The sequence below is a fragment of the Myotis nattereri genome (genome assembly GCF_964212035.1).
Source record: "Myotis nattereri genome assembly, chromosome: 5".
Classification (NCBI taxonomy): domain Eukaryota; kingdom Metazoa; phylum Chordata; class Mammalia; order Chiroptera; family Vespertilionidae; genus Myotis; species Myotis nattereri.
This window is the reverse complement of record NC_138080.1, coordinates 107586685-107728258: the sequence shown is the minus strand read 5'-3', so window position 1 is coordinate 107728258 and position 141574 is coordinate 107586685. Positions and strand designations below refer to the sequence as shown.

Sequence of the window (141574 nt, the reverse complement as noted above, 5' to 3'; positions counted from 1 at the left end):
GACGCCCATTGACCTTGATCTGTTGAAACAACGCGCCAGGTGCCTGGAAAGAGCCCTTGGGTGGGAGACGGGAAACTTGCGTTTTCTCAAAATGGAAACTGAGCTCGCCTGTTTAGATCCACGCCACCCTTCCAAGCCTCCGCGGGAATGAGCGAAGGCGTATAAATAACTTCTGACCACATTCTGGATCACCGTGTCCATCCTCTCTTCCAGCAGCATAATCAAGTCGCCTCATTCTTTGGGCTGCTTGTGGTCCACAGTGAAAGATTATTAATTATAACGATGATGAATGGTTCCATGAAACGTGCATTCGAAGGGCTCGAGGGCTCCTCTTGGGAGAATAGCGACCACTTCCTGGGCACCCTCTCTCCACCTAGGACTGTGCGGGATGCTGTGCAGACCAGCTCTCCTTTATTTCTCACAAAAACTCTGGAGGAGCGGGTCCCGGTCCTCATTTTACAGACCCAGCTGAGAAGTTGACGAACTGGAACCTGGCTTCCCTGTGCTTTTCTTGCTGGCTTAACCTGAAAGGAAAAAGGCTTTTCATTCATTCATTCATTCATTCATTCATTCATTCATTCATTCATGGCTCGGATCACAGGAGAGATGATGGTAGGCAAATCCCCTGGATCCTGTTGGTCAAAGGTGAATAAATTTCCCTATTTGCCTCAACCTCTTTTCTCCTCCCTGTAGGGACATACTTTTCACACTGACTTATAATTAGTTCTGCCCGTTAGTTTTTCAAATTATAATTAGCAGAAGGTCTTCCCAGAGAGGCCAGAAAGTTGAGGGGCTGAGTTAAATGTTACATGAAGCAGATAGGGTTTGTTAGACCGATACGCCAGCTTACTCGATAGCTTGGAACTAGTTAACCTTGACTGTATATTAAACCGGAAATCTTGTTCGCTTTCCTTTCTGTTCTCTTTGATCTCTCATTATGTCTAATTACAACAGGCTTCTCACCTTGCTCAGTTTAGTTTTGTGGAATTTTGTCATTGTTTATGGCACTTAAACGGCTTGTTAAAAATGCCTCATGGCCTCAATGGCATTTAGAGACAAAGGAATGAGTAGCCAGGGAACACACACACACACACACACACACACACACACACCTCACATTGCCACAGCCCATCTGGTCTTTCAGCATAATTCTAATAAATAGGACAGCCAGTCCTCCACTGTGAAAAGCTTTACAGGCTTCAGAATAAATTTAGCTGATCTCCAAACATGTTTATTCATTGTTAGATTGATTGGGGCAATTTTTCTGTGAAGACTCTAGGCATTAAAATGTTTCAATCATTTTCCTAAAAACTGTATAAAGGCCCGGCTGGTGTGGCTTAGTGGTTGAGCATCGACCTATGAACCATGAGGCACGTGCCTGGGTTGCAGGCTCGGTCCCTAGTGTGAGGAGTGCAGGAAGCAGCTGATCAGTGATTCTTTCTCATCGTTGATGTTTCTGTCTCTCTCCCTCTCCCTTCCTCTCTGAAATCAATACAAATATATTTTTTAAAAAACTGTATAAAGAAGTTTTCATTTTGCTTTTTTGGAAGGGTAGCTTGAAAAAATAATAAATAGTTCAGCAGCATGTGCTCTGCAGTCCTCAAAGACAGGATCCACTGTGCACTGAAAGGCAAAAATAGCTCACAAGAAAGGGGAAGTGAGCTTTTCAATGTCAACAACACATGTGGGAAAATATAAGGCTAAAAAATAAGGGAAACTAAAAGTTTGTGCAAATCCTTTGAAAAATATTTCTTTAATAATAAAACTAATCCAAGGCTAAAAACTCTAAAATATTTATTTAAGATGGTCTTGCCGAAACCGGTTTGGCTCAGTGGATAGAGCATCGGCCTGCAGACTGAAAGGTTCCAGGTTCGATTCCGGTCAAGGGCATGTACCAGGGTTGCGGGCATATCCCCAGTAGGAGATGTGCAGGAGGCAGCTGATCTATGTTTCTCTCTCATCGATGTTTCTAACTCTCTCTCTCCCTTCCTCTCTGTAAAAAATCAATAAAATATATATATAAAAAAAAAAAAAAAAAAAAAAAAGATGGTCTTGACCTGAAATACAATGGATAGGAAATATAGGATGGCTGAGCATTAAAGAGGACAATTCTTTTATACATTAGACATCTAAAGAAAAACAATAGCCCTAGCCGATGTAGCCCAATGAATAGAGCGTAGGCCTGAGGACTGAAGGGTCCCTGGTTCGAGTCCAGTCAGGGGCACATGCCCGGGTTGCAGGCTCCATCCCCGGTAGGGGGTGTGCAGAAGGCAGCTGATCCATGACTTTCTCTCATCATTGATGTTTCTATATCTCTCTCCCACTCCCTTCCTCTCTGAAATCAATAAAAATATACATAAAAAAGAAAAAAGAGCCCTGGCTGTTTTGGCTCAGTGGATAGAGCGTTGGCCTGAGGACTGAAGGGTCCCGGGTTCGGTTCCGGTCATGGGCACATGCCCAGGTTGTGGGTTTGGTCCCCAGTGGGGGACATGCAGAAGGTGGCTGATTGGTGTTTCTCATTATTGATGTCTCTATCTCTCTCCCTCTTCCTTCCTCTCTGAAATCAATAAAAATACATTTAAGAAAAGAAAAAGAAAAGAAAAAAGAGAAACAATAATGCTAAATAGATTATAGAAGAATAAAATGAAGACTTTAAGAAAATGATTTTGAATGTGAATTCATTTCAGGGTAGAGAATTTCAAAATGACTTTTAAAAATTATTGCAAACTTATTTTGGGGCAAAGGATTTTTACATTTAAATCCATTTTCACACTTGCTTTCTGTTCTTGCCACCTTAACGGACTTAAGACTTGCATTTCATTATCAGTGAAACTCGTTTGTCCCTCCTGTACCAAATTCCCAGACTTCCTCGTGGGTAGGCAGAAGTAATGACATAAAATACTTGGTCTGAAACTAGAAGGAAGGTATCTACCCTCGCACCACACAAACCTTTGCAAGGAACCTATGTGCTTAAGTTGGAATGTAAAAACTCACTGTCAACCCCCTCCCCAAAGACCCAGAACAGCAGACGTTTTGGAAGTTTCAATATTTTTACTTTTCACATCAGGGGCTTTAACTAATATCAAAATGATGAAAAATCAAACTTTATATAAGTGGACACTGAACAGGAATGGCTGGGACCACAAGCGATCTACGGGGGGCGAATGTTCTGTCCGTTGGCCCCAAGAAGCTTCGCTCAGTTTGCTTTTTATAGTTGTGTGAAGACGTACCTAACACAAAACTTACCCTTCTAGTGCTTTTTTAAGCGTACAGGGCATTAAGTGCGTTCAGGTTCCAGTTCACGCGTCCCCGCCTCCCTGTTTTTATTCTCTGGCTCACCAGTAGGGGGCGGCCGCAGCCAGCGCACCAGCCGCCCTCCCGGAGACACCGCCCGCGCATGCGCGTCTCACCTGCGGGAAGGTGACCGGGGGCGGGGCCGGGGGCGGGGCCGTGGCGCGCAGGCGCGGCAGGGCATTGTGACGTCAGGCGGGGCGGCCGGGCCCGGAGCGGGCGGCGTCTCCCGGTGGCGCTTCCCACAGGGTGACGCGCGGACTCCCCTCCCCGCGGCCCGCCCGCCGGCCGCCTCGCCGCCGCCTCCCTCGCTCCCTCAGCGCGCCGAGCGCGGGCCAGCGGCCGGGGCGGAGGCCCGGGGGCGACGCGGGGCCTGTTCGAGGGCGGGCGGCGGGCTTCCGAGCGCCAGGCGGCTCGGGTTCGCGGCCGGGCAGTGCGCGGCGGGCCGGCGGCGGGCGCGGGGTCTATATGGCGGCGGCTCTGTCGGGCCTGGCTGTCCGCCTCTCGCGCTCGGCCGCCGCCCGCTCCTATGGGGTCTTCTGCAAGGGGCTGACCCGCACGCTGCTCATCTTCTTCGACCTGGCCTGGCGGCTGCGCATCAACTTCCCCTACCTCTACATCGTGGCTTCCATGATGCTCAACGTCCGCCTGCAGGTGGGTGCGCCGCGCCCGCCGGCCCCTCGCCCCCGACCCTCCCCACGCGCCGGTCCGCCCCCTCGCCCGGGGCGACGGAGATGCCGTCGCGGCTGCGGGTCTGCAGGCGGCGGAGTGCGTGCCTAGCGCCGTGCATTTCTCCTGCCACCCGCGGGAGGAAGCCCCGCTGCGGGCATTGTTGTCCCCGTTCTGCAAACGGGCGGGGGGCGGGTGCGGGCGGGCGGGGGCGGGGGCTGGAGCGCTGGCCTCGGCTAAGGGCCTGCTGCCGCGGCGCGGGCCCGCGGAGAGGTGGGGGGGCGGGGGAAGAGGCCCAGAAATCAGGATTTTAAAAACGATTCCCAGGTGATTCTAATGTGCAGCCAAGGTTGGGAACCACAGTTCTAGTGGGAGGAGAAGTCGTCAGATGGAGAATTACTCCTTTCTAAGTGTGTTGTCATACGTGACTGTAAAAGAAAATCGGTACATGATGTTGAGAATCAGTTTTGTACCATTAAAAAAGTCACCTTTCTCTCCTGTGCCCGTATGTTTATGACCACCTGCCTAGTCCGGGCCGCCGTGGCCACTCACCTGGACGATCACTCCGCCTCCCATCTGTGTTCCTCCAGGTGGAAGGTCATGTCATTCTTCACAGAAAAAAACAAAAACAACCCACACAGAACTTTGCATTGCACACAGAATGCAGGTCTGACTTAGCTTCCTCTTTCTAGAGGATCACCTAGCTTGTTTCTTGCTTACTGTTCTTTTTCACACTTTCCCATCTACCGTCTACCATCTGGCTGCACCAAGCCCGCACCGGCCCCAGGACATTGGCAGTTTTTCGCCACCTCGAGTGCTCTTTCCCGGCTTTTTGAGTGCTGGTACCTTTTCCCTCTTCAGTTCTCGTCTCAGAGAGGACCTTTGTGATCACCAACCCTGTTGATGGGATCTTGCACCTGCGCTCTTCATTGCAAGAGCGCTGCAGGCTTGTTTGTTTCAGATGCAATAAGGAATCCAAATCTCTCATTGTTTGTAGGGCAGGGAAATAATCAGCAAAGGTTATTCCAGTACACATTTCATAACTAGGAACCGACAGGCTAATGATTGAGGGTAAGTGCATTTCGAAGGAGGGAGATTGGCTCGGTTCCAGGGGTGTGGGCAGTCAGGAGAGCTCGGTGCACCAGCCCCCAAAGCCCATCGGAGGTCACTCAGGTAATAGTCCAGGTGCCGCACAGCTTTAGTGAATCGTGGGAGCTGAACGCTCTCCGAGTCCACCGTGGGCCTTTGTCGTCGGGTCAGGGGTGAGTGGGGGTGGGGGTGCACACGAGGTGGTGGCCAGGGACCTCGGGGAAGGGCTAAGAACAGCGTGGGGATTTTAGGGGTGATCTCGGCTTGATCAAGTGCAGCAGCAGCCATGTCACATACCGAGGGGGACGGTGGGAGTGGGGTGTCTCTTTTTGACTGTAATAGCTACATCTGCTACTTTAAATTCCCCTGCAGGTTCAGGGTTTCTGTTCATTTGCGGAAAATCACTAACGTACCTGAGGGTACTTGAGGGTTTAATTGTTCTGGCCTCTGCTAAAGGGAAGTGCAACAGGAAATAGAACCTGAGGAAAGGGGACAGCCCTGGCTCACCGCTTTCCTTTCACTCAGAACACAGCACCCGTCCTCCGTTCCCCGGGCGCTGGGATCTGTTTTGCAAGCAACAAGGAACAAAGGACTCCATTCCCCCATGTTCACGTAGAACCCCCAACTCATTTGGAGGGCAGCGGCACATTTTAAGGAGGTTGACATCTCTTTACTGTGAAAGATGATTAAACGAGAAAACAGTTGCAAAAGGTCTTATAAACCGGGAAGGGTGAAGATCTTGCAATACGGTGTGTAAGCAGCCTTAGTCTAGAGACATTAGCATCCTGCTTACTTGTACAGAATCTGAAATACATGGCAGTAAAAAAACTGAGAACTCATACGAACTACCAAGTGTAGTAAAGGCAAGGTAGGAAACTGTACTGAGAGCCTATGGTAATTGATCAGCCCTGCCAACACCTCAGGTATGTGGCCTGCAGGAAGAATCAAGTGTCTTAGCCTCAGCTCACCCAGATTCTTAAAACTACTACAAGAGAGGGAATAAAGAGGAACAGCTGGAGAGCAGAAGGCACGTGGAGGTTGATGATAGCTGTCAAACTGCATTGTCAAGTGTCCTTGTGCTCCGACGATGCCACCGTCAGCCGCCCTGCCCTGTGCTCACCAGGCCTGCGCCCCTTCCTTCGGCCCCTCCCTCTTCTCATTCTGTTTCTAACTGCTCCTCACTCATATCTTCTTTTTCTGAATGATTGTCTAAGTCCATAGCTCATGTGTTTCAGTGCTCACCTATCACTTGAAAACCACATTCATTCATTCCAGTCAGGAAAATAGTCCAGGAAGGCAGGTGAGGATGGGGAAGCAGTCAGAGGGAGCCTCTTTGATAAGATGGCATTTGAGCAAAACTTTGAAGGAGGTGAGGCTCTTAGCCTCAGAAATGTCAGGGTTAGAAGAGTACTGCGCTTTCACAGAGAAGGCCCTCTAGCTGGCGCAAGCCTCCTGTGTTCCGGAACAGTAGGCAGCTGGTCATTGAGGAAGAAGGTGGCAGGAACCCGCATCATGTTGCTCAGTGGTTTAGTGTCGACATATGAACGAGGAGGTCATAGTTCGAATCCCGGTCAGGGCACATGCCTGGGTTTCAGGTTCAATCCCCCGTAGGGGGGTGTGCAGGAGGCAGCTGATCAATGATGTCTCTAGCTCTCTCTTCCTCTCCCTTTCTCTCTGAAACCAATACAGATATGTTTTTTAAAAAAGTGGCAGGAGATTCAGACGGAAGTTTAGGGGAAGCTCACGTGGTGTCTTATAGGCATTGAAGGACTTTGGCTTCCACTCTGATGAAATGACCTGAGGACTGAACAACTTCAAAAATCAGTAAAGATCCCAAACCCTCGTCCCAGGGTCAGTTGCAGTCTGACATGAATTTTATTCTGTTGCTCGATTTCCATCAGGTTTCTAGAAGAGAACTGGGGGAAATTATAGACGATTAAGAAAACATTATAAAAGCTTAAAAGCTTTACAGAAGCTTAATCGACCAAGTCAAAAGCAGGAGCTCCGTTAAACATAGTTTGTCCTGGCTTTTGAGATAGTGAACAATTATATACTTTGGGATGATAAATACCAAACGTATAGGAAGCATAGAAATACTATGGAATCTTTTCTGTCAACTGAATGCTTTAAGCACAGTTCATAAACTGAAACACTTCCAACCTAGTAACATTTGAAAGAGGGCTACAGTGAACACCTGTATCCTTGACTCAAGCTTATTTATTTTTAAAAAATATTTTTATTGATTTCAGAGGAAGGAAGTGGGAGAGAGGGATAGAAACATCAATGATGAGAGAGAATCATTGATCGGCTGCCTCCTGCATGCCCCACACTGGGGATTGAGCCTGCAACCAGGCATGTGCCCTGACTGGGAATTGAACCCTGACCTCCTGGTTCATAGTAGACACTCAACCACTGAGCCACACCAGCTGCACGAGTTTGGGGTTTTTTAATTGATTTTAGAGAGAGAGAGAGAAACATGGATTTGTTGTTCCACTTATTTATGTATTCATTGGTCGATTATTGACCGGGGATCGAACCTACAACTTTGGTGTGCCGGGACAACACTAACCAACTGAGCTACCCGGTCAGGGCAGGTTTTGAAGTCTTACAAGCGCAGACAGATATTAGAGTGTATGAGTTAGATCAATATGTGCTTATGTTAAAACATCCACCATATGTAAAGAAAAGCACGTTTAGCACAGCCAGCGTGGTTCAGTGGTTGAGCGTCTACTTATGAACCAGGAGGTCACGGTTCAATTCCTGGTCAGGGCACATGCCTGGGTTGGGGGCTCAGTCCCTAGTGTGAGCCGTGCAGGCGGCAGCTGGTCAATGATTTTCTCTCATTATTGATGTTTCTATCTCTCTCCCTCTTCCTTCCTTTGTTAAATCAATAAAAAATATATACATACTTTTTAAAAAGCAAAACAAGTTTAAAGTGGGCCCTAACCTTATACCTTATATAAAAATTTACTCAAAATGCATTAAAGACCTAACGGTAAGAACCAAAACTGTAAAACTCTTCTGGAAGAAAACATAGGGGGAAAGCATGATACTGAATTTGGCAGTGATTTCTTGCCAAAAGCAGAGGCAACAACAAAAAAATTAGACTTCATCAAAATTAAAAATGTTTGTGCATCGAAGGACACTATCAAGAGAGTGAAAAAGACAACTCACAGATGGGAAAAAGTATTTGCAAACAATATATCTGATAAGAATTAACATCCAGGATATAGAAAGAACTCAGCTCAACAACAATGAAAACAATCCAATTCAAACACCGGCAAAGGATTTGAAAAGACAGTTGTCACTTTCCCTTCCCTAACCTGAGCTATTAATGGCTACAGATGGCCAGTTACCCACGAAAAGGCGGACACGTCCATGTCCTCATCCAGTGGTCACCTCTCTGTCCTCTGCCTTACAGATCCCCTCAGCAGCATCTGTCACTCCTCCCTAGCACTCGGGGTGGCCACAATCACTGCTGTTTATTGGATGCTCTGGGGTGCCGGTCAGAAAAGATGCGGGTGCTCTTTCACACACTGAGTCCTCCACGTTTGGAGGTAAGGGCGTGGCCCGGAGTCCCCAGCGGGGAGAGCCGGCCTCGGAGGTGTGAGCCGCGTACCTTTGGCACCAGGTGATAGAATGAGGAACGGGGTGTTGGCTCAGGAGGCTGCACAGCTGGCTCCTCGAGGGCCGGTGTGATGCTGAGTGTCTAGAGCGGCAGGAATCGGTGCTGCGGCGCTTCCTGTGGTCATGATTCAGCTTGCTGCAGACAGGACGGAGTCCTTCCTGCTTTGCCCCGAAGCTGGGAGCAGTTGGAGGAATCCGGTTCAGCCACACCCTGGTCTGATCATTTAGTCATGAGCTCAAGGGTGTTAAGGTGAATGAATGATGGTCACGCCTGAAAGCTGAGGAGGCGGGATGGTCTTGCTGTGTGTTTGCGCACCATCACAGGTGGGACCCTGCTCCGAGCCTGTTGTCACCGACCTGGCTGAGCAGCCCCTGTCGTGTGGCCGTGCCTCCTCCCAGGCCCCTTTGGGAGCAGCCTTGCCGGCTGGATTTCAGAAGTTTCGAGGCCAGGATATTTTTAGTATCCAGACCATCAGGTTCCTGAGGCCATTAATAGCTCAGGTCAGGGAAGGGAAGGTGACGGCAGTCCAAGAGGGCAGCAACTGCCTAAGTGGGTCAGCCTATTGTCACCAGCGGCCACTGCCTCTAGCTGGCAGGGATTTTTGTGGAAGGTGACTTCTCGTGGCTGCACCGAGGATCCAGGACACACCAGACGGTCTTGATTTCTGTGCGCCTCACCCGCTCCAGCTTCTGTGGCTCCATTTTCAACCTTTGCCATATATTTTGGGGGAGGAGGAGGGGGAGAGAACTAGTTCAGGAGTCTCCTCACAGTCCAGCACTTTATTTTCCTGAATCATACTGTCTTGAGCTTTAAAATAGACTCCTCCCTTCATTCTAGTGTCTCAGTTTTGGGGGATAAGTTTGTGTGCCATGATTTATGCTGCTTATGTTACTAGAGGCCTGGTGCACGAATTCGTGCACAGGTGGGGTCTCTAGGTCTGGCTGGCGATCAGGGCTGATCGGGGCTATAGGAGGTTGGCTGTGGGAGCTTACTGACCACCAGGGTGCAGCTCCTGCATTGAGCGTCTGCCTTCTGGTGGTCAGTGCACATCATAGCGACCGGTCGACTGGTCGTTAGGTTGCTTAGGCTTTTATATATATAGATAGGCGTAACACGGGAGTGAGAGATGATGGCATAGCTGGGGCCAAGGAGAGTTCATTACATGATCATGTGTGCTTTATTTGCTACAACATGATGTACCAACATATGTGTAATATAGTGAAATAAACACAAAAAAATGCTTTACAAATGACTTGTCTGGAAATTGTATGAAAGTTATTCGTGTCTCTCAAGATAGAAGTAGTGTGTGTAACAGCCTAATGTCAGAAGAGCTGGCTGGTGGAGGGCTCAAAGCCAAATGTCTTCACTGAGCTGAAGCTTTTGTTAATAGAATTAAGTGCATAGTTTATAACTGAACTTACTGAAGAACTAGAAGATCTAAAGCAAAAAATTTATTCTATCCTTATTAAATACATCATTACTTTATTGATTCAAGGAATGGTGCCTTATGTAAAACATTTTAACACAATTCTGGGAATATTTCATCTTCTGAACAGTACTAAGTCCTTGTACAAGGACATAATAGAAGTGGCTAGAAACTAATTTTCCTGGGAGTTGGCCCATATTAAATGACCTGCTTTTCTTAAGAATTTTTTAAACCTATATTAAAATGTATTAAAGGCATATTAGAGAATACTTCCATTTCAGGAAAACGTTCAGTCTTAGTGTATTTCAAATTAGTAAACTAAATGTAAGATTTGACATAATATACTTTGGAAGTTAATTTGAGAGAGTCTGTCAAGAGAAGTTAATTATATTTGACTTGATAAATTTTGAAAATATTGTTTTGAGTTGTAGACAGAATTCACACTTACAAGAATTGCACCTCCTGCCCTAGCCGGTTTGGCTCAGTGGATAGAGAGTCAGCTTACAAACTGAAGGGGCCCGGGTTTGATTCTGGTCAAGAGCACATGCTTGGGTTGTGGGCTTGATCCCCATAGGGGGCGTGCAGGAGGCAGCCAATCAATGATTCTCTCTCATCATGGATGTTTCTATCTCTGTCTCTCCCTTCCTCTCTGACATCAATAAAAATATATTTAAAACAATAAAAAGAATTGCACCTCTTGCCCTGGCTGGTGTTGCTCAGTGGTTGAGTGTCGTCCCATGCATTAAGAGGTCACCGGTCAGGGCACATGCCCTAATTTTGGGTTCGATCCCCAGTAGGAGGCATGCAGGAGTCAGCTGATCGATGGCGCTCTCTCCTTTTCCCTTCCTCTCTGAAATCAATAAAAATATATTAAAATAAAAAAGAATTGCACTGCCCTGACCGGTTTGGCTCAGTGGATAGAGCGTCGGCCTGCGGACTGAAGGGTCCCGGGTTCGATTCCGGTCAGGGGCATGTACCTGGGATGCGGGCACATTCCCATTGGGAGATGTGCAGGAGGCAGCTGATCGATGTTTCCCTCTCATCAATGTTTCTGGCTCTCTGTCCCTCTCCCTTCCTCTCTGTGAATAATCAATAAAATATTTAAAAAAAAAAAAAAAAAGAATTGCACTTCTTAAAAGTTCTCATCACAAGAACAAAAAAACCACACCTATAACTACAGTGATGTATGTTGATTATGGTGATCATTTTGCAATATATACAGATACAGAATGTTGTACACCTGAAGCTAATGAATGTTATGTCATTTATATCTCAACTTAAAAAAGATTGCACCTTACATTTGTATATTGCTTTATATTTTCCAGTTGTATATAGAGTAATGGTCACACTGCTAGCAGAAAGTTTTGTGCATGCCCCACAGATTTATATAGGGTGTCCCCAAGAAATGTATACACACACTTTGCATAATGTTAAAGGCAGTGCTTGTTAAAATATGTCTCATTTTCAAAATTGAGCTGTCAGCTGTTACAATGTGTTCCAAAAAATGTAAATACACTCTGGCTCCCATTAGTAATTCCAGTGGGTTAAATCTGAAAAGAAACATCAATTTAGGTGTGTATACTTTTTTGGGGAACACCCTATTTACATATACTATTTATAAACTATGTATTTTGCTCTACCAAAATATGGCATGTATTATAAAGCATAGGAAAAGTCGAAAGGGGGTGAGATGGAAATGAACTAGGCAGAGATGTTCTGATATAGTCTCACATGCTCCTTGAGGTGGGGTCACCCCATGACGGCTGGAAGGTTGTGTGTAGTTTTCGAGGTTTACCTGGAGCTCACTAAGCTGTGCAGGGAACACATGTGTGTAAAACCCCTCTTTTCGATCACTCAGTGCAGTTGGCGTCTCCCTCCCTGGTGGCCCTGGTCTGTATGGTCTTTAGGTCTCGGAGATCCTGGCCTTGTGCCCTCAGCATGACCATGTTCTGTCCATGTCCAATACTGCTTCCCAAGGCTGGCCTCAGAGTGCCATCCTCCAGCTCTGACATCTCTGAGATGAGGTCTTTATTTTATTACATATTTATTAGAGGCCTGGTGCACGAGATTTGTGCACTGGGGGGGGGGTTCCCCCCTCAGCCCGGCCTGTGCCCTCTCGCAGTCCAGGAGCCCTAAGGGGTTGTCCACTGATAGCTTAGGCCCGCCAAGGAGTCGGACATTCTTAGCGCTGCTGTGGAGGCACCACCAGCCTTGAGCCGGCTTCTGGCTGGGCAGTGCTCCCCCTGGGGGAGCGCACTAACCACCAGGGGGCAGGTCCTGCATTGAGCGTCTGCCCCCTGGTGGTCAGTGTATGTTATAATGACTGGTCATTCCACCGTTCGGTTGATTTGCATATTAGCCTTTTATTATATAGGATAGGATAGGATGTATGTAGTTATTTATTTATTTTTGTTAATCCTCACCCGAGGATATTTTTCCATTGATTTTTAGGGAGAGTGGAAGAGAGAGGGAAAGACAGAGAGAAACATTGACGTGAGAGAAACTCATTGATTGGTTGTCTCCTGCACGAGCCCTGACCAGGGCCTGTGCCAGGGAGGAGCTTGCAAACAAGTTACGTGCCCTTGACCGGAATCGAACCGGGACCCTTTGGTCCTTAGGCCGACACTCTATCCACTGGGCCACCCTGCTAGGGGAAGATGAGGTCTCTTAATCTAGGAGCTCAGCGAAGCCCCAGTCCAGGTCTCGGTGTGTCCCTATCTGAACGCCTCCCCACTCTCAGTTAATGGCCCCTCGTGACCCAGAATTGAAAGTCAGAAGAAACCTCTGGGTTATCTCATCCTCTTCTACGTCTGGTCAGCCACTACCTTGAAAGAAATGCTTTCTCTCCTCGTTGCTGTCACAGCCCTACGCCGTCGTTTTCCCTGCGCTGTTGGCATAGCCTCCCGATTGGCCTCAGGCGGTTCCTTTCCCGTCTGCCCACCGCGCTTCCGCCAGAGTCATTCATCTTAACCGCAGCCTAGCACGCGGCAGGGACCCTGTGTCTCCCCGCCCCTGCAGAGGCCGTCCAGGCTCCTGGTGCCAGTGGCTGTCCTTCCCGCTTGGCTCCCATCCTTAGCCTGTGCCTTCCGCTCCGGCCTCCACAAGAGGCTGTTTTCTTCTCACTGTGCTCTCCTTCCGTTTCTAAACCATTCGCACACGGAGGCAGCCTCACAGCCCAAAGAGGCTCCTGGTTCCCAGGGTTCGTTAGCTTCCTGCCTCGGTTGCTCCGTGCCCATAGCCGGCCCTTCTCACTGCAGCTGCTTCTCTCGCAGGGACAGCCTTATCTCTGAATTGGGTGCTTGTGGTGTTGCTTCTCGACTGTTCGCTCGTGGGCTTTGTCCGTGTCGCAGCAGTGGGAGGGCTTGGTCAACACCGGACCCAAAAGTAAAGTCACCTCCGCTCCTTGGAGTGGCTCGTCCCAGCGGAGCTCTGAGCGTCATCTCATTGGGGCCCTGCAGGGAAGGCCTTGGCGGCGCCACAGCCTCGTCCAGTTCCATCCTGGTACAGGGAGGGCACTTTATTAAACCAACACACACAACTGCTGCTGTGCAAAAACAAACCCAGGGTTATGTTTAAAGTGCCGTTCGGAAGCTATGTGAATGCAGTGCTGTTCTTCTCGTTGTAATCTTTCATTGGCAGGTTGTCGACCTGTTTTCCATCAAAGGCAGGGCTCCTGTACGAGAGGCCTTCCTGTTTGTTAGGAAATAGCTGTGTGTGACTCTCTGGACTCCTCGTCACTATGACACTTCAATGTGGTTGTCTGTTCCAGGTTCATATCGAGATCCATTGACGACCTTCCACCGACTGGCACAGGTGTGTCCTGGGGCCCCCGCCGCAGAAACGCAGCATGAGGGACGGGACAGGGACTCTGGGCACCTGCCTCGCGAAAGTGCCGCCTGGGGACTCGGCCAAGCGACCGTGTAGCCTTCCAACACAGGAGAGCCCTCGCCCACCAGGCGTCCCTTCCTGGGTGAAGCAGCCTGCGGGTGATGTTCATGGAAATTTACAAAATGAGACATTATCATTGGAAATGAAAAGTGACCTGAGTGAGGCCTGGCTTCACAGTGGCACCAAAGTGCTTGCATATTTGAAAGAATCATTAAGAAGAAATTCGGCTTCCACGGCGGCTCGGGGCCAGACTGTGGATCTGTTCTTTGCTCCTGCGGAGGAGTGTTTTGCTGGGGTGTCCTGTGGTGTCGAGGCGGCCCTGGTCAGGGACTGGCTGGGAGGCGGGCCCAGGGCCACCAACAGCCACAGAGGCCAGTGCCGCAGAGGAGAGCCTGGGGGGGCAGGACTGCCATGCGGCTTGCGGTCAGGAACGGGCATCTCTGCGGGCGCACTGAGGGCTCTTCTGGAGGGGCGAGGCTCTGGCCGGCATTCGGTCCTGTCCACAGTGCGGCACGCGCTGCCCGAAGTACTCCCAGCGATGGCAGCATGTTTCCCGGGCACTCGGAGCCCCCACTGCCCGAGCAGACAGAGCGCACCCCGGACCTCCGCGGACCTGCGGCGGCGCCGGCACCTCAGCTGTGCAGGCTTCTGAAGCAGCAAAGCCATTATGCCGCGGTTAAGGTACAAGCTGCACAATAAAAATAGTGAGATTCCTTTACAAGTTGTCCTAGGATTTCTTTCCAGTCTGCCTGATGCGAACAGTGCAGCCGCGAGGTTCCTGCACTGGTTTCTGTGTCCTGACCAACTTCAGCGAGTGGGACTGAAACTTGTGGAAAGCTGGTGACGTGGAAGGACATTTCTGAGCGTGTTTTAAATTGTGCTTGAAAGCCGTTCAGGATCGGGAGACCGTTTCGGGGAGAACACGATCATTACCTGCATAAATGTCAGATTAGACCGTAAAGATGTAACATAAAGTCCCTTACACACCATCACCCATCCGAAGGGCTCCTGTCCCGGACGCTGTCTCCCGGGCTGGCTGACCATCTCCTGGAAGCGGGTGTTTGTGACGTCGGGCCCTCCACCTGCTCGAGGCCTTGCTGAGTTGATGATGTGCTGTTAGCATTGCTGCATTTTGTAGAATCATTTTGGTCGGGAGAAAAATTTGATTTCTTTTCTCGCCTTCCTTTCCTCCCACTTGACATGAAATTTTAATGGAGGCCCTACAGTGAAAGTTGCAACATCAAGCTCACCTTTAGAATAACCCTTTCTCACACCGGGAACCCTAGCAGCGTCACCTGAGACCAGGCAGAGAGGCACCTCGTGTTTGCCTGCGGCAGGCTTGCAGCTTCTAGGCGTGGAGGCGCCTCTTGGCTAAGGTTTCCCTGAGGTCGCTCCTGTTTTGTGGTGTGCTGATAACTTGGATAAAGGTCACTTGGGAGTGTCCATTTTTAAGGAGCCCCAAAGCCAGACAGTCGTTTCCGGGATGGTGGATGCATATATCAGTCTGTATTGTGTGCTAGATGCCATGCCATGTGCTGTTTTAGTGTTTTGGGAAAATGATAAATAAAATCTGTTCTTTAGCACAATAAGTGTCGTGTTTTATGTGTACAGTCTCGGCTCACCCTGTCTGTTCATTAATGCTGCCTTCCTAGTGCGTCCAAGTCTGTTAGCGCCGGGGCCAGACTGGAGGCCAGAGCAGAGCTCGGATAACCATGTGAAGCTCCTGGGACCTCAGCTCCCGGCCTCCGGGGATGGATGACATCTGCGCTGTGTGATCCTTGGGGTGGTGCTCCGAGTCCCAAAGTGAGAGTCCTCGTGAGGGAACAATCGCCAGCCGGTCCGAAAGAACAGCGTCTTATTGAGCAACTCAAGCCCTGCCCGGCGGACGCTCCGGTGAAATCACTGACGGGTGGGAAATGAGATGAGGACACATTTCAGTGTTTTAAAATGAGAGCTGTTTTGTCAAGCCTTTCTCCCCTCATCCTATTTTATTTTTTTTTAACTAAGTCTGCTCTGTTGGGATAGAACTTCCATGACTCCTTTTACTTCTTTTGGTTTATAAATTGCAAGTATATAACTTTTCAACTAATTGCAAAGAAAAACCAGGGACTTCCCATTTGGCTTCAAATGCTAAATGCATAAATTTGAAATGTTTTTCATGTAGTTATATTAGAATAAGGTGTGCTTTTTTTCTAAAAGCAATTTTGGGGGAAAGGTCACAGTAACTTTTTCTTCACATTAATTTCTTAGTACACGAATACTTTGCTGACATGTTTCCCTTTGGTGCTGTGTTGTGTCCAGTTCCTGCCTAGATGGAATGTTCTGGGTCAGTGAACATTTTTCTTTTTGAGGCAATTAGTACAGAAATAAGATATTTTGATAAATTGTTTCATGGTTGAGTTATAAAAGGAATCACTCATTTGAAATATTTCAGTTGTGTCGTTTTGGCAGTGAAAACCAAGGGAAGCTTGTTTAAGAAGTTCTTAAGTTTATATGCATTTTCTTTTCTGCTCTTAAGGATTAAACAGCACATTCATTTTAAATTTAGAAACAAAATCTTGGACTTAGTTACTTTCATTTGGAAATCATAATTTCTTTTTTAACGTTGGAAGGAGGGCTGACGTCTTGAAGCAATTATGAGGTTGCAGGCCTACAGAGAATAAAAAACTTAGCAACTCTTGCATTTAAATAGATCATTCTTATGACCATTGATTTTATAAATAGGAGCAGGATTCTGCTCCCTGCATCCAGGGGAGTGGCAGGGAGGGCTCATTGTCAAGTTAGCGTTCACATTTCCTGCTCCACTGTGAGATCAAGGTTTGGCAGTACATGGCTTTAAAGACATTTAAACAGCCCTGGCCAATTTGGCTCAGTGGATAGAGCGTCAGCCTTCGGACTGAAGGGCCCCAGATTCGATTCCACTCAAGGGCACATGCCGGGGTTGCAGGCTCAATCCCCAGTCGAAGGTGTGCAGGAGTCAGCCGATCAATGATTCTCTCTCATCATTGATATTTCTATTGCTCTCCCTCTCTCTTCCTCTCTGAAATCAATATGTAAAACGTTTTAACATTTTGAGTTTCTGTTAGAATCTGCATCTCCTTTTCCCCTTTTATTAGGGATTCTCAACAAGAACATCAACCAGACTCCCTTTGGTCCCATGTAAATATTGTGCACAGATGGTCCCTGGCTTAAGTGCTTCACTTACAATCTTTTGATTTTATGGTGTTTCGAAAGTAATAGGTGTTCGAATTTTGCATCTTTCTTTCTCTTTCTTCTTTCTTTCTTTTAACAGTTCTATTATTATTTTTAAGAAAATATCTTTTTATTGGTTTCAGAGAAGAAGGAAGAGGGAGAGAGTGATAGAAACATCGATGAGAGAGAATCATTTATCGGCTGCCTCCTGCATGCCCCCTACTGGGGATTGAGCCTGCAACCCCGGGCTTGTGCCTTGACCCAGAATCGAACCGAACCGAACCGAACCTCCTGATTCATAGGTCAACACTCAACTACTGAGTCACACTGGTCAGGCATATTTTGCATCTTGGATCTTTTCCTGGGTTAACATGCTACCTTACTCGCTCCTAAGGCTGGGCAGTGGCAGCAAGCGCAGCCCAGGGTCAGCCCCATGATCAGGAGTAAACAGCCGACACTCTACGGCGCAGCATTAGATGCATGTTTGACTTAAAATATTTTTAACTTTGGACACGTTTATGGAGGTCACCACATTTTATGTCCAGGAGCATCTGTGTTTGGGTTGAACATACTCTCTCCTTACTCCCTGCATTTGTCACACTGTCTAAACCCAGAAGATCATAATCACCCATTTTGTTTTCTGACATTCGCATCATTTAATATGGTGACTGTTATACCAAAAAGTGACACTGTTTTCCTGTCAGCTTGCTTTAGGGAGCAGTGAGTCTGTCTTTGGACCACAAAACTGGTAAAATACTTGGACTCGGCTTTCAGGCCTGACCTTGATGACGTGTGAGTTTTGCCCTTCGCTCCTCAGATGCTTAACAGATGGTGGCTTTGGGTTTAGAGTGTTGGGAGGAGGAAGGGGGACCGGAGAAGGGCATGAAAACGCCGACTTCAGTGTAGATGAGACTCCTTCAGGCCAAGGGACCCACCTGCCCAGGTGAGTACGAGACGGTAGGGCTCACATCCCATAGAGGCCCCTTCTTTCTCAGTGCAAATAGCGCACCGCCTTCTACACGCTCCCAATACTTGGACTTGGCTATTGGCGTGACCGAAGAAACCTGGTGTTTCTTTTAAAATCAGTTCCTCAGTACAGGCGTCTGTGGAGGTCACACTTGGTTGTGGAGCTATGGGAGATAAGCACCTTGTGTCTTACGTTGGCAGATAAGATGAAACGCATTGTGAGAAGGTGAAGTTCATTCGATGGCCTTTATTAACCTGTGCGAATGTCGGTGGGCCATCCTCGCCTCCCTCTGGAGGTGGGCAGCTGAAGCCAGCCCCCGTGGTTGGGACACTACTGCCTGGATGGTGTGTATTTAGTCACATTAGTAACGCAGGGTAACTTTTTATTTTACTTTATGATTTAAGAATATTTTCATTGATAACTCAATACATTTTTATTGATTTCAGAGAAGAAGGGAGAGGGAGAGAAACATCAATGATGAGAGAGAATCATTGATTGGCTGCCTCCTGCACACCTCTCACTGGGGGTCGAGTCCATAACCTGGGCATATGCCTTGACTGGGTATCGAACTGGTTCATAGGTCAATGCTCAACCACTGAGCCACGCTGGCGGGGCAATTCAGGGTAATTTTAACGTAGCTGCTTAATTTGGGGGAATAGGTGAGGCATGAAGCCAGCCCCATTAGCCTGTGCATGTGAGGTTCGCTTTGACCACAAGAGGGAGCCACGTGTTCACTTAGGGAGTGTCTTGCTTCAGGGAAAGCCTTTATGTTGTCTAGTTATTTATCCAAATAAGCATAAAGATGCGGGGGTTAGTTTAGTTGGTTTGTTAAGCTCAGTGACTGTGATATATCAAATCTTACAAGAGGCTAACTCTAACTCAGTACCCATAGGAGGTGCTTTAAAACAAGATGAATGTGTTAGGAAGCTCACGTGGCGGTTTTGTTTTTTATGTTGGAGAGTGACTTCCAGTCTGAAATCACATTTTCACACTGTCAAGCAGCTGACCCCCAGCGTCCCCTGCGGAAGGGTCTGGTCAGTCCTGACTCCGTTCAGGCCACAGGGACTCGTCCTGAGCCTGCACCCCACGCGTGAGCCCCATGGAGACCCGTGAAGGGAATTCTGCGAACGCGTCTGTGTTTCACTCCAGAAATCACAACCTGAGATTTCTTTGGTGTCCCGTCGTGAAATGTCTTAAAACGTCGGAATCTTAAACTACTGGAAACTGCTGTTGCCTTGCGATGTTAATGAACTACTGCTCTTTCTGGTACATTTTTGCAAAAGATCAGGGAATTAAAAAAAAAAAAAGATAACTTGTGAGAATAGGGTATGTATAAATAGCTCCTTAGCTATTTAATTTCTTGGAAATGTTCTGAGCACCACTTAAGACTTAACAGAAAGCCGGCTGTTAGGATAAGCTGCAGGCTTCCTTTGCTAGATGTTTCCGTTTTAGTCTCCTGGGGACCAACTGCTAGGCTGTCGCTCCGTCTCTCCTGCCTGATGTGGAAAAGCTGCTCAGACCTGGAGAGACGAGGGGCAGCCTCGCAGCTGGTCCCCAGGAGGCGAGCACGGGGTGGCACCGATGAGCTCTGCAAGGCCGGAGGCCTACCTTCCACGCCACACGAGGACGTCACTAGTCTCGGGCTGTGCCAGCCACTCCAGCCTCAGACTTTTCCATCCGTGGTCCAGAACTTAAAAAAAGAGAAGCCCTAGCCCCGTGGTCAGCAAACTGCGACTCGCAAGCCACATGTGGCTCTTTGGCCTCTTGAGTGTGGCTCTTCCTGAGCCTTAGGAGCACCCTAATAAAGTTAATAGCAATGTACCTATATAGTTTAAGTTTAAAAAATTTGGCTCTCAAAAGAAATTTCACTCGTTGTACTGTTGATATTTGGCTCTGTTGACTAATGAGTTTGCCAACCACTGCCCTAGCCGGTTGGCTTAGTGGATAGAGCAGCCGTGGGCAAACTACGGCCCGCGGGCTGGATCCGGCCAGCTTGAAATGAATAAAACAATTGAAAAAAAAGACCGCACCCTTTTATGTAATGATGTTTACTTTGAATTTATATTCGTTCACACAAACACTCCATCCATGCTTTTGTTCCGGCCCTCCGGTCCAGTTTAAGAACCCATTGTGGCACTCCAGTCAAAAAGTTTGCCCACCCCTGGGATAGAGTGTTGGCCTGCAGACTGAAGGGTCCTGAGTTCAATTCCAGTCCAGGACACAGGCCCGGGTTGTGGGCTTGACCCCCAGTAGGGTGTGTGCAGGAGGCAGCCAATCAATGATTCTTTCTCATCATTGATGTTTCTATTTCTCTCCCTCTCCCTTCCTCTCTGAAATCAATACAAATATATTTTAAAAAAAGAAAAGGAAAGAAGATGAGCCCAGCCGGCATGGCCCAGTGTTGAGCGTGGATCTATGAGCCAGGAGGTCACTGTTCAATTCCGGGTCAGGTTACATACCTGGGTTGCGGGCTCGACTCCCAGTGGAGGGCGTGCAGGAGGCAGCTGATCAATGATTATCTCTCATCATTGATGTTTCTATCTCTCCCTCTCCCTTTCTCTCTGAAATCAATAAAAATATATTTTTTTAAAAGAAAAAAGATGAATGGATCTAAAGTTATGAAAATTGTGCCTGAACATTTAGGCTCTAATCTCATGTGACTATTTACATTATTAATTGAAACACAATCAAACCTCGGTTCTCGGACATCTCTCACCTCCAACAGTTTGCTCCTCAACCCGACAACATGTCATGCTGATGCCTGTAAGTCACGCTTCTGTCAGGCGACAAACAAAGGAGAGAATTTTCGAGTAGGAGTCACTTTACCCCGTTAACGTCTCAGGAAATTGTGTTGTGAATATTTTCATGTGTTTTTTTGCTTTTGTTGCTTCTGATTATTATTAAACTTCCATTTTTTTTACTGTACGTTTCATTTCCTTTTTGTTAAATTTTCATTTACAATTTCATGTCCTTGTTTTTAAAATGTTAATTTATAGCTTAAATAGTACATGAGACATGTACTGTATATAAGAAAGGTTAAAACGGAATGATCTGGGGGAGCTGGAACAGATTAATTCAATTTACATGATTTCTAATGGGAAGAAATGATTCAGTTTCCGCACAGCCTTCCAGAACGAATTCAGTCAGAGGACCGAAGTCCCACGGTGAATAAAATGTACAATGTAGTCCCTCACTCACACTAGCCACCCTTCAGTGCTCCGTGACCCTGAGCAGCTGGTGCCGAACTAACTGGACAGGAGGCTGTTCCCATCACCGGGGAAGTGCCACTGGCCAGCCTGTGACGCTGTGACAGGGTCGCCTCCCCGGGACTTGCAGATCTTTATTATATCAAGAGAACGTGATATTTTTGCTTTTAACCCCCCTTTTCACAGAAGACAAAACACCATTCTCTTGAAGTGGGGAAAAAAGATCACGAGTTCCCACATGATTCTCTGGAAGCTTTTGCTGGACAAAAAGGAATTGTCTTAGTCTCGCTTTTTATCTTATTCATGAGCGTATCAGCCAGGGTTCTCCGGAGAACAGGGCCGATAGGACCTGCCGACATAAATGAGGACGTTTACTGTGGAATTGGCTGGTGCTGGGGAGCGGCTGGCATAGGCCGGGATACGCCAGCCGAGAGCGGGCATAGCCCGTGGCCCACCTGTGTGCCCTCAGGCCTCAGTGGGACGGGATGGTGCCCGCCCACTTTGGTTTGGGCAGCTCTTTGGAACGCTCACCTCTCCCATCTCGCCCTCACAGACATACCCAGAAATAGTGTTTTACCAGCTGCCTGGGGGGCCCTTAGCCCAGCCGAGCCGACACAAGATTAACCACGACAGGGAGGCATTCCGTCGTTCTCGGGGCGATGGGAAGGCCTAGCACAGGCCAGGCACACGGGAGGCCTTTCCTGAGAGAGAGGCACCCTCTCACTCTCTTCATTTTATGTGAGTTTGTGTATTTTAAAATATATTTTAATTTTGTCTTTTATTTACTTTCTAAAATTTTTATTTTAAAAATGTTTTTATCGATTTTAGAGAGAGAGGAAGGGAGAGGGAAAGATAGATGGAAGTATTGGTCGGCTGACTTCTGAACGCCCCCCAGGGTCGGAGCCCGCAACCCTGACCACGAATCAAAACGGCTACCTCTCGGTGCACGGTGATGTGCTGTCCAACCGAGCCACACCGGCTGAGCTAGAAAAAATACTTTTAAGTGCAGAGCCCTTGAACTCTCCTTTATTTTTTTTTTAAAAAATAATTTTTATTTCTTGAAGTATTACAAAGAGTATTACATATGTCTCCTTTTCCCCCACTTGACATTCCCCCGGCCCCTATCCCCCAGTGTCTTGTGTCCACCGGTTATTCCTATCTGCATGCATATAAGTCCTTCGGTTGATCTCTTAACCGCCCCCCCAAACCCTCCCCAGGCTTCCCACTGTAGTTTGATAGTCTGTTCAATGCTGCTCTGCCTCTGCATCTACCCCGGTTAATCAGTCTATACTGGTCCCCATTATCTGTCCCAACCTCACTGGAGCCATCCCAACCTCACCGGGGCCGTCTCGACCTCACTGGGGCCATCTCAACCTCCCTAGGGCCATTCCGACTTCACCCGGGGCCGTTTCGGCCTCACCGGGGCCATCCCGACCTCACCGGGGCCATTTCAACCTCACCAGGGTAGTCCCGACCTCACTGGGGCCGTCTCGGCCTCACCGGTGCCGTCCTGACCTCACCGGTGCCGTCCTGACCTCACCGGTGCCGTCCTGACCTCACCGGGGCCGTCCTGACCTCACTGGGGCCGTCCTGACCTCACCGGGGCCGTCCTGACCTCACTGGGGCCGTCCTGACCTCACCGGGGCCGTCCTGACCTCACCAGGGCCATTTGAACCTCACCGGGGCAGTCCCGACCTCACCGGGGCTATCTCGGCTTCACTGGGGCCGTCCTGACCTCACCAGGGCCATTTGAACCTCACCGGGGCAGTCCCGACCTCACCGGGGCCGTTTTGACCTCACCGGTGCAGTCCCGACCTCACTGGGGCCGTTTCAACCTCACCGGGGCGTTCCGACCTCACCGGGCCGTTTTAACCCCTTGAACTCTCTTAAATGCTAAGCATTTCATTGTCCAATAGCAATTGTCTTACAGTCTTTTAATCTTGCACCTTGGAAAACCTTCATCTCCTGTGAGGCTGTCACCCAGGCCCGGGGTTCTAGGATGGGGAGACGCTACCGTCCAGCCCTCTCCGGAGGACATGCACACTCAGCTTTACAGCTTGACCTCGGCTCGTTGGGCTTGAGATGATTCATGAGAACATCCTGTGCTGCCCCCTGTAGAGCCGCTTGGGGATGCGAACCATGAGAGAGGACAGCCCGAGGGAGGGAGGGAAGGAGGCAGGCCTCGGAGGTGGCTGTGCCCCAGGTCTGCGGGCTCACCAGGGAACCCTTAAGGTCCTTCCAGCTGGAGGCTGGACTTGGCCTTCCCCCTCGTCGCCTCCAGAAATAGGATTTGGAACCTGTCCCCATGTGACATCATGCATCCCACAGCCACGGCAGGAAGTGAATGTTTCCTGCCAGCTGCCGCAGGCCGGGTGGAACGGCAGGGGGGGTGGGACGGGAGGGGCGTAGGGGGGCCCGGGGGGACGTGCCTTCTCTGTCCTATTTCACGAGGGAATGTCGGTGCACTGATCGAAGATTGCTGTCTTCGGCCTGAAAACAGCAGCATGCTCTTCCAAACCATGCCGCGGGGAGGTTGGACTGGCTAGGTTTGGGCCATGACAAGGGAAACATCAGCTAACATGAGTGCCGATGCCCTCCCCCTCCCCCTGCCTCCGCCTGGGCTCCCGGGGCCCATAAAAGCGGGGAGGTGAGGTGTTCTCATCAGGGAAACACCCCCGTGTCCTTCCAGTGATCAGGACACACAACAGGATTTGGCTCCGATACCCAACCTGTGATTGCGATCGATCGATTGTGCCGCAGACCGAAGCAGGCAGGCCGTGGCTTGAAGTGCCCCGCAACAGTCACATTGGTTTTCCAGGATCTGCAGTAAGGATCAGATGTCTTGCCCAGTCAGTGTGGCTCAGTGATTGAGCATCGACCTCTGAACCAGGAGGTCATGGTTTGATTCCCGGACAGGGCACATGCCCGAGTTACTGGCTCCATCCCCAGTGTGGGGCGTGTAGGAGATCAATGATTCTCCCTCCTCACTGATGTTTCTATCCCTCTCTTTCCCCGCTTCCTCTCTGAAATCAATAAAAATATATTGGAAAAAAAAAAAGAATCGAGTCTCCATTTCGTGGCCACGGCATGCCTGGCTCTAGGGATAAGCAGGTGAGCCAGACGGGAGTCCATCTTGAGAATCCACAGGTTGGGGAGGAAAGTGACACTCAACCAGCATTAAGGCAAGAGCTGCGCTGTCCTGGGGGCTGGGGAGACAGCCCCAGGGCCTGTGAAGTGGCTCTCAGACACTCGTCCACTGCGCACCCAGCTCCACACACGGAGGCGTCCTCACAGCAAACTGTTTGCTAAGGTTTGCTGAGCACCTGCCGGGGGCCATGGTCGCAAGGTACATATTGGAGATCCAGTAGTTCCCGATTAGATCCAGTTCGAGACCTGAGTGCCCCTTAGCTCCTTCTCTCTCCAACTCATCAGGCCGAAACCCCCAGCCTCAGACGAATTCAGCCACTCAGCCTCTGCCCTAGGAAGCAGACAGACTGATGCCTGGCCCTGTCCAGCTGGCGTGGCTCAGCTGGTTGAGTGTTGTCCCATGTACCAAGAGGTCACTGCTGGTTTGCTTCCTGGTCAGAGCACGTGCCCGGGTTGCAGGCTGGATCCCAAGTTGGGGGTGTGCAGGAGACAGCCGATCAAAGATTCTCTCTCATCGATGTTTCTCTCTCTCAAATCAATACAAACATTAAAAAAAAAAAAAAAAAAAAAAAGGTCTGGCCTTGCTTTGTGCCCTGACTAGTACCCTCACTGCATTGTCTGAACCAAGCCCTCCGCTCTGCGACTCATGGCCAGCTCCTGCCGAGCCCTTAGCACTGGCCGGGGAGGGCGGGGGGGGGGGGGCCTTTCCCTCCTCTTTTCTTTGCTCAAAAAGACCCTTATCACGGGGCCCCAATTGTTTAAAACGAGCAAAATGTGAAAACAAACAGAACAAGAAATTGGAGTCAGAGTGTGCTTTGCTGCTTAAAGTAATTTATTGTAAGTTCTAATGTAAGCAAAACCCCAGTTCCTTGAGGTGACAAATCGGGGGAAACCGCATTGGCCGGGCTTGCTGTTGGGTGGGTGTGTTGCTACCAAACGGGACAGCGTGCGATTCGGATCGCGTGGAGTGGGCACGGACGCGTCCCCGTTGGCCGTCTGCGCGTCTTCGGGAAACTGCTCAGTGCCTCTCCCCACTTTCCAATCAGATGTTTTGTTTGTTGTCTCTTGTTTGAGTTCTGTATGTTTTTGGATATTAAACCCTTATCGAGGTAGATGACTTGCAAGTGGATTCTCCCGTGGGGTCGGTTGCTTTCTCACTTGGTTGGTGGTTTCCTTCGCTGTGCAGAGCCGGTTGGTTTGGTGTGGCCCCACCTGCTGGTTTTAGCTCTTGGTGCCTCTGCTTTGGGTGCCCTGCTTCCGCTTTCCACCCTCGAACTAGAGCTGCCGGAGCTGAGTGCTGGTCTGTCCTTCCGCCCAAAGCCCATCCCTCCTGGAAGCACCGTCATCGTCAGCTCCGGGTTCTGACACGGGGCCTTGCCCAGGTTTTGCTACTTGCGTCGAGGTTCTCTTCCCGCAGCTGGACCAGTTCTGAGGTAAGTCTTTTGGGTTCTTAGGCAGCATTATGTTTTTAAAACGGATCATGACTATTTTCAATGGAAAGTTCCAAGGCAGAAACATTTCCATTTTAAGGCGCTGTTTCTCTGGCAGTTTTAAAGACTAATCCAAAAGATTAGCAAAAATAGCTGCTTGTTAAATAGCTTCAATCTGGACCAGGCAGGCGCTGCGTCTGTTCCGCGAACCTCTCTGGGGTGAGAGGAGGAGAGAGGAATAACTGAGGACTCCTGCGACGTCCTACTGCAACCAGCGCTGCTTTTCCTTTCCCTTCCCTTCCCTTCCCTTCCCTTCCCTTCCCTTCCCTTCCCTTCCCTTCCCCTCCCCTCCCCTCCCCTCCTTTCCCCTCCCCTCCCCTCCTTTCCCCTCCCCTCCCCTTCCCTTCTTCTTTAACCAGAAAGCTTACCTTCCTCAATGATAAACAGCACATGCCTGACCCAAAAATGTATCCCGCCCCCAAAGTTAATGGTAAAGAAATGGTCCGCCGACCTCTTTGGGTCAACCCTGTATCCCTGTTGGTTTAGCTCAGTGGGTTCAATCCGTTTCTATGTTGAAGGTCGTGGGCAGCCCATAAAAGGGCCTGAAGAAGGTCTGTTGTGTACATTTGGACAGTAGCTTCGAGGCCTGCTGGGAGCTGGGAGACCCCAAACTACTGAGAATGGAGCTGGTGCCCTCGGCCAGGTGATCCGTGTTCATGCGTTCTGCGTGCTGGAGTTTAAGTGCCTCTGAGTTTTTGAATTGACAGCTGCCTTGGCGTAAAGAACTCCGCTGTAATCAGTTCTCAGTTTGGTCAGCCTGTCTCTCTATCCATTTGACATTTCAATAAAACTAGACGAAGAGGAGCCTGGCCGGCGTGGCTCAGTGGTTGAGTGTTGACCCATGAACCAGGAGGTTGTGGTTCGATTCCCGGTCAGGGCACAGGCCGGGGTTGCAGGCTCGATCCCCAGTGTGGGGCGTGCAGGAGGCAGCTGATCAATGTTTCTCTCTCATCAATGTTGCTATCTCTCTATTCCTCTCCCCTCCTCTCGACAAGTCAACAAAAACATATTTTAAAAATAACTAGAAGTTGGAAGAAATTACCTAAGCTTTCATGTCTGAGAGAATTATTTAGGGGAGTGGTTGGCAAACTCATTAGTCAACAGAGCCAAATATCAACAATACACGATTGAAATTTCTTTTGAGAGCCAAATTTTTTAAACTTAAACTATATAGGTAGGTACATTCAAACTTTAAATTCAACTTTAAATTTACGGTTTTTGTCTTCCGTTTTTCTTTGCTTCTTCTTTGTACCCATGTCAAACAGGGCACCTAAAAAATGTTTCATTTTATAATAATAAAGCCACCAACGCAAAAGAATTACAATTTTTAAATTGATGACAAAAATACCTGTAGGATTTGCAGCTGGTTGGAAAAATACAGGTAACTTTATGCTTCAAGTGGGTACTTTTGTCACCCGCGCGCGATTTGGGGACGTGACTAGCACTAACCACTGCACAGTGAGACTGCCGACTGGCTGGCTCCCTCAACCCGTGCACGAATCGTGCGCGCCTCCCCCCGTGTTGTGTATCCCACTGCCCGCCCGACCGACCGACACCCCCCACGTCTTCTAACGCCACTTCTTCAAAATAGACTCGCCCAGGCCGAAAACCGACTTCTGTGCATGGGCCACGAAGTTTCAATCGCACTGTTCATGTGTGCCAGCACGTGGTATTTTGTGGAAGAGCCACACTCAAGGGGCCAAAGAGCCGCATGTGGCTCGCAAGCCGTGGTTTGCCGACCACTGATTTAGGGTGAGAGAGGCATGTGTCCATTTCAGTTTGGGAGGAGTGAGGGGCAGGCTAACGCTTTCCTTAAACAGATTCCTTTTGGCCCCCAGAGCATCTTTACCTTACTGTTTAATTTTTTTAAATTGATGTGAAACTTCCATAACATCAATTAACTTTTTATGTTAAATGTTTATTCTTAAACATTAAATGATTGGCTGGCATTGAGAACATGCACAGTGTTGGCCAAACAAGCACCTCTGTCTAGTTCCTAAACATTTCCACCGCCCCCCAAGGAAACTCGCCAGGAAGCAGACGCTGCAGGTCACCTCCCGCTGGCAGCCACCCACCGCCATTATTTTCCGGATTTACTTACTCTGCAGGTTTCCTACAAATGGAATCATATAAGTCGTGAGCTTTTGCGATGGGCTTCTTTCACTTGGCAGTGTTTCCGAGGTGTGTCCACACTCTAGCGTGATTCAAGATGTCAGCCCTGGCCGGTGCGGCTCAGCTGGCTGGGCATCGTCCCGTGCACCCAAAGGTCGCCTGTTTGATTCCTGGTCAGGGCACATGCCCAGGTTTCAGGTTCGGTCCCAGGTCCGGGTGCATGTTGGAGGCAACCAATCGATATTTCTCTCTCACATCGATGTTTCTCTCTCCCTTCTTCTCTCTGTCAATAAAGACATTAAAAAAAAAAAAAAAAGACTTAATTCTTTTTACTTGAGGTAAGACACCAACCTCCTGTGAACATTGTCCCATTGTGAGGGTGTATTGCAATCCCTTCATCCCTCGATGCACATTTGGGGGTTTCCGCCGGCCTGGCTGGCCCTGGGCACCGTGCTGTGACAGCCAGATGCCCCCGCCTGCGCCCGTCTCACTGCCTTTTCTTCTTTATGTGCCAGAACAGTTGTGGAGCGTGAAGTTCAGTGAGAGAACACGCCTTTCCCTGCAGTTCCTAGATCTGGAGTTTGTAAATTATGACTCTTCAGGGACTTCTGTTCGCCTCGGATCCTTTTTTATATTTGACATTTGGAAGACTGCTCTTTTTTAACATCAGAAAGTTACATAAGGTCATTGTCACTTTGGTCGATTCCCTAGTATTTTATTCTCAACCATGCAAACTATTTGTTTTCTTTGGAGCTTTCTCTAACTTCAGTTGCATAAACTGTACCAGAAGCTCTCAAGCTGGTGTGGCCATAAGAACCACTGGAAATGCTTCAAAGAAGGACAGAGGGCCAGGCCCGGTCCCCAGGCCGCCGATCCCGACAGGCTGGGTGGGCCCCAGGAATCTGCATCTATTCGTGCGCCCTGCGTGGCGTGTAGACTGCACTTGGTGAAACGGTGGGCTACACAGAAGTGTGAATTACCCAATAAAAACACATCAGATCGGATGATGGAACTTTTCTAGACAGACTACGTTAAAAGATACGTTTAAAATAATTCATTCAAGTCCCAAAGAATCCATCACCATAAGATAGATGCTAAATGAAAATGGAAGAAAGACTTCAACATTTTTGATGAAAGTGGGCTTTGTTAAACCAGAGGAACTTTCTATCTGCCCCCATATGATTATTTTAGTTAAAAAAAAAAAATTATAGCCCAGCTGGTGTGGCTCAGTGATTGAGCATCGACCTATGAACCAGGAGGTCACAGTTGAATACCCAGTTAGGGCACAGGCCCAGGTTGTGGGCTCCATCCCCAAGATGGGGTGTGCAGGAGGCAGCCGATCAGTGAGTTTTCTCTCATCATTGATGTTTCTATCTCTCTCCTTCTCCTTTCCTCTCTGAAATAAAAAAATAACAAAACATATCTTTAAAAAATAATTATTACTACTATAGGCTTGTCCCGGCCAGGTGGCTCAGTTGGTTGAAGCATTGTCCTGTTTACCAAAACAGTTGGGGGTTCCTGGTCGGGGCACATGCCTAGGTTGTAGGTTCGATCCCCGGTCAGGGTACATACAGGAGGCAACCAATGGATGTTTCTCTCTCACATCGATGTTTCTCTCTCTCCCTTTCCCTTTCTCTAAAAATTAATAAAAACATATCCTCAGGTGAGGATTAAAAATAATAATAATTATAGGTTCATAAGAAGCTACTAAAAATACACAGGGAGGTCCCCTGGACCCTTCACCCAGTTTTTATATAAATCACACGACACAGAGCTGCCATCACCGCCAGGCTCCCTCCCGATACCTCATGATAGCCCTACCCTTCTCCCTGCCCCGGTTCCCAGCCCTGGCAACCCTAGCCCTGAGCTGTTTTCTGTCATCACACAGTATGTCACTTTCTGAGATTGGCTGTTTTTCATTTGGCATAATTCCCTGGCAATTCACCCAAGTTGCTGCAGTGTAGTAAGACTTTATTCCTTTTATTGATGCATAGTGTTCCACGGTATAGATACGCCACAGTTTGTGCAAACATTTCCCAGTATACTTGCTGGGTTACGTGGTAAGTGCATATTAGTTTTGGAAGCAACCACCAGACTATGGCACTGAGGACTGTACCATTGCATATTCCCACCAGCAATGTGTGTGTGATCCATTTCTCCATGTCCGCACCGCGTTTAGTATTGTAGCTTTTTCATCTTAGCCGGTCGGTTAGATGGTATCTCCCTGAGGCCTTCACTTGCATTATTTCCTTGATAACTAATGATGTTAAACATTTTCCCATGTGCTTATTTGCATCTGTCTATCCTTTCTGGTGAAATATATGTACGTTTTTTGCCCATTTTAAAAAATTAGGTTGTTTTACTTATTTATTTATTTATGTAGATTGTTTCTTTACTGTTGAACTTTGAGAGATACTTTGTGTCCTAGATATTCCATTAAAACACCTTCAGTGCCTTTTCTGATTAGAGATAGTACATGCTCATTTTTTAAAATATATTTTTATTGATTTCAGAGAGGAAGGGGGGAGAGAGAGAGAGAGAGAGAGAGAGAGAGAGAGAGAGAAACATCAATGATGAGAGAAATAGAATCCTTGACCCACTGCCTCCTGCATGCCCCCCACTGAGGATCGAACCCACAACCTGGGCATGTGCCCTTGACCAGAATCAAACCCGGGACCCTTCAGTCCAAAGGCTGACGCTCTATCCACTGAGCACACCAGCCACGACCATGCTGGTTCTTCTCAATGCCAGCCCTTCAGTCGTATCTGATACAGAATGGAAAGCCCTCTGCCGTCCCAGCACGGGTCTGACCTTCGTCGCTGGTCACGCCTTCTTGCTGGGCTGTAACCCTCTCCTCCAGCTTTCCTCCCGGAGCCGTGGGTCCTGGTGTGATGTAAGCGTCAGGGAAAAGCAGCTCTGGTGTCAGGCTCCACTCAGCCCTGGGAACGTCGCTTCGGGGCATTTCCTTTGCTGCTCGGTGGAGATTGATCTGATATTTGGCACAAAAGCTCCTGCCTCTCCTTGGGACTCAGATTAAAAGTCAAAGTCTCAACTCTGCTTCCAGGCCTGTGTCCTCTGGTCCCTGTTTCCCTGACCTCCACTCGGCCTCCTGTCTCTGATCCAGCCGCACCTGCCACCTGACCTTCCCCAAGGCCAGGTTCACTGTGGGCTGCAGGCCTGCACTCTGTGCTCCTTGGGGCCACTCTACCTCCTCCTCCCTCCCTCCTCCTCCCTTCCACCCACCCCTTGGCTCACTTCTTCACCCCTTTAAGTCTTTGCTCCTGGCTTCGCTTCTTTTCTCTCCTCCTCCTCCTCCTCCTCCTCCTCTTCCTTCTTTTCTTTCTTCTTTTAATATTTTATCACTTTTTCTTAGTTTCAGGTGTACACCACAGTCATTAGACATTACGTAACTTACTAAGTGATCATCCCGATAAATCTCAAAGCCATCTGACACCATACACAGTTATTAGAATGCTAGAGGCCCAGTGCACGAAATTCATGCACTCAGGGGTGGGGTCCCTCAGCCCGGCCTGTACCCTCTCACAGTCTGGGAGCCCTCGGGGGATGTCTGACTGACGGTTTAGGCCTGCTTCCCACGCTCCCCAGCCATGAGCCTGGCTCAGGGCTTCTGACTGAGCAGTGCTCCCCCTGTGGGAGCACACTGACCACCAGGGGGAAGCTCCTGCATTGAGCGTCTGCCCCTGGTGGTCAGTGCACGTCATAGTGAACGGTCATTCCGACCTTCTGTCAATTTGTATATTAGCCTTTTATTATATAGGACTGTTGGCTATATTCCCTATGCTGTACTTTACATCCCCATGACTATTCTGTAACTACCAATTTTACTTCTTAATCCCTTCACCTTTTTCGCCCACCCCTCACCCCCTCCCATCTGGCAACCATTAGGCCTACCTGGGGCCTGTGGAGGGAACAGGACTCTGTAAGGACAGATGTGTCCGGAAGGCTGCGCTCCAAAGCCATTTGTGCTGCTCTAAGCGGGGTCTCCGGAACCAGAGGGAGCACACAGCTCTTCTTAAAATGGAAGGTGTTTATGCTCAAGATGAAACTGAATTCGATCCGGGCAGGAGCTGTGCTTATGTGTACGAAGCAACAATCATCACAGTGACTCCTGGTGTCAAACCGAACAAAACCAGGTCACCTGGGGAAAGGTGCTCAGGGAAACGGTGGTGGTTTGTGCTAAACTCCACAGCGACCTGCCTGCTCAGGCCATTGGACACAGAGCCCATGGATGCTGCGCCCAAGGATTTGAACTTGATGAAAAGTAAATAAGCAAGATGGATTTGTTCCCTTGTAAAAAACTTACGTAAGCATAGTGTATGTGCTAAGGAGTCCCCACTTACACATATTTCTATAGAAACGTTTGGGGAAAATGTTTCAGCAATAGAAGGCATAGCTCTTGAAAATCTAGACCAATCACCTTGTTTCATTCTGGATAACAGAAGGATAGAAATTAAACGATCTTCTTTGCACAGATGTTTTCCCTTCACCGATAATTTATAACATAATTCCATCTCTGAAGAGCAGCTGCAACTCCTCTTAGCGAGTGAGTATCCATAGAACAGGCCTCTTTAAAGCGGTCATCTCGCTCCCAAGTTCCCTTTCTCCACAGCCTTCTCCTTCTTTTTTAAATTGTGGTAAAATGCACGTAACATAGAGCTTACAATTTCAACCATTGTTACGCGCACCGTTCCCTGGCACTGAGCACGTGCGCACTGTTGTGCTACAATCACCACCATCATCTCCATAGCTTTTCCATCTCCGCCAAGTGGAGACTCTGTCCCCATTAAACACTCACTGCCCACCCCCCCGCCCCTGACACCCCCCTCCTACTTTCTGTCTCTCTGAACCTGACTTCTCTAGGGACCTCGTGTACGGGGACTCTTACCGTGTGTGTCTTTTTGTGACTGGCATGTTGCACTTCATGTACTAACTATCCTCAAGGCCCATGTGCATTGAGGCCTGTGTCATAATGCCCTCCGTTCAGGCTGAAGCCACACTCCGTCCCATGGAGAGACCGATCTCGTTGTCACTCATGCAGGTTGCTCCCACTTTGGGGCTATTGTGGATGATGCCTTTTGGTCTCTTAACATAAAACTGGGTCCCGGGAGGGCAGAGATGGTTGTCTTTGGCCGTTGACCCATGTCATGCACTTAAAGCAGCCTGGTGCATCGTGGGTACTCAACAGCGACTCCCCGCATGAATGAATGTTCTCCTATCGTCTGAGGCAAGGCTCAGTTCCTTCGGTGAATGTTTATTCTGTCCTACTATGTGCCAGGCCCCCGGCCGGGCACGGGACACTTGGTGAACACAGCCGGGCCCTGTCCCTGCTTGTCTGGGCTCTGCTCGGGCGGACACACAGACCCGAGTCAGAGAAGCACATGGGTTCTTGGGGAAGAGCCACCCAAAGGCCGTGCCCCGTCCGCTCCCCACTGTCCCTGTCAAGTTTCGGAAGTTCTTTATATTTTCTAGGTACGAGTCTTCTGTTGGCGATGTGATTTGCAAGCAGTTCCTCCAGTCTGGGGTTTGTCTCATCCTCTTATCAGAGCCTTTCCCAGCGTAAATGATTTTCTAATGAGGTCCAACTTAGGAATTTTTCCTTTTAGATATGGGAGGATAGGGGTTTTTTGTAGTTAAAAAAAAAAATACCATTCGTGGTATTTAGTACGTTCACAGTATTGTGCAACTGCCCCCATGCCTGGTTCCAGAGCATTTCCATCAGCCCCACAGGAGGCCCCCTCCCCTCCCCCTGCCCCTCCCCTCCCCCGGCCTCCCCTCCCCTTCCCCTCCCCCTGCCCCTCCCCTCCCCCTGCCCCTCCCCTCCCCCTCTCTACCCCCTCCCCCTCCTCTCCCCCTCCCCCTCCCCTCCTCCTGCCCCTCCCCTCCCCCTGCCCCTCCCCTCTCCCTGCCCCTTACCTCCCCCTCCCCTTCCCCTGCCCCTCCCCTCCCCCTCCCCTCCCCCTGCCCCTCTCCACCCCCTCCCCCTCCTCTCCCCCTGCCAAACCCCTCCCCCTGCCCCTCCCCTCCCCCTCCCTCTCCCCCTTCCCTCCCCCTGCCCCTCTCCCCCCTCTCCCCCTCCTCTCCCCCTCCCCCCAGCTCCTGCGTTCTCTCGTTGGCTTTGCTGACGCCGGCATTTCCTAGCTAAATGGAACCGTACAGTTCGCCTCAGCCTTTGTGTCTGGCTTCTCTCAGCGTGAAGTTTCAGATGATAGATTTGTCGGTCAGACCCCTGGCCCTGCAGTGACAGTCTGCATTCCTCGGGGTCCTCCAGCACCCCACCTCCCAGCACCTCCTGGCCCTGCCTCTCTTCCTACCCCAGCGGCTCTCCCAGCCCAGGGCCCATGCTCCAGGGCTTAGCTGCTTCCTCTCCCCTCCTCCTCCTCACCCTCTTCGGGGCCTACAGCTCCCACCCCGGCTCTCCGGGCCAGCGTTTGGCTCTGTCCCGGCCTCTGCCTTGGCCTCTGCCCTGGCCTCTGCCCCGGCCTCTGCCCTGGCCTCTGCCCTGGCCTCTGCCCAGGGCTCTGACACCAGCCTCACCTCGCTGCCTCCTGTCCTTGACTTCCTTCCCCTCCCACCCCTCAGCGGCCCCTCATGACCGGAGAATGAAGGAGGGAGTCAGAGTCAGACCATCTGTGTTTGGGACTTTTATTTTTTTATTATTTTTAGAAATGTATTGATTTTAGAGAAGAAGGGAAAGAGAGAGATAGAAACATCAATGATGAGAGAGAATCATTGATCAGCTGCCTCCTGCACAGGGGATCGAGCCCACAACCCGGGCATGTGCCCTGACCGGGAATCAAAGCGCGACCTCCTGGTTCATAGGTCGATGCTCAACCACTGAGCCACTTGGCCAAATCCACTTGCGGGAGCCATATACGTCACAGGTGCTCACGGCTGCCTCCTGGCCACGGTGAGGTGAGGTGGGGGAGGGGCTCAGCCCGGTGACGGTGCAGAGAAATGGTTAGCATCAGGAAGGCCGCGGTAACTAAGATGGCCCCGGCGATGTCCGCTGTCCTCCTGCTCCTTTGGCACCTCGTCGCCCCATCAGGAGATGGCTTGATGGCCCACCTTGAACCTGGGCAGACCTGGGACTCACTGGTAACTGACATCAATGGGGAGAGAGAATCACTGATCGGCTGCCTCCAGCACACCCCACACTGGGGATCGAGCCTGCAACCCGGGCATGTGCCTTGACCAGGAATCGAACCCTGACCTCCCGGTTCACAGGTTGATGCTAAACCACTGAGCCACGCCAGCTGGGCCCCTCTGAGCCTTTGCGTCCTCCCAGCTGCAGCTCGGGCCACCGTGGGGCAGGGACCGGCCCTCCTGGCTGTGCCCAGCGCTGACTCCTCTCCCACAGAACCCGGCAGCAGAGCGCAGTGGTTGTACATGCCTCCAGGTGTGGGACTGGGTGTCCCACAGCAGCAGTGACTAGAACAGTGATAAGGATGCTGACTTGCCAGGGCCATCCCCGGACCTGTCTGTGCCTGATTGGCCCCTTCTCCCCGTCCATTCCCACTTCCACCAGCTCAGCCTGGGCCCTATCTTCCACCTGCATCAGATTCCAGACTTGTTTATCTGCTTCCTGCCTGACCTCCCAACCCTCCCGCCCCGCACTGATCTTTCCAAAACATAAACACGGCCCAGTCACCGTGCCCAGTCCTTAGGCAAGTAATGGCTCTTTGGCACCAAAAGTAAAGTCTGGAGAGATTAGTCACAGCATTCAAAGATTTAGCCCCAGCCAGTTGCTCACTGGCTAGAGCAGGGGTGGGCAAACTTTTTGACTCGAGGGCCACAGTGGGTTCTTAAACTGGACCGGAGGGCCGGGACAAAAGCATGGATGGAGTGTTTGTGTGAACTAATATAAATTCAAAGTAGACATCATTACATAAAAGGGTACGGTCTTTTTTTTTTTTAAGTTTTATTCATTTCAAACGGGCCGGATCCGGCCCGCGGGCCGTAGTTTGCCCACCCCTGGGCTAGAGCGTCGGCCCGCAGACTGAAGGGTGGCGGGTTCGATTCCAATCAAGGGCATGTACCTCAGTTGCAGACTAAATTCCCGGCCCAGTGGTCAGCGGAGTGTGGGAGGCAACCAATCCGATGTGTCTCTCTCACATCGATGTCTCTCTCTCTCTCTCTCTCTCTGTCTCTCCTCCTTCCTTCCACTCTCTTTAAAAAAATCAATGGGAAAAATACCGAGGTGAGGATTAACAAACACAAACAAACAGCACACAGAGAACCAACAGAGACTCAGGATTTAGGGAATGTACCTCACTGCACGGGCACTGTCCCTGGCTGGAGCCCAGCGCTCTCCAGCGCTGCCTGGGAAAAAGAAGATCAAGGATGTGATGCGCTCACTGGAAAGCAGAAAGTAGGTTTTTTTACTTGGGAAACATGTAAATATCCATCTCTGGAAAATTATATGAAAGCCCTGAGAAGTCCAGGTTTATGTACACGCAAAAATGATAAATTGTTGAGCTAGTCATTGAATGGCATATGGAAACATTAAGGCTAATTTAATTCTCCGTCGCACAGCAGCTCTCGGGGTCAACAACCAGGGCCAGGCCTGGGCCGGACGCTGGGCCGCAAAGCCCATGAGCGGGCCCAGGCCTCCCGGTCCTTCCCAACAAACGCCGCCCACGGACTGGCCCCCCAGCCTTTCCCCAAATTCACCGCTGAGCCTCGGCCCACGGCACAGATAACCCTCGGGCCTTGAGGCGGGACACCTGCTTTCTGGCAAATACATGCTCAGGGCTCCTGGTCTTCAGTTTGCTTGACGGACCCTTTGGGCTGGGAGGGTCCGTTCCGTGGCCCATCGAGTGGAGCTGTTTCAGAGCCGAACGCTGCCTGTGGCCGGGACCATCAGGAAAAAATCTCCTAGTAAACCGAGCGAACGGATAGGCCTTCTCCACGTGGGAACAGGGAAACGATCACTTTTGAAAGTGCCTTTGTCCCCTGGCCGGGGGCTTGGCCTGGCCTGCGGCTCCTTGCCACTGTCATTTCTCGGAGCTCCGGGCCGTGCAAAAGCTAGAATTCTTCCGCTGACAGGCACTTCCTCCTGTGATTTTATCCCCTTCCTGGTTTTGTCTAATCTCGCCCAGATTACAGTCGTATTTCTTGGTCCTTTTCATGCGCCTATGAGCGTTTCAGACACAGACCCTTTGTTCTGCCGGCTGGACTTCGCCCGCAGCCCGAGACGAGGCCATCCTGGGGCTCTCACAGGGAGCGGGGTCTCCAGGCCCACTCTGCCAGGTCGGACTTCTACAGCCTTCTTGCGTTCCGATGAGGTCGTCTATGCAGAGAGTATGTTGTTTTAATTAAGCCCATCTTAAGAGACGCGGCTTTTGCCAAGAATGTGCTTTCCCCGGACGGATGGGCGATATTTATAGCGTCATAAACCGAGTTAGGAGCAAGGGCAGCGCGTCAGCTGCGCGGCAGCGCCGGCTTCTGAGTTCACGGGGAGCCGGAGGGAATGAGGGGCTGAACACGAGGGCAAGTGAAGACACCAGGAACGCGTGGGTTTGCTGTCAGGATCTGCGTTTCTGAAACGCTGGGTTGTAGAACTGTTTTCTAGAACAACGGCTCGGCTTGGCAGGAAGGCGGAGGGTGCCCCGCTGTGTTTGCGAGCGTTGGTGTGGTGTGAACGTGGGCCTGCTCTCGCCACGGGGCAGAGCCCATCGGGATGCGTGTGAAAACGAAAGCTTGTACATCCACGCACCAGAATAGATAGAAAATGCAGACAAGTAGAGGCGGGGACTGAAAGTCACCCGTAGATCTCTTCCCGAGAGCAATCCGTTTTACTGTGCTGGTCGGTTGTGTTGGTAATATTTTTATAGGTGACCCTTTTCCTCCCTGGGCGGTTAGGATCTTCTCACAGCTGTAATTTTTTATCCTGTTTATTTTTGGTGGTAAAATCTACATGACATACATTTACCATCCTGACCGTGGGATGTCCCACGTGGGATTTCTCTGCTTTCCAACACGTTTCTGAGCTGCCTGGCCTGCACCTTTGTAGAGACAGAAAGGGATTCGCCGAGGCAGACCGGACGGGGCGCTAAGCTGAGGGTCTGTGGGCAGCTAATCACTTCCCTGTCTCCCCCGCCCCCAGGGCTCACCGAGCCCCCCGCCCTGCCCCCAGGGAGAACTGCACACGTTTAGAGCCTGGAGGGTCCCTGGCGCTCTGGTAGTGAGCGTGAAGCGTCCGGCAGGCACACGGAAAGCGCTGAGCTCCGACCCGCGAGTCCGTCTCTGACAATAGTGTAAGCAGAATGTCATAAGGCGGTAAAGATGGTCCTCTCCCTTATGCACCGATTCGCAGGAGGGAAGCGGTAGATCCTTACAACCGGACCGCCCGTCTCATTGATCCGAGCGTGTCAGCGAGGAGCCTGGCTCTGCCTTCCGGCACTAACATGCTCGTAGCAGGTGTCTCTGAGAAACGTAACACAGACACAGCTCAATTTTTTAAAAAATAATAGTATGTGCCGGGCACATGATGTAATCCAATCCTGAGAGCAACTCTGAAAGGCAGGTGTTCCTGTCTCCCGTGAATCAGCCCAGAAAACAGAAGCTCAGAGAGGTCTGTCGCTTGCTCCCCCAACACACAGCAGGGAAGCTGCAGTGGCCTCTCTTTATTCTGGGCTTCCCCTGGGGGCCACACACATATTTTCAATGGGGGCGAAATTCACGCATGAAATTCATCATGTTCAAGCGACAGTTCAGTGCCATTCGATGTGTCCCACCACTGCTGTCTCGTGCCAGACATTCCCAGCACCCCCACAGGAGACCTGGGCTCCTTAGGCAGTCCCTCCTCATGCCTCCCGTCCTCCCTCCAGCATCGGCAACCCGGGTAGTTCGTATAAATGGACTCGTACGACGTGTGACTTCGTGCCTGCCTTCTTTCACTCGGTTTAATGTTCTCGGGGTCCCACCCCGCAGCACGGTGCAGCACTTCTTTTTACGGCTGAAAAATGCCCACGATAGCAGCCTGACGGGTGTGGCTCAGCAGTTGAGGTCGACCTATGAACCAGGAGGTCACTGTTTGATTCCCAGTCAGGGCACTTGCCCGGGTTGCGGGCTGGATCCCCAGTCGGGAGTGTGCAGGAGGCAGCCGAGCGATGATTCTCTCTCATTACTGATGTTTCTCTCTCTCTCTCTCTTCCTCTCTAAAATCAAGAAAAAAATATTTAAAAAATAGTTCATTATATTTAGGCATATCATTATGTATTCACACATGTAATATATAGTCATATTACATACACAGTGAGGCATATGACATTAACATATGATCTATACACCACATTTATCCATTCATTCATTGATGGCGTGTGGATGGTTTCCATCTTTTTGCTGTTGTGAAGAATGCTGCTACTCGCCTGTGTATACAAATATTTGTTTCAATACCTGCCTTCCGTTCCGTGGGGCCATATACCTGAGAGAGGAACTGTCACACTGTTTCCCACAGCGGCTGCATTCGTCCCCACCAGCAAGGCCAGGTCCCCGCATCCTCACGTGGGGACTGTATCTGGAAGCTGGGGGACCCTCTCACCCTTGGTCACCCGTCATTAGTTCTGATAAGCTTTTTTAAAAATTGATTTCAGAGAAGAAGGGAGAGGGAGAGGGAGATAGAAACTCCGGGGAGCCGGCGCGGCCATGGCACACTCATGCCAGCTCAGCCTGGTTCAGTGACCCTGAGTGGGGGCGGGGAAAGGCTTAGAAAAGACAGACAAGAGAATGAGAGCTGGGTCTCGGTGGGGCGCTGCCCCTCTGATGGACAGCGCCCGCGCCCACAAGCCGTGTCTTTATTTTATAGCAGATGCCACGAGGCAAAGTAAGGGCGTGATCAAGATGTTTACAGCATTCTCGTGGGTTTCAATCCCATCCAACTACATGCACCTGAACTCGATCACTCAGGCACGTGGGCCACGTGTTCGGACTATAAGTTCAAGCTCACAACTATAGCTGTTGGCTATCATTGTGCTGGGAGGGCTCTGCCCTCCAAGCTGGGACTTGCATGTGGCTACGAGAGGACTGTGCCCTCTCACCAGTCCAAGGCTTGAACCTGTCCAAACACGGTAGCCGCGCCCCACAAGAAACATCAGTGATGAGTGAGAATCATGGATCAGCTGCCTCCTGCACGCCCCCCACCAGGGATCGAGCCTGCAACCCCGGCACGTGCCCTGACTGGCAATTGAACCGTGACCTCCTGGTTCATAGGTCGATGCTCAACCACTGAGCCCCGCTGGCCGGCCCGATAACCTTTACTGCTAATTCCCAGGATGGAATGCTGGCGGAGGAGCAGCTATTGTGCTCTGGTAACGACCCTCAGTCCCGTGAACTTGAAAACCCGCACAGTCCTAAGCACTGGCGGGGACCTGGGAGGAAACATTGTTCAGGCAAAACTTCTCCTGTCTCTGCTGGTGCTCCCTGTGCCGGGTGCTCCTGGCCCCTGGGTGGACCTGTCCTAACTTCTGTCTCTGCTGGTGCTCCCTGTGCCGGGTGCTCCTGGCCCCGGGTGGACCTGTCCTAACTTCTGTCTCTGCTGGTGCTCCCTGTGCCGGGTGCTCCTGGCCCCTGGGTGGACAATGCGTCGCTGGACAACTGTCTCTTTTCTCTGGAGCACAGATCCATGTCTTTGCAAATGGAAGTTCACAGGAGGCTCCCTGGAGGCAGCGCCTGAGCAGCGCTTGGGGAGGTCGAGTTGACCAGGGAAAGCACCAGGCAGGTATGCTGCCAGCAGAGGAAAAGTCACAGCCACGTTCCCGACCTGGCCCTGGGCTTGATGGTGCTGGTGCGCAGCGGCCTCGCCGGGGGCCCTGAGGTGGACAGCCTGGAAGATTCCAGCCCCGCACAGCCGCTCCCTGCTCTCTCATCTGTCCATTTCCTCTTGGCTTACGAGTCTGAGCACCTTCTTCACTCCCTGTCTTCGGTTTTCCTTTTTTAAAAAAATACATATTTTTTATTAACTTCAGAGAGGAAGGGAGAGGGAGAGAGAGAGAGAGAAACATCAATGATGGGAGAGAATCATGGATCGGCTGCCTCCTGCACTCCCCACACTGGGGATCGAGCATGAAACCCGGGCCTGTGTCCTGACCAGCAATCGAACGTGACCTCCTGGTTCACAGGTCAGCGCTCAGCCACTGAGCCACGCCGGCCGAACGCTTGGGTTTTCTAGGGACACTTTCAATCCTCCAGGACAGGCAAGTGCAAGGTCTGTAATGAACTGTGTCTGTTATAAAACCCCACACCGTAAGGAATGCTTCTCGCTGAGGCGCCTGGAGTGCAACGCCCAGCAGCAGAATGCGCCTCGGAACCCACGGGCCGCCAGGAGGGAAAGGAAAATGCTCCAGGAACCCAGCGAGCGTCCCACCGGGAGCGTCTCATTGTGTCCTGATCCACTGCTTCCTGCTTCCCAGGAAGAGCGCCTGAGTTTCAGCTGAGACATAAGTCAACTCGGAGTTGCCAGTGTCACCTGGGGACACGGGGGACACGGAGATGAACAGGTGGCACCCAAACCGCCTCTCGGTCAATCTCATTATAGTTTCTCCCTCTATCGGGACATTTCTTTAAACGGCAAAACAGAAGTATTTGGAAGCGGGTTCCTTTTTTCCTATTTATTTTTTCTCTTACCTTGTGAATGGCCCGGTGGCCCACGGGAGAGGCAGCTGTGGGAGCGTGAGAGGCGGGCCTCTGCGAGGAAGTGGCTAGCCCAGTGCGGCAAACTCGTTAGTCAACAGAGCCAAATATCAACAGTGCAACGATTGAAATTTCTTTTGAGAGCCACATTTTTAAAACTTAAACTATATAGGTAGGTACATTGTTATTAACTTAATTAGGGTACTCCTAAGGCTTGGGAAGAGCCACACTCAAGGGGCCAAAGAGCCGCATGTGGCTCGCGAGCCGCAGTTTGCTGACCACGGGTAGACGTTAATAGAATGGGTCACTAGACGTTAATAGAGTGTGTCACACCTGCCGTCTTCGGGAAAGTCAAGTTCACTGGAAGGCAGGCTCCCGCTGAATCACCTTCAGAATTAACCAATCTGCTCCAGGCGGGCGGGCGGGCGGGCTCCACCCCGACCCCAGGGTCAGCTGACCTGGTCCCCTGCTGTGGGGATTCAGGTGCGGGCCAGGCAGCCCAGGGCTTCTGGGAAGCCATCTTTCCTGCCCTCCTCTCTTTCCATCATCTGGTTATGAATAATGGATTTTCCCTTTTAATTGCCCGTCGGCTGGCTGGTTTTTGTGGACACTTTGCTTTTTTATGTTTCCTTTCATTCTAATCACAAACTCCCCGGCTGAGGCTCCTTCTCAGAAACCTGGCAATTAGAAGAGGAAGCCAGCCTCCTGCTAGCACTTCATTTGGAGATTCGTCGTAAATAATTAACCCGACGTTGCGCTCGGAAAACCAATGGACATGGTGCCATGGGTGGTGTTTGGTGGGAGCGTTCTCTCCTGGGTCTTGAGCCCATTCACAAATCCAGGAAGCAATACAGGCCTTTCCATTAGCAGGAATGAGCTGCCCGCTCTCGAACACTTAGAGAGAAAACCACAGCCCAGCCCCCTTCTCATGCACCTTCTCATGCACTTAAACTTGAGGTTTGCTCCTGGAGCTGTTGTCTGAGGCCCAGGAGGGGATTTTCTCCCACCGGCACCTCACAGGCCACCTAAGGCTGCAACCGGCCTCCTGCAGGGGGCAGGGGGATGTATTTTAACCTCCTGCCAATCAAGGGGGAAGGGTGTGTGGGGCTGTGGTCACAACTCAGGCTCAGCTCTTGGCTAAAACCGGCAGGAAGAAGAGGTGCCTGGGTGGTTTCTCTTCCTTTCTCTTTTTTTCTGTCTTCCTCTCTCTCTCTTTCTCTTTCTTTCAACTGGAGTGAAGTTCATCTATATATATAAAAGCCCAGCGACTGGGACGGCAGAATGAACAGAACGACCAGAATGACCGGTGACTATGACACCCACTGAAGCAGCCAACCAGCCTGATCCGGGCCCCAATAGGCCCCCCACCTGATTGGGGGTGGGGCCAGCTGGCCAACCGCTCATAGCCCCTCCCCCCCACTGGCCTGGTCCGATGAGCCCCTGCCAGGGCTGCCAGCTGGACCCCACCTGTGCACAAATTCGTGCACCGGGCCTCTAGTATGACATAAAATGAACCACTTTAGTCTCAGGGCAGATGATTATATGATTCCACTTATAAGAGGTACTTTGAGGGGTCATATCCATAGAGACAGAAAGTAGGAGGGTTGCTGCCAGGGTCAGGGGCCAGGGAGTAGGGGTTAGTGTTTCACAAGGACCGAGTTCCCGGTTGGGAAAACACGGCGTGAGCTGGTAAATTTAAATTTTCATGTAGATTTGACCACAAAAATATTTACGCAACTGAAAAAACTACCATTTGCTAGTGCCTCGTTCATTGGCATTTAGCACCGCCGCCTCAAACTAGTTCCATTTTCGTCACCTCAAAGGGAACTTCATACCCAGTAAACAGCCCCTCCTCATTCCACCACGCCCGCCCCCCGCCCCTGGCCACCACCCGTCTGCCTTCTGTGTCTGTGCGCTTACTGTTCTAGACGCTTCGTGTAAACGAGGCCGGCCACACCGGGGCGTTTGTGTCTGCCTTCTTTCAGGGCGTAACGGCTGGGGGGATTCGGCCACAGCGCAGCACCTGTCAGGGCTTCCTGCCTTTTCATGGCTCAGTAATATTCCGTGGGAGGAACCTGCCAGTCTCTCACCCGCTGACGGCCACTCGGGACGTGCCCACTGCGGCTGCTGGGGATCGTGCTGCGCGGCCGTGTGCGCACAGGGGCCGGCCGGGCCCTCTGCAGGCGCCGTTGGGGGCTTTTGGCTCTGTTTCCTCCTCTCCTTGCCCGGAAGGCTTGAAGCGGCCCTCGTCACCTGTGGCCGGGTTGGTCCTGCTGTGACCTCCCGCAGCTTGTGGGACAAGCAGCACCTCTTGGAGAACCTGCTGGGTGGCACGTCTCAGAGGTCACGGCATGCAGTGGCCACCCCGTAATTAAGGAGCTGCCAGGAATGTGCCAGGGGAGGGTGCCAGGAATGTGGCCAGGCAGTGCCACCCGTCACTGGTTTTCTAGAAGCACCACTGGAGGGAAAATCACAGCCTGGGGGGGCCAGGTGCCCCGAGAGTCCATCTTCCTGAGTCACCTTTTGGGGAGCCGCCCTTCAAGTCGCGCCTCAGCTTTAGTGTGGGCAGGTGTGTAAGGCGTGTAAGGCGTGTAAGGCACGTTAGGCGTGGGCATGCCGGGCAGCCTGCTGGTCCCCTCCCTGCCGCAGGACACTTCACTGTAATAAAGCTGTCCTTTCACTCGGGGGAAAAAAAAAGACATGGGGATGCCAGCATGGGAGGGGAGGGCAGTGCCGCGGAAACCCTGCCCCAGCTCGGCCCCCTGAGGACCCTCCTTAGCATGGGGTCTCGGGCCGCCCGGGCACGTCCGTCCGAGAGCGAGGCTCCAGCAAAGGAACCGGCGCCGGGCTTTCCGCCGGGGCAGGTGCAAATACTCCTCCACGGAGTCCCTTTCCTGTGAGACGCCCAAACCTCTTCCACGCGTGTGGGTGAAACTCACAGCCCGTGAACCGTGTTAACGTGTGCAGCTCGGTGCACTTAGTGCGTTCCCGGGGTTGTGCCACCAGGACCTCTGTCCAGTCCCAAAGCATCTGCGTCACCCCAAGAGGAGACCCCACATCCATGTCACAGCCGCTCCCCAACCCACACCCTTTGACCAGAGTCACTTGAAAGCCCAGCCGTCACTGTGACGCTGGCCCCTGACAGCGCCTAGGCCACCCCGTGGTAGCGGCTCAACAGGACAGCCCGGCCGGCGGGGCTCAGTGGTTGAGGGTCGACCTATGAACCAGGAGGTCATGGTTCCATTCCCGGTCAGGGCACAGGCCTGGGTTGTGGGCTCGATCCCCAGTGTGGGGTGTGCAGGAGGCAGATGGTCAATGATTCTCTCTCATCATTGATGTTTCTATCTCTCCCTCTCCCTTCCTCTCTGAAATCAATAAGAATATATTTAAAACACACACACACACACACACACCAACAACAAAGATGGGGCAGAAGACAGGAAGAGAAGGTGGGTGGACAGGAGAGGACACTCGATGTGTCCAGGCGCAGGCTGGGGGCTCCCAGGGCGTGTGCTGTCCTAGGCGTAACGGGAATGTTTACATGTTGGTATCCGAGGCGGCCTGGTGTTGACAGCACAGAGAGAGGAGGGTGGGGAGGAGGCGGGGACAAGGCAGCTCTGCCACCTCTCCGTGTGTGGTCTCAAGCAAGTTAATGTCTCTCTGAGCCTCAGCCTGCTAGTCTCTCCCGGAGACTGACAATCTCTGCCTGATCAGGTGCTGGGCAGATCTGAGGGCACTGAAGCCGGCACACAGTAGGTGCTTAAAGGTAGTTACTGTAGCCCGGCCGGTGTGGCTCAGTGGTTGAGCGTCGCCGACCTATGAACCAGGAGGTCACGGTTCAATTCCCGGTCAAGGGCACAGGCCCGGGTTGTGAGCTCGATCCCCAGTGTGGGGTGTGCAGGAGGCAGCCGATCAGTGATTCTCTCTCATTATTAATGTTTCTCTCTCTCTCTCCCTCTCCCTTCTTCCCTGAAATCCATAAAAAATACTTTCAAAAAATGTCTGTAAAGGTAGTTACTGTACGTGGTACCTGTTCTGTGATGCAGATGGCGATGGTGGTGAGGATGGTTGGGGTTGTCGATGATGGAGGTGCCCCCGGGGCCTGTCCTTACCCCAAGTCCAGGAGAGGAGAGAGGGAGAGGCGAAGAACGAAGACGCTGGAGGAATCTGCCTCCACACTCAGAGAGGCCTGAGAACTTGCAAGCCTGTCGGCAATGGAGGCTGCCTTCCCCTGACTCCCCCGTCCCGGAGGCTGTCTCCCCAGCAAGGCCCAGGGCGCCTCGTTTCTCCTCTCCTGGGGACTCGGAGGCTGCGGAGGGTGTGGAAGGCCGTGACCGGGGTCCCAGCCAGCAGACCCAGGGCCTCTGCTGAGCCAGCAGGTGCCCGGCGGGAGCCCGTGCCCGCGGCGGCGTCCAGGTGGCCCGGCAGGAATGCGGCCTTGGTTTGCTCGCTCCCGGCGCCGGCACCGGGAGAATGCCCGGCGGTCTCTGTTCCTGTGCGGGAGGCAGTTCCTCAGCAACCAAGCAGCATCTGCAGTGCCTTCTGCTGCGAGGAAGCTGCTGGCTGCCTGGGGAGGGCGGAGACCTCCCTCCCTCCAGCCCCGAGCGAGACTCCGCCGGGAGAAGCAAGACCCACATGTGCCTGTCCTAGAGCTGCAGACACAAATGACCACGAACTGGGTGGCTTCAAAACAGCGGCATTTATTCTCTGGCCGCTCTGGGGTCGCCTGGTGCCTCTCCCCGGCCTCTGGGGCCCCGTGGCCTTGGCTGGCGTGCGTCACTCCAGACCCTGCCTCGGTCTTCCCCTGGCCGCCTCCCTGGGGGTGTCCTCTCCTCATCTCATCAGGACACCAGTCCTTGGATCTGGGCCCACCCTTATCCAGTGTGACCCCCTATCACCTCACTATGCCTGCAAAGACGCCACCTCCAAATGCAGTCGCATCCTGAAGGTCCAGGTGGACTTGAATTTGGGGGCTATTCAACTCAATGCATAAACTAAAACTCCAAATGCCGGCAGGGATCCCCAGATCCTCCATGCACGAACCTGACACCAGAAGCACAAAGCCAGACCACTGTGGTCCCCTCCTCCTTTAAGAGCGACTACGTTTTGTGGGGTCTTTTTCATGAGGTTAAAACTTCTGTAGCTCTCTGTGCCCCTTCACAGGCAGCTCCACCCACTTAGGGTCCTTCGGAGCAGTGGGGGGGGGGGGGCGGGGCGAAGAGGCAGGGACCTTCAGAGACCAGGTCAGCCCCCTGGGAAGGGACAGGAGAGGGCCGCTCCACAGGGAGCCCCAGGGAGGGACTGCCCTCGTCCCAGGTGGGGTGGAAGTCTGGGTTCTCCCCGGGGCCCCTGTGGACATCTGGATTGGGGGAAGGGCCCCTCCGTATTGCTGAAAAGAGAGTGAAGTTCAGGCCCCCCCGCCCCCCCGCCTCTGCTGATCCCCCCGGCTGGGAGGGGCTGGGGGCTTCATTACTGCTCCCCACATGGCCTCCACTGAGACCACAGGGCAGGTGGCCTCGTCTCTGCTCGGGGTCAGAGTCCTCACTGGACCGCCTCCTGCAGCAGCCATCGGGGAGAGGGCCCGTTCCCGCCGGGCCGCCATGCAAGCCCGCCTTCTCCGATGTCTGACAGCTCCGGGGAGCGGGGCACTGGGACGCTGCCGTTCTCCTCGAGGAGCGTGGAGGTCCAGGCGCCCCCTCCCCCTTTTGCTGACACCAGGGCACAGAGAGGTGAGGCCACTTGCCCAGAGTCACACAGTCAGGGCAGGGCAGTGCCTGCGTCATCCAGTTACCAGAGGTGTGCGGGCTGTGATGCGTCAGGGCTGGGGCCTAATGGCCTTACTGGGGGCTACACAGCCTCTTACAAAGGTAACAGCTGACCCCACCGCATGGCTGGCTCTCCCCACCCACGTTTATTGGGCACAGTGGGCCTCTGGGTCACACAGCTCCGTGATGGGTGCGGCGCTGTCACTCGGCCGCTGGCTGGCTGGGAGCACTCTGCTCGGAGGCCGTGATCACAGACAGATGTTCTGTGGCCTCCAGTTGGTCACTTTCACCCTTTTTCTTTTTAATGGTCCATCCAAGAGGGCGCTCTGCCCCCGTGAGGGATTTTCCTGACGACTTTAAGCTGCTCGCTGCAGGTCCAGGCCGGCTTCGGAAGGGGATGTTTCTCAGTGGCACAAAGGGAAAGATGTTTTTGTTTCTAGCAGGCCAGGGACACACTATAAAGGTGAAGAACTAGGGAAAAACAGCCCAGCTTTCGATGACTACAGAAGACGCCTGGTGTGGAGTAACTCTTAAGACGGATGCTGCTTCGAGTGGGAATACTGCTTCCCTTCTGAAGGCAAATCGCTTGACATGGTGGCCAAATCATTTTTTCCAAGTTTACCACTAATGAGGAATTTGACCGCTTTTGTTCTTGCAAAAGCCATCAGAGCTACTAATCAATCTAAAAGGAATGAAGCTGCCCTTGGTGAGGCCAGAGGCCTGATGTCAGTTGTGTGGGTTGCAGGCGGGGGGGGGGGCGGGGGGGGGCATCGAACGACGGGGCAGGGAGACGGGACGCTGGGAAGGACGCCACGTCTGGACTTTTGAAAATTTAATGCGTATGTGACTTGACACTTGGACCCGGCCGAGTGGAGAGGGCTGATCTGCACAAGATCATCCCTATTCCATGAGATGTGTTCTGTCCGAGATGAAATTAGATTTCAGAAAACATTGCTTTCCTTTCATGACCGCAAGCCGGCCATGAGCCGACTGTTGTGTGCGCCTTCCCCGGGGTTGACCAGACCCCCGAGCAGATGTGAGGGATTAGTCAAGGTTCCCATCTGCTAACAGCCACTGCAGTCTGTGCATTTGACCAGCATCCGAGGCGATGGGAGCTGGTCTGTGTAGGGTCTGGAAGCAGCGGGGGCAGCCTCTTCCCAGCCAACCAGGAAGAAACTGACCTCAGCAGGCTGTTTTCTTTTTCTTAAAAAAAAAAAAAAATATATATATATATATATATATATATATATATATATTACATTGATGTCAGAGAGAAAATGAGAGGGAGAGAGAGATAGAAACATCAATGATGGGAGAGAATCATGGATCGGCTGCCTCCTGCGTACCCCACACTGGGGATCAAGCCTGCAACCCAGGCATGTGCCCTGACCAGGAATCGAACTTTGACCTCCTGGCTCATAGGTCCATGATCAACCACTGAGCCACACAGGCCAGGCTGTAACCAGGATTTATTTAACACTTGTTATCTTGGGGTGATGTCTCCTGCATGAGTTGTTTTCCTTAAACATGTACTTATAAAGCTTTCAACATCTGAGTCAACCACCCATTAGCTGGCTATAAAGAGAGTGCCCGTCTTGGTGGATAACTAGGATTCTTGATGTTCCTGTATGTGAGGGCAACCTGTGTGTGAGCCGACTCGGCAACTTTTCCATTAGATATTAACTCATTTGAGTAGTGAAGGCTTTGAAGTCTTCCAGCTTCTCCACTCAAGTGCAGACATGACACTGAAAACCTTATTCTCCCAACATTTTCGCAGGCTTTGTCGAAATGGAAGCTCAGGGTAAGCTGTGGGGATAATATAATATTCTGTCTACACATAACTGGGCTGTGCTTTCTTCTGATGGAAATTAAGCAATTTTCAGATTCAAACTCCGAGACAAGCACCAATGGATCACATCCTAAGAACCCTAAAGAATTAGGAATTGACACTTAAAAGCATTTATAATCCATAGTGTCAAAGCTCCACATATCATATCATCAGGTTCTGCCCTGGCTGGGTAGTTAGTTCAGTTGGTTAGAGCGTTATTTCCAGTGGCCACAAGTTCCATGTATGCTATCGTTTTTCTCAGTAAGTACAGTGTTATCTCCAAGACTACCAATCTGACGGGAATCAGAGCAGGAAGCCAAACCTCAGACCTACATCTCCTGATGCTCAGACCCATTTTCAGTTGCCTGTTTGTCACATAAGCCGCCAGACATTTTATCTGCACGCAGAAGTGTGCGAGGTGGTTTCAGAAGCTGGGTCGTGTAATTCCTGAGATATCAGGAGGCTGAGTTCTTTGGAATCATCCCACAGCCTCCAGCAGAAAGGTGAAAACTGTCCACTTTGATGAATGACAGCAGGATCCTTCCACTCCATGGGCCATTTTGTAAATATGAAACAGTTGCTGGAAAATTATGTTAGAGATGAATTAACTCCCCCATTACGATGTTTTCTTTTCTTTAATGCGATTTAGTTCAAGCAGAAAGAACAAAAAGGCTCGGGAGGGAGGGCGCACTGGCTGCTGCTTCCGAGGGGTTACTGGAGGCGAGCTGGGCAGTGAAAAGGTGATTCACAGAAGACGGGGGGCGGGGGGGGGGGCGGGGGGGGGCGGGGGCGGGGGCCAGCCCAGGCCTTCTGTCCAGGAGGCCTGCGCCAAGGACCCCGGCTGTGCGCACGGGAAGCTGAATTCAGAGCTCCTCTGCACCACAATCCAGGGCAGCTGGCAGCTGCCCAGGGAGCCGGAGGGAAACTGCAAGGGCATCCGAGGCCACACTGGCCAGTGCCTGCGGAGCCGCCCAGGGTGGGCCCAGGGCGCCGGATGGGGACCTCATGATGACGCTCATTCCAGAGCCTCCCCTGGGCCCACTTGAAAGCAAAGGAGCGCCTCCATCACATGCCATAGCCGAAAGGCTGGAATTTCCCTGAAAACGTCTCGGAGTCGCAGGAGGAAGGCCTGACTTTGGAAGACGTGCGCGTCTAGACCTTTTCTCCTGAGCGCACGTGCGAGGAGGAGCCCTCGCCGCGGGTTTTGTAGAGTGAGCGTCCCCGTGTCCGGACCCCACGGCCGCCCCCAGGCTGCGCCCCGGCGGGGGCCGGGCAGGTGTCCCCGCGCGCGCGGCTGGCCTTCAGGGGGCGCGTCCCAGCGTCGCCCGGCCGGCACCCAGAGGGCAGGGCGTGGCCGCGCGGCGCAGGCCCCGCCCACCGCGACCGGGGGCGGGGCCTGCGCGTCACGTGACGGCGGCGCCCAGCGCGAGCGCCCCGCCCGGCGGGAGGAGTCCGGCGGCGACCCGGCCCGCGCGCTGCTGGAGCCGCCCGGCCGCCCGCGCGCTCTGCACCCGCGGCGCCCCCGCCCGCGGCCCCTCGCGCGCCGGCTCCGGGCTCGCCGGCAGCGGGAGCGGCCTCAAGATGGACGAAGGCGGCGGCGGCGGCGGGGAGGGCGGCGGTGAGTGTCGGAGGTGTGGCCGGCCGGGCTGGCGGCCTGGGGTGGGGCTCGCGGACGCGCGGGTCCGAGGTCGGGGGTCGAGGGTCCTGGAGCGCCCGGGGAGACGGGGTCCCGGCAGCGCCGGTGCCGGCTGGCGATCGCCCAGGCCCGCGGCGCGCCGGGCCCGGCGATCGAGTCGAGGGTCCGGGGGCTTCGGGGAGGGACGGGCGGGGTCGCCGCCGAGCCGGTGTGAGCAGCTCGGGGTCTCTGGCCGGGCTCGGGGGTCTCTCTCCGGGGGCCGGGCGCCTTGGGGGCGACCTTCCCCGCCTCTTGTCACCAAGGGCGTCCACGCCCTCCGGAGCCCGGCCGCGGGAGCGCCCTCAACGCCGTTCCCAGCGGTGGGAATGGGGAGCCCCCGGGAGGGTGAGCAGGGGAAAGTTTTGAATTGGGGACCCTCGGGTGCCAGGGGCGCGGGCGCGGGCGCGGGAAGAGGGTGGGGTGTCGGGACGGTTTCCTCGGTGTTGGGTCCGAAGTGGCCGGGGAGGTCGCTCCGGCGAGGAGGGGCCGCGGGAGCGCACGCGTTTTCGGAAACGGGACCCGCGGCCGAGTTCGCGAAACCTCAGGAGCCGCCCGCCGCCCGGTCCCTGCCGCTGCGGGAGCCGCGTCTGTCGGGAATCACTCAGTGGACACAGATGACCGGCGTGTGGGGTTGCGAGTTACGCCTGTAAGAAGGATAGCGCGCCGGGGGGTGGGGGTCCTTGGTTTGGGAAGCACAGGATCCCCCCCACTTCGCCCGCAGTTTCCGGGGGGACCCGGAGTGGAGGATCTCTGTGTTTTGACTCAAGCCCTCCTTTCTGCTGACCGACCGAACCGCCGGAACCCCTTGTCATAGGGAGCGTTTTGAAAAAACAAAACAAAAAAACCTTAATTACAGGCTCCGGCGAGCAGCTGCCGGTGCCAGTCGGCAGCCCGGACGGCTCCGGGCGGAGCGGCCGGTCCAGGTGCTTTCAGAGCCCCCGCGCCGCTCCGGTGGGTCGGCGCCCGGCAGCACGCGGCCCGGCGGGCGGGAGGGGGCTGGCGGCGCGGCCGGAGCCGGGGTAGCGAGTGGCCCCGCGGGGCTGCTGTTCGGGGAAAGAAGGCGCCCCGGGAAGGCGCCCCCTGGCAACCCTCCCGCCAGGCGGCCCGTCTGCAGCCCGAGCCTGGGGCGCTCGGAGTCGGGGTGCAGCACGGCTCCCCGCGGCTGCCCCTGGTGAGAAAATGAAGACCAGCAGCGGGAATAGGGAAGCGATGGGCGTTTGAGGCCAAGTGGCCAGCTGGCTTGGTGACTTTTTGGGGGTGGTGGTGTGTGTTATGGGTGACTTTTACTTCTATTTATATATTTAAGAAAAGTTTTGTGATGTTTGACAAACATCTTTTTTTTTTAATTTATCTTTTTTTAAAAAAAAATTATACAAAGTTTTATTTTTGTTTATGTGCTCAATCTTAGGAACTGTGGACACTCGTCAGTCAGTCTTGGCTTGAAAAAGGCTGAGACGTGTGTGACCCGGGTGGTGAAATATCCTTTGGGGAATCTGGATTTCAAAATAAAAACATTTCACCCATTTCCAAGTTTAAAAACATGATGTACCGCCCTGGCGGGTTGGGCTCAGTGGCTAGAGCTTCAGCCTGTGGACTGAAGGGTCCCAGATTCGATTCCGGTCAAGGGCATGTACCTTGGTTGCGGGCACATCCCCAGTGGGGGGTGTGCAGGAGGCAGCTGGTCGATGTTTCTCTCTCATCGATGTTTCTGACTCTCTATCCCTCTCCCTTCCTCTCTGTAAAAAATCAATAAAATATATTTGAAAAAACAAAACAAAACATGATGTACCTTTCCCCCCCAAATTTTTATTTTTCAATTACAGTTGGCATTCAGTGTTTTGTATTTGTTTCCGGTGTACAGCATAGGGGTTAGGCAGTTATGTAATTTACGAAGTGTGACCCCCTTGGTCATCCTAGTGCCCAGCTGGCACCATCACCATACACAGTTACACGCTATTACCATGTTATACTGGTAGACTCTGTACCCTGTTGGCAGTTTTGTTTGGGAGATGTATGTTTCTGACTCTTCGAGTGAAGGAATGCAGAAGGCTTGAAAGTAAAAGTAGGTGTAAAGATTTAGAAAAGGAAGCCAGTGGGCCCAGCAGTTTACAGGCCTTTAGTACTATAATAAAGGATGGTGTTAAAAGTATCCAAAGTCTTAAGACTTTCTTGGGGCGGTTCCTATCTCTCCTGGGAATACAATCTTGAAATTCAGAAGAAAGACTTCACGTGGGAAGATGTGCATTGCACTCTAATAGTAGAAAATTGGAAGCAGCAGTGCCCAGTAGGAGACGGGTGAGGTAGACTGTGGGAAGTTTATTGGATGAATTGTTTTACAACCATTAAAAAACAAAGCAGTTCTATATATCATGGTCTAAACCAGGGGTGGGCAAACTTTCTGACTCGAGGGCCACAATGGGTTCTTAAACTGGACCGGAGGGCTGGAACAAAAGCATGGATGGAGTGTTTGTGTGAACTAATATAAATTCAAAGTAAACATCATTACATAAAAGGGTACGGTCTTTTTTTTTTTTTTAGTTTTATTCATTTCAAACGGGCCGGATCCGGCCCGCGGGTCGTAGTTTGCCCACGGCTGGTCTAAACAGTGTAAAAATAGTGATACTGTGTTTTATTTACTTAATTTGTGTACTCAGGTTTCTGAATGATGTGTATTACTTTGAAATTTGAACGAAAGAACTTATAAAAAATGTTCCCTGCAGTAGGAAAAGGGTCTGATTATTTAAATGTATGACTTAATCCTGCTCATGGAACAGTCGAGAATGAATGTCTACTAAGATGCCAGGCAGCATGCTAGGGCCTGGAAAACAACATTGAACCTTTACTGATACGGTTTATTAAGATCTTTTTTCCTTGCATTACGGAAGACACTTAAAAATATGTTTGGCAATCGTAGGATAAGTAGGTTTTGAATAAGTGATGATTGTATGCATTAGGTGTGCTCATATATAACTTGATTACTGGAGAGTTTGAAATTAACATCTTTACATTTCTTTAGTTATTACTACTATTTATATTTCCAAAAATAATGCTTTGCTTTAAAATTCATGTTTTAGGGGTTGGGGGTAAGAGATCAACCAAAGGACTTGTATGCATGCATGTAAGCATAACCAATGGACACAAGCCACTGGGGCGTAGGGGAGGTCGGGGGAAGGTCAAGGGGGAAAATAAAAAGGAAACATATGTACTACTCTTTGTAATATTTTAAGCAATAAAACAAAATAAAAAAAATACGTTAAAAACAAAAAATGAAATTCATGTTTTAGAAAATAAAGTATGGCCTTCGGAAAGGCCACAAAGTCATTTGCCGGCAGTTGTAAAACATCACTTTTTTGGGGGGTATATTTCAGAGTAATCGCACAGCCCTGTATACGGGAAGTCAGTCTCGGGTTGTTTACAAGACGGGGTAAATAATCTATTCAAACAGCTACAGCCGGGGCGACAGATAGCTTAAAAGCTCTTTTTGCTAATGTGCTGGTTGTGTTAAAAAGACTTTTTAAAAATGACTCCTACTTGCTGTTTTCATAATTTAAATTTGGTCCAGGGTATTATTATTTGTTCTCTCAGTGTGAGATAAGGAGAGGGGAGGGTGGCATGAATGGTTGGAAGGCAGTGCCAAGGAGGAAGTGGGGGGGATGAGATTACAAGAACACATTGTTGCTTACAGTGCGTGCAGGGTGCAGTTAAGGTATGGCTGGTTCCTTTGGGGCTTGGTTGCCATTCAGTTTTTCTAAAACGGTTCTTGAGATGTGTCTCTACTTGGCAGGTGACTGGCCGGTTCGGCTCGTTGCCAGCATCATGGTGCTCAGTTTGGGAATCTGTCTGATTGATGTTCCTGAATGGACCATCTGTGGCAGAGGAGGTGAAGGACTTTGCTGGCTTTCTCCTCATCCCCGAACCCCCCCCCCCCCCCCCCCCGCCCCGGCCGGTCTGTGTAGATGAGGATTAAGTCTGTGTCTCACGCGAAAAGATGCTCAGCCTCTCTCAATAAAATACATTACCACAAGGTGGGGGTCCCGGGTTTCACCTGTCAGGCAAGCGACAACCCCCACGTCTGAAAGCATCTGTTGGCCATGGGGGTGTAAATTAGTTCCGGCTCTTAAGGAGGCAGCGCCAGCCCGGTCCTGTTGGCTCGGATCCACTGCCTGCCTCCCCCTGGGGAGGGCCTGGCCCCGCAGGCAGCATTTCCCAAACCCGTGGGCCCGCTGGCTTGGGGTGGGCTTGGCCGGTGGGGCCTCGGGTGGGAGGTTGGCAGGAGGAGGGAGAACCCAGGTTCTCGCCTCGGTTCTGCCTCAGTGCCTCTCCTTTGCTCGGTCTCCTTTGGCTCCAGCTCGTGCGGGCCAGTTGACCGAGGCCCTGAGCTTTGAAAATACCTCCTCCCTTTGGCCCTCCAACTTAGCGGTGGTCGCGGCGTCCAGCTCTTGCTCATGTGTGCATTCCTTACCATTTCCGGTTTCACTTCCCAGCTTCCCCGTCATGTGCGCAACCAATTCTTTGTATGACATTCCCTTATTCCAGCTGCTCAGAGGAATTGTGTTTCTGTGGGTGAATCCCATCAATAAAGGGGCATCGGACAGCAGCTTTTAAAGCGACAGACGTATAAATCCTTTGACCCAGCCAAGCCAGGTCTAGGAATTTAACCTGCAGGTGTACGTGTGCATGTGTGAGATACCACAGGTACGAGATGGTTCCCTGCCTTGTTGGTGACAGGAAGCGGTGGGAAGTGACTGGAGGGCCCCTCAGGACACTGGCCGGATAACCCTTCCGCGCACAGGTGGGGAGCGAAGTGGGGAGCTTGTGGAAAGGAGCCAGGGGCTCCGTATGGATTCATTAGAAAGTTACAGAAGCCAAGTGTGGGAAAATGTCCAGTGTGTGCTACCATTTCCGTGTGTGTGTGTGTGTGTGTGTGTGTGTGTGTGTGTGAGAGAGAGAGAGAGAGAGAGAGAGAGAGAGAGAGGGGGGGGGGGAAGTGGATGCAAATTCTCAGGAAGGCTATACAAGGAACTAATAACAGGGTTACTTGCTGGGGAGGGTGATGGGAACTGGGCAGGTGGGAGTGTGGGTGCAGAGGAAACTTCTCGCTCTGTGCTTTAAATTTTTTTGAAATAGAAAGAAGTTGAAGTCTGCCTTTACTTTTCCCCAAGTGGGCAAACCGTTTCACGGAGCAGCAGTAACTGGTAAGAAAACACCCTTTAACATGTGGAAAGTGATAACGACAGGGCTTGTGTTTCCAGACTGTGCACAGGGCATGAATAACCGTCATTCCTTGGAGCGTTCGCGGTGACTGGCAGGCGCCGTGAGAGCGCTGAGCGCGTTCTTTCCTGGAGTGTTTACGTACTCAGCGAGCATTGACAGCACCCCCACCCACGCGGTCCTGTGCTCGGCTGGAGGGGGCATTGTGAACAGGGCGGGTGAATTGCCCCTGTGCATGGAGCTTCTGTTTAGGTGGGAGACAGACAGAAAGGGATATGTAAAACGGATGCAAATTATGCAGAGTGTGTTGAAGGGAATCTGTGAGGGGCTGAGGGGAGAGTGAGGGTGGGTGGGGCATGGGGGGCAGGAGAAGTGTAGGCACAGCCAGGTGGCCAGGGAAGGCCTGGTGGGGGAAGCCTCTCAGATGCAACCTGAAGGGTATAGTGACCGGGCAGAGGGCAGGTACTGGGCTGGAGGGAGCTGAGTGTGCCCAGAGGCTTGGAGCTTTGTGGCCTGAGCAGAGAATGAAGGGGGGGGGGGCGGTGGGGACAGGCCCGGGGCCACCTCAGGTGGCTTCAGTGAGAAGGGAAGGGTCTTCCGCGGGAGATTCAGTGACCGTAGCTAATACTTACATCCTGCTCTGTGCTGGTTTCTGCCCTGTGTGCTTTACAGAGTTAACCTGCTCATTCTTCAAAGCAACCCTCTTAGGTTCTTAATATTTACAGGAAAGAGTGGAGCCCGGAGGCGTGGGGAAGCTGAGTGACTTGCTTCAACTTTCCCAGCCTGCAGGGGTGGAGCTGCGATTCGGACCCAGGCATTTGGGCTTCAGGGGCCGTATTCGTAGCCCCTGTGCACAGAGCCTCAAAGAAGAGCCTTCCTGGCTACGGAGCGGACAGGGGGTTGGAGGAGGGATGAGAGGACGGGGGCACCAGTGAGGAAGCAGGGGCTGGGGTGCAGCTGAGAGTGGTAGCCCCTGTGTCTTCTTTCAACCACTGTGACGTTCTGTTGACCTCGCCCTGGGCTGGCCTTTAGTGTTGATCACGTGCTGTTGTTACAAACCGTAAGGTGGGCCCTCAGCCTCGCTTCCTTTTGCGGAGGCGCGAAAGCTCGTCTCCAGCGTGTCTCTAGCATCGCGGGTGCGGGTTCCAGGTTTGCTCTCGGTTTCCCTAGATACGGACAGATTGCTTCCTCCCTGGGAGCCCTCAGCATGCTAATCGGCTCTTGGCGCTTGCCTGCGCGTGAGAGCCATGTGCCGTTTTAATTTGCATTGCCTTACGAGCCACGAGATGTATTTTTGGAGAATCAAATGGACGCGACAGCTTGGAGGTTGGAGGTGAAGGAACTGTGGGAATCCATGTCTAGGTTTCTGGCTGTGCGTCTGTGTTGGCGGTGCTGCTGCTTAGCGATGGAGAGAACGCCATTCGGAGGGTCCATTTGTGTTTCTTGTCAAGATGTCATTATTTTGCCCGCACTTTAAAGGATATTGTCACTGGGTGTACAGTTGTAGGTGCTCTGACATGTCATTTCTTTGGCTTCTGGCTTCCGTTGTTTCTGTTGAGAAATCAGCTGTATATCTTGTTCTTTTTTTCGTTTTAGAAGCAACTTTTATTTTTTTGGTTAATCCTCACTCGAAGATATTTTTCCATTGATTTTTTAGAGAGAGTGGAAGGGGGAGGGAGAGACAGAGAGAAACATCGATGTGAAAGAGAGACATCGATTGGTTGCCTCTGGCACGTGCCCAGACCAGGGTGGGGGAACCTGCAACCAGGATGCTTGCCCTGAACCGGAATCGAATGCAGGGCCCTTCAGTCCGCGGGCTGGAGCTCTGTCCACTGAGCTAAACCGGCCGGGCTGCCTTGTTCTTTTGAGGGCGTTGTGTCTCTGGCTGCTTTGCCTTTGGTTTTCAGCCGTGTTACTGTGACGCGTCCAGGTGTGGTTTTCTTTGAGTCTGTGCTGCTTGGGGTTGACTGGTGGTGGTTCTTGCTTTGGGCAGCACCATGACAAGACTTGCTCGTACATTAGACTTGGAGTATCCTTGGTCATTATCTCTCCTTTCGCTACTTTCCTTATCTGTTCTCCTTCTTGGACTCTCTCTCATCATGTCCTGTATGTCTCTCAGACTCCTGTCTCCATCTCTCCATTCTCCACTCTGTGTATTTTCTTCTGACCTATATTCCAGTGTATTAATTTTCTCTTTAGCTCTATCTAATCTGCTGTTAAACCTGTCGATTCAGTTCTTAATTTCACTTATTGTCATTTTCAGTTCTCCTAATTCTTTTCTGCTAAAAAATTTCATCTTGACAACTTTAATTACCATTATTGTAAGTCTGTCTGATACATATTCCATTATCTATTTTACCCTTGGTTTTCATTCATATTATCTTGATTTTAGATTCCCTGTTAAGCTTCTTTTTTTTTTTTTTAATGTTTTTAAAATTTATTTTAGGGAGAGAGGAAGGGAGAGGGAAAGAGAGATAAAAACAGCGATGAGGGAGAAACTGCAACCTGGGCATCGAGCCTGAAACCCCGGGCATGTGCCCTGACTGGGAATTGAACCAGTGACCTCTTGGTTCATGGGTCAGTGCTCAACTACTGAGCAGCACTGGCCGGGCGCCTGTTAACTTTAATTAAATTGTCACAATGTGTGTGACAATGTGAAGAGAGAATTTGAGACTCTGGCTCTCTTCCCTCAGAGAGCCTTCTGGCAGGCAGTTAAGGAGGGAAATATCACTGTAAGGTTGTGAGGATCGGGTTACTCTGGTTTACCCTTCTCCGAGGGTCTAGCTCTCCGGTGAGCCTCGCTCATAGCCAGGGTGTTTCCAGGCCCTCTTCTACTTGGCAGCCCCCCAGCTCTAATTCTTGCCCCCCCAGCCCCCTAAGACTGCGGGAGATTCGGCCTCCTGCTCAGATTCTCAGCCACTTGTTTCTGCTTAGCTTTTGACCTCTCAGTTTCCGCTGTGAGTCGGCAAATGTGTCGAGGGCAAAGGTGGCTCAGGTTGTGGGGCTCCTGAGTCCTGGCTGCGTGGGTAGCGCTCCGATGCCTCAGGCAGTTACTGCTTGTAATTTGTTCGGCTCTTTCCGTTGTCCTTGGCGGAGGGACTGGTCTGCAGCAAGCCCGTCAGCTGTTACCAGAAGTGGGTCCCAGGAGTTCGCTTCTGGCCTTCAAGGTTGGACGTGCCCGGGAGCGATCCCGGTGGGGCTGGCAGGGAGGCAGTTGCTGCGTGTGGGCCCGCGGCTTAGAAGACGCGTCTGGGTAGGAGATGAACATGGAGACGACTCTTAAGTCACGGGGAGGGATGAATGAGATCGCGTGGTGGGGAGAGTTGAGGGGCAGGAGAAAAACCCCGGGACTGAGGACAACCCAGCGAAGGAGGTGGAGAAACGGTCGCGGTGTGTGGAGGAGACCGGGAGGTCTGTGCGGTATTGCCGGTGTTCAGGGAGCGGGAGTGTTTTAGGGAAAGGTAGTGGCCGGCTCTGCTGAATGTCCTCGAGAGGCGGAGGGAAATGAGGATAGTGTCTCCTGGATTTGGTGACTTGGAAAAACCAGTTTGGCCCAACCGGCGTGGCTCAGTGGTTGAGCATTGACCTATGAACTAGAAAGTCGTGGTTCGATTCCCGGTCAGGGCACATGCCCGACTGGGGGCTCGATCATCCCCAGCGAAGACCATACAGGAGGCAGCTGATCAATGATTATCTCTCTCTCCGTTCCCTTCCTCTCTGAAATCAATAAAACATATTTTTTTTTAAAAACCGTCCAGTTTGGTGAAAGGTGTAGAGAAGGCAGGCTTGGCCACAGTGGGCTAAGGAGATTGCTCCTGGCCGGACAAAAGCATGTGCCATGGCCCTTCGTGGGAGTTGGTTAAGAGGAGAGGTAACGAAGCCAGCGCTGTGGGGACTGAGAGGGGAAAAGGGAGCCACACGTTTCTCAGCGAATCTTCTGGTGGAGGCCAGCCTGCTTCCCATCAGGTGAGTTAGAGCAGCCACGTTGCCGGCACACACACTCGGGTGAATAACGCCGGGAGAGAGAGCTTAGTTTGAGGGAGTTACTGGCAGAGCCTTTGGGAAGCAGGACTATTGACACTTCTGAAGTGAAATGAAGTGAAAAAATAGGTTTTACCAAAGTTTCCTAAAAGCTGTTTAAAAAGACTTTGCAATTGGGGGAAAATAGTAACTCATGTAGGTGAGAGTAGAGAATACATGTGTCTGCCTGGCCTGAGTGCTCAGTGGGTTGAGCACCATCCTGTGTGCCGAAGGGTTGCAAATTCCCAGTCAGGGCACATGCCTGGCTTGTGGGTTTGATTGCCAGTTGGGAAGCGTAAGGTGCAAGGAAGGCAACTGATGGCTGTTCCCCCTCAGCATGTCCTCAGGTGAAGATTAAGAGAAGAAAATACATGGTCCCCGTCCTGACCTTTGGAGTTAAGCTTGTACACTTTTTATAGTCAGTGCCATGCCCGGTAGACGGAATGGAGTGGGCATGCGACTCTGCAGTGTCTTACGGTTTGGCTGCAGGCAGTTCAGCACGCGCTTGTTTGCTTTTGTAAGTATCTCTCAGCATTACGTGAATCTTAGAAAAGGCTCACCTGAGTCCCACGGGTTGGCCAGGAAGGGTTTGTAGCTTACTTCCGACGAGCAGATTTACTTCGAGCTGACGTGTTCTCGGTAAGACACCGGGACCCCTGCTCGGACGGGACAGTCAGCCCATTGGAAACCCTCGGCCGAGCTATTTTTAATTACTGCCTCCTCTTCTTGAAAAGCTTAGTCCTGTAATTGATCTATAAAAACAGCAGCTTGCTATAAAAACTGGACATTTTAATGATGATGGAGAAGTATTTCCCAATATCTGGGTAATTAGCGATTTCTTTTCCAGTCTTCATCCAGATGTCTGGCACCGTGCAGGCAGGGCCTGGCTGCAGCCTCAGACCCGCTTCCATGGGAACATGTCATGTTCTCCGTTTGTTTTGGACGGCAGTTTCCTTCTTGTGTGGACAGATACATATGAAACACATGCTCTCCGCGTGGAGTTTGTGGTCCTCTGAGAATTCTCAGGAGGAGGAAATGGGTTGACCTATTTGGTTGCTATGAAGTAAAAACAATCTTGTTTTCATTTTTCAGTGAACATCTGGGTTGCATTTATTATTTTACATTCTAGAGGTTCTTTTTAAAGCCACAATTTGATAATGTGAGGGTTCATTAAAGCAGTAACTAGCTGTTTCTGTAATTAAATTAAGTGCTAGGGTGGCTGGTAGTTTTAAACAAATATTAAAAAATTGTTTTCTTTTCTACAAAATGTAACTTTCAAATGTCAGCCCTTGGTTTTAAACCATAAAATGGGATCTAGATATTTTGGGGGGAAGGATTGGTCACCCGGTTTACTCCCTGCTGCCCACGGTGGTGCAGGGTGTGGCCATGCGGGGCTGTATCTGCCCCTAAACAGGACCATACCCCCTCGTCCTTGTAAAGAGCCCTGATTCTGGCCCTGACCGGTTTGCCTCAGTGCATAGAGCGTCAGCCTGCGGACTCAAGGGTCCCAGGTTCAATTCCAGTCAATGGTATGTACCTTGGTTGTGGGCACATCCCCAGTAGGGGGCGTGCAGGAGGCAGCTGATCGATGTTTGTCTCTCATCGATGTTTTCTAACTCTCTATTCCTCTCCCTTCCTCTCTGTAAAGAATCAATAAAAAAATATATATATTTAAAAAAGAGCCCTGATTCTGGTTCATACAGATGTGCACTCCCGGGGGAGGGCACCACCAGGGAGTGAGTCTTAAATGCTGAAACCAGGCAAGGTGGCCCCTTTTTCCTGGTCTCTGATTTGAGGAGGGGCGTGTAACCCAGGTCTGGCCAGGGAGCCTGAGGGCAGATTGCAGGGTTCTTCCTGGAAAGGTGTCTTCCTTCCTAGAAAAAGAAACAAGGCGGAAACGGTCCCTCTCCTTACGATGGACTTGGCTGGGCCTGCTGGGTAGCCGACTGACACCCACAATGACCCTCAGGTCTGGCAGCCCCGCTCGCAGGCTGTGACCAGCTGGGTCCTCAGCCCAGGGGCTGAGCTGTCACCCACCCAGGAGCCTGCCTGTCTCCGCACTTCCTGTCGGGGACAGTGAATGCCTCCTTGTTTACAAGGCCGGGTAGACGCTCCCTGTAACTGGGAGCCGAGGCTTCCGGCCTGATCCCGGCTGCAGCCGCCGCCGGTTTCATTCTCATCCGCTCAGCCAGGATCCCACCGCCATGGAGCGCACGTGTAGTCATTGGACACCCCGGGGCGGCCACGCCGGCCTGCCGTGGCTCGTATGGGAAGAGACGTGCGGTTCTGCTGATCACTGTGGCTTAATCCACTCAGAAGGTCACCACCGTGGTGGCGCAGGGCACGTCGCACCACCTCGTCAGCGCCCCATCACCGACCAGCATTATGGCACCTCCTCGTGGACTTGAGGATCAGAAAGCGAGCCTGAACCCAGGGACCTGCCGGGCCAGCCTGCCTCCTGACGCCTGGGATTCAGACCTGCTGCTGCCCACCCCTGCGTGTGTCACTGTTAAGAACTGAGTGAGGTTATATTTTCTTTTTGAGGCTAACACAGCCGTGGGCAAACTACGGCCTGCTGGCCGGATCCGGCCCGTTTGAATTGAATAAAACTAAAAAAAGAAAAGACCGTACCCTTTTATGTAATGATGTTTACTTTGAATTTATATTAGTTCACACAAACACTCCATCCATGCTTTTGTTCCGGCCCTCCGGTCCAGTTTAAGAACCCATTGTGGCCCTCGAGTCAAAAAGTTTGCCCACCCCTGGCACGTTCTCCTACTTTGAATAAGACAAAACGTATTTTCACATGCTTACAAACCCGTTAATAGGTTCATTCGGCAGTTCCTTGTATTTTTAGCATGTTTTTAAAATGCAGTCCTTGAAAGTGGTGATGTTGGCCTTTTAATATTCTGTTAGAATTAGGACTTCTTTCAGTTTTTAGCAGAGAGCAAATAAAATGATCAAGAAGGTCGCCCCTCCCCTCCAAGTTACAGTAATTAGATTAAAATTTTTTGAATCGAGACAGAATGAATTCCCTTCTGTTTGTGTTGGAAGTATGGGAAGACTGGCCGTGGCAGTGACTTTCAACTGTGTGGCCGGTTCGCACGCCGAGGCCGCAGCCCTGTGTGGGAGGGCTGTGACTGCAGCCTGACTCAGTATCTCCCTGCTTCCGAGAGAGGAAACATCTTGAGAGGAAAATGAGGCTTTCATTGGCTTATGTCAAAAGAACCCTGATATCAGACGAATGTTCCAAAACGTTGCACTTTCCTGGGAATCACAGGGTCTCCTGTGCATTCCCCAAAGTGACGTGTTTCTAAGATGTTGCTTTTTCATGCAGAGCAGTGATGCTGAAGACTGGTCAGTGGTTGCCCTGATGTTTCTATTTTACAAAAGAAACTCGGATGCCAGCTGCCTCCTTCCTCCTTCCTGGGGTCAGACTGGTCTTGACTCAAAATCTTGCTCATTAGCCCTTCTCCTGGGGGCACTGCCCGCTGGTGGAGGCAGAAAGCGAGTCCGGGTGGGGTGGGGGCCCCACACCCGGTTGGCACCCTCACCCTCGAGGCTCTGCCTCACAGATGCCCAGTAATTTGGCTGGGCGTGCTGGACATGACTCATTTTTTTTTTTAATCTGGAAAGAGCATAAACAGACATTTCTTCTGGGTTCTGCTGCGCTTGGTGCTTAGGCGTTTGGCTGTAGGGTTTAAGCTCTCTGTGGCCCTCCTCGCCGCCTCCACACTCCTATTCTCCCCCCCCGCCCCGCCGCCCCCCCCCCCCCCCATCCTGGGGCTGCCGTTCTGCCTGTCTTCCCCACAGGCTTTGTGATCCAGCCAAGAGCGGACTGTCCTGCACATAGAGATAAAGATGGTTTCAGAAGTGTTCTGGCTTGCTCTGCCTTAGAAGTCTTATTTCCCATTTCCGTGCTACCTGTGCAGCTTTGAGGTAGGGAAAAAAGACCCACTCCTGAGAGAAGTCTCATCCTAGCTGCGGGTGCCTGGAGGGTGGGGCAGGTGTGCCTATGAGGCCGAGGGCGGAGCCCTACCCTGCCCACCCCCTCACCGTCTGCCTCCCTTTGGATGGACCCCGGCTTTCTAACCCGGTAGCTTGGTTTTAGCCTTCAGGAGACACGGTGAGGTTGGTGACGGGGAATGCCCTTAAAGCTGTAAAGCTACTGATAGTCAAGGCCATTCCAACTTCACTGGTTAAAAAGCTCAAAAGGCTAAGCTTGGGGTGGTAATCCTCACCCACATCTTCCCAAACATTAGAAAGGGGAGCCTCTCTTTTAGGATGGGCTGTTCATTTTTAAAAAAATATGTATTTTATTGATTTTTTACAGAGAGGAAGGGAGAGGAATAGAGAGTCAGAAACATCAATGAGAGAGAAGCATCAATCAGCTGCCTCCTGCACACCCCCTACTGGGGATGTGCCCGCAACCAAGGTACATGCCCTTGACCGGAATCGAACCTGGGACCCTTCAGTCCCCAGGCTGACGCTCTATCCAGTGAGCCAAACCGGCTAGGGCTGGGCTGTTCATTTGTGAGACTGTTTCTGCCTGTTTCATTGAAGCTCCTTTTCCCTAGTCCCTAGCCGTGCCTTCCCTCCCTCCCTCCCTAGACTGCTCCTTCCATCTGTTCCATGGCATCTGGACTGTGGGACCTCGCAGCCCTGGTGGGCTGCCTTTCTTGTTCTGGGCCGATGCCCCTTCAGGCCGACTTCGCTGGGATGAGTCACGCAGAGATAACCACACAGCATCCCTTCCCAGGTCATGGAGCCCGTGGGACGGAGAGGCGCGAGCCCGTGGTCCGTGGGAACAGAGATCTCAGAGCTCTTGCCTGTTTGCTGTCAGGGCAGCCGCTGAAGGAGGTCCCCGATGACCCCCAGTTGAGGGCGGAACGCAGTCCGCTGAGTGCTCGTGGCTGTCCGAGGACTGTCTCTGCTCTCTGTATACTGACTGAGGTTTGTTTAAACATCTGACCCGACTGTTATTTGTTGTTGACATATGTTTAAGTAAATATGTGCACTCCGGGCACTTCCAGCCAGAGTCCTTGTATGAGATACCGGATCTCCTTAAGTGTCAGGCTCCTCACATGTAAAATGGACATTAAAAAACCCAAGTGGAATGACTTAGTGAATAGTTTATCAAAAATCCCAACACTGGGTCGGCATTGAACCCTGTCCCCCACACACGGGGCCCCCCCGTCCTCCTTCCCGCTGCGCAGAGCAGCTCGCAAGGGCGGTCGCATTTGGGTTTAGGAGTAACTGGTGGTCGGCGGTGTGAGTATTGTATCCTTTCTCCCCCAGCTTTGCATTTTGAAAGTTTCAAGTCTACAGGAAAGTTGAAAGAATAGTGCAATGAATACCTGTATATCCTTCATCTAAATTCATCACTGCTGACATTTAGCCACATTCGCTTTCTCTCTAATACATATTATAATTAAAAACAAATGTTTTGCTTTTTCCCCAGTTTTTTATTTCAAGAACGATTTTAAATATGTTACATGCAATAAACATTAATATTTCAAGAAAAACTACCTTAAATATAATGTTAAATGCAGTAAACAATATCTGAAAAAAGTGATTTTAAATATGAAAATGTTACATACAATAAACACCAGTTATTCAAGAAAAATGATTTTACATATTACATGCAATAAACATTAATATTTCAAGAATAAAAGGATTTTAAGTATAATATTACCAAAACTGTACTAACATAGTATGATATCACAAAAGTTGTAGGAAATATTAAAAGTCTGCAAATAACAGGATTACTTACTTCTATTATATTCTAGAATATTTTTCCCCTCTGGCTCTATTTTTGTTCATTAGTTTATGTTCATTATATTCCACAAATGAGTGAGATCGTATGATATTTACCTTTCTCCAACTTATTTTGCTTAGCATGATGCTTTTAAAGTCTATTTTGTCAGGTATGAGTATTGCTACTCCAGCTTTTTTTTCTTTTCCATTTGCATGGAAAAATTTTTTCCATCCCTTCACTTTCATCCTGTGTGTGTCTTTTGGTTTGAGGTGGGTCTCTTGTAGACAGCATATACTTGGGTCATGTTTTTGTATCCATTTAGCTACCCTATGCCTTTTACTGGAGCATTTAATCCATTTACATTTAGGGTTATTATCGAGAGGTACTTATTTACAGCCATTTTAGTTCTGTATGGCTAGGTTTCTCTGTTTCATCTTCTCAGCAATCCCTTACAGCAGTCCCTCTAGCATTTCTTGTAATGCTGGCTTGGTGTTGATGAACTCCTTAACCTTTTTATTGTCTGGGAAGCTCTTTTTTTGACCGTCTATTTTGAATGATAGCCTTGCTGGATATAGTAATCTTGGTTTCAGGTCCTTGCTTTCCATTATCTTGAGTACTTCATGCCGTTCCCTCTGGGATGTAGAGTTTCTGGTGAGAAATCAGGTGTCAGCCTATGGGAACTCCTTTGTAGGTAACAGTTTTCTCTTGCTGCCTTTAAGATTCTTCGTCTTTAATTTTTGGCATTTTAATTATGTCATGTCTGGGTGTGGGTCTGTGTGGGTTCTTCTTGTTTGGGGTTCTCTGTGCCTCCTGAACTTGTGTGACTTTTTCCTTTACCAGATTAGGGAAGTTTTCTACCATTATTTCTTCAAACACCTTCTCTATTCCTTCCTTTCTGCCTCTTCTGGCTCACCTGCTATTCTAATATTGTTATGTTTCACATTGTCTCACAGCTCCCTTAAGCTGTCCTCCTGTTTCTTAATTGTTTTTTTCTTTTTTGATTCTCTAATTGAGTGATATTTTCAACTCTGTCTTCTAATTCACTGATTTGATCCTTGGCTTCCCCAAATCTGATGTGTATTCCTTCCAATGTGTTCTTTATTTGTGTTATGTCATTTTTTATCTCAGACTGTTCTTTTTCCATAGCTACTATATCTTTTTTTCATACTGTTGAGCATTTTTACCATCATTACTCTGAACTCTGTTTCAGATAAATTTCTAATCTCTGCTTCATTTATCTCTTCTTTTGGAGAATTCTCTAGTTGTTTCATTTGGGGATTGTTTCTTTGTTTCCTCATTTTGGTTGTCTGTTTGGAAAAACAAACATTATTTTATTTATTAATTTGAGAGAGATCGATTTGTTGTTCTACTTATTTATGCATTCATTGGTTGCTTCTTTTTTTTTTTTTTTTTTTTTTTTTTTTTTTTCTTTTAAAATGTAGATTTTTCTTTTCTTTTTTTTTTTTTTAATTTTTTTTTTTTTTTTTTTTTTTTTTTAAATATATTTTATTGATTTTTTACAGAGAGGAAGGGAGAGAGATAGAGAGCCAGAAACATCGATGAGAGAGAAACATCGATCAGCTGCCTCCTGCACATCCCCCACTGGGGATATGCCCGCAACCAAGGCACATGCCCTTGACCGGAATCGAACCCGGGACCCTTCAGTCCGCAAGCCGACGCTCTATCCACTGAGCCAAACCGGTTTTGGCAATTGGTTGCTTCTTGTATGTGAGGATCGAACCCCCAACCTTGGGGTATATGGATGATGCTCTAACCAACTGAGCTACCCAGCCAGGCCTACAATTTTTTTTGTCTTTTCTGAACCATTTGAAAGTAAGTTACATACATCATAACATTTCCCCTAAATACTTAACATTCATCTCCTAAAGAGTTGTCCTCCTTAACCACAGCCATTCCCATACTTAGAAAAACAACAGGGATCCTATTTGCATTTCACATTTATAGTCCAAGTACTGCTTCCCCCTTATTCTCAAAATGTCTGTAGCATCTGTTTTTCCTACCTATCTAGCCTCTGATCAGGTTAACGCCTTGCATTTAGTTATGTCTCCTGAGCCTTTAAAGGACTTTTTCATGGTGACAGTGACTCTGAAGAGCCGTCCATGCTCGTTGCCTAATATGATTTGCCTCCTACAGTCTAGATTAGTGACGGTGAACCTATGACACGTGAACTCATTTTTTTGGTTGATTTTTCTTTGTTAAATGGCATTTAAATATATAAAATAAATATCAAAAATATAAATCTTGCCCTGACTGTTTTGGCTCAGTGGATGGAGCGTTGGCCTGCGAACTGAAGGGTCCCAGGTTCGATTCCAGTCAAGGGCATGTACCTTGGTTACAGGCACATCCCCAGTGGGGAGTGTGCAGGAGGCAGCTGATCAATGTTTCTCTCATTGATGTTTCTGACTCTCTATCCCTCTCCCTTCCTCTCTGTAAAAAAAATCAATAAAATATATTTTAAAATATATATAAATCTTTGTTTTACTATGGTTGCAAATATCAAAAAATTTCTATATGTGGCACGGCACCAGAGTTGTTAGGGTTTTTCAAAGTGCTGACACACCGAGCTCAAAAGGTTCACCATCACTGGTCTAGATGGCATGTAAAGGCAAGAGAGAGAAGTGCTTTGCTTACTTAATGTCATTTTAATTTTTTTAAAATATGTTTTTATTGATTTCAGAGAGGAAGAGAGAGGGAGGGAAAGAGAGAGAAACATAAACGATAAGAAAGAATCATTGATCGGCTGTCTCCTGCACACCCCCTACTGGGGATCGAGCCTGAAACCCGGGCATGTGCCTTTGACCAGAATCAAACCCTGGGCCCTTCAGTCTGCAGGCCGATGCTCTATCCATTGAGCCAAACCAGCTAGAGCTTAAATTTTTATGAATAGGTTAAAAGCATTTACTTGATTCAAAGTCAAAGTCACATGCATTTTTCTTGTTCTTTGGTAAATGTGGATTTGATTGGTAACCAAAAGGAGTTACTGAGTGGCTTGGATATCCGTGGGCTGTGTGCGTGGGGGAACTTGGAGCAGATATGCACAGTGGTCCTGCCCCCACATGGAGGTGATTAGTGATCTGGCTTCGTGCAGTAAGGGTTTTATTTTAATATTTGGCCATGGCTTCATAAAGACATGAACTTCAGCGTTGGAAATGTGGGGAGACAAACTGTATTTACATAATACAGAAGAGCCGCTTTAGCTGCCAGCTCCCTGGATGGAGAGCCAGCCTTAAATCTCTCAGGAATGAGCCTGGCTTTTTCTTCCCTCACTCAGCGCTTTCCTATTGGCCGGAGACATTTTAAACTCCAGCCGCAGCTGAGTCCAATACAGGATCCAGCTGTAACTTCGTGGTTGTTGCTAGCGTATCCGGGGATGGTCATAGCAAACTCATTGTATGAGAATTCAAGAAAGGAAAGGGCAGGGTGGGAAAAAAGTGACACCCTATAAAAGTATTCAGGCAACAGGGGCAGGTCTGGGAGCCTCCCTTGCAGACGGCTGAGTTAGGTTCCGCCCTAAAGGACTCATTTTGTTTGCGACTAGCCTCGTGGGCGTTTTGGTTTTTCCCTTATAATCATATTGTGTATGTGACCATGTAACCAGAGACCCTACGTGAGGCAGCAGAAAATAGCCACTGTGAGAAAGAACCCAGAGGACCGAACCCTCCTGATGGACTCGTCCCAAGCGCTCACGCGCACACAGGCGGCGCGACCCGGGCCAGCAGCCCGCGGGCTGAGCTCTCTCTCAGGTCCGCTCAGCAGAGCTCCTGTGTATGCGTTTACCAGAGAGCTAACCCGGCCAGGACCAGCAGTTCCCTCCGGCTGAGCCTCAGCTTTGCCGTCTCCGGGAGGTACTGCCCCCGGAGCCCAGCGTCTTTGATGGGCTCCTCCTCCGGGGGCCGCGCACACCGGCACCGTGCGGCCCCCCGGTGGAGTCCGAGCCTCCAGCAGCCTTGGCCATGAACGTCCTTATCGTAAGGCCAGTGGTTCTCACATACTTGTGCGTCTCGAACATTTTGTTTTTCGTTCTTTCTGCCCGGGAGGTCAGATTTCTCAGATTTCGCCTAATTGCAGCCAGACATCCTGTGTGGGTGCTGTGAGCGGCGCGGCCTGGGGGGAGGCGGCGGCCATGTGGCAGTCCTCAGTGGTTCCCCGAGGTTGGGTTTTTCGCGGGATTCCGTGGAATCCGTGCTCTATTTTTAGATGATCTCTTTAAATCTCTGGGCTCCCAGGCATCAATCAGTAATATCTGTGTGTATTTCAGCACAAGAAGACCGTTGGATGTCTTAAGGGTGTTTCCGCTTCAGAGGCGTCCCTGTCGTGGGTGTTGTCCTTGAGCGCCGCAGGCGGGACGAGAACCGTGTGTTCGCAGGTGGCCGCTGCCTGCCTGTCTCACACCTGCCGGCCGGGCTCCTGGGCTCTCACACTGGCTCTTCTCTGCCTCCCCCCGAGGGACACGCTGTGGTAACCCCTCAAGTAACTTCTCACATGTCTCCTCTAACTCTCTCCTGCCCCATTCTCACTCACAGATTTTTTAAAAAGGTTTTGTTAATTCTCACCTGAGTATATTGTTTCCATTGATTTTTTTTTTTCAAAATTGGGAAGTAATCCAGTATTTATTAAAATTGTTTCACAAGTTATAGCATATAGCCAACTAAATGACAAAGTACTGGTGACTGGCATATCAATAACTAAAACTATGTCCAATATTAAAATAAGAATCAACTCCTCAAAAAGAACCAAATTCCAAAACATGTAATCCATTGTTTTTTGTTTTTTTTTAGAGAATGGAACAGGGGCGGGGGTGGGGGGATACACACACATTGATGTGAGAGAGACACATCAGTTGGTTGCCTCCCACATGCGCCCTGACTGGGGCTGGGAATTAAACCTGCAAGCTCTTGCTTTTTTTTTTTTTTTTTTTAATAAATATATTTTATTGATATTTTACAGAGAGGAAGGGAGAGAGATAGTTAGAAACATCAATGAGAGAGAAACATAGATCAGCTGCCTCCTGCACATCTCCCACCGGGGATGTGCCCACAACCCAGGTACATGCCCTTGACCGGAATGGAACCCGGGACCCTTCAGTCCGCAGGCTGACGCTCTATCCACTGAGCCAAACCGGTTTTGGCAAAACCTGCAAGCCCTTAGTCAGGAATTGAACACATGACCGTTAGGTGTGTGGGCCGGCATTAACCACTGAGCAGCACCTGCCAGGGCCATAGGTATGTCTTTTACTTAAAACCATCCTGGTCGCTTCTTAGCTTTATACGTGGTTGGTTTGCTGCGCTGTTGCGTATCGGAGACCCTTCTGCCCTGAATTGTTTGATCTGTAGCACAGGACCGAGGGGCTGTGAGCCTTGATCTGATTTGGTGATAAAGTTACCTATTCTCTTTTCAAAAAATTGAACTGTGATTCACATAATAGTCGCCCTTTAAAAGCGCATAATTCAGTGGTTTTCAGAGTGTTCCTGTAGCCGTGCAGCCATTGCCACCTGCTCCTTTTAGAACGTTTCATCGCCTCAGAAAGATCCTTTCGCCCTAACCGGTTTGGCTCAGTGGATAGAGCGTTGGCCTGCGGACTGAAGGGTCCCAGGTTCGATTCTGGTCAAGGGCATGTACCTTGGTTGCGGGCACATCCCCAGTAGGGGGTGTGTAGGAGGCAGCTGATGGATGTTTCTCTCTCATCAATGTTTCTAACTCTCTATCCCTTCCTCTCTGTAAAAAGTCAATAAAATAATATATATTATATATCAATATATATACATCAATAAATCAATATATATATATATATATATATATATATATATATATATAAAAGACACCACCTATTAATAGTGTTTAAAAAAAAGAAAGAAAGACCCTCTCCCCACCAGCAGCCATTCTCCCAGCCCCTGGCAGCTGCCGACCTGCGCCCTGTGGATTTGCCTCTTCTGAACGTCTCATGCCTGGGATCGTCTAATGCAGTGGTTCTCAACCTTCTGGCCCTTTAAATACAGTTCCTCATGTTGTGACCCAACCATAAAATTATTTTCGTGGCTACTTCATCACTGTAATGCTGCTACTGTTAGGAATCGTCATGTAAATATCTGATATGCAGGATGGTCTTAGGCGACCCCTGTGAAAGGGTCGTTCGACCGCCAAAGGGGTCGCGACCCACAGGTTGAGAACCGCTGCTCATGTGTGGCTTGTGTCTGGCTGCTGTCCCTCGGCAAGTCCCTCCACGTTGTCACGTGATTCGGTTTTCCAGGGCCGCCGTGTTGTAACGCGATTGAGTAGAAGGTACCTGTGCTTGTCCTGGGGTGGAGGTGAGACCTGGACCGGTTTAGTGGTGGAGCGTTTACTCACTCGGTCACATGGTTGGATTTGTGGCTTGTGTGCTGTCTCTTTTTTTCATTTTGTAGCAGCTCGAAATAGCACACATTTATCATTTTATCGTTTCCAAGGCCAGGAAGTCACTGAGGCCTCTGCCCAGGGTCTCCCGTGGCTGCATTGACAACGCTGCTGGCAGGGCTGCCATCCCCCCTGCCTCGGGGCCCTTGGCAAGCTCATGCGTCTCTGGCAGGCGCTCTCTCTCTCTCTCTCTCTCTCTTTTGCTGGCTGTTGGGTGCGGTCACGGAGTTTCTGGAGGGTGCCCGCAGGCCTCAGCCCCGAGACCCTTCCCTGCCAGCTTGCTTCTTCTGAGCCAGCAAGGGAGCGTCTCTCATTGTCTCGCTCGTGTGCTGTCGCGGAGGTTCTAGTCTGCACGGGACCGTGACGTTTCTCTCCAGCCCTGTCGCTTGGAGGAATGAAGGGATCCTTGCTGTCAAAACCCTCAGTTTACAGCGTCGGGCACAGCCGCGGCGGGAGGAATGAAGGAATCCTTGCTGTCGAAACCCTCAGTTTATAGCGTCGGGCACAGCCGCGGCGGGAGCGGCACCTGCTGTCTGCAGAAGTGTCCTCTCTGAAGGCCGATCTGTGTTTCAGAGCCGATTCCCCAGCGAGCTGTGCTGAGGCCTGTTCACAGGGGCACGCAGGCGCGTCTCTGGGACCCCAGGCTTGCCCTACTCCAGCAGCCGCTCCCCCAGGCCATCGGCAAGGAAGCGATAGCAGCAGCAGAGCCTGGGGGGGCCTTTAGTAGAGGAGAGAGCTTTACAAGCCCTGGAATAAACAAGAGGTTGGCCGCCTATAAACAGGTAGAATGAAGAGCTGAGTGAGCAGAAGGCTCTGGCCGTACCTCAGTGGCTCTGCCCCGGGCAGCAGCGGGAAGCACGTGGACACACGTGGACGTGGGCTACAAAGTAGGACAATTGCAGGCTGTCGCGGGGCCTCCGTGCCAGAGGATTCTCCTGTCCCCCTCCCTCGTGGGTTGGGGCCGACCTCTCTGCCTGGTGGGGTTGGGGCTCCGTGGGTGTGAACCCCAAGTAAAGCTTTTTCCTGCTGGCTTTTCAGGGCTTTTCGGCCCTAAGTGAAGCCTGCCAGTGGGCAGGCGGTGCTCACAACCAGAGAACCTGTCGTACCTTCCACCCGAGCGGGGAACCTGGTGAGAAGCACCATGTGGCACAGAGGAGGGTGAGTGGGGCGGTGGTACCAGGGAGACCGGGACAGGGGCGGTAGCACCTGGGAGCATGACCTGGGGGGAGGGCACGCGGGCCTCCGTGTGGTTGGCACAGGAGGTTCTCCCTGCCGCGCACCGCCTCCCGGGCCAGGGCAGCACCCGGTCTGTCTGGGGCAGAAGCCGGCCAGGCAGAATTTCGTACAGAAACGGCATCGCAGAACCAGCAGGATAGAAGCAGAGGTGCAGAGATGACCCCTAAGCTGGACCACCCAGGACGGTGCTGCGATGCACGCTCGCATCAGGGCCCACCAAACGCAGCGTCCGGGGAGGGCCAGCCGTTCTGTTTTAGGGAAAGAAAGAGAAACTGAATCATGAGCGATGGACCAGAGTGAAGACATACAGGGCCGGTGTCAGTGTTCAATATAAGTGAAAAGAAAAGCGCACGTGTCACAGTAGAGTAAGGGAGGGGTGTGCTTTGGAGGCAGAGGAAAAGTATAATTTTGAAAAAGATTAGAGAAACTAGAGGTAAATTTCAGATCGAATCTGCTTTGTGTTTACAACACAGTCAAGGAAGACTCTGACATCAGTGATGGAGAGAGGCGGGGAGGCAGCTGCCAGGCTGGGCACCGCGGGGCGAGAGGCGGGGAAGGGAAGTGAAGGGGGGTCACACGCTAATTGCATTTGCAGAATTGTAAGCTCATCGGATCGGGAAGAGAAGCATTACGGTTAAAGTCGCGCTGTGATCCGAAGACGCTGGGAAACTAATAGAACAGAAACAGTCATAGATGTGAGGGGAAAAGTATCTTTTTGTGCCGAAAACAAACAAAAACCCACCCTCCACCTGCCTCCTCTGTTGGAAGGGCTCCTTCCGCATTAGATGAAGTCAGTGGGACGGACAACTGTTGCTGGTGTAAATGTTAAATTTCAAGAATAAAGAAAGTACCAGACAGACAGACAGACAGTCAGCAGCGGGGAAGACGGCGTGGGGCTACTTGCAAAGCAGGAAAGGTCAGGGTGGGTGTGGCTTCGCTGCACCATTGCCAGGAGGTAGTAGAGCCCAGGCTGAGCGCTTTGAGGATAAAAGGTTTTAACAAAGAATTAAATAGTCATACCAGTTGTTGTTCCTTTGGTTTTTAAAAAGTATGTCTTCACTGATTTCAGAGAGAAGAAGGGAGAGGGAGAGGGAGAGGGGTAGAAGCATCAATGATGAGGGAGAATCATTGATCAGCTGCCTCCTGCACGCCCCACACTGGGGATGGAGCCCGCAACCCAGGCAAGTGCCCTGACTGGGAATCGAACCGTGACCTCCTGGTTCGTAGGTCGACGCTCACCTGGCTTGTCTACCGTGCTGCATGGTGGAGACTTGAGTCAAGGCGTGGCCCCGGAAAACGGTATGTAGAGGAGAAGGTGATGAAGTGAGCAGCGTTCAGACACGTCGGTCAGCCTGTGCTGTGTGCTGGCACTGTGGCAGGCAGGGGACTGGGCTGGAGCCAGCCCCTCGGTGAGACGTGCAGGTGCAGAGTGAGAGAGTGGGTGCTGGGCGTGACCCTCAGGGAGCAGCGTGGTTTAAGGAACCTGGGGAGAGGACTCCTGGGACCGGGGACCGAGCGGGACGGGCTAGGGAAGTGGAGCAGACGCGGTGGGAGAGTGGTTTCCGGTGAGCAGAGGAGCCGGCGTGGCCAGGCAGTGGGGGATCAGGGTGCCCGCGCCCACCGCCAGCACCTGACGTCCGGCCACAGACTGTGACTGGCTGATTTAAGCATATTAGCGATTATTGAAAGATATGGGGAGTTACAGACCTACGGGAAGTCTAGAGCCACACCCAGAAAACGGACCAAACCCAAAGGAAGCTGGGCAGCCAGAGCCACAGCCACAGCCAGGCCACGGGACCAGGCTGGCTTGGGTGCCCATGGCTGCCACTGCGCTGTCACCGCTGGGCCTGCTGGGACTGGCCTTGGCAGAGTGGTTCTCGTTGCCTGTTTCTGTGTCAAACTCGGTCAGAGCCCGGGCAGCACGCCCCTCTGCTTCTCGATGGCAGGGGTCCTCGCACAGACAGGTCCGCGCCCCTGTGCCGGGGGGTCCGCGCCCCTGTGCCGGGGGTCCGCGCCCCAGTGCTGGGGGTCCGCCCCCCTGTGCCGGGGGGGTCTGCGCCCCTGTGCCGGGGGGGTCCGCCCCCCTGTGCCGGGGGTCTGCGCCCCTGTGCCGGGGGGGTCAGCGTCTCTGTGCCGGGGGTCTGCGCCCCTGTGCCGGGGGGGTCTGCGCCCCTGTGCCGGGGGGGTCCGCGCCCCTGTGCCGGGGGGGTCAGCGTCTCTGTGCCGGGGGGGTCAGCGTCTCTGTGCCGGGGGTCTGTGCCCCTGTGCCGGGGGGGTCCGCGCCCCTGTGTCGGGGGGGGGGATCCGTGCCCCTGTGCCGGGGGTCTGTGCCCCTGTGCCGGGGGGGTCCGCGCCTCTGTGCTGGGGGGTCCGCGCCCCAGTGCCGGGGGTCTGCCCCCCTGTGCTGGGGGATCTGCGCCCCTGTGCCGGGGTGTCTGCGCCCCTGTGTCGGGGGGGGGGGATCCGTGCCCCTGTGCCGGGGATCCGTGCCCCTGTGCCGGGGGTCAGCGTCTCTGTGTCGGGGGATCAGCGTCTGTGCTCAGGGGCCTGCATCTGTGCTCTCGGTGGCTCAGCAGGGACAGGGACAGCAGTGGGAGAAGGGGAAGTAGAGGGCGGGAAGCAGGAGGGCCAGGTAGAGATTGGGTCTCAATCCCTGGTCTCCCTCTGTGGGGAGACCCAACCCCGTGTCCCCAAGCTCAGCAGACAGACCGCCGTGCTTAGCCCCAGGGGCCCTGGCTTCTCCTGCAGCCACGACTCCAGGGCCTCTGGAGCCGGCAGCGTACTCCCCAGGGCCAGCTGACCTGCCTCGGGTTTGTTCCGTTCTCGGGCTTGTACTTGGATTGAAGGGGAAGAGGCCTGGGGGACCCCAAGGCACCCTGAGGCCAGGTCCCTGCAGGGGACAGTGGGAGGCCTGCGGCAGGGAGGCGAAGGCCGGGCTGGGAGCCCGCCTGCCCGCTACCTGCTCAGCCGCCAGGGCGTCGCTTACTTCAGAGTCAGCGAGCACTGGCCACCTTCCCGATTGTGAGCACAAGCTCCTCACGTTTCTCAGAAAATCACAGAGGAGGGTGAAACCACCTACAGTCCTGCCGTTATGGCCATTTCGGTTTGTATGCCTTGACTTTCCTGTGAGTGAATGTATTTTTCCAAACACGAACGGCTCTCTGTACTTCCGGTTTCTTGCCCGCTCTGCGCATGTAATTACACCGACACCCTCCCGTCAGGCCTGCGTTGTCATTGAAGGGCGGCCCGTGTCCGTCCTCTGATGTGTGCTGATCCCCTCCTGTGACACGTAGAGTCACCGGCGGTTTTGCGTGTCCGTTGCGTGTTGATGAACGTCCTCCACGTTGTCGTGTCAGCCCTCCCCGGCACAGAGCTCTGACGTCTGCTGGCTGACAGAGCGGCATGCGAAGGGGGGGCCAGGGTTGTATTTTTGACTCACCTGCCTGTTTGGGAGCATGCCAGTCACCTGATGTTAGATCAGAAAGAGAAGCCCCCGAGTTCTTTTCTCCCTAGCAGAATGGGAGGAGGTATTCTTAGAATTAGGGGCCTGAGGCTTCATCTTAAGGAGAAAGACTTACTCTGGTAAGATTCTAGGTGAAGGGTGTTAGTAGTAGCTGATGGAATAATCACAGTCAGAGTGGCAGCAGTACCAGTGGTTACCACTTATTGTCTGTGTGCCAGAGGGTGCGCTAAGCATTTTGCATTTGGCGTATTAGCTCACTGTATTCTCACGACAATCCTTGGGATGGGTGCTGAAGCCCATTGCACGGATGAGGAAACTGAGGCTTACCTAGAGAAAGTAACTTCCACAGCCTTGTAAGGGCGGCGTGGAGCCGTGGACCCGCCTTGGCCTTTTCCTGGGATCTGCTTGGCAACACTGCATTTTTAAAAGTAGAAGCAGAAACGTTTATCATTTGGGGCCATGTTTAAAATTCAGATGTAACCGCTCCGCCGTCTGAATCATCCGTCAGGTGGTCTGGCGCCCCGGCCAGCTTTCCTTTATGACTGCACATTTCCTCCCTGCATTTCCCGCGACACTTTCTTTGGCTGATTCAAGTTTTACCTCCTGCTCTTCTGTTTCATCCTGTTGCCCGACAGCTGTGCAACATCTGTGAGGCTCTGAGGACACGCGGCCGTGGTGCGTACACGCGGCTCCGGGTCCTGTTCGCATGCGCCCCGGAGCCTTCGGAATGAAGGCCTCGAACCGGCTGCACGGGGTCTCGTGTTTTCTTGTCCCTGCATCCTCAGCGACACCATAGCTGAGGTGCTTCTTCCCATCACAGGAATAAAGGAAAGAAGGCAGTGGGAGGGGGAAGTCCATAGAGAGGGGCGGGTTACACTCTTCATCGGCCAGGGCTCCTGAGTGAGGGCCTCCTCCTGTGGCTCCGGGGTAGGGGTGGGGGTGTGTGTGGCCGGGGTAGGGTGGGGTGGGGGGAAGGCTTCTCGGCGAGAAGCAGCCCGGCTTCCAGAAGCTAAATGTTAAAGTTGAGCGGTTGGGGTGCAGATGAGAAGTTCTTTTGCCTTCTCTTCTCACTTTAAAACTGTTCATTTTTTATTTTTAAGGTCATTTGGGGGGAATCTGTGCTGCCAGCCTGGCCTTTCAGCGTGGCCTGACCCGGGAGCCCACTCTCCCACACAGCCCCGGGCTCATTCTTCCCTCACAAAGCCTTCTTTCCAGCCCCGCCCGCCCCCACCCTCCCTGCTGGGCGAAGGGTCTGGCCGAGCTGGCCAAGGGCGCCAAGCATGTGGCTCTGGCCCTGGACGTGAGGAGGATGAGCGTCAGCGTGCGCGTGTCCAAATGGAATGTGCCCGGGAGGCAGGGACACGCGGCTTCCTTTCCAGATGTGCCCCGCCATGTGGCCTGGTCTCTGGAACCCGCCTCTTTGCAGCTGGACAGAGGTGATGGGCAGGCGGCAGAGGCGAGAGGTAATGAGGGGAACGGAGCCTCGAGACCATCATAGAAAAAAGGGAAGCGGCACATTTTCACACCATTGTTCACAAATCCTTTCCAAATCGAGAATCCAAGTCAAGTCAACCCGAGTGGGGATCTGGCTGTTGAAATCTAGTCCCATATTTTCATGATGAAAGAAAGAGATGGATGCAAAGATGAGGTCCTCTTAACGTGTCCCCCAAAACAACTGTATTTTCTAACATATTTTTATCGATTTTGAGAGAGGAAGGGAGAGAGAGAAACATGGACGTGAGAGCAGAACGTCGATGGGCACGCCCCACACCGGGGATGGAGTCCGCAGCCCTTCGGTGCCCAGCCACGCGGTCAGGGCCACGCGGTCAGGGCCACGAGGGACGGCTGCCATGTCCTCTTCTGCTCACATTCGCGGTGCAGCTTCCTGCTCGAGGGAGGAATCGTACATTTAAGTCAAGTGCAGGAGACACTGTCGGCTTGGAAGATACACAGAGAATGGACGGCCCACGTGGGCGGGGAAGTGCACGCTGGCTCGTTATGGAGAACGTAGTGGATGCGAATGCTTCCCTGACCGGGGCCCGGCCCGGTTCTCAGCCGTGGAGCCGGCCAGGCTTCCGTGCGAGCGGCCGGGAGGTGCCTCCTCGTCCGGTTGTGTCCTCGGTGGGGACGCTCCCGGGTCTGAGCCTTCAGAGGCTGAGTCTATTCTTAGTTCACTGCGGTTTTTGTGTGTGTGTTTTTCTTAACCAGGAAGGGCTGTTGAATTTTATCAAATGCTGTTTTTCCATCTATGGGGCTGGTCATATGTTTCCCATTATAAGCCTTTCTGTGGTGCTCGCCTGGTTTTGAGCCGTTTGCAGGCAGCAAACCACTGACTCAGGCCTGGCCTCCTCCAGCCCAGCCCTGGGCCCTGTCCCCGCGCCTGGGCTCGTCTGGTCTGCTTCCTCCTCCGCCTGTTCCCCTCGCTTGCTTTCCTGGTAGCGGTTCAGCCTTTCAGACTGTGAGGACTTCTCCTGACTCCAAAGCCTCTCTGCCACTCCCTGGCTTCGGGCTCGGAGGAGAGGGTGCGCCCTTTGCCCTCGGGGCGTCGGCTCAGGGACTTGAACTGCCCCCGCTGTGCCCACGGGCTGCCCTGGAGGAACCCTCAAGGGCTCTGACTGCAGGTCAGAGTGTGGAACTGCACCCCGAACCCCACCGAACCCCACAGCTCGGCCGAAATTCCCAGTGACCACGAACAGGTCCCCAGGACCTCGGCACGGGCAGCGGAAGGCTCTCCTGCGCTGGGATAGTCGCCGGCTGGCCTCGCCTCCTGCCTGGACGAGACACAGACCACAGGGACCCCCCCCCATTTAACATTAAATTCCTCGCCTCCTGCCACTTACTTCCACGGCAGTGTCGGGGTCAGCAGCTGTGTCTCATCTGCGCAGAGGGACGCGCGGGCTCTGCGGGGGTGAGGGAGCGTGTGGCGAGGACACGGAGTGGCACCTGCCGGTGTGGCTGTGGGCCGAGGAGGCAGGAACTCGGGGTCTTTCGGTGGAGACGGCCGTCTCCCAGCTTTAAGCGGGGCCAGGCACAGACTCACGGGCTTAAGACACAGCCTCCACCTGGCGGGTGGGCAGCCGGCGACCAGGCTGATGGGGGCCACCTGGTGACGAACACTTCCAATCACCTTTTCTTCATTTAGAGACAAAATTACCTCAAAAAAAAAAAAATCCTCACCCAAGGCTATTTCCACTGGTTTTAGAGGGGGTGGGGGAGAAGAGAAACAACATGGATGTGAGAGAGGGACAGGGCTTACCACTTTCCTTTTTAAAAATATTTTCAGCCCCGACCGGTGTGGCTCAGTGGGTAGAGCGTCGCCCTGCGGACTGAAGGGTCCCGGATTCAATTCTGGTTAAGGGCACATGCCCAGGTTGCAGGCTTGATCCCCAGAGGGGGCGTGTAGGAGGCAGCCGATCAATGATTCTCTCTCATCACTGATGTTTCTCTCTCTCCCCCTCGCCCTTCCTCTCTGAAATCAATAAAAAAAATATTTTCAGCTCCTCCTCCTCCGACACCAGGTGGCAGCTGTGAGCCGCCTGTGAGCTGGACTGAGCTGAGAGGGAGGTGGGCTGGGGGTAGGACCTCTGCCCCCCTCTCTGAGCCTCAGTGCTGGCATCTAGAACATGGGCACAAGTCAGCCCAGGTGCTCCAGGAAGCCGAGGCCCAGGCTGGGCTCATGAGGAGGAAGGCCCGGGAGGGGAGGCGGGGCTGGGGGGGGCCTGCACCTCCTGCAGCTGGGGGTCCCTGAGCCACGTGGCCCACGCTTCGCACCCAGCAGCCTGCCCGGTGCGCTCACTGCACTGTCACTGCCGAGGAGCCGGGGGAGCGGGAGACGGCGAGGCACAGACACAGGGATGGTCTCCCTGTGAGCCCGCAGCGAGAGGTCTAGGGGGTCCCCCCGTCGGAGCACAGGGCTCCGCTGTCCCAGAACCGGCCAAAGCCCCAAAAGGAGGGGCAAGGAGGGGCCCGTTTTCTGGGGCTGCTGCTCCGATGACGACAGACTGGCCTAACCCAACAGGAACGTGGCTGTCCCTGTTCTGGGGCCAGAACCTGAAATCAGGGAGTCGGGGGCCGTGCTCCTCAGAGGGCTCCAGGGAGGGTCCTTCCTGCCTCTTCAGCTTCTGGGCGCCCCTGGCCTCACGCTGTGTTCCCCCCCCTCCATGTTCACGTGACCGCTCCTCCTGTTCACGTGCTCACTCACATGTTCGTGGGGCCCCGCCCCCTTGCTCGGATGCCTACTCTTGCGTGTTCATGTGGCCATGCCCCGAGTTGACGTGACCACGCCCTCTTGCTGGCGCAGCCACATCCCATGTTCACATGACCGTGCTAATGTAAAAAACATCCAAACCTGTAAAAAAAATATTTTCAGCATAGGCTTTCTCCACCTGTAATTTTTCCAAGTTTTGTAGTAAGAGAAGCCCTATTTGGGAAATATTTATCCCATATTTTTTAAAAAATATATGTTTATTGATTTCAGAGAGGAAAGGAGAGGGATAGAAACATCAGTAATGAGAGATGGGGGGTCAATCGAGAAAAAAGGAGACACGTAAAACTTTAGACAATAAATAAATAATGAAAGAGAGTCATCAATTGGCTGCCTCCTGCTGGGGATGGAGCCCACAACCTGGGCCTGTGTCCTGCCTGGGCGTGGAACCCTGGCCGCCTGGTTCATAGGTCAGCGCTCAGCCACTGAGCCACACCGGCCAGGCTTCACCCCACAGCTTGATCTTGGCACCCCGTGCCGTTTCCGCGAACGGCTCATTGGATATGTGATGGCGAATGTGGACACACCTGTGGACAGTGCGGTGTCGGTGATACTGTGTGGTCTTGGTTATATTCCAATTCAGGCTTCCTTAACGTTAGGCATTCTGCGCAGTATTTGACAGAGTAACCACTGGTTTAGATTTGTCTGGGGCCCACCGTTGTATGCTGAGTGTTCCAGTTTTTTCTTTTTTAAATATTTTATTGATTTTAGACCAGAAGGAAGAGGAAGAGAGAGAGAGAAACCTCGATGAGAGAGAAACATTGATCGGCTGCCTCCTGCACACCCCACACTGGGGATGGAGCCTGCAACCCGGGCCTGTGTCCTGACCAGGAATCAAACACTGACCTTCTGGTTCATAGGTGGATGCTCAACCACTGAGCCACACCAGCCGGGCTGGTTTTTCTACTTCTGTTGGAAAACACAGAAAGTGAAGTTGAAAAACAGGCCCACACTGCAGGGTGGGAGCTGAGGCCATGGCACAGCATTCCAAAACAGAAGGAAGCTTCCTGCCAGCGTGCTCCGGGCCCAGCTTGTGCACATACAGTCCTCCCCCTTACGCTGCGCGATTTGCTGACTTCCAGTGAGTTTAGAGTCGTGCAGCCGCCACCCAGTGGGTGTTAGACCAGCTTCATCCCCCGACGAGACCCCTAGGCCTGTGTGCAGTCAGTTCTTGCACCAGCTCAGCTGCCACTGATCTTTTTGTCACTATAGCTTTACCTTTGCTGGACATCCTGTATAATAAGAGCCTAATATGCAGAGTGTCCCCTCGGGCGGTCATGGACCGGGAGTTTGACCAGGAGTTCGACTGCATGCTGTGACGTGTGCTGACCACCAGGGGGCAGCACGGAACATGGTGGGGATTGGCGATGCGACGCTGGCAGCAGGCGGCAATGGAGGCACTGCCGGCCTCAATGGGCCCCTATGACAGTGGTACCGTGGTGGGATGGTGGAGCAAGGGAGTGGGCGGCACCAGGCCAAGGCGGGGGCGAGCAGGGGCCTGATCACACCACAGAAGGTGACCAGCCCGGGGGGGGGCGGGGGGGGGGTGTTGAGCAGGTGGCCTCAGGCCAAGGCAGGGTACAAAGTGAGGCTGGGACTCAAGCTGGGACTGTGAGCCTGGGGGCGTGAGCTAGGGCCTGATCTCCGCAGGCCACCCCCAGGGACCCCATCCGTGCATGAATTTCGTGCACCGGGCCTCTAGTTTAACATAAACTGAATCATGCAGTGTGTGGTCTTTTGCATCTGGCTTCTTCCATATGTGTGGTAGCAGGTATCAGTAGTTCCTTGCTTGTTTCTTACAGAGTAATATTCTATTAACAGTGTGAAAACTCCTCGGTGGGTGGGTGGGCAGGAGGTAATCAACCAAGGACCTTGTGTGCATGGCCCATGGGCACAGACAGTGGGGCAGTGAGGGCCTGGGAGCGTCAGTGGGGGAGAGGGGGCATATGTAATACTTTAAACAATAAAGCGTTATTTAAAGTAATATTCCTTTGTGTGGACGTGCCACCGCCCGTTCATCCCCTCATCTGCTGGTGGACATTGGGTTGTTCCCACCTTGTTGACTAATTGTAAACCGTGCTCCTGGGACCATTGTGTGCAGTGCATGTAAATACCTGCTGTAAGCATTGCTGGGTCATGTAGTAATTCTGTACTTTTGAGAAGCGGCTAACGTGTTTCCCAGAGCTGCTGAGCCATTTTACATTCCTGCGAGCAAAGTGGGCATTCCTGGGGCCTCCCCACCTTGCCAGCAAGGTCCCAGTCCTTCAGGAATAGGATTGCGGCCGCCTCCCTGGGGCTGACGCGCAGTCTCACTGTGGTTTTATCTGCGTTTCCTGGTGACCAGAGCGTCCTTCCGTGTACTTGTTGGCTGTTGTGTGTCTTTAGAGAAGTGTTTATTCATGTCCTTTGGATTTTTAATTGGGGTTGACACTGAGTTGTAGGAGTTCTTTATGGATTCTGGGTACTAGACTCGTAGGAGACACACGATTTGCAGATATTTTCTCCCATTCTGTTCTGTAGGTTGTCTATTTCACTTGTTGGTGTCCTTTGATGCATAAAAGTTCTTAATTTTGTTGTTGTTGTTGTTAATACTCACCCAAGGATAATTTTCCATTGATTTTAGGTAGAGAGGGAGGGAGGGAGGAAGAGAGGGAGAGAAACATTGATGTGAGAAGACACATTGATTGGTTGCCTCCCGCATGCACCCCGACCGGGGCTGGGGATTGAACCTGCAACCCAGGTACCTGCCCTTGACTGGGAATCTAACTTTAGACCCTTCGGTTTGCAGGCCGATGCTTCAACCACTGAGCAACACCAACCTCATCATTTAATTCTGATGAAGCCCAGCCTATTTTTTCATTTTGTTGCCTGTGCTTTGGTGTCATGTCTAAAAATGCATCACCAAACCCAGAGTCATGAAGATTTACCCCTACATCATCTTCTAAGAGTTGTATGGGTTTAGCTGTTCCCTTTAGCTCACTGATCTGTTTGCAGTTAACATTTGTCTGTAGCAGTGATGGCGAACCTTTTGAGCTCGGCGTGTCAGCATTTTGAAAAACCCTAACTTAACTTTGGTGCCGTGTCACATATAGAAATTTTTTGATATTTGCAACCATAGTAAAACAAAGACTTACAGTTTTGATATTTATTTTATATATTTAAATGCCATTTAACAAAGAAAAATCAACCAAACAAATGAGTTCACGTGTCACCTCTGACACGCGTGTCATAGGTTCGCCATCACTGGTCTGTAGTATGAGGTAGGAGCCCACCTTCACTTTTTTACATGAGGACACCCCATGGTCCAGCACCATTTGTTTGAAGAGAAATATACATGAGCCCTGACCAGGAATCGAACCAGTGACCTCCTGGTTCATGGGTTGATTGATGCTCAACCACTGAGCCAGGCCGGCCGGGCTTCTCTGACAGACTTTATAGGCGATCCTCCTTCCAGGCTCTGTGTTCCGTTCCGTTGAGCTTCCTGCCTTCCTGTGCTGGGCCCACATTGTCCTGAGCGCACCCTGCATGGGGTCTGCCCTCCCGGGCTCAGGTCAGGCGGCCTTTAGGTCCTGGTCTTTGTGGAAGAAAGGACTCCGCTAGTTTATCCAGGAGGAGAGAGAGGGGCGGGGATGCCCTCAGGAATGCGCTCCGGCAGCCCCGAGGGGGCAGCTGGGTGTGTTGTTTATGGGCCGATGGAAAGAAGCCTGGGAAGAGAGCAGCTGAAGGCGAGAGGAGGGTGTGGAGTCGGGAGCGAGTTGTGGGAGGAGGAGGGAATCCAGGGCAGGCTTCTGTGCTGAAGGGCGGCCGCCCCCCCCCCCCCCCCCCCAGCCCGCGTGCTCACTGCTGGGCAGTTAAGTCGCGGGCGGAGAGGAAACATCCGTGGCCCTGGCTGTTGTGAACTACGTGTGCAGGGCTCAGGGCCTGGACACCACTTACAACGTAGGCGCTGAGGTCGAGTGGATGTGAAAGCTCTCACTCTCCCTCCGCCAGAGCTTGCGATGGAGCATAATTTGTGCTTTAGCGGGTGCGCTCTTTTCTCTGTGGGAGTAAGTCTGGATTTAAAATAAAGTAAGAAGGATTGCGGTGAAATGGCCCAAGAAACCTGGTTTGCATGTCAGGCACGCCTTAGTCATAGCATTGGAGTCTTATTTTGTTTCTATGGACGGATGGCCACATCTTCGCCGAGTTGCTCTAAGACAGGGCAGACGTCTTTTATAAAGGGCTGGCTTGCGTGGTCAAGAGGAGGAGCGATCGCGTGAGCTGCTCACTGTGAGAAAGTAAGTCGCCCTGAGAAAGGACCGGCCGCCCCGGTGCAGCCAGGCCCCCACGCGGCCGGGCCTTCAGTCTCCACCCTCAGGGCCATCCTCAGGCTCAGGGGGTAGAGCCTCGGCCCGCGGACGGAAGGGCTCGGCTCCGGTCAGGGCACGTGCCTGGGCGGCGGCTCCATCCCCAGTGCGCGAGGTGGCTGATCAGTGATTCTCTCAGCATTGATGCTTCTCTCTCTCTCTCTCCCTCTCCCTTCCTCTCGGAAATCAATTTTAAAACAATGCTTTTTACCTCTGCTTTTCTTCCCGTGTCTCTGGGCACACGTCTCTGTTCGGGAAGGGCTGAGTGTAAACCGGCTGTCTGTGTGGGATTGGAGCTGCTTTGCTTTGCTTCTGCTTCTCATTTGCTTTTCTGCGTGAGCACGTGGTTCGGCCTTTTGTGCAGTAAAATGTGAAGGACGATGAACAGGTAGAGCTGTGCGAGTCGGTGAGCATCCTGTGTGTGGACTTTGAAGCACAGTATTGGCATCTCCCATGGGCTTTGATGGTTTGGGCTGTGGTCACACACCCTCTGTCCCTGCGTTTCTGGAGAATTGATTTGTGTGTAAGCACCCGACCTCCACGCAGGTGGAGAGGGAGGGAAGGATTCCTCTTCACTTTTGCTCACTTCAAATAGTGGAGAAAATTACTTGCCTGTCGGTGAAAGCTGCCCGTGAGGGTTCAGTTCATGTTCAATTTACTAATTGACTCATTGAGGGTTATGAGCAGGCCTGCCGGAAGTTGCATGGAACGGCTTTTTAAAAAGTTCTCCTGGGGCCCTGACCGGTTTGGCTCAGTGGATGGAGCGTTGCCCTGCGGGCTGAAGGGTCCCAGGTTCGATTCCGGCCAAGGGCATGTACCTTGGTTGCGGGCACATCCCCAGTTGGGGGTGTGCAAGAGGCAGCTGATCGATGCTTCTCTCTCATCGATGTTTCTAACTCTCCCCTTCCCTTCCTCTCTGTGAAAAATCAATAAAATATATTTAAAAAATAAATAAATAAATAAATAAATAAATAAAATGTTCTCCTGGGCCCGGCTGGGGTTGCTCAGTGGTTGAGCGCTGACCTATGAAGTAGGAGGTCATGGTTCGCTTCTCGGTCAGGGCACAGGCCCGGGTGCAGCACCATCTTCAGTAGGGGGCGTGCAGGAGGCAGCTGGTCGATGTTTCTCTGTCATCGATGTTTCTCTCTATCCCTCCCCCTTCCTCTCTCTCTCAAAAAATCAATAAAAACATTAAATAAAAAAGTTCTACTCTGCAAGCGTCAGGCACGCTGCGTGTTTGAGCGGAAGGGACGGAGTGCCGAGAACGGGCGCCGCAGCCCGGAGCAGCTGGAGGAGTGGCCGCCGGGGGGAGCTCCTGCGGGCGCCCCTGTCTCTGGTGCCGCCCGTTGGGGTGGGGGGGGCAGGCTGGGGACCGAGCCCGCGGAGGCCGCCGCCCGCAGGCAGGAAGGGGACCCGCAGTCTCGCACGCGTGTCCTGTCCCGTGGGCAGAGCCTCACTTCTAGCAAGCCCCGCTGTAAACCGGCTTCTGGCGACAGCCTGGGGGCCGGAGAGCATGGCGCTCAGTGGAATGGCCACGCAGAGAAAGACAAGGACCACGTGATCTCACTTCCATGTGGACTCTAATGAACAAAACAATTGGACAAACAAAACAGAGATAGAAACACAGATTACACAGAACAGACTGACAGCTGTCAGAGGGAGGGGCTTGGGAGCTGGGTGAGAAGAGGTGAAGGGATTAAGCAAACAATATCTATCTATCTATCTCTCTATCTGTACATCGAAAAACACACACAGATGCAGACGGCAGCGTGGCGACAGCCACAGAGGAAGGAGGTGGGCGCGGGAGAGGCAAAGCGGGTGAATGGCGACAGGCTTGGCTGTGGGCTGTGGGCAGTGGGCGCAGACGCCGTGTGCGGATGACGTCTTACTGACTCGTGCACTCGAAACCGGTGTGGTTTTGCGGACCAGTCACCCCCGTCAATTCAGTGACAAGTGAAATAAATGAAGAGGTGGATGAACTCGCCTCTGCCTTCCAGGAAGGCGCCCGCGGAGGCTGAGCAGAGCCAGCGCTGTCCCAGCACCAGGCCCGGAGCTTGGTAACGGACCGGACCGGGGGCCTGGCTGCTCCCCGCCCGGAGTGCCTGCTGTGCAGCTGTCGGGCCTGCTGACCTGGGGGGTCCCCTCCATCACTACCAGGTGCAGCATTATCTTATGTTCCACGAAGAAGAAGAAAGCTGCCTATAAAACCAGACTTAAATTCTTCTCACTGAGAATTTTCATTTATGCTGACGGAAAGAATTCTCTAAGTGTATTTCAGCTTTGGTTTTCGTATAGACTTTACTCTTGTATGTACATATAAAAAGCAAAATGTGAGCCAAATACGCTGGCCCAGGTGTAGCTGCACTGCCGGAGCCCCGCCCTTCGGAGCTCCTGTGGGTGGTGTTTGTGTTGTTCTGCGGTGTTGTCCTCGGGGCCACCGCAGGCAGGGACACACTTTCTTAAAAGAAAGCTTCGCCTCTACTGTTTCCGGAGTTTTCCAGATTCTGCAGATTCTGATGCCGACACTTTCCGGCCTCAACCAGCCGGCGTCGGGCAGCACTAGCCAGGCCACGTCGCCCCAGCGGACCATTGCTTCCCGAGTTGTGTTTGGGACGGAAGCCTCGAGGAGCGCAGGTCCGCGTGTCTCGGGCGGTGACACGCGTGTTTGCGGGTGCGAAGGCAGGGACCCCTGTGTCTCCGTTGATTTCAGAGAGGTTCTCGGTGGCCGTCGCGGAGCTAATGAAGCATGTTATGCCCACCGGCTCAAGCTTGTTAATTATGTTGGTCAAGCCTATACCGGGCCCCCTCCTTTTGCCCTTGATGGGAAAATTCCGTGTTTACATGTACATCTGTCGGTTTCTGCTTTATATATTTGGAGGCCGTTTTGTTAGATGCGTATAAATTCAGACTTGTTTGTTGCGTGGTTAATCAGATATGTGACTATCTAGTGACTTTATCTCACCCTGGTTTGCCTGTGTTAACGGGCCACCTTCCTCTTAGTGAGGCTTGTCTGGTGTACCTGTCTCTGCCCTCTTTCTTCAGTTGTTAGCTATTCGTAGGTTTCAAACATGTTGTTTATAATTGTCAGTGTTGTTTGCTGCTTATGTTCAGGTTTTAAACCTCGGTCCTTTTCCCATCTGTGTTCATTGTAAATGTATCAGTTGTTTTTGAACGCGCAACAAAGTATTACAAAGTGATTGGCTTACAACAACACTGGGTCATCTTCCTCTGGGCCTGTGTGTTGGCTGCTGGTCGGGCCCTGCTGGTCGGGGGGCGTGCTGGTCGGGGGGCGTGCTGGTCGGGGAGTGTGCTGGTCGGGGGCCTGCTGGTCGGGGGGCCTGCTGGTCAGGGTCTTTGCACCTGGATGCAGTCAGCCAGCGGCCAGGGGTCCTCGCTCACCTGTCTGCGGCCTTTGTCGAGGAGGCTGTGACAGCTGGGGTGTCTGGGACTCTCTGCAGCGGTTTCTTTCCACAGTAGATGTCACACCCAGGCCGCTGGCCGGGCTTCCCCTGAGCACGTGGTTCGGGTTCCAGGGAAGCAAAAGCTCTGGAACCCCGCACAGTGTCCCTTAAAAGGGACCGCCTTCTCTTGGTCAAAGGAAGTCCCAGAGCCAGTCTGGCTTCCACATGGACAAAGACTCCTCCACCTCTAAGCAGCTCATGACTGTGATCCAGAAAGAGGAACACAGACGAGCAGGAATGGCCAATGCCGCAGAGGCTACTCATTAGTAAGAGGCTGTTGTGGACGGCTCTGTGCCAGTAAAAACATTCGGCGACGGTCCACCTTCCACGCCTGGCCACCCTCACCGCTGCACTGGGGCTCCCCATCCCCCGAGGGTACCGGCCACCCGTCCCCCGAGGGTACCCGCCACCCGTCCCCCGAGGGTACCGGCCACCCGTCCCCCGAGGGTACCCGCCACCCGTCCCCCGAGGGTACTGGCCACCCGTCCCCCGAAGGTACCCGCCACCCGTCCCCCGAGGGTACCGGCCACCCGTCCCCCGAAGGTACCCGCCACCCGTCCCCCGAGGGTACCGGCCTTCTCAGGAGGGACCGCCGCCAAGATTTCGGTGTTCCTCCTCCCTGTACATGCATTCACGCCCCGCTGTACGTACACACGTTTCCCAAACACTCAGAGCCGTGCCGCCCGCCCTGTGGCAGGTGCCGGCCCCATTTCGCTCGTGAGGCTCGTCTCTGTCATGGACGGAGCTGAGCCTTTTCCTGGCCGCGTGGGTTCTGCTGGACAAGCGCCGTGATTGTACCTCTGGCCCGTGGGAGCGGGGGGGGGGGTGTCTGTGGGGCCAGCGCGGCGCCGGGGCCGGAGACAGCGTGCGGAGCGGCGGCTGCACCTCGGACAGGCCCCGCGGTCCGGGCGGCCGGTCACGGCTCCCTATGCTTTCCTCTCAGCGCCCGAAGACCTCTCCTTAGAAGAGCGGGAAGAGCTCCTAGACATCCGTCGAAGGAAAAAGGAACTTATTGATGACATCGAGGTAAAAATGAATCTTCTCGGTTTTGCTCGCAGTGAATCCCGTAGCTTCATGAGCATGTGAACACTGGGTACCTAGTGTGTCCGCATCGGGCCACACAGGACGGGCAGAGAGCCTCCGGGGGGGGGGGGGCAGCCCTGCTCACCCACAGACACCCCCCCCACACACACACCCCCAAGGGAGCAGCAGGAAGTGACACCTGGCGCAGGGTCCCCAGTCTTTTCTAGCGCTCGCTGCTTTGGCTCAGTGGATAGAGCGTCAGCCCGTAGACTGAAGGCTCCCAGGTTTGATTCCCGTGTCTCTCTCACATGGATGTTTCTCTCTCCCTCTCTCCCTCTCTCCCTCCCTCCCTCCCTCTCTCTCTATCTCCCTCTCTCTTCCACTTTCTCTGAAAATCAATGGAAAAACATCCTCAGGTGAGGATTAACAACAGCAGAAAGTCTGTTTAAACAGCCGCAGCCACCTGCAGGCGCATTGCTCTCTAAATCGGCGGGGAGGCCGTTTCGTGGGGCGCAGCCCAGCACCTGGCGCGCTGCCTGCCGATTTTGGGCACCGGCGCCTTTTGCGGGAGTGCAGTGCCGCCAGCTGTGCGAGCAGCATGATGAGAAAACACACAGATAAACCGTATCCCCCCCACGCTGTCCTCGGGGCAGGGCAGGGGCAGCCTCAGGAGCAGCGAGAGTGAGCCGCAGCCATTGCAAAACTTATTCAGAAGACGGCTGGCTGCTGCCCTCGGGCCGCCCTGGGAGTCAGGCAGGCGTGGGGCCCAGACAGCCCCTCCCCCCGGAGCCCTCAGGTCAGTCTGAGGGTCAGGCACAGCCTGGAAGGGATCCTCAAAGCTGTCCTGTGCCGGACGGAACTCCGGGGGCTTTTTCTTCCGAGGTGACCCTCCGTCCTTGGAGACACAGGCCCAGCAGAGGCGCTGCGGCTGCAGAGTGAGGCCGTTTCAAGGTGAACGTGTGGCCGTCACCACGCTGGTGCCTGTGGAGTCTAGTGGCGCTCTCACCACCGGGTTTTGAGTTGAGGGTGCTGAGGCCTGGGAGGTTAAGAGGGTGACGAAGGTCTCTCGGTCACTAGGTGGTGAGGCCACGTGGAGGGACAGGGAGTGTCCCTTCTGGTGTCCTTGATGTGTCCGAGGGCCACGGGCAAGCTCTGTTGGCACCCCCGGCTCTGTCCATGGTGCTTCGTCTCAGGCAAAGCCATGGAAAGTGATGGGTCAGCCTCAGAGCGGGCAGGGACACTGTTCTAAATGCCTTTGAGCTTCGCCCCCCCCCCCCCCCAACACACACACCTCCTGGCCGCAGGGGGAAGGAGAAGGCAGGTGGCATGTGAGCTGACGTCTCATGGCTGCAGCAAGTGACCGAATATCATTGCTCTCCTCTCGCTGTTCTGTCATTTACACCTGTGATGTCTTCCCCGGTGTCCCTTCTTTTTTTATTGATTTTAGAGAGAGAGCAAGGGAGAGAGAGAGAGAGAGAGAGAGAGAGAGAGAGAGAGAGAGAGAGAGAGAAACATCCATGATGAGAGAGAATCATGGATCGGCTGCTTCCTGCACGCCCCACTGTGAGTGAGCCTGCAACCCGGCCTGTGCCCTTGCCCGGAATTGAACCGGGACCACCTGATTTGTGGTCAATGCTCACCCACGGAGCCACGCTGCTGGGCCCCCGTGTCCCGTCTTGCTGTCACCCACGGACACCGCAGAGCCCACCTAGCGGCGAGGCGGCCGGGCGCCATGCCTCTTTCTCCTGCGCTGGGGCGGCGTGTCCAGCAGTAGTGCTTGTCCACCCGGCGCCCAGGGGAGGGGGAAGCAGCACTTGAGGCCGCATCCCTGAGGCCAGGAGGGGAAGGGCGGGGTCCACCCCTACCCCCACCCCCACCCACCTCCCAATCCTGCCTCTTGCAGAGACTGAAGTACGAGATCGCCGAGGTCATGACTGAGATCGACAACCTGACATCCGTGGAGGAGAGGTGAGCGGTCTGGGGTGGGTGGGGTGGGACCGGGCCCTCAGTTCCTCCCTGCCCGGGAGCAGCGGGGACCTTCGTGTGACGGGACGTGCTGCTTCAAGGCTCTGCCTCGCACAGTGGCGATCCCTGAAGTCGTCAGATGGAAGCAGGGGCCCTGGCAGCCGCCCCGGCTGCTGCCACCTCCCGGGCAGGCTTTGGGGGCTGCAGCGCTGGGTGCAGTGTCCGCTCACCGTGTCCTGATGTTTCCACGCACAGCAAAACGTCTCAGAGGAACAAGCACATCGCCATGGGAAGGAAGAAGTTCAACATGGACCCCAAGAAGGTAAGAGCGTGTCCGTGTCTGGCTGTGAGACGCTGACAGACTGGCTGAAAGGCGCCTCCCTCTTGGGTAAAGGTGGCCATTCCACCTCTTAAACGACAGACTTGGTGTCAGTGTTTATTGAGGGAAAGGCTGCCAGTGAACGGGGAGCACAAAAGCGCCCTTTGAACTGGTCCCAGCACCGGAAGGCCTTTCCACGGAGGTTCCGAGCGAGGATGGGTCTCCGGGAGCCGGGCCCCTACCCCCCGGGGGAGCCGGACCGGGTGCAAGGCTCGGGCAGAGGGGATCCCGCGGGCAGAGCAGCCGACGCTGGTCTGGGGGCACCAGGTGGTTCAAGTACAAGGATGCTCTTCCTTTCTTCGCCTTCAGCCCCTGGGAAAGACCCAGGCTCTGCCCAGACTGCAGCCAGGGCCTTGGTCTCTCCCCAAAGTGGATTTCCTACAGTAACCCCCCACATCATGGCACCTGCCCCATGTCGCTGCTTGTTCCGAGCTAAAGGGCTAAAGGGCGGAGCAGAACCGTGAAGCCTGGAGCACGCGGCTCAGAGGACAGTGGGCCTCCGGTGACGGCAGACTCCGAGCTGGCTCCTCCCGTGCCTCGCTGGACTGTAGACGGCACTGGCTTTTCACATCTGTGTGCGTGCGTGCGTGCGTGCGTGGCATGTGCACGTGTGCGCGTGCAGCATTGTGTGTGCATGTACACGTGTGTGCGGCACGTGTGCATGTGTGCACATGCATGTGCATGTACATGTGTGTGCAGCATGTATGTGTGTGGCGCATGCATGTGCGTGTGTGGCGTGTGTGCGCGTGCGCGTGTGTGTGATGGAGTCTCTGTTCTCACTGGTTAAGGATTTGTTCATTCAATAAGTGGTTACTGGTTGCGTGGTCCGACCTGTAGACGTGCGCTCGCAGGTGCAGGTGCAGTTGCCGGCGTCACGGAGAGAAACGCGTGTCTCTGTTGCGCCCGTGGGTGCAGATGCCGGCCCTTCAGGTCCAGCCTGTGTGCAGCCGCGTGTGTTCCTGCCACTGTCCCGCCCTCCGCTGGCCTGACCCGCTCGTGGGGCGTCTGTCGGCCCCGCTCGGTCAGTGGGAGCGAGCGCACTTGGTCACGATGTGATACTTGGGGTCAGGAATGGGTTTTTCTTCCTGAGAAGCTGAGTTTACAGAGTTGAGTTGTGAGCAGGCGGCATGAGCTCCCAGGAGAGAGGCCCTTTGACAAGTGGATGTTGCAGAAACTGGGCCTTGCGCGTCAAACAGCAGCACAGGTAGCTCCTCAATAAGTTCACGGATGAGTTCACATCTTTTCTTTTTAAATTTTATTTCAGAGAGGAAGGGAGAGGGAGAGGGAAACATCAGTGATGAGGGAGAAGCATCCATCAGCCGCCTCCTGCATGCCCCTTACTGAGGATCGAGCCTGCAACCCAGGCATGTGCCCTGACCGGGAATTGAACTGTGACCTCCTGGTTCCTAGGGCGGTGCTTAACCACTGAGCCACACTGGCCAGGCTTAGTTCACATCTTGCTTGTGAAACGCATGTGGACATACATGTGTAGGCGGGGCTAGGGCTCCACACAGGTCCTCTCTGTCGGACTCGCCGTCTGACTTTCCAGACATTGTGTGTCCAGTTAGCAGCGATCAGGGTTAACGTTTACGGAGAACTGTGCGAAGGAGGCACTTTAATTAACGTGCACAGCCCTTCACAACAACCAGCTGAAGTAGGTCCCCTTTTATTTCCTGCTTCACTGCTGGGGAAACCGAGGCACAGAGCAGCCAGGGAACCGGCCCAGGGTCCTGAGCCGGAGCCGGAGCCGGAGTCGCTGCCCCTCGGAGTGTGCGGGGGGGGGGGGGGGCCGAGGGCAGCGGGGCGTCCCGGAGCCCGGGCTGCTCTGTGCCCGCGGGCGCGTCGTGGGAAGGGCGGTCTCCCGGTGCCCGGGCTGCGGCAGTGGCTCCGCGGGCTGGCTCTGCCTCCCCCTTCGCCGAGGCTCTGAAAGGGTCAGTGTTCGTCCGCTCCACTCGCTGGTGATCACGTGGCTCCCTGGTGGCCTGTGCAGGCTGCAGGGCGCTCGCCGGGGAGTGTCCCAGTCCTCTGGCTCGGAGGGTGGCGATGGCTGCCGCGTGTGCTCGGCGGAGGGCTGGGTGGGGGGATCGGGGCACGTGGCCCACGAGCCAGGCCCTGCCCTCTGGGCGCATCACTGAGGAGGAGAAACAGCACGGCCTGCTGCTGCGGACCTGCCTGTGTCTCCTGCCCCCGGCCGGTCCCTGGGCGGCTCCAGGACAAACCGGGAACTGGGCTGCAGCCGCCTGAGCCCCGGCCGGGGCCCTTGTTACTTGCGCTGTGTCCGGCCGGTCACTGCCTCCCCTCCCCTCCTCAGGGCATCCAGTTTCTGACGGAGAACGGCCTGCTGCAGGGCGCCCCGGAGGACGTGGCGCAGTTCCTGTACAAGGGCGAGGGCCTGAACAAGACCGTCATCGGGGACTACCTGGGGGAGCGGTGAGTAGGGGGCTGTGCCGCCAACCTGCCACCCCTCAGGGCCTGCCCCTCGGTTGCTTCCCCCTGAGCTCCCAGCCCTGACGGCAGCGCTGTGGGTGCCGGCCTCCCGGTCCCTGGGACGTGCCTTCCGCCCAGCACACCTTCAGGTCAGATGACCGTCTGCCACCCTCCCTCTGGTGGCTGCGACGCAGTCGGTCCCCTACAGAGTCCCCTCTGCATCAAGCCTGCAAACGGGAGATCTTAACTCTTCGTCGCAGGAAGTGGAAACCACAAAACCTTGTCTTAAAATGATGGGCATAGTCTGCAGGGGCCGCAAAGCACCTTCCTCTCTCCCTCCAGGGACGAGTTTAACATTAAAGTGCTCCAGGCTTTTGTCGAGCTCCACGAGTTTGCTGATCTCAACCTCGTCCAAGCCTTAAGGTGAGTGTCGGCAGCGGCTGTCCGTGAGGAGCAGGTATGGTTGGGAGGCCCCGGTCACTGCGTCCGGTCCAGACCACTCCTGTGCTGGGAGCACTCGCCCAGGGAGAGGGGCAGGCGCAGGGGCGGGGCCGTGCGGCCTCCACGCGGCCCTCCGTGCGGACTGGGGTGTGGCGCCCTGTGCTGGATCCCGTGGGATGCTGCAGCAGATTCCGAGTTTCTGTTTTGGAAAACTGCCTGGTAGGGAGGTGCAGGCTGGGCGCATCGGGGCGGGTCTGGGGGCGCAGACCCGGTGGCTGGGACGCCATTTCTCGTGGCCGCTCAGCCTCTGGCCAGAGCCTCAGGGTCTTGACTGGGGCAGGTGTCAGTGGGTGGTGAGGCCGGAACCCAGGCGGCTCGGTGGGTCCTCGGGCTCTGCTGTCCTCCCTACCCGTCCCGATCCGCCCAGGGGAGGGGCCCTGCACTGTGGGGGCGCTGTAGGCACTGAGGCCCAGAGGGCGCTGTCCCCCCCCAACCCCACGCGGCAGGTCCTCCTGGCCAGTGGGGAGGCCAGGACTGGACCCTGACGGCCGTTCTGGCCTCGTTTCTCTCCAGGCAGTTCCTGTGGAGCTTCCGGCTCCCCGGGGAGGCCCAGAAAATCGACCGCATGATGGAGGCGTTCGCGTCCCGCTACTGCCTGTGCAACCCCGGCGTCTTCCAGTCCACAGGTCAGTGATGGTCGGCGGCGTGTGTGCCGTGGGGCCACCCCCAGGCCGCTCTCCTGCACGTGGGGGCCTCTGACATAGCGCCCAGACCAGCCCCCGGCCGCTCTCCTGCACGCGGTGGCCTCTGACATAGCGCCCAGACCAGCCCCCGGCCGCTCTGCATGCGGGGGCCTCTGACATAGCACCAGACCACCCCCGGCCGCTCTGCACGCGGGGGCCTCTGACATAGCACCAGACCACCCCCGGCCGCTCTGCACACGGGGGCCTCTGACATAGCACCAGACCACCCCCGGCCGCTCTGCACACGGGGGCCTCTGACATAGCGCCCAGACCAGCCCCCGGCCGCTCTGCACACGGGGGCCTCTGACATAGCGCCCAGACCAGCCCCCGGCCGCTCTGCACACGGGGGCCTCTGACATAGCGCCCAGACCAGCCCCCGGCCGCTCTGCACACGGGGGCCTCTGACATAGCGCCCAGACCACCCCCGGCCCCCGCTGAGCCGCCCTCTGGCCTCGCAGACACGTGCTATGTGCTGTCCTTCGCCATCATCATGCTCAACACCAGCCTGCACAACCACAACGTGCGGGACAAGCCCACGGCCGAGCGCTTCGTCACCATGAACCGAGGCATCAACGAGGGCGGGGACCTGCCCGAGGAGCTGCTGAGGGTGAGCCCGCGAGCCGCCCTCCCCGCCCTGCGCGTGGCCTCCGTCGTCAGGAGGGTCCCCGTGGCGTGGGCAGCACCAGCCCACTGACCTGGAAGCATCTCTAGCGCGTCCCTCGCCGCCCCGTCCCCTGGGCTGGCCGCTGCCCCGTCCCCTGGGCCGGTCGGCTGGGAAGGACAGGCCTCCGCTGAACCGGGCGCCGCTGCTGTCCTGGCAGAACTTGTACGAGAGCATCAAGAATGAGCCCTTCAAGATCCCGGAGGACGACGGCAACGACCTGACCCACACGTTCTTCAACCCCGACCGCGAGGGCTGGCTGCTGAAGCTGGGTGAGTGGGGCTGAGAGGGGCCTGAGGCAGCTGCATGGGGGAGGGGGGGCAAGAGCCCAGCCCAGGGCCAGAGAGATCCGGGGAGACAGGTGGCTCTGGACTGAGGAGCAGCTGGAGCAAAGGCCTTGGAGCCCAATTTGGGAGCTGTGATGGGCCCAAGGTCCTTGGAGGGAGCAGCAAGAATCTTGGGGAGGCACGTGGTCAGACCCTTGGGACAGGGACCAGGGGGCGGGGGCAGCCTGTCAGGGAGAAGGGGAGACCCAGCCAGACCTGCCTTCACAGCATGGCCTAGGCCCTCCCCAGGCCTGGCCTCAGGAGGACAGATGTCCCATCAGTGAGGGTCCCCGAGGGCTCTCCAAGGTCTACCCACGGACACCAAATTCCAGCTGTTGGGGCTCCCTCCCGAAGCCGCCTCCCCCTGGACCTCTGCAACCTCAGCCCCAGGATGACCAGGGGGCGGGCCAGTGTCCCCCATGTCCCCCGTGCCCCCACGCCTCCGTGCAGGGATGGCCCCGTGCCTCAGCCCGATGGCCCGCACCCGCTTGCATGTGTGCTGTGGGGAAGGGGCCGCGCCCCCGAGGACCATGGTCGCCTTGGGAGCCGCAGGGCAGGACGAGCAGAGCCGCTCCTCCCTCTGCCCGTGGTCTGTCAGCTCCCACACCTGCGCTTTTCTCGTCATTGTTTGTAAGCTTGTCAGGGGCAGGGGCTAGATCAGCCCTGGGCAAACTACGGCCTGCGGGCCGGATCCGGCCCTTTTGAAATGAATAAAACTAAAAAAAGAAAATACCGTACTCTTTTATGTAATGACATTTACTTTGAATTTATATTAGTTCACACAAACACTCCATCCATGCTTTAGTTCTGGCCCTCCGGTCCAGTTTAAGAACCCATTGTGGCCCTCGAGTCAAAAAGTTTGCCCACCCCTGGGCTAGATAGAATGTGAAGCCAGTTTTCTCTGCTGAACACTTAAGGGTGAAAAACATTTCTCTTCCATAGAGAAAGGCGTAGACACAGATGAACTGTGTGTGTGTGTGTTTACGTGCGTGTCCCAGATCTTGTTAAGAGATTAATTCAATCTCATAATTCCCCGGGCCGAGGAGTAATTGATTTTGATGTATCCCAGGGCTGCGCAGAGCTCGGTCATGTGACCAGAGCCCTGATGGAAGGGATTGAGCCCTGGGCGGATGGCCCGCTGCCATCGGTGTCATTTCCACGTGGGGAAATTAAGCCCATTCATCACGACTGATTTCCAGGAGGCGCATTGGGAAAGCAATTGAGTTGTCTGGGTGCCCAGGGGGCTGAGAGGGCAGTGGCAGCCTGGGTGGGGGGTGCCCACGGGACCCAGCAGAGCACCAGGCCTCGCGCCCACGTGTCGCCAGGTGGGCAGGAGCCGTCCGAATGGCCCAGGCCACACGGCTGGTCAGGACACGGCTGAGTGTTGGACGGACGGTTGTGCGTTTTCACGAGGAAGGAAACAAAACCACGCGTGGCTCCTGGTGGCCCTCTGACAGCGGTCGCCTGGGCAGGTCCGGGCCAGGCTCCTGCCGGCGCAGCTCCGCTCACGGCCTCTGCTTGCAGGCGGGCGCGTGAAGACCTGGAAGCGGCGATGGTTCATCCTCACCGACAACTGCCTCTATTACTTCGAATACACGACGGTAAGCGCGGGCGGCGGCGGCCCCCTCCCTCGGCCGCAGGGCCCCGGCAGCCCGTGAGGCTGGCTGCGTGCTCCTCTCTCGCAGGATAAGGAGCCGCGGGGGATCATCCCGCTGGAGAACCTCAGCATCCGGGAGGTGGAGGACCCCCGGAAGCCCGTAAGCTGCCTTGCTCCTGCCCCCGTCTGTCCCTCTGCCTGCTCCGGCGCTCCCGCGCTGGCCGCTGGGGGGGGGTGGGGCGTGGACACAATATGACCACCTCCCCGGCCCTCCTGACGGTCCCGCTCTGCCCCACCAGAACTGTTTCGAGCTTTATAACCCAAGCCACAAGGGGCAGGTCATCAAAGCCTGCAAGACGGAGGCGGACGGCCGGGTGGTGGAGGGCAACCACGTGGTGTACCGCATCTCGGCGCCCAGCCCGGAGGAGAAGGAGGAGTGGATGAAGTCCATCAGGTGGGGGCCCAGGCCGCGGACCAGGCTCGGGCTGTCCGTTCCGTGTGGTTGTCAGTAAAAGCCTGTGAGTCTTAGGATCGCAGGACGCCCGTCAGTAACCGTCAGAAAGCTTTGAAAAGATGCAGAGTTCTTACTTAAAAGACCCAGAAATGACACAGCTGGCGTGGGGCCACCCCGCGAGCTGGTGGGGCAGGGGGCGGGGATAGTGTCACACGGGCCTGGGAGCTGCTTTTATTGGGGGTGAGGGTGGGAGCCTAGAGTTTTGAGGGTTCACTCTTTATTGGTGAAAATTAAAACGCTCGTACAAGTGGGAATTCAAAGCGCAGGAGGAGAAAACAAGCAAGTAGCCTAAATGGTCGTCTCCTGAAATCGAGATCTCTGCCACGCAGGAGCACGGGTGGCCTGGCCGAGTCTGGCTGCCGCATGGTCCTTGGGCGGGTGGCGGCCTTGTTGTCACCGTGGAGTCAGGCCTTGTGTCATGAGTTAGAGGCGCAGACGGCGGGGCTGACAGCACAGGCTCCAGGCCTGCACGGGTCTGCTGCGGGCACCTCTGCACCTGGAGGTGTGTGTGTGTGTGTGTGTGTGTGTGTACACGTGTGCACGGGTCTGCTGCGGGCACCTCTGCACCTGGAGGCGTGTGTGTGTGTGTGTGTGTGTGTGTACACGTGTGCACAGGTCTGCTGCGGGCACCTCTGCACTCGGGGGCGTGTGTGTGTGTGTGTGTGTGTGTGTACACGTGTGCACGGGTCTGCTGCGGGCACCTCTGCACCTGGAGGCGTGTGTGTGTGTGTGTGTGTGTACACATGTGCACAGGTCTGCTGCGGGCACCTCTGCACTCGGGGGCGTGTGTGTGTGTGTGTGTGTGTGTGTACACGTGTGCACGGGTCTGCTGCGGGCACCTCTACCTCTGCACTCGGGTGTGTGTGTGTGTGTGTGTGTGTGTACACGTGTGCACAGGTCTGCTGCGGGCACCTCTGCACTTGGAGGCGTGTGTGTGTGTGTGTGTGTGTGTACACGTGTGCACGGGTCTGCTACGGGCACCTCTGCACCTGGAGGTGTGTGTGTGTGTGTGTGTGTGTGTGTGTGTGTGTACACGCGTGCACAGGTCTGCTGCGGGCACCTCTGCACTCGGGGGCGTGTGTGTGTGTGTGTATGTGTGTGTGTACACGCGTGCACAGGTCTGCTGCAGGCACCTCTGCACTCGGGGGCGTGTGTGTGTGTGTGTGTGTGTGTGTACATGTGTGCACAGGTCAGCTGCGGGCACCTCTGCACTCAGAGGCGTGTGTGTGTGTGTGTGTACATGTGTGCACAGGTCAGCTGCGGGCACCTCTGCACTCAGAGGCGTGTGTGTGTGTGTGTGTACATGTGTACACGGGTCTGCTGCGGGCACCTCTGCACTCGGAGGCGCACCTGTCTGGTGGGAGAGCCCGCGGTGGAGGGGTCGCACCTGACTGCGTGTTTCCGTGTCCCCAGAGCGAGCATCAGCAGGGACCCTTTCTACGACATGCTGGCCACGCGGAAAAGGAGGATTGCCAATAAAAAGTAGCTTTCCTCGCCTGAACAGGTAAAAAGTAAAACCAAAACCCCACAGCAGAGGGGCCGGGCGAGGCAGCCCAGGAAGCGGTGTGCCAGCGCGGCCTGCGGGCCCCGAAGCCTCACGCGCGTCTGGTGAGCGGCACCGGGCGCTTCCCTCCCGCCAACCTCGGCCTCGCGGCCGTGTCCACTCGTCCTCGCGGTTCCTGTGGCAGCGGCGCCTGGGAGTTGAGCCGCGACCATCCACGCAGCGGACTCGGGCGCGAGGTCTGCCACGGAACCTCGCTCCTCCAGTCGCCACACATGCTCATTCGTGATGGTGTTCACTGTTCTAGAAGCTTCTGTTTTATATCAAAACAGGAAAGAAAAGCTACCACTTTTTTATTCAGATTTTTTTTCTCAGATATATAGGACTCTAGCTTTTATATGCCTTTTTATATTCTGAAATTATGAAAGATACTTACTTTCTGATAGTATTTTTAGAATGGCAGCTATAAACGTAACTCCCGCCACAAGTATGTACTGTGCACTGAACAGAAGTGATGTAGACACTACATATGCAGCAGCCAGGCGGGCACTGCACAGGGGGCGCCCTCATCCCTCCTGGACAGGGAGGGTCCGATTCCCCAGGGACCCCTCAGCTCAGGCCTGGTGGCCCCCCAGACACTTCCTAAAAAGGCCAATCAGTACCGCTGATGATTGGGGGCATTTGTCCCATAACTGCGGAGCCGCGGCACAGACCTGTGTGGAACCAGATGAAACTGCCTGTGTGGGACGCCCACAAGCCGCAGTTCCATCGGTTCCACTGAACACGGGGCTGGTTCGGCCTGCGGCCACTGCCTTCGCTGTTGAGAACCTCCGTGCAGAAAGGACGCTTGTGTCCCTGACCTGACCGTTGGCCACGTTCCTCAATAGGATCGAAGGCATGGAAGTAACGAAAAGCACGCTCACTGCACGTGGCGGAGCTCTCCTGTCCCGTCCCGCGGGGAGAGCGGGCTGCGGGGCGATGTGGCGCTTAGGGTTTCCTGTCAGCAGTACAGCCCCAGGTGCACGCTGTGAGGCACCTCGCAGGCCCAGGACCGGGTGCTGGCCGGGCCCCAGCACATCCCAGACCGACCGTGGCGCACAGGTGGCGGGGCTGGAGCCGTGCTGGCTCTCCGGGACACGCCTTTCTTTTCCTTGGGGCTTTATTCCCATCGCCAGGACGGCCTTGCCCACGGGGCTGTTCTGGTGGTGGGTCCCTTCCCCCACCAGCTCCTCTCCCTGCCCGTCCACTTGGGCACACCCTGAACTTGCACCCTTTAGAGGTCTTCCCCCTGTGAAAGCCCAGCCCGAGAAGGAGAAGCCGACTGACCTATGCACGGACGTGGAGATCCGACGGCAGGAGGCACTTCCTGAGCGTGGCCTTGCTGAGACTGGGTGGCCGTGGGCCTAGGCCTCGAGCTGCTGATCTTGACGTAGCTTTAAGTCACACTAGACTAGAAAGGGCTGAGCCCACGGTCCTCCGACATGCATCAGACTGGCTTTTCTGACTTATCCCCAAGCTCTTCAGCTTTGTTATTGTACCGATACCTCAAATTCGAAGCTTTAGTTTTTGAGAAAGGCAAGTCTTCGTTCTCCAAATGCCCGGCTGCTGCATGTGCAACTCTGGCCTCCACACACAGACACGGCAGCGCCGCCCCCGGCTGGCCCCATGCCCAGGACTGCCCGCTCCTCAGTCCCCACGCGTGGACCTGTCCTGTGACCCCGGTCGGGCCCTGGGGAGACGGGCTGTCGGTCTGTCGGGTGGGGGCTCAGCGGGGCTGGGCGAAGGGACGGGAAGCCCTGGAGGGATGCTTCTCTGGCGCCTGTGAGGGGCTCGTTGCAGAGAGCCATGGTGCCCACGCTGTGCTTGCCTCAGCCACGGGAACCACCCCGTGCCAGGCGTCGTGGTGACAGATTAACCTAACAGGCACGAAGCCGTCACCCCCGAGCCCTCAGGCAGGCCTGGTCTGAAACACCACCAGACGTGGAGCTGGCGGCCCGGTGCCTGGGCCAATACGATCATGTTCATCCTCCCCCCTCCCTCCCCCCAAGTGCTGAATTATCCCCTCTGGCCAAAGACATGCTCCCTGAGACCCAGGGCAGGCAGCGAGGGGCGCTGGGCAGATGCAGCAGCCCCCCAGCCCACAGCCTCTGTTGGCAGAGACCCAGACAAGCAAGCGTCCTCAGGATCACAGGACATTTTGAGCAGTTTAACGTGGTACCAAACTGAGTCCAGACAGAAGCTATTTCTAGGTGAAGCGATGCCTATTTTTCAAGTTAAGATGCACAGACCTACGTAGATGCACTTTGCCGAAAAGTTAGGTCTGGTGTAGACCAGAAGCCACACGTGATTTCTTGTTTTCTTAGAAGACATTTCTATTTACAGTAAATATCGTTAGTATGTAAATAATGTACATATATGTTGATTCCTGGGGTGTTTATTCAATGTATATACTCCCACAATTTGCATGAAGAAGTATCGTACATCAGTATTTTGTTGTAAATAGTAAAACTGGAGGGGGTGTGGCTGTCAAATACTATGTCACGGAATAAAAGGAAATGCATTGTTACAAGACTGCCTAAGACTGGGTTCTTTGAAATAGATTGCTGGGGCCAGCAACCCTGCCCCCATTTCCCCGCCCCCCACCCCCATTTGCACCTCCCGCCCTGAGCTTTGGCAGTTTTTAAAAAGTAAAGGCAACAGGAAGAAGTCATGCGACGTGTCCGTAAGCAAATGGGGCAAACAGCAGTAAAAAAGAGGACACAAATGTTTAATTTGCTGCCATTTATATACTATATAAATTTTACATGCTGTGTATTTACAGTGGGGCAAGTGCTTTTTTAATCTTTAAAAAAACAAAGATCAAACTTTAGACATCTCTGAACAACACAAACTGTATAAACCATACAGATTATTCAGATACAAACTGTATTAAATACAGTTGTCCCCACGCCGTCTCCTGATGCAGGACCAGTGAATTATAAGTGTATCACAGTTTGATAGCATATCCATATTAAAAATAAAATCACAGTATGATTTTGTCTGTAACTAGAAACTTTTCAGGGACCAAGCTGATAACTCAGACTCCAATATCATAGTCAAGACAAGAGAAACTGTATAAAAAGTGTTATGTAATAAAAAACGTACTGTAGGCTTTACAAATAATGTCTGGATTATACATTCATAATGTAAATACTCATCATAACTGGTAAGTTGATTGGAATAGTTCCACAAAGTTCAAAAACAGAACTTGTCTATAAAATACACCTTCCAATCTTGAATAAACTGAAACATGAAGCACGTTTGTTTCTAGTGTCAGACATTACAGAAAACACTGCTCTCGAGTCAGCTGAGAGCTCGTGGAGCTTAAATAGTCTTTAAATTAAATATGCACACTGTCAGCTGTTTGTACGTGAACAATCCCAGGGTCCCGGCTGGCCTTGCACCGGAGGTCTGATTGGAGGAGCATTACATGGAATACGAGAGATCAACCTGAGTCTGTGATTAAGCAGCATTGAGATGTTCTAGTCCAGGGCGTCACTTTTCATGTGATTTATATACATGTACTTTACAATGCTCAGCAGTTGTAGAAAGTGTTCGTCCATTTGGAATAAGGGTAATTAAGAAAAGGTAAAAACTAAAAAAGAAGTTCTCCATGGTAAAATCTGTACAGTATTTACTAAAGAAGCACCACGCAGATCTGAACAAAGTTATTTTCTATGTTTATAATGGAAGCTGGGTTGGGGATGGCTTCTGTTGGACATGTTGAATCTGAAAGACAAGAGGCAGGAAGCTGGAGCAGAGGGTCTAAGGAGCCCGCAGGCCGCGCTGCGGCACGCGTCGCACCAGGACTATCTGTGGACTCGCTGCAGCCCGGGTCTCGGGTCTCGGGGAAGCTCTTCCTTACCGCACGGCCTGCCTTTCTGAATGGCTGTAAAGGGACTGGGGGGTTCCAGACACATAGGCCAGTCGTGCTGACGGCCAAGCCAGCAGGCAGCTCAGCACGAGGGCGCCATCTGCTGGGCATGGACCGTGCCCACCGAACTCCAACTGGCTAATCCATCTCAACCCCTGAAGCCCTTAGCTGGGCTCAGGCCTTCCCAAGGACACACGGGTAAGTCATGTGGACTAACTGCACGTTAACCTGTGGACACATCACTGAAGTGTGTGTTTAAGCCCCTCTTGCTGACCAGAGTTAGACATTTGGGTAAAATGGCTGCCTCTCCCCTTTCCCGCAGCAAGGGCAGGTGCGAGACACGAGTCCGTCTCCCACATCAGCTGCGTCGCACTGACCAGGTTTGGATCTGCTCTAAAACACCTAAACCTCATTCAAATCAAGCAAACCCTTTTGTCGAAAATGGGGGGTGGGGCCAGACGCCTCTGATTTGTGGGTGTTCTGGCCCTGGTGTGTGTGGAGGATGGAGATTCCAGGGGCCCCTCTCAGGCATCCGGGAGGTCTGGGTGGAGGAGGCTGGATTTTCCATCTCTCCAAACGTTTCCCTATTATTCTGACGCTTTAAATACCCTCATTTTCTTACGAGGGAGGAAGGAGGGTTGGAGCCAGGACACTGACGAGGAGGGAGTGTTAAGCACAGTGCCAGCCTGGAGGACAGGGTCAGCTGCCCTTGCAGGGGAGCCTCCCGCACCTGTCCCCCACACCCGTGTCCCAAACTCTGTCCCCACAGTGCCTCTGCCAACAGTCATGGGTAGACAGACGTGAAAACAGCTTACCATAACTAGTGAATTCTTTGTTTGAGGCCAAGCTTTCAGTCACCTAGAACGCAAGCAAAGGTTAAGAGACAGTTTAATGGTCTCATGGTGTCTGGTCCTGTGCCGGGTGCACAGCAGGCTCACAGCTCCGCGGGAAATAACGCCACACCGGGCCCAGGGTGCGCAGGGGTGTGCGGAGGGGGCCCTTTCTCCGGGGGTTCGGGAAGACAGTCGCCGCGGGGAGAAGCCGGGAAGCCACGCACGCCCGTGGACATGGTCCGTCAGCCTTGTCACATGAGGTGGGGCAGGCTTTACACCAGAGACAGCGAGTCTGAAGGACAGGTCAGCGGTCAAGGCACCAGGACAGAGGACACGTGTCCCGACAGTTGACGGGGATGCTTGAAGGCCAGGTGACTGGCCCTTCCTGAGGGGACAGGCGGGGACAGTGCCGGGGCTGCTCAGAGTGGAGGTGCTGGATCGGGGACAGGACCACCGGCCACCTTGGGACACGAGCCTGACGGCAGCCCCTGGAGACAGAGCAGAGCTGCCCACGCCACCAGCGAGATGGGCACTCGGCCTCCCCTCCCTCCAGAGCCCTGGGCAGCCCCACCCCCTGCGGAGGAGTCTGGCAACAGTGCCCGCTGCCTGGGACCCGTGCACACAGCCCCTCCCTGTGCAAGGGAGAGGGACTTCCCCCGACACTGACATGTTCACGGGAAAACAATCTGGAGACACAGTAATCCCTTAAAAACAGCAAATACCACTTCAGCTCCACGTTCTTGCTGCCGAGGGCGGCCAGCTCCCCCCACACGCCCTCCCGATGGAGCACCTCGCGGTGCTGTTCTCTCCTCGCCAACACGGGCCCAGGTGCCCCCTAGCCAACCTTCACGGGCTGGCCGCCCCCCACAGGTCACCTCGGCCGAGCCCAGGACACCGTCAGGAGCCCTAAGGCCTCTGGGCAACCAGGGTGACAGTCACAGAAGGACACCTCGGGGTCCAGGGCGGTCAGCAAACTCCACAAAAGGCCGTGAAAGCTGGGCTGTGTTCCACTGCACTCTACACACCGACATTTCAGTTTCATATACTTTTCATGGGAAATGCAATCTTCTTTGGACTTTCCCAACCACTTGAGATGTTGAAGCCATTCTACGTGGCTGGCCCTGCCCCGGGCTGCGGTCTGCGGCAGCTCTGGGGCGCTGCCTACATCGTGCCTTCTCGCAGGCTCCGTGCTGCTCGCCAGGGGCGAAGGTCACTGGCACAGAGGAGGGGAGGGGCAGCTTTAAGTGCAGTTAGCGACAGAAAGGACCACACCATCACAGGGCAGGGCTGTGCAGGTCAGACAAGACGGGACACCCAGAGTGATCCACTCCCCAGGAGCCGAGCCCCGCACGACAGGTGCGACAGCTGACGTCCCTAATGACCCAAGTCATCAAACTGACTCCTAGGTTGTGCTCAGAACGCCCGAGGTCTAAGGATTCCGGAGAGAAGAATATAAAAATGGTCTGAAAAGGAAAGTTCTGGCCCTTCCCGAGGAAAATGGTACCTGGAGCCCTAAATTCCAGGTGTGTATCAGGTTCTGTGAGGCCTGGTCCATGTAACCGGGGCTCCCCAAAATGCTAAGGGGGCCATGCCCCATGCTGCCCTCTCGGGGTGGGGGGTGGAGAAAACGGGTGGGAGGGGCGCCTGCTGAAGCGCGTCCCCCCGCCACCCTCTCACCCCCGTGCCATTGGGCCTTCCTCCCAGGTGTCAATCCCCTTTTCTAAAAAGACCAGCTCCTACATTCTTAAGTCCAAGTATCTCCTCTTACCCTGGCCACACTCAGACAGATGACCCCTGTCACCTCTGCTGTCCATCCTTAAATGTTTTGTTTTCTCGCGGAAAGGTCCAGCGCCTTCCAGAGGCAGGCCGTCGGTGAGGGGGGGGCTGCCGTCGGCTCTCCGGAAGCGGTCAAGAGCCTCAGAGCTGGCGGCCTTAGCTAAGTGCAGTCCTGAGTCTCGCCCACGGTCCTCCGATTTCCTCGAGTGTCTCTTCTTTTTCTTCTTCTTCTTCCTGTGTCTGTGGAGGTCAGCATCTGAGCATGCTGCCGAGAGATCCGAGTCCTGCTGGTGCCTGCGGGAGAATAAGCCAGAACTCAAACCACCACCAAGCAGCCACCTCGAAGAGAGCCGGGCGTGGCTTTTCCACCCACACTGTGGACACTCATGATGCAAATGCAGGTAAAATTTTTGTCTGATTTAAAATGCATTGGAAGGATCTCTTAAAGTCCAGGCCATAAATAACCCACTGAAACCCCTCCCACCGCTGCCATTACCTTTGCTCACGCCCTAAGGCAGTGATGGCGAACCTTTTAAGCTCGGTGTGTCAGCTTTTTGAAAAACCCTAACTTAACTCTGGTCCGTGTCACATATAGAAATAATTTTTTGATATTTGCAACCATAGTAAAACAAAGACTTACATTTTTGATATTTATTTTATATATTTAAATGCCATTTAACAAAGAAAAATCAACCAAAAAAATGATTTCGCATGTCACCTCTGACACGCATGTCATAGGTTCGCCATCACTGCCCTAAGGTGTTCGGCCAAAATCCCAGAGGCAGGACCGACCGAGCTGCTTCTCCTGAACCTGGTGGCTGAGGGAGAAGCCCTCCTGCAGGTGCCAGCCACATGGGGTATGGGCGAGCCCCTTGCCCCCAAGAACCACTATTTACCAAGGGCTCATGGTATTGTTTTCCCAAGGTTGCAATTCTAAGGATGTCAAAGGTATACAGTATAAGATGTGTGAGTAATTCTGTTTGTGCTCACTCGTGTCATCACAGATAAGTCATTTCCAGGACACTCACTGGCCAATTTAGCTTTTTCAAAATACAAAAACATATTTCCCAGTTAGATTTCAAATTGAGAAATGGAGACAGAGAAATAGACAAAAACAAAGGCAACAAAAGATGTGTCTCAGACCCCACTTAGGGCGGGAAGTGTCAGTGCCACTGCGGCCTCCCGTTCTGTCACCTGGCAACCAGGAGGTTGAAGGAAGTATGAACAGACATGACAGTAAGTACATCCGACCAGGAAGGTGCTGGCACCAGCGGTGAAGGCAAAGCCCTCGAGCCTTCCTGCCCAGCGCCTCGCACGCTTACTCCTAAGGCGGAAGCATCACATGGGGATGTTTGGAAAATGAGGTTTGTTGGCACTTTATGATCCTGTAAGGTAAGACACAGCTTAAAAGCAGAGCTAAATTTTAGAAATCTGTAAAAACCATGAAATCTCAGAATCCACAGATGAGGAATACAAATCAGACCACCACGCCCCGCCCCACCTGTCGCTGAGCGGGTCGGAGACAGCGGAGCCGAGGCCGGTGACCCCACCGCAGCCGAGCGCGGCCACGCCCTCACCTGGAGTCTCGCTCTCGGTGTTTGTCTTTGGATTTCTTTTTCTTCTTTGACTTTTTGTGCTTCTTCACTTTAGGTTCTTCTAAAGGGTCCCTCTGTACGCTTCTCCAGGCTTTCTTTTCTACGTGGGTGTCACCATGTTCTATACTATCGTACCTCCGTTTGTGTGACTTCACATTTTCGTGGTCGTGAAAGCGATCAGCGAGGTGACAGCTGCTGCCTTCAGGTGCAAGTGCAATCTTCTCGGCGGACTTCTCAGGGTGGGGCGGCAGGGCGTGGGGGGGGCCTGCCCGGGGGCCGCTCAAGTGGTGCCGTTCCCTCTCTTTGGCGCCCAGCTCGTGGCCCTTCCTGCTTTTACAGTCCCTGCAGGGCCGGCCGCCGCACTGACCCGCACGGTCATAGCCTCGGTCCCCGTGCAAAGGCCTCCACTCCCACGCCTCCCTGGCCGTGTACGGGGCGTACCTGTCGCGGTAATACCTGCATCTGTCCCACCTCGCTCTGTCCAGGTAGTACTTCTCCCGGCCCCAGGAGTGCTCGCTTTCCGAGTGGTGGTACCTGCTCCAGTCGTGGTCGGACCCGCCCCTGCTCCGGGGGCGGTGGTGGCGGTGCCGGGCCAGGCCGCGGTGCTCGCAGGCGTGGTGCGGGCCCCCGCTGCAGTGCTCGGGCCGGCGCCCCTGCAGGGTGCGCTCGCGCGTGTAGGAGTGCCGCCGCCGGCGGTGGCGGTCCTCGGTCTGGCTCCTGCTGTCCCGCGCGTGCTCCCCGCTGGACGAGCGGTCCCTCCGGGTGCGGTAGTGTCCTCGGTCCACCTTGCGGAGGCTGCTGATCTTCGCCTTCACCGGAGACCGGGCCTGGCCTCTCTGCCCAGCCTTGTCCTCACATGGCTCCCCGGCGCTCTGCTCGGGAGCCCCAACCCCTTCCGAATGGTTTTCCGTGACTTTGTCCAACTGAGAAGAGGGCGGCTCGTCTGTAGGCGCCCCCGAGATTTTAGAAACGTCTGAGACTTTAGAAACGTCTGAGACTTTAGAAACGTCTTCCGCATCCGTGCACTGGTCTCGGCTGCTATGGACGGAGGGCCCCTGCTCGCCGTCACCCTCGGGACACGCCGCGGGGCTCGGGCTCAGCCTCCCCGTGGTGTCCCCTGCTGCCGAGTCCGGGGGACTCTCTGCTAACGTCCCTGGTGTATCCTGGGATGCTCTGCTCTCCTCCCCTGTTCCATTCCCAGGGTCACACAGTTTAGAGAGGTGGTCGTCCCCAGCGGTGTTCTTGTTGGCGTTACAAAGGTGGTTGACACTGGGCACAGACTCCTCGGGTTTTGCTGAAATGCTCTCAGGGACTTGTTCTTTGGTAGATGTAGATTGGATGCCGGGGTCCGGGAGCGGCGAAGCCTTCTTCAGTTTGCTGCTAAGACCCCTGTCCGCCTCCAGTTCCTCCCGGGAGTCAGGAGTGGGGCTGCCGGGCTCCAGTCCTGCCTCAGGATGCTCTGTCTGGCTCCCGTCTGTTCCAGGTGCACTGCAGCCCGACCAAAACAAATAACAAATTAGTCATTCGCCAGACTGCTTTACAGGTTACTGTCATTGGCTCACAGGGACAAACACTTGTTCCAAACAGCCATTTACTAAGTATTTTATGCCTTTAACATATCTGGTTGAAACCCAATAGTGAACTTACCATTTTCTGAAACGTCAAATTGTCTTTCCCTCGTTAAGTAAAAATATGAAATGTTCTATCAAGCCCATCTCCTATCCATTCTCTAGCAACAACAATACTGAGGTTCTAGGCTGCTTCTGTCCCCAGGGAGACTCGCCTCCTTCACAACTAAGTCTGAACGTCCAACCGGTCAGGTGACAGGGGAGGCGTGACTGGACCCCTCTGGACCCCTTTCTACCCGACAGGGCCGAGCCGCTGCAATGACTCAGAACCGCTGAGGGAGCGCTGGGCTTCGGGAAACGAGCTTTGCCCTTGGTCGCCGGGGAGCTTTCGATGGATGTGAGGCTAATGAAAGCTGCCAAGAGACCATCAGAACCCGGCAGGGGCCCCACTTTTGGCAGGAAGGTGTCTGGGAGAGGGCAGACAGACGAGGCCACTACACGTTTTCTAGAGCGTGGCAGTGAGATTCTCAAGTCAGCACGTGGCGCAACACACCCGGTTACGCCCCATGCACAGCCTGGCTCACGCCCACGCACATACGTGTGGTCACTCCCATGCACATACGTGTGCGGACACGCCGAGCTAGACTAGGGAAGGAACAGAGGGACCTGTATGCCCGTGACCGAGTGCTCACGCTGCTCCATCTTCCAGGGAGCCCAGAGCTGGGGGTTTCCTGCCTCCAGGATTGACTCCATTCCACTCGGCTCAGCCAGCCTTCCCCACAGTGGCCAGTGAGGCAGCACTGCCAGGACCATTGGGAAAATGGAGTGCATTTCTGGGTTGTCACAATGAAGGGGAGCCCCGCTGGCACTAGCAGGCAGGGGAGAGGCAGGCAGGCCCACGGAACAGGCGAGTGCCCTGTGACGGGCAGCTCCAGGGAAACGAGCTTTTCCAGGAACACAGCTAGCGGGTCTGAACGCCACTTAAGCTGCCCGCCACGAGGACTCATTTCCCTGGTGGTGGCTGTGTGTGGCGCGGGGCTCCGACCTCAGACCGCACTGGAAGCTGTCACATCGCAGCAAACCCGGCCCGCTGAGTTGCTGCCTCGCGTAGTGCCGGCTCGCCTGGCTGCCACGTGCTGCAATACAACTGCTACACATTCCTTTCCTCCTACTCCCATTACATTTAGGTCGATATCCTGGTCTTTTTAAATGAGTGTGGAAGCGGGACTACCTTTTCCATAAATGCGGTTTCAGAATTCTGGAGGGGGCAAGACCAAACATGTGCTACCGACAGCTGAGAACCACGGGCCTGTCCTGGGCGGAGGACGTGGGCGGGCTAGGTGCCCAGCAGCAGTGTGCTGACGACAGCCCTGAGGGGAAGACACGCTAGCTGAGGGCAGCAAGCTTTCCTGGACTATCAGCTGATGATACATTTTTTCTTTACTTCTTACAAAGCAAATGAACAAATGCCATAGATCATTCAAGTCATCCCAGGAGTCAAGACATGCACAGAATTAAACCAGTGACAGGCCCAGACACCGCTGGGATTTCCTCCCGAGTTAGTTACCTTGTCTCATCCGTCGAGCCTTTCCCTTTGTTGCCGAGCTTGAAAGTCTCTAAGATTTTGTCTTCCGGGAGAGGTGGCAAAGGAGCGGGCATCAACTACAATAAAAAACAAAGATGCTCCAACTCTGGTCGCTACTCCCCACCTCCTGAAGTCTAGCCAGCGACCCGCCCACCCCGCCCAACCCCACTCACCTTTCCAGGGAGACCATTTGCCTTAGAAAAGGGGTTTTCTGAGTGTAGGTCAGGCTGGACTTGGCAGCTGGCACCATCGAAGGACAGACCGTTCTCTTCCGGGTCACTGTCTGTACTGACACTAGCACCATTTAGAGTCACAGGTTCTCGAAGCTCGTGCTGAGAGGCCTCGTCAGCTTCAGCATCCAGAGCAGAAGAGTTCGAGCTCTCGACCGTGCCCAGGCCGTTCTCCCTGCCGAGGCCCTTGGCCTCCTCGTCAGACTCTTCCGATGACTCGGCACCGTAGGGGACCAGCACGCTGGAGTTCAGCTTGGACTTGCCGTTCATCACTGGCTTGGAGCAGGACTCACTCGGGGCCGTCGGCTTTGTGACTTTACTGGGAGCTGACGTGGTGGGGGCACTCGAGGTAGACTGTATTGCAGAAGAAGTGGTAATGGTAGAAGAGGGAACAGGCTTGGTAGGGTTCTCCAAACAATTGTTGTGAAGGTTAGGCTGAGACTGACCTTGGCGAACAGGTAACTTGTTGTGAATACTGATGGTGATTTTTTGTTTCTTGGGATGCTCCGGGGTAACAGAGGCCCTGTTAACTGACCAGTTTTGAACAGAAGTTGAAGCGTTAACAGCACCAGCCCTGCTGACATTGGAAGTTCCATTAGGACTGGACACGGAGCTGCTGGGCGTTTCTTTCAAGGGTCCGGTCCCATTCAAGTGCGGCGGGTTCTGGAAGCAAGAAGACCACAGCCCTGGTGAGCATTCCAGAGAGTCACAGGCAGAGAACCCACTCTGGCTACAGACCCTTCCCAGGGAGTCTTTTTCTTTTTATAAATTACAAGCTTTACACACCTAGAAACACCCCCTCTCCTCACCCACTCCTACCTGCACAAACCTTTCACAGGTCATCGTTTTCTGATAATTAAGCAACAGAGACAACTATTTTTGCCCAGAAAACATGGCCCAGACCATACTCTTTCTGCTCCAATCGGGCAGAGTGAATAGGCCCCTTTAAGTAGTCTCATATGTTCTCCTTGGTTTTCTTGGGAGCCCAGAGCTGTACAAGCAGAAGGAAGTGCCAGCCAGCAGGGAACGGCCGCTGGCCATGGTAGCTAGGGAGCTGGTCACGTGGGCAGACAGAGAAGAATGCCTTCAGGCACCACTGGCCCGCCCATCCCCTCCCCCAACAATATCTCTGAATCCCAGATTCCAACTACAGCTGCTATACCCCAGAGGCTGCAAACTGGAGGTCATGGGTGAAATCTCGTTCACAGATGAATTCTGTTTGGCCTTCACAATGTTTTCTTAAATATCTGAATTAGTTCCTATCATAACATTGAAAGGTTTCATGGGGTGGCGGTGGCGGGGGGAGACTCTTGAAAAATCAGTAGCAGCCACCGCTCAGCACAGGGCATGTGCTCTCCTGATGTCACCCTCACGAAGAGTCCAATTCAGGAGCCCGCTGCCTGCCCAGCTCCCAGAGGCCTTAGAGGTGTAACTCCTGCCATAATCCACACACTGCCCCACGTCCACAGGACACAGCACACAACTGGACAATCTGCTGGTTCAAAACCAAAGGAACTCAAACTGAAAGGCTGTTAACACACTACAGCACAGAGGACAGGGATTATTCCAACATGTGGACAAGCCGTCGCGACCTCACATGGAAATCTACCAAAAGATGGGCCTCGGTTCCACAAAGGGTCTCAAGGCCCAGGCCTGTCATCAGTTCTCCCCAAGAGGCCACCTGGAAGTGTGGCCACACCCAGCTGGACACAGAAAGCGCCACACTCGTGAAAGGGCTGAGCAGACATAATGAAAGTGTCCTGTCGGTTCGGGGCCACTTGCCTGCAGTCCAGCATTAATAAGGGTCCCCAAGTATTTCATCAAGTGAATGGAAGTCCAGCGCGAGAGCTAAACTCTCTAGCGTTTAAATACCCTTATACCCGGGTATACACCATTACATCCACACTCTGCGATGTGCTGTGCACTTGGAATATATTATAATGAACCAGTGGCCCGGTGCACGGATTCATGCACATTGAAAGGAAATTAGAAGAAAGATTCATGTGGTAATTACGTTACTGCAAAAAATTACATGTCAAAATAGTACATATAATATAGTATTATAAAATTAAAACACGCGTGCGATTGGCACCAGCGAGAGCTTTATATGTATCGTGCATGGGCCAGTCAACATTGATTTTTAAATGAGAGGCCCGGTGCACGAAATTCATACATGGGTGCGGTCCCTAGGCCTGGTTGGTGATCAAAGTGCGAGCGTCTGGCATGGAAGGGCAGGTCCCAGCTGATCTCTGGGCCCTGGGCCCCCCTCCACCTGAGTTACGGCGCCTGAGTCCCCACGCAGAGATGCAGTGAGCACGGCCAGATTCCGCAGGCCCGGGCGCAGCGTGGGCCTCTGGTCCGCCCAGCGATGCCACCCAGAAGCCGGGTGGGCAGCACACTCTCTCCTGGCCGGCCTCGCAGACTGGCTCCTACGCGAACCCACAGGGAGCCCGACCAGCCCCTGTGGTCCTGGCGTCTGCGGCCCAGCTCAACTGGAAGAGGCTGCCCTGGTACGGGGCAGCTCCTCATGGGCACCCAGCACCTGAGCATGGGGGCTTCCCCGGCACACAAGCCCTGGCGTCCCAGGGGAGGGTACTAGGGGGAGTAAAAGCGAGCTTTGCGGACACCCCACATTCTCACTGCACCTCTGTCCCCATTACCCCTGCCCCCAGGTAGCCAGCGAGAGGTCACAGCATGTCTCCGCCTGCCAAGTTCCGTGCCACCCATTGGTGGTCAGCGCACATCATAGTGAGCTGTAGAACTCCCTGTCTCCTGGTTGAACCGCCTGAGGGGACAATTTGCATATTGGGCTTTTATTATATAGGATTGCCAGTACACATCATATGTACTGGCCTGTCGGTGAATAAATCGCGATGTGGTTCATGTTGAATGTCAACAAAAACAACCAAATTCACGATCGACAATGACAGATCAAAACACATGCGTGTGATTTGCACCAGTGAAAGCTTTATATGTATCACACATGCACAAGTCACTGTTTATTTTTAAATTGCCAGTGCACATCATATGTACCGGCTGGTCGGTGGGACGTCAGACAGATGGATGGTCAGTCACTTAGCCTTTTATATAAATAGATGACTTGAATATACTATTTTGACAAGAAATTCATTTGCATACAAGGCTATGGCAATTACTGCAATGCTAGCCTGAAGGTTTGAATGATACATTTTTAAATTAACATAAAGGTTACATTCTCTCTATGGAACAGAGTTACCTTAATCATGTGAGAAGGAAGCTGTGGTCCAATGAACCCTGACGTGGCCTGTTTGTTATTGACGACACGCTGACTGATTACAGGTCGGGGAGAGGACTGGCCGGGGCTGTGGGCGGAATGAGTAAGTTCACCTCCATTTTTCACATCATGGGACCTGGGGACAGAGAGTGACATTGCTTAGGGTTACACAGGACATCTCCTTAGAAGAGATTCATTTATGACTCTCAGGTAACAGACCAACCTGCTGCAGCGAACAGAGCTACACACGGACTTTTAGGTCAAGGTCAATGTCAGGTGCTCAGATTGGGAGACCACCAGGGTAACTGGGCAAATGGTACTTTTTAAAAAATATTTTTGATTTCAGAGAGGGAGAGGGAGAGAGATAGAAACATCAATATGAGAGTCATTGATCAGCTGCCTCCTGCACGCCTCCTACTGGGTATTGAGCCCTCAACCAGGGCATGTGAATTGAATCGTGACCTCCTGGTTCACAGATCGATGCTCAAGCACTGTGCTGCATCTCACCCCTTAGAGCAGTGGTTCTCAACCTTCCTAACGCCGCGACCCTTTAATACAGCTCCTCATGTTGTGGTGACCCCCAACCATAAAATTATTTTCGTTGCTACTTCATAACTGTAATTTTGCTACTGTTATGAATCATAATGTAAATATCTGATATGCAGGATGTATTTTCATTGTTACAAATTGAACATAATTAAAGCATAATGATTAATCACAAAACAATATGTAATTATATATGTGTTTTCTGATGGTCTTAGTTGACCCCTGTGAAAGGGTCCTTCGACCCCCAAAGGGGTCGCGACCCACAGGTCGAGAACCACTGCCTCAGAGGCACCTGCTATTCAGATTTAAGAGAGTATCTTCTACACCAGCAGTCACCAACCGGTGGTCTGTGAGGTCCGAAAGGTTGGCGACCGCTGCTCTACACTTTAGCCTATACTGGTTTTTCAACAGTATAAAATTTCAAACTGCTTTTTCCGCCATATTTATTGAGTACATTCTCATGTCACTAAAAAAAAAAAAAAAAAAAAAAAAGGTTTCATACAAATCACTTTTAACAACTGCATATTTCAACACATGGATTTGCTATAATTTATTTGATCATTCTACGACTGATCGGCTGTTACAAATGAATACCTTGAAGCACACCTCAGTTTCTCCAAGGCCACGCCCTTCCAGCAATGGAATGAGCGACAGTCTTCAGCAAGAGCAGGAGAGAAATGAGCAGAGGTGCTGGCGCTGCCCAGGCTGATCCAGGAAGGTGGCTGCCTGCCTGTGCTCAGCAGCTGAGAGGGGACCACACCCAGTGCTCTGAGCCCCTTCCCGAGGCCCCCATAGCCCCCAGGTCACCCAGTGTGACGCCAGAGCAGAAGCCTGCCCTCCTCAGCCATCGCCTTTCCCTTCCTCTGAATGTGTCTGGTTAACCTGCCAAACAGCTGGAAGCTAAAGCACACTCAGGACCCACCCTCAAATGCCCATCCTTACGCTCCCAAGCTTCAAGCCGCAGTTCTAAAAAGAACCCAGTAAGGATCCACATTAAGTGAATTTAAATATGTTGATGAGATGAACAGAAATAAAATAGCAGAAAACTTGAGAATCTGTTCTCCTGACAATACCTGATATAAAAGAGAACATACGCTTGTTGACTGAGTACCGATCTGATATCACTGGTAGATACGATGGAGTCATTCATCTGATACCAGAGACCATTGCTAGCCTGCAAGAGCCAATAAAAGAGAGATTCAATATGATTAGGGAAACAGAGAACCCTGAGCCAGAGAAATGTAAGAAAAATGCAACTGCCCATTTTAACTGAGCCCCCAAGAAGACCAGTGCTCCCTTACCGTGTATTGTGATTAAAGCCATGAGCAAACCCACACGCTCACCTTTATGTAGCAGAAGTAATGGCCCGCGTGGCAGTTAAAACCAGTGTGTACCAGCACTGCATATAAAACATAAATAATCGGTTCTCCGTTTGGTTGAGACATGTATGGTCGAATATCAAGATATTCCGGATATTTTACATCCTAAACAGAAACGGGAGGAGGAAAAGGAGCATTGTTTCTGGAAGCACAGATCATTCCACGTGTCTGGGTGAGGGGTGCGCAGGGGCGGCGTAGGGCAGGATACCTGCAGCTCACTATGCTCTATGATATTCTGGCAGAAACCTAATTCATTGAGCCCCATTTCAAAAGACATGATGAACCTGGAACATATTTGAATCTAAGTGTGTTTAATGCAATCCCACTGTATTCTTTATTTTCTTTGAACAATTGAGGATCCATATTAAGTGAATTCTTCAAATTAATCAAAAGAGACAGTTATAGAATGACAATTCTGGGCTTTCATCATCACTTATTTTTATTTTTAATAATTCAGGAATGGATTATTTATTTCTTTTGCATGTCACTGACTTTTTTACCACTTTTAATCTTCAGAAAGTGGACAGGAAATGGGGAGATCAATGTATTACCAATCAGAAAACAGCCAACCAAGAAAACCAACTGGGAAGAGTGGCCAGACTCAGCTGCATTTCAAAGGACACACTCTCTCTACCTCACTGACTATGGAGTTCAACTCAGATAAGTTACCAATTTTATCATCAGAAAGCCTAACCAGCTATAGGATATAGAAACACACCCACCCTCATAAACACACAAAATACACTACTGGCTCAATGCTTTGACATTTTCCTCCCATTACCAAGTGCTGGAAGAATTTAGAAAATCAGGTAACAAAACTGTTCAGTTAGATTGTTTATAACCTGTAATAGCTAATGACGCTGAGCCCTGAAAGGCTCGGCGTAAAGGTTACTAATGTCTACAAACCTTAGCAATTTTCCCGCCAGTAAAATTGGCAAAGCGTTTCAGAGAAAGTGTGAGAACATTGGAGGATCTGTGTATGGTGAATCTCTTCGAAGCTGGAACCATCTTTTTACATCTTGAAATAAACAGAAACAAATAATTAAGATTAAGTATGTTTTTTGTATTTTAGCCTTTCCCTTGTTATTTCTCTAAACATTCTAAATTAAGTTTCCAAAGGGTACTAGATGAGAAAAACAACTCTTTCAACCAACAGTGAAAATACAAAACTTTAAAATACAGAGAAACTGCTTAATTAGCATGACAGGGACAGGAAGCTGGGATAATTCTGAGCTGATAGCCACACAGGTCACTGATATTCTCAAATTAAGTTAATACAAGTTTCTGTCAACTCAAAACAAACTGAAAAACAAACAGATTTCCAGGCTGCATAATTCTGTGAAAACAAAGAACTATCAGATACAAAAGGAAGAAACCTAATGATTAGAAATGTCCATGGAGTTTCACACAGAGAAAGCCCTGTGGCTCAGACAGAAGGGAGCCTTCTCCCCACAGAATGAGTATTTGATAAGAACAAGTATCACCTGACTCTAAAATGAAACTCTACTTAAACATACAACGCAAGGCTTTCTGAAAACAGGCACTCTTGACTTCAGGGGGAAACACAGTAAGAAATAATCAAAATTAAGAGGTTTCTAGTAGACACCACCAGCAATCCTGGTGAGAACCACAGAGAAGGTCCAAGGAGAAGTGGCTGCCCTCTAGCCACCCTTTCCAACAGAGCGGATGACAACACCGCTGCTGGGCTTACCTCTGCTCTCCCTGCACCCCCCCAGCAGTGAGACCCAGGTCTCCTACAGAGGACACGCCTTGGCCCCGGAGGACAGAGATGCTGTGTCTCCCCAGATGGCATCGGCAGCCAAGGGACCTTTCCCACCCGGGCAGCACCCTGTCGTACTTGCTGCACTTGTACGAGTTCTCGCCGTCCAGCTGCTCGGGCTTCACAAACTGCTCCAGCGCCTTGTTCACACTCTGAGCAGCCTGGGAAGAGAAGGCAGCACACGTTACCTCTCACTGCTGTGAACCAAGAAGTCACGGGTTTGATTCCTGGTCAGGGCACAAGCCCGGGCGTGGGCTCATTCCCCAGTAGGGGACGTGCAGAAGGCAGCTGATCCATGTTGTCTCTCTCTCTCCCTCTTCCTTTCTCTCAAGTCAATTTTTAAAAAAGGAAATGTTCTTTTACTATGCATTCATTTTTATATGTGGACACATCAAGTTATTTCCCCTCCCATTAAAAATGATCAGATTAAAGTGAATAAAAATATGTGAAGAGGCTGCAGCTGAAGCATTCTTTAAAATAGTCTAAAGCCCTAACTGGTTTGGCTCAGTGGATAGAGCGTCGGCCTGCGGACTGAAGTGTCCCAGGTTCGATTCCGGTCAAGGGCATGTACCTTGGTTGCGGGCACATCCCCAGTAGGGAGTGTGCAGGAGGCAGCTGATCGATGTTTCTCTCTCATTGATGTTTCTAACTCTCTATCCCTCTTCCTTCCTCTCGGTAAAAAATCAATAAAATATATTTTTTAAAAAATCAATAAAATAAAATAGTCTAAAAACGGAAACAAACCAGGTATCTACCAGCTTAGAATCGGGCATGTGAACTGGTCTATCCACTCACTGGACCATCACATACACGCCAAGCAGATCGAAAGGAAAACACAAGTGGTCAGAGGTGAGGTGTGACCCCATTTGTAGAAACAGTAAGTAACACTCCGGGACAGTGTGTATCAGTGACAGGAACAGCTCATTCTGCAGGATGGACCATATGTATCTGCAGTATTTCTCATTTATCATAAACACATATTACATTCGAAATCAGAAAAAATAAAGCTTCAGAACAGCAAAAAAAATGAGACTTTAGATCAGGCAGGAAGCAAAACAATTTCTAAATAATAACCATCATCTACTTTGGCTAAGATAGTTATCAGGATCTGATTTTATTAAGATTTAAGTGAAACATCAAAAGGTAATAAAAAGATGAAGTGTTTTAAGATTATGATGCTGGCTACAAGGTTCAAATAATCACCTGTACATAAGTCTTAGCATATTAAAATTTTAAATTCATGTTCTCCAACAAGTCAGTCTTAATTGTAAGTGAACTACAAATACATGAAGTTATGTCAAGTCTAACTGGTTTTTAAACTTCACTGTCACAACGATGATCCAGCTTACCTTGATCTCCAGTGTTATATCGAGATACGGGTCAAAAGTATCTGAAACGCCTTTGCAATTTAAACATTTGACTGAAATAAAAACAAAATGCAAAGATAAGCAGAGTGCAATCATTATGGCATCCCAACTGTTAAGATGACTGAACACAAAAATACTATTACAAATAAAAAATTAAAACAAGGTACAGTTTCTCCTATCAGATTGGGCAAAACATTTAATACTACACAGTGTGAATCTAAGTGCCATGAATTTGGCTCACACACACTGTTGGTTGGAATGTAAGCTGGTATAACCTCTTGGAAGGATGATATGGTGGTGTCAGATTACATACCAGCCCTTTATTAGAAATTCTAATGCTAAGAATTTATCCTACATATACACTTTTACACGGACATAAAGGCAGGTGCACAAGGATATTCATGAGCACTGATGATCACTTAAAAATTAGAAGGGCCCTAACCGGTTTGGCTCAGAGGATAGAGCGCCCGCGGACTGAAGAGTCCCAGGTTTGATTCCAGTCAAGGGCATGTACCTGGGTTGCGGGCACATCCCCAGTAGGGGGTGTGCAGGAGGCAGCTGATCGATGTTTCTCTCTCATTGATGTTTCTAACTCTCTATTCCTTTCCCTTCCTCTCTGTGAAAAATCAATAAAATATATTTTTTTAAAAAAATACAAATTAGAAGTGACCTAAGTACTCCTCGATAGGGGACTAAAATAAATGGAAAACAACGCAACTGTGCAAGACAATGTTAGACCTATGTGTGCTGAAGTGTAAAAACACTTTTCAGTTAGGAGAAACTGAAAGGGACATACCTAACAGCTCCCAGTCTGCTCACGCACAGGAAGCCACTGGAAGGACACCAGAAGCTAGCGTGGGGCTGAGAAGGGGGATGGGAGTCTGGGCTGGATGGAGGACACACTTCCATTCTTAATCCTTTCTACAGTTGGCTTTTGTTAACCATATGCATGGATCATCTTATCAACTTTTTAAAAAATTCTCTTTATTCATTTACTTATTTATTAATTCTCTCCTGAGGATATGTTTTTTATTTACTTAAGAGAGAGGGAAGGGAGAGGGAGAGAGAGTGAAACATCAATGTGAGTCAGACACATAGATCGATTCAATCAAGGATTGAATCTGCAATCTAGATATGTGCCGTGACTGGGACTCAAACCTGCAACCTTCCAATGCACGGAACGCCCAAGATGACACTCCAACCAACTGAGCCACACTGGCCAGGGCCACTTTAATAAAAGTTTTAAATGAAAGTTTACCTCTAGATCTCAGGTATCCTCCAAATATCTGACAAACGAGCGTGGTAGCCTGGGTGTGTCTGTCTAATCTGAAAAACAGTCGGACAGTGACGTGAGAGAAGATTCTACAGAAACTACATATGCTACATGAGATCTCAAAGCACACACATCTACAGAAGAGCAAGAATTCAGACGGATTAAGGAGACGTCAGTACTTACTTATTGCTGCCATTCAAGCACGCCTTTTGCATAGCATCAACAGTGTATTGAAGGAATTCATGGGCATCTTCTTGGTTTCCAAAACGGAAGTGCCTCGCTATACCTATGAAGTGTAAGACAAAGCTTTATCATCACCCAAGAGGCCCAGGCGGTAACCCCCAAAGTTGGATCTTATAACAATACATTAGTTAGAAAACACCTGATAATCATTACATGGGGAAGCAGCACTAATACCAGCTACTCTGAGAAGAGTTAGACCATTAAAAGTCCACATGGACTAGAGTTTGAAAGCCCAGAGAGGAGGCACAGAGATGCTATCCATGGCTTTAGTGAGTTAATGAAGTTGTACTTGAATAAATTCAACTTTAGCTATATTGCCTCAAAATTTGTCCACAATGTTATGTTACTACACACATCTTAAATTTGGTGCTAATCTCCCTAAGTCTGAGAATCCATGCAGAACACATCAATGTCAAAACCTATCTAAATTCTATCCTGATAACCATGTATGTGTGTGTGTGAGTGTGTGTATATGTACATTCATGGATGTAGTACACACAAACACACAGAAATTACATTTTCTTAAAGATTTAGGTTGAAAAGTGTTAATCATGCCTTATATTTATTTATTTATTATATATTTATTAATTAAACAACAACAAAATCATCCTCAGCTAAAATTTTGCCAGGATCCAATGATGTTTAAAAAATGTTTACATTGTAAATATTTGTAACTGTATGATTATCCACCCCTGTAATTATCTAGCTAGATATCACATTAAGAAAATTTTGTGCAATCTGTATCATTACAATGCAAGAGAAAGATTTAAAAGTCATTTAAAAATTAAATAGAAAAATAAAATTTATCTACAAATTTGCTAAGGTAGGAGTATAAATCTTTCTTTAAAAGTGTAGTTTATTTTGGCAATTACTGTCACTCTGTATAGTGTAATCATTAACTGAATTAAAACTAATTCAAACCAATTTAAAGAAACATGTAGGGCAATATTAGAGTTAGTATTACTCAGCATAAAAATCCAAATATCTAGGGGAAAAACTCATTGTAAAATTACCAATGATGTTATTAACAAATTGAGTTAAAATTTTTTTCATTTGTTTACATTAAACTGAATACAATTTCTTTTTATATTGCTATCTTTTGCTTTAAGGTTTCAAAATCTGTTTATATAGTAAATGTCTGACTAAGAATGTTATTAAAGGCATCTACACATATGATAAAATATGTTTGCTTGTTTTTATAATAAACAGGCTCATCTTTTACCAGGTAGGCCATTAAGACTAATTAGCTAATAAATACTAATATAAACAACTATAGATGATACTTACGCCGCATCTCATTAATGACAAACATTGGTTTAATAACATCCCCAGGATTACTGAGTGCCTGGGTGATATGTGCTTGCATTGTACACATCATACAAAATCCTTCTGCATGACCTGAAAGATAACAGATAATAATCCTCCAAATTAGTAAAATATGACTCTACATACACATCAAGAGATACTACACTCCTGAAATGAAATAATAGTAACAGCTACCATGTGTCATGCACTGAACCATATACTTTTGTTCACTGTCATTTAATTCTCCCAAAATCTAACTGATAAGTATACACTGACTCTATTCTACAAGAGAGGAAACTGAAGTTCAGAGTTAAAAACTTGCCCAATGTCATGCCCTGGCTGGGTGGCTCAGTTGGGTGGAGCGTCGTCCCATACACCAAAAGGTTCCAGGTTCGATTCCCAGTCAGGGCACATACCCAGGTTTCGGGTTCAAGTCCTGGTCAGGGCACGTATGGGAGGAGACCAATCTATGTTTCTTTCTCACATCGATGTTTCTCTCTCTCTAAAAATCAATAAAAACATATACTTGGGTGAGGATTAAAAATAATTTTTCCCCATGTCATAAAGTTATTAAGTGGCAGACACATAACAATCAAATCATACTCTAATGTCAAGGCCTGCATTAACTACTCTCTATGCTGGAAAAATGCTATTTTTCACACACTGCCATCTGTCTCACACAGGAAAAGAATGTCTCCCACACTGGGGATTGGAAATCTCTCTATAAATATTTGGCTCTATTGGCCACATACAGTGGTCTCATTGCTGCTGCTGCTTTTTTCTTTCTTTCTACAACTTTTTATTTATTTATTTATTATTTTTTATTTTATTTCTTGATTTGCAGAGAGAGAGAGAGAGAGAGAGAGAGAGAGAGAGATTGATTTGTTGTTCCACTTATTTATGCATTCATTGGCTGATTTTTGTATGTGCCCAGACTGGGGATCGAACCCACAACCTTGGCATATTGGGATGATGCTCTAACCCAGTGGTCGGCAAACTACGGCTCGTGAGCCACATGCGGCTCTTTGGCCCCGAGTGTGGCTCTTCCACATAATACCACGTGCGGGCGCGCATGTACAGTGCGGCTGAAACTTTGTGGCCCATGCGCAGAAGTCGGTATTTTGTGGAAGAGCCACACTCATGGAGCTAAAGAGCCGCATGTGACTCGTGAGCCACAGTCTGCCGACCCACTGCTCTAACCAACTGAGCTACTTGGCCAGGGCCTTACTTTATTTTTATTGATTTCAGAGAGAAAGGGAGAGGGAGAGAGAGAGATAGAAACATCAATGATGACAGAGAATCATTGATCGGCTGCCTCCTACACGCCCCCTACTGGGGATCGAGCCCTTCAGTCGGACGCTCTATTCACTGAGCCAAACCGGCTAGGGCTCTACAACTTTTTAAAGGCTGAAAACCACCCTTCGCTCATGACTATGTGGTGCTACTGGCATCTGGGGGGTAGAGGCCACAAGTCCTGCCGAGCATCCAGCAAAGCACAGGACAGCCCCTCAACAAGGAACTACCTGGTCCCAAACGCCACCAGTGTTGAGGTTGAGAAACACTTTCTTAAACTAAAGGCTGCTCAGAACCTGCCTAACAAAGCTTTAAAAGTCTCCAAAGGACCCAAACTATTTCCAATTACCATAACTGGGTCCCTGAACAAAGCTGAAAAATATTTATAGGAATATTTTTCCCTCTAGAAATAATATAATTTTAATAATCTAGCACCCAACCACATAAAATTCTAAAGTAGGAGTACAAGGCATGTAAAGAAGCAGGAATGACCAAGAACAAGAAATAAACATAAACAGACCCAGAAATGACACACAATAGAATCAAAGACATACACATGTTTATATGTTCAAAGAGGCAGAGAAAAAGCAAAAGCATGTTAAGAACAGATGAGGAAATGGGACCATTTGTACTTTACAACTGAAAGCAGAATTTCTGAGATGAAAAATACACCAGGTCGGATTAATAACAGATTAGACTGAGCAGTATAAATTACCCATAATGAAACACAGAAAAACAAAAACTCAAAATAACAGAAAACATAAGCATATCATTGAGCAGTGGGACTACATCAAGTTGTCCCTAATATGCATGTAAATAAAATCTTTCAAGAAATGATTGTCGCCCGTGGTTTGGCTCAGTGGATAGAGTATCGACCTATGGACTGAAGGGTCCCAGGTTCAATTCCGGTCAAGGGCACATGCCTGGGTTGCGGGCTCGATGCCTAGTGGGGGACATGCAGGAGGCAGCCGATCAATGCTCTCTCATCACTGATGTTTCTATCTCTCTCCCTCTCCCTTCCTCTCTAAAATTATAAAAATATATTTTAAAAAGAAGAAAAGAAAGAATGATTGTCTACAAAGGTACAACACAAGGGAGTTTTTACAGTGATAGAATGGTTTTGTGTCCTGACTTGAACTGGTGGTTACAAGAAACTATACCTGTGCTAGAATTCATAGAACTGTATGCCAAAAAATGTTGACTTTATGTTAAATATAAAAATTAAGTTTCAATAACTGAAAGTCATACAAATTTGAAACCGTACACCACAAATGTAAGAACCTCAACAAACCCTAAACAGAAAGAAACATGAAACCAACACAAAGAAACACTCAAATTGCTTAAAACAGTTATCAAAAAATTTTATTTTTTACCTTTTTATTTATTGACTAGAGCCTTGATGCACGAAATTCGTGCAAGTATAGGCCTTCCTTCCCCTGGCTGCCAGCACCGGCCTCCCTCTGGCACCCGGGACCCGGGCTTCCCTCGCAGCCCTGGCTTTGTCCAGAAGGGCAGTCTGGTCTAATTAGCATATTATGTTTTTATTATTATAGAATTTATAAAGAAAGTGGAAGGGGGAAGGAAACACTGATTTGTTGATCTACTTATTTATGCATTCACTGGTTGATTCTTTTTGTTGTTGTTAATCCTCACCTGAGAACATTTTTTCCATTAATTTTTAGAGAAAGTGGGAGGGAGGGAAAGCGGGGGGGGGGGGGGGCGAAAGAGAAAAAGAAACATCCATGTGAGAGAGACACATCAACTCATTGGTTGCCTCCCACACACACACACCAACCAGGGCTGGGGATCAAACCCGCAACCCAGGTATGTTGCCCTTGACCAGGAATAGAACCTGAGACCCTGCAGTGTGCAGGCCAATGCTCTAACCACTAAGGAACACCAGCCAGGTCTATTGCTTGATTCTTTTTTTTTTGCTGCAAAAAGCTTTATTGTTTCATTTGGCCCAATGCATGGGAGGGGGCTCCAGGGTGGTTAAAAGAATGGCTAGTAGTTTCGGGAAGAGGCTTAGGTAAAAGCCAGAGACGCCAGGGGATGCAGAGGGGCCTCTGGGCTCCAAAGGCTCCAAGTTGTGCTGGAGGGTGAGCCTTTCCAAGAGACACTTGCCCAGCCCAGCCTGGGGGGCAGCCAGCCTGCGATGTGAGTCAGGTGTCGCCCATCTTCTTGATCAGTTTCACCTCCTCATCCAGGAAGCGGTTCTCCAGAAAGTCACAGAGCTGAGGGTCAGGGCCTGCAGCTCCAAGAGGGTGTGGGTCAGGGCAGCTCCCATGGCGTCCTGAGTTTGGCCGCCCCGCATCTTGGGAAGGTTTCTGCACGTCCTGGCAGAGAATGCTGCCGCCAAGCTTGTTTTGCAACTTTAAGAGATGCGCAGTGCCCCTCGCGCTTCTTCTCCGCCAACTCGCGGAAGAAGTGGCCGCCGCCCTCCAGAGCCACATCTTCCCGGTGGAAACAGCAGCCCAGAGAGAGGTGGGTGTGGGAGGCCCCAGGTGCAGGCTGGCCAGGCAGCTGACCGCAGCCTCCACCTCGGTGGAATAATTCTGACGAATGTGGGAGGTCATGGCTGCTTGGCAATAGGACTGAAGGTAGGAAAAAACCGGTGTGTTGGCTGGTCCCGGAGGTGGTTCTGGGGTGGCGACTGGATGAGACGCAGGAGAGTGGCCGGAGGCTGGGAGAAGGGGCGTCCCTGGGTCTGTTCCGTCCAAACACTGTGGAAGGAAGAGACGGATCCGGGACCTTGGAGGGCACTGCCAGTTGATTCTTATATGAGTCATGTTTTTAAGTCTACTTTCTTAATCTGGGCCTTTTGGGCATTTTTAGAATATTTATATTTAAGATGACTAGGTATGTATTAGAAGTTAAGTCTGACAATTTGTTTTGCTTTTTGTTTGTTTTTGTTTTTCATTTGTTTTCTTATCCCTGCCTTCCTGTGAGTTACTTGAATATTTTAAATTACTGTAATGTGATTTATTTATGTTTTTTGAGTGCATCTAGAAATGAAGTACAATTTTCCTTAGTCACAGACCACCTGGCCATCTCTATATAAAATCTTAAGGAATCCTTTTTAAAACACTACTGGGATTAGCCCAGCAGCTGTGGCTCAGTGGCTGGGTGTCAACCTATGAACCTGGAGGTCACAGTTCCGTTGAGTCTCGGGTGGGGCACATGCCCAGGTTGTGGCTTGATCCTCAGTGTGAGGCATGCAGGAGGCAGCTGATCAGTGATTCTCTATCATCACTGATGTTTCCATCTCTCTCTACCTCTCTCTGAAATCAATAAAAATATATTTGGACCAAAAAAAAAAGAGTGAAAGAGATTTTTAAAAAAACAAAAATTAAGTGAGTTTAGCAAAACTGCAGTATATAAGATCAATATCCAAATATCAATTCCATTTCTATATTCAGCAATAATCAGAAACTGAAATTAAAAAACTATTATTTATAATAACTTTCAAAAACTAAAATACTTTGGGATAAATCTGATTTAAAATGTGTACATTATATACAACATTGCTAAGAAAAATTAAAGATCACCTAAATAAATGGAGAGGCATACCTTGTTTGTGGGTCAGAAGACAATATTGTTTAGGTGTCAATTTATCCCAAATTGATTTATAGCAAGCATGTCAAACACATGTGGCCCACAACAAATATTTTTGCGGCCCAGCCAATATAACGGTATGTAAGAAACATTTTAATAAAAATTTCGTCACAATGTTTACAATATCCTGTTATACATAATTATTAATAATGAACTACAATATTAGCCACTGACTGATACTATAATTGTGTTGCATTCATTTCCTTTATGTGCCTGACGCCCAGGCGCACCCTTTCTCTCCACTAATACCAGCAGTGAATATTTTAGCAGCCAACTGCCACGTCATTAGTCTTGTACGGACTTGTTTGCTGTGCGCAACAGGAAATATTTTGCTTTCAGAAAACAAGAAAAATAGGTTTATTTGTGTTACGCTTATTAATCTGTGCAGTTATCCAGTGTCTGGTAAGTTAATGTTCAAGAAAAAAATATTAATTTTTATTAAAATGTTCTATTATTTTATATTAACAATTACTTCTTTATTTCAGCCCTTTGTATTCAGCATGTCTCTATCAAAATCAACCTATGTTTGTATGAAAATTGAAGCTTTTTTTTTTTTGCGGCCCACATAAACTTAAACCTTGTTTATTTGGCCAGTGTTAGCCTTTGAGTTTGACATGCTTGATTTATACTAGTAGATTCAACATGACCCCAATCAAAATTCCAGAAAGCTTTTTTGGAGAAATTGACAAAGTGGTTCAAAAATTCATTTGGAAATGCAAAGAACCAAGCATGGCCAAAACAACTTTGAAAAAGAAGAACAAAGTTGGAGGACTTACCTAATTTCAAAACTTAAATATACAGTAATCAAGACACTGTGTCATGGTGTCAAGATAAATAATGGATCAATGTAACAGAATAGCGAGTTCAGAAATAGAGTTATATGTATATGGTCAAGTGATTTTTGACAAAAGTAAAAAGACAAATCAGTAGAGAAAGGACTATATTTTGAACAAATAGTGCTGGAACAACTGGATATCCATATTGAAAAATATGAACTTCAAACCATTCTTTACATCATAAACAAAAATCAACTCAAAATGGATTAATTGTAAAACTATGAAACTTCTAAAAAAATATAGAGGAGCCCTAGCCGGTTTAGCTCAGTGGATAGAGTGTCAGCCTGCGAACTGAAGGGTCCCAGGTTTGATTCCGGTCAGGGGCACAGGCCTGGGTTGTGGGCTCGATCCCCAGTAGGGGGTGTGCAAGAGGCAGCCAATCAATGATTCTCTCTCATCATTGATGTTTCTCTCTCTCTCTCTCTTTCTTCCTCTCTGAAATCAATAAAAATATATTTACATAAAAAAGAAAATATAGAGGATATCTTTGTGACCTCTGGTTAAGCAGATTTCTTAATATAACACCTAAAGGATAACTGAGGTGGAATTCTTCAAACCTAAACACATGCTCTTCTAAAGTCAGTGTGAAGAGAATACTTTTCTCCAGACTGAGAGATAATATTTTCAAATTACATATCTGATAATGAGCCTCTATCCAGGAACTATAAAGAACTCTCAAAATTCAACAATTAGAAAAGAATCCAATTTTAAATCAGGCAAAAGATATGAACAGGTGTTTCAGCAAAGCAAATATATGGATGGAAAATAACCATGTGGTAAGATGTTCAACATTATTCATTAGGAAAGTACAAATTAAAGCTACAAGGAAGGTATTACTACACAACATACCTATTAGAATGGCAGAAATTGGAAAGGTCACACCAAGTATTAGGCGAGGTACTGAGCAAAATGAAATTTTCATTCACTGCTGGTGGGAATGTAAAATACCACAATCCCTTTGGGAAACAGTCTGAAAGTATCTTAAAATTAAACACAGACATACTATAGGACCAAGCCATTCCATTCCTGGATATTTATCCAAGAGAAATGAAAACATGTCCTATGAAGACTTGTTTATAAATGTTCATAGCAGCTTAACCTATGATGGCCCAAAATGGGAAATAACCCAAATGTCCATCAATAGTGAATGAAGAAACAAACTGTGGTACATCCATACAGCGGAATACTACTTAGCAATAAATGCTAATTACTGATACATGCAACATGAAATAATGTAGAAATAACTGTGCTGAGTGAAAGAGACCAGGAAACACGAGAACATACACTGCACATAATTCCACTTCTATGACACTCTAGAAAACATAATCTAATCTCTAGTAGACAGGAAACACATCAGGTGGTTCCCTGGGATGGAAGGGATGAGAGGTAGGAAAGGGCAAAAGGGAGTGACTTCAAAGGAGCAATGGGAAACTTTGGGGGGTGATGAAAAGGTGCATCATCTTTTTAAATATATTTTTATTGACTTCAGAGAGGAAGGGAGAGGGAGAGAGAAACATCAATGGTGAGAGAGAATCACTGACTGGTTGCCTCCTGCATGCCCCACACTGAGGAATCAATCCCGCATATGCCCTGACTGAGAATCAAACTATGACCTCCTGGTTCAACCTCTGAGCCACACCGGCTAGGTGCATTATTTTAATTGTGGTGATAGTTCCATGGGTATATACAAATGTCAAATGCACCGAACTGTATATTTTAAATATGTGCACTTTATTATATATCAATTATCTTCTATAATAATAAAAGGGTAATATGCTAATTAGACCGGATGTCATTCAGGACATCCTTCTTAACGAAGCCAGGGCTGGGGGGAAGCCAGCCTGGGTCCCGGGTGCCTGCCGGCAGCTGGAGGAGGGAAGCCCAGGTCCCGGGTGCTGGAGGGAAGCCGGTACACCAGCAGCCAGGGGAAGGAAGGCCTGCTCTTGCACGAATTTTCGTGCATCAGGCCTCTAGTACCTCAATAAAGCAGGGCAAACAGAGAGAAGAGAGAAAACCATCAATAGCATAAAAAACAGGCAGCACCTATTCTGGACACCAGGAGCTTCTGAATTTTTGTCTTGGCGTCTCTCTTGATGTCCAGGTGCCAGGGCTAGGTTTTCCCCCACACCCCTCTCATTAAGCACAAAGTGATAGGGAAGCCCTCTGTGGGGAATGAATTGTGGACTTAGAAAGGGAGAAAATGCGGGCAAGTAGAACGTTCATTCTGTAATTTAAAACCGTTTGGCATAACAAACAACTCTAGGCAGTGAGGCCCTAGGTGATTTTCCTTTGGTTTATTTAAATTTTCTGTACTTTCCAAATTCTTTAGAAGCATTATTTTGCTCTTTGGGGGGGGGGGGGGGGACAATTTTAAAAGAACCAGTTCAAATTCTCCATTGAGAACTATTCAAAAAGAAACCAAGGGGCTTTTCTCACACTGATAATTGATGAACAGCCACCTGAACATACACAAATCTAAGCTTAATGTAGATCAAAGAACGGGGAGACTTCATTTACAAAGGCTGAAGGATATTTACAGTATGTGTAAAAGGTCAAAACCTCAAAACAATGGGTATGTTCCAAATTCTGAATTTTGCTAGTCAACCACTGAGTTGGCTTTCACCAAATTAAGGACCATCATATGTTTTAACTGATTTCCTACCCTTTAGGCTGAAACCTGAGCTCTCTCATGCTGAAGGGAAAGTCCTGAAGGAGTTTCCGGGAGGCTGGGGCAGTGATGAGAGGTTCCTTGCCCCTGAGGCTGGAAGCCTATACGTGAATCAAGCCTACAACACAGGATGGACACCAGCAGAGGCAGGATTTGAATCCTGCTTGGTGGCAGACATTTATGCCACATTTTTAGCCAAATGCTGATAAAATATGTTTCTTTTATTTTTTATTTATTTTTTTTAAAATATATTTTATTGATTTTTTTTTTTTTTTTTTTTTTACAGAGAGGAAGGGAGAGGGATAGAGTTAGAAACAACGATGAGAGAGAAACATCGATCAGCTGCCTCTTGCACACCCCCCACTTGGGGATGTGCCCACAACCAAGGTACATGCCCTTGACCGGAATCAAACCTGCGACCCTTGAGTCCGCAGGCCGATGCTCTATCCACTGAGCAAAACCGGTCAGGGCAAAATATATTTCTTTTAAAATAACTTCACAGGTCAAATTAGGTGCAAAATGCTTCTTATACAATCTGAATACAAATCTTACAGTCTTCCTGCATGGTTTCTAAAAGAATAAACCAACTGCTTAGTGATCATAGAATTCTTGGCTTAATTCCTTTCATTTCAGAGAAAAAATGAAAATAGGTTAGATACCACAACAAAACCCATGTAACATAAAACAGAAGACTTACATGTCTTGGAGTGTTCGTGCGATAGCATGTAATTGGCAAGAGGTGGCGTGTATGTTAAGCACTGCAATGCTGCATTGGCAAAGCAAGTATTGCCCAAATTCTGGAGCCCAGCTCCAACTCTATGAGTTTGCTGCCACTTAAGACAAATCTTCTCAGATGGGAAAAGAACTTTTTGCGGAGGAGCAATGCCATCACCTAGGGCTAGAAAATAAAGAACAAACATTTAGTAACAAAGCTCCACATGCTTTTGAAGCTAAATAAATAGCAATATATCAAACCTGAACCTGATGAAGATTCTAAATCTTTTTACCAGCTAACCAGGAACACAGAGGAGAAAGGCAGAACTCAGAATGTGGGGCACTCTAAATGATTTGGTCTCTTCAATAAAAACATATACTAGTAAGAAAAAAGGCTCTAACTGGTCTGGCTCAGTGGATAGTGTCAGCCTGTGGACTGCAGGGTCCCTGATTTGATTCCGGTCAAGGGCACATGCCTTGGTTGTGGGCTCGATCCCCAGTTGGGGGCGTGTAGGAGGCAGCCGATCAATGATTCTTGTCATTGATGTTTTTCTCTCTCTCTCTCTCTCTCCCTTGTTTTCTGAAATCAATAAAAAATATATTAAAAAGCAAATAAACAAACACCACCCAGTATTTTTAAAAACATCTTTAAATGTTTAAAAGACAGACATCTACTTAGAGAACTACAGTTAATTGAAAAGTTAATGAAATGCTTGTCCATTTCAATTCTCACCAAAATAAAGTTTATCCTTCAACAAATTAGAAATTTAAAAACTACAAATAACATCCGGCCAGTGTTGCTCAGTGGTTGCTCAACCCGTGAACCAAGAGGTCACTGGTGCAATTCCCAGGCAGGGCACATGCCTGGACTGGGGGCTTGATCCCCAGTAGGGGGCGTGCAGGAGGCAGCCAACTGATGATGTTTCTTTCATCAATGTTTCTCTATCTCTCTATCCCTTTCGCTTCCTCTCTCTGTAAAAACCAATGAAAACATATTTTTAAAAAATAAAATAAAAAACTACAAATGTCATAGTAATTAAAAATAATCTCCCTTGTTATGATATGTGTGTTAATCATAAATAAGCAGCAGAGGAAAATGAAGCCCCTCATAATGTAACTGGCTGGCCACTCAGGCAGCAATATATCGTGCAAAATAAGAAGCCCTCTGAAACTACCAACCCATTGACAGCACTGACACAGGAGTTTCTTGGAGTATAGTACCTTGATCCTTCTGTGGTGATGGTTTTGACTTATCAGGTACAGATGAACTTGAATACACTACAGCACCAGGCACTGGTCCTAAAGAAAGCGTGTGATTTGAAACCTCATTTAAGGAAGACACAGCACCCCAGCCGGCAGACCCTGCATCCATGTCTCCAGGTGAGACTGCCTCGGAGCTGCCAGGCTGGTTCTGAGAGGTTGAAGGGCCCGAAGATTCAGAAGCTTTGTCAACTATGGTCATTGTTCAGCTCTGCAAAAAACAAGCACACATTTCTTTCAGAAGATTAGGAAAGTAACCTACTGATTCTACCAGTAGATCTCGGAAAGTTAGTCTAGCAATTTTTGAGTATCTTCAAATATAAAAGTAACAGTATTTTTCACTTTGTAATCATTTCCTCAGGACATTTAGTATTGTCTACTCCGCAACAATTGTCTACATAGCAACAATTTTTAATTATAAAACTTTCAATGGGCCTACTAGCCAGTTTGGCTCAGTCGTCGGCCTGTGGACTGAAGGGTTCCGGGTTCGATTCCGGTCAAGGGCACATGCCTGGTTGCAGACTTGATCCCCAGTGGGGAGCGTGCAGGAGGCAGCCGATCAATGATTCTCTTCATCACTGATGTTTCTATCTCTCTCTTCCTCTCCTGTCCTCTCTGAAATCAATAAAGATACATTTTTTAAAAAACTTCAATGAAATATTTGATTACATCTTATCATTCTATTCCATGCCTCTTAAAATTATTTCAGTTTATAATCAGGTACCTCAATTTCCAATTCTCTACATTTACCCAGTACCTATATTCTTTCTTTCCATTGCTTAGAACTAGAATGTGAAATGCACTAATGCATGCGACTCAATTTTCAATCTGTATATGATTCTCCAGGGAAAAGTCTCAACTACACAGAGAGAAAATCTAGCTTTAATGTTGAGCATAAAGTCCAAAAGACACTGTTTGAAATACATTGCATTTTTAAAGTATAGGAAGTCTCACCTCTGAAGCACATTTTTCTGAAGGGACTCATTTATTTGGTATATATGACTTGTACAAGGAAGCCCAATATAATTACGCACTTTTATACTTTTTATACAGTAACTTATTTAATTTTCATAATGGGCCTATGAGACATTGGACAGAAATCACAGGATCTATAAAATGCACCAACTACAACCCAAACTAGTCAGGAACTGGGAGTAGGGACCAGGTCCAACATTCCTGGCTATACTAACCTGTCAATAGACTACTTTCAAGAATGTTTCCGAAACTGCCAGGCAGCAACCAAATCTGGTATGCCACTGCTCAGGGGGTAACCTTTCAGCTGTGCCCTGACTGCCCCCAGCACAACATCCTCCTAGCACCTAGCCTGGGCACTGCCTGGCCTAAGGACTTCTGCACACACACCCTCAGGTCCATTCCCACCTACTCTCTCTGGGCTCTGCACATGCTGTTCCTTTTACCTCTCCTTCTCCATCCTTCCACCTCCAGCCAGTTAACACTTCCACTACTCAGAATTCATTTCCTCTGGGACACTTTCCTTGACAACCTCCTCCTCCAAGAGCTGGGTTAAAACCCCTCCTCCAGGCTCCCCAGCACCCTGCGCTGATTTATACAGCAGCCCTGCAGCACCTACTGCACAGCAAGTTCACATGCTGCTCTCCGTCAAGTCCTCACTGGTACCCCCTGGCCTGACACACAGAAAGCTTTCTATGCAGGCGTTGAACAAATGAATGAATTCTGGAGACAGAAAATAACCCGTGTTTGCTTTAGCACCAGTTCGTGCTGATTCACATACAATATCTCATTTAATCCTTTAAAAACTACGAAGTTGGAATAGCCTTTAAAACTTGTTTTAAAAATATTCAATACAGTAAATGGATAATAAATACCCACGTACATGCCACCTCAACAAATGTTACAATGCACTATCTGCTCATAAGAAGTTTTTATTTTAAGCCTCAAATTTGTGTTATCATTTTAAATGAAGGCATGATTACTTCTCCCCCAAAAGTATAACCTTAAAAAACTTTTTGGGCTCTTACATAAAAACAGAAGATGTTATTTAGATCTAATAAAATAAAAACTGAACTAGTTTTTAAGTCAATTTTAAGTCAATCTCAGATACTGAGAAAAAGGAAAAAAAAAAAAAAAAGGGAAAAAGAAAGAAAAATAAGGTACTGGACCTTCATTCAGGAAGAAAACTTGAGCCATAGTATCCAAAACAAATTCACATTTTTCTCATCGAAGAGTCCAAAGAAATTATGAAACACTGTGGAGACAAGAGTAAGAAAACAAAAGAGGAAGAGGAAGGGAAGGAGGAGGTAAAGAAAGAAAGCAAAACAGCAATAAAGGAAGGCTTACTTACAATGCAGGTAAACAGCAAAAGCCTTGGTTTTCTCTGGATAGACATCCTTTCAGGACAATCATTAACAAATGACCAAGTAAAACCATTCTACTGGCTCAAATGCCTTTTTGGAAGAGAGGGAGGGGTTCTTATATGGGGGGGGGGGGGCGCAAAAGTGAAGGAATGCATACCAGTCGGTCGTCAGTGACCATACAGCATTATACTTTTGGGAAAACAAACCAGAACCATCCATTCGTTTCCATTTGTCCATTCCGCCGATGAATTCTCACCCTAAAACCATGAGGCATCCAACTAATCCCACCGGCCCAGAGAGAAACCCTTTCTGGTCTCCCAGCACCGCTGCCCCGGGATGCCGCCCTTCCAGGTGCCATGCGCTCAGCAAAGCTTCCCAGCATCAGTCACAACCCTCCCGACATTCCAGCAACTACTTCAGTGAAGAGTTACCACCTCTCTCAGCAAGTCCTGGTGATACACGAGAAGTTACAAACGCCGCAGGCGCTACCAGAATCAGGCTGGATGTGTGTGGAGGAATGAGACAAACTGACTTCACCAGCGTTTCCTCTCTTTTATTCAAAAGCCTTAAAATTCTCAGTCTCTTGTATGGTATTTCCTCCTCAGTATTTCTACCAAATGCCAGAATGCATTATCCTTTTTTTTTTTTTTTTTACTTTTAATATGTCTATGCTATCTAAACATTAAGGTCCCCCACATACGCTGAGGCCATGCCAACGCATGCAAAGAGAAACTGTTACACTCCGCTGCTCCACACACAATGTAACCCGCATTCCTGCACAGGCGCTGGAAGGCACAGCCTTGACTTCAGTTGTCTTTTAAGACAGCAAAGCAACTGAGCCTTAAACCTTCACAAAACAGGGTAGACTCGGTTCAATGACATAGAAAAGAAAGTGAAACTGACTTAAGTGAAAATAAGAGAAACTGACTATGCCCATGCCCAGTGCGCTCTGAATGAATGTCAAGAGAACAGTTTAACATGTACAGCTCTTAAAAAAAAAAGAAAAACTCAGTCCCCACAAAAATGTCTGAGGATATCGCTGTTACCTTGAAACCAAGAGGCGGTAACTAGTTTTCCCACCCGCTCTGCGGTGAGTTTAGTGTTCTCGCGTTTAAACAATCAGCGTGTTCTGCAGGAGCACGCCAGCCCGGGCCTTGCTAGCTGTGCGGGAGCGAGGCAACCAAGTCCTCCCCGCTGCACGCACACCAGCAGGTTCAAGTCCTGCGGCCCGAAACTTCGGTCCCGGCCCGGCCCGGCCCGTTTCCACCCCGAACACCTGCCTCTGACCGCCCCCTCCTCCCCCGGCCCCGCGGGGCAAGCGGCTCTCCCCGTCCCGCCCCGGAGATAAAGGACTCGACCCAGAGGAACGCGCCGGGGGAGACGCGCCGCCGGGCCGCCCCCTCCCCGGAGGCACCGCTCCGCTCAGCCCGGCGGCCGGCGCGGGCAGCTCGGACACTCGGCGGAGGAGCCGGGGGGACGGCCCCGCGAGGGCGGCCCGCCGAGGGGCGCCGGGTGGGAAAGTTTGCATCTTTGGGGTGGAATGGGGGCGGGGAGGCGAGTCCCGGGCTCCGAGGGGCGCTCGGGGGCGGGAGGCGGCAGCCACGCGGGGGGCGGCAGGCGGCCGGGGGACGCCCGGCTCCGCGGCCGGCACACGCCCACCCCGCGCAGACCCATGCGGGCCAGGCCGCCCCGGAGACGCCCGCCGGGCCCGGCCCCCGGGCCAAGGGGGCGGACGGGGGCCGGGTGGGGGTGGGAGGGCAGTGTCCATGGCAACCAGGGGGTCCGGCCTCCAGGCGCCGCCCGGCTCTCGGGGCGCCCCGCCGCCGTGGCCGCCGCCCCCTCCCCAGCGGCCTGGCTCGGCCGGCGGTGGCGGCGCGGCCACCGGCGCGGCGGGGTCCCGGGCGGCCCGCGGCGGCGGAGGGGGCGGCGGGCGAGGGGCCGCGCCAGCCTCCAGCGGGCCGCGCCGGCAGCGGGGCGGCCGGGCCAGCCGCGGCCGAGGCGGGCGGAGCGCTCCGCGGGCCCTACGCTGGCCGGCGGCGGGCGGGAAGGAGGCGGGAGCTTACCTGACCCGGCTCGGCGCTCGCTCCATCCCCCTCGGCCGCCGCCGCCGCCGCCGCACACAGCCCAGCCGCCCGGCGGGGGACAATGACGTGCCTCCATCCGGGCACCGCCGCCGCCGCCTCCGGGTCAGCGCCGCGCCCGCCGCGCCCCGCCGGGCCGCCAGGGGGCGCGCCGAGGCTGCGTCCGCACGCGCCGCCGCCCAGGGGCCGTCGCGCAAGAGGCGCGGCGCGCAGTTAACGGGCCGGCGAGCGCGGGAGGGGCCGGCGCCGGGGCGCCCCGGGCGCAGGCGGGCGCGCGTCACAGCCGCGCCGGGCGCCGCGAGGAGCGCGCTGATTGGCGGGCCGAGGCCGCGCGAGGTCCTCCCCGGGGCAGGCCCGGGACACCCCCTCCGTGTCTGCGCCCGGGGCCGATCCGCGCGGGCGCACGCTGGGCGCGGGCTGTGCGGGCTGCCAAACGGCCGCGGCTCCGGGCAAGCCTCCTACGTGCGCTCCTCCGCCCGGACGGCGGCCACGCCGGAACCCAGCGGTGCGCCCGCGGCCGCAGACTAACCGGTTACGGGAAGCGGAGGGTACGGTACCTGAGTCCGCAGGAAGGCCGGGCTCTTACCGGCACAGGTTCCTCGTCTCGGGTCCGAGCATCCGCGGTCTTTGGGGGCAACGAAACCAGCGCGACTCCCGAGCGCCAGGTCCCTCCTACTGATCGGAGGTCTCCAGCGCGAGCCCCGCGGAGGACGCGGTGATGCATCCTCGCATCTCCTCCGCCACCACCTTGCTCCTCCCTGTGGGTCCCTGCTCGCGTTAGGAACGTGGCACTCACCTCCCTAACCTGGGGCCCTCTCCCGCCCTCTCACAGGCCTCACCCTTATCGCCCAGTCACACCTGCCCAGGGGCTGCGATCCGACCTCCTCCCCCCAGGCGACCTTCCTGCCCGCCCGTCCCCACGTTCTCTCCGCGCTTCCTTCTGGTCTCTCCCTCCCATGCAACCTTCTGACCGCGGGACGGTCGTTCGGGGCAGAGGAGGCTCGGGACTCAGAGCCACAAAAAAGTCTAAAATTCCTTCGCCTGGCAGGGAAGCCTCCAGTTGCAGACTTTTCCCTACAAACACGCCATTCCGACATTGGCTAATCAGCGGTTCTCAACCTGTGGGTCGCGACCCCTTTGGCAGCGGTCGAGCGACCCTTTCACAGGGTCGCCTAAGACCATCCTGCCTATCAGATATTTACATGACGGTTCATAACAGTAGCGACATCACAGTTATGAAGTAGCAACGAAAATAATTGTATGGTTGGGGATCACCACACGAGGAACTGTATTTAAAGGGCCAGAAGGTTGAGAACCAAGCCTTATAGAACTCCTACCTTGGGCCCCTCCCACAAAACCGCGCTTGAGTCCCGCCCATCACAGTCTTACTACAGATTGCACAAGGCTTTCATGGTAGCCCTTACTTCACTGTGATTGTGGAAAGGGATCGCTAAGGTGATAAAATATCAGTTGTGTGTTTGCAGCAGAACACTGACATTTTCCGAGGAGACAAAAAAGGACAAGGTGGGTTTCAAACCTCCCAGATTCAGTGCCCACGTTCAAAGTTAACAGTACAACTTACCTTCTGATGAGTAACAGTTACGGGGACTTCACCCTCATGGCCCTTTCAACACTGTTAAGAGACTTGTAAGACCCTGGCCCTGTCCTCAGGCCAGAGGGTCCCGGGTTCAAGTCCCAGGTTCAATTCCCGTGTGACGGAGAGGCAAGGAATGGATGTCTGTCTCTCGTGTTGATGTTTAGAGAGAGAGAGAGAGATTTATAAGAACAGGCCAGCCATAGGGATGGGCTCAGTAATTTGCTTGCCTTTTCCCAAATGACTTTCAGATGATTAAATACATTATGAGAAGGAATCAAGGGGCCAAATCCTTAATATTCACCTGAGCTTTGTGGTATTTTAAAATGCTTCCTTTCTAATGCTTCACATTTAAAAAGTTTGGCTTCTAGCCCTAGCTCGTTTGGCTCAGTGGAGAGAGTGTCGGCCTGCGGACCCAAGGGTCCTAGGTTCAAATCTGGTCAAGGGCACATGCCTGGGTTGCGGCTCGGTCCAACGTGCAGGAGGCAGCCAATGAATGATTCCCTCTCATCATTGATGTTTCTATCTCTCTCTTCCTGTCCCTCTCTGAAGTAAATAAAAATTAAAAAATGTGCCTTCTAATTTCATTTTCCATTCTATTGAAAAACTGCGCCTGCAACCAGTGTTTTCATACAGTGCCTGAGCGACCTGGGTAGGAAAAGGGATTTTTTTTTTTTTTTTAAAGAAACACCCCTCAGCATTCTCCACCCAGAACAGGTTCTCGGAGGGGGGACTGCACAGCCCCCTCCACCTTCCTCTGTGCCTTGAAAGCAAACAGGCCTTTTTCCTCTAAAGCAGGGTGGGGTAGGGGGAGGGATGGGGAACCTTTTTTCCTGCCAAGGGCCACTGGGATATTTATAACATCATTTGGGGGCCAGACAAAATTACCAGCTTAAAAATGAGCCTGCAGTATTTGGTCAAACATTTAATTACCTCCCCCCTAATTACCTTGTCAGGGCCAGGCCAAACGATTGTGAGGGCTTTATGCAGCCCGCAGGCCGGACGTCCCCCACCCCGGCTCTAAAGCCTTTCAGTGCCACTTACGACAGCAAAGTGACAGCACGAAGGGGTATCAGGAAGCCCCTGCCTTCCAGCAGCGGTGCCTTTGGCTGAGATGCAGAAACTCCTTTTGCTCCGACAAGAGCTGAATCCCAAGTGAACGCTGTTGGGAAAGATTTCACTTCACTTCTAACAAGCCTGTGACCTCCAGCAATTCCTTAGCCAGTGGTCTTTACCACACTTGTCTCTGTGCCTGGAGCACCACAGCCTCCTAATCTGGGTAATTACGTGATCAAAGAGCCAAAGGTGTTACAGGGAGAGTCATTGGATTCTCTGGGGACCTGCAGGCACTTAGGAAGCCTTAGGCCTGGTGTTGCCCTAATCAGATCCCCCACAGCTGACACGCCCTTTCCCCTCCCAGCTGCTCTGCCTGTTACTGCGGACTCACAGCTGCCCCCTCCTCCTGGCGCCTGTCCTTGGCCGCAGGGGAGCTGCTCTGTGGGGAGGTGAGGCGCCCCCCTCCCGCTCACAGCCTATAGCAATGGCTCGCTGACCCGGGTTCAGAAAGGCCTGGCCTCAGCTTGTGACCAGTCTTGGGCAGCAGTTCATGCTCCAGTGGGACCAGAACGCAGCTCCTCTCCCACTGAGGCTCCTGCCTTGCTCACGCCTCTCCCTGACCTCTCCCTTCATACTCTCTCCCCAGAGAGCTCGCTCAATGCGGCACGGCCACCTGAGTTCCGTCTCAAAGCCTGTCGCCAGTTA

At 51.7% G+C, this 141574-nt stretch overlaps 3 protein-coding genes across 4 annotated transcripts; 2 read left to right on the top strand and 1 right to left on the bottom strand.

Moving 5' to 3' along the window:
- Positions 1-3625: 3625 nt before the first annotated feature.
- Positions 3626-15575, top strand: SMIM10L3 (small integral membrane protein 10 like 3). The gene is made up of 2 exons (XM_081092970.1): positions 3626-3945; positions 13873-15575. Exons 1-2 carry the CDS (start codon positions 3760-3762, stop codon positions 13891-13893), a joined length of 207 nt encoding a protein of 68 aa, XP_080949096.1. The 5' UTR covers positions 3626-3759; the 3' UTR covers positions 13894-15575.
- Positions 15576-50929: 35354 nt separating this feature from the next.
- On the top strand, positions 50930-103342 carry CYTH3 (cytohesin 3; the record flags this gene model as incomplete). The annotated part of the gene is made up of 13 exons (XM_081092968.1): positions 50930-50966; positions 90137-90219; positions 92120-92184; positions 92437-92503; positions 94872-94990; positions 95330-95410; positions 96002-96114; positions 96630-96778; positions 96993-97104; positions 98683-98759; positions 98844-98915; positions 99055-99209; positions 100683-103342. The coding sequence occupies 13 exons, from the start codon at positions 50930-50932 to the stop codon at positions 100753-100755; spliced, it is 1203 nt and encodes a 400-aa protein (XP_080949094.1). The 3' UTR covers positions 100756-103342.
- Positions 103343-103515: 173 nt separating this feature from the next.
- Positions 103516-138322, bottom strand: USP42 (ubiquitin specific peptidase 42). Of its 2 annotated transcripts, XM_081092962.1 has the most exons (18): positions 138202-138322; positions 133764-134013; positions 132526-132726; positions 123399-123509; positions 122052-122154; positions 121854-121921; positions 120578-120648; positions 119307-119389; positions 118355-118466; positions 117413-117553; positions 117143-117243; positions 115506-115659; positions 112214-112933; positions 112023-112117; positions 108870-110375; positions 107285-107586; positions 105499-105541; positions 103516-104538 (listed from the first exon to the last, which is right to left on the bottom strand). In XM_081092962.1, exons 2-17 carry the CDS (start codon positions 134002-134004, stop codon positions 105534-105536), a joined length of 4017 nt encoding a protein of 1338 aa, XP_080949088.1. In that variant the 5' UTR covers positions 134005-134013; positions 138202-138322; the 3' UTR covers positions 103516-104538; positions 105499-105533. The 2 variants fall into 2 exon arrangements, with proteins under 2 accessions (XP_080949088.1, XP_080949087.1); XM_081092961.1 differs by lacking the exons at positions 103516-104538; positions 105499-105541 and having other exon boundaries at positions 107194-107586.
- Positions 138323-141574: the final 3252 nt, after the last annotated feature.

Bases quoted from the DNA above. Each gene is read 5' to 3' on its own strand.
- USP42 (XM_081092961.1), bottom strand. From the start codon at position 134,004: ATGACCATAGTTGACAAAGCTTCTGAATCTTCGGGCCCTTCAACCTCT. The intron at 110,376-112,022 runs GTAACTAACTCG...GTCGGGCTGCAG, and splicing joins GGCTCGACGGATGAGACAAG to TGCACCTGGAACAGACGGGA. The intron at 107,587-108,869 runs GTGAGGGCGTGG...ATTCTCCCGCAG, and splicing joins CACCGAGAGCGAGACTCCAG to GCACCAGCAGGACTCGGATC.
- SMIM10L3 (XM_081092970.1), top strand. From the start codon at position 3,760: ATGGCGGCGGCTCTGTCGGGCCTGGCTGTCCGCCTCTCGCGCTCGGCC. The intron at 3,946-13,872 runs GTGGGTGCGCCG...TGTCTGTTCCAG, and splicing joins TGCTCAACGTCCGCCTGCAG to GTTCATATCGAGATCCATTG.